Raw genomic sequence first — 144,179 nt, 5'->3', positions numbered from 1 at the left:
ACGGACCTGTTACAGGGTTGTCTCAGCATAACGTTGGTGGCGCATGACAGAGATATAGGGGGGAAATTTATCAAAACCTGTGCAGAAGTTGACCAGTTGCCTATAGCAGCCAAATTTCTTCTTTAATTTTTCAGAGGCCTTTTTAAAAATGAAAGAAGTGATCTGAATGGTTGCTATGGGCAACTGGTCATCTTTTCCTTTACACAGGTTTCTATAAATCTCCCCCATAATACCAATGTCGGATCCGTGGGGGTCAAACACACCAATTGCTAGAATGAACTGTAAACATCTCCTGTCATATTATATGATATTATATGATATTATATGATATCCACCATGAGGTGATTTTAGTACGTACCTGGCAGACAGTAATGGACATGCTTAGGAAGGATCTGCGCTTGTCTTGAGGCTAAATGGCTGTGTTGTGAGATTACCATAATACTGTGGCTAGCTTTTTGGGAACTGGTATTTCCTGTTTGACTTTTCTTTTTTTATTACAAATCCCATAATTCTATTTTCCTCCCTCCCACACATCAGCCACCCCACCCATTGAAGCATAAATGAGCTGCATCCATTCAAAAGACCTGTGGTTTTCTATCAGGGTATCTACAGCTGTTGCATTAGTTGCAAATTGATCTCTCTCCCACCAAGCGATCGCTCCACCCATTGAAGCAGACAGGTTCCCTGTCATCAGCTGACTAGTGATGTCATGTCTCGGCCGCATTGCAACCTGGGAAAAATCTGAGACAACAGTTGTTTTGTATGCTGTTATACATAAATATTGGGGTGAAAATCAATTTCTCTGATGTCATGACCACAGTGCTCTCTGCTGACCTCTACTGTCCATTTTAGGAACTGTCCGGAGCAGCATATGTTTGCTATGGGGATTTTCTCCTGCTCTGGACAGTTCCTAAAATGGACAGCAGAGGTCAGCAGAGAGCACTGTGGTCATGACATCAGAGAAATCTAAAAAGATAAGCATTTCTTCTGTAGTATACAGCCCCTAAAAACTACTGGAAGGATTAAGATTTTTTTAATAGAAGTACAGGGTGGGCCATTTATATGGATACACCTTAGTAAAATGGGAATGGTTGGTGATATTAACTTCCTGTATGTGGCACATTATTATATGTGAGGGGGAAACTTTTCAAGATGGGTGGTGACCATGGCGGCCATTTTGAAGTCAGCCATTTTGAATCCAACTTTTGTTTTTTCAATAGGAAGAGGGTCATGTGACACATCAAACTTATTGGGAATGATGTGCTTGGTTTTAACGTAACTGCACTGACACTGCCGGCGGGGATGCAATTCGCATAGCGGGACGCGCCTGCTCGCGAATCGCATCCCAAGACACTCACCTGTCCCGGCCCCCGGCTGTCATGTCCTGGCACGCGCGGCTCCGCTCCTTAGGGCGCGCGCGCGCCAGCTCTCTAAGATTTAAAGGGCCAGTGCACCAATGATTGGTGCCTGGCCCAATCAGCCTAATTAGCTTCCATCTGCTCCCTGGCTATATTACCTCACTTCCCCTGCACTCCCTTACCGGATCTTGTTGCCTTGTGCCAGTGAAAGCGTTTAGTGTTGTTCAAAGCCTGTGTTCCAGATCTCCTGCTATCCTCCTTGACTACGAACCTTGCCGCCTGCCCTGACCTTCTGCTACGTCTGACCTTGCCTCTGCCTAGTCCTTCTGTCCCACGCCTTCTCAGCGAGGTCGAGCCATTGCCGGTGGATACGACCTGGTTGCTACCGCCGCAGCAAGACCATCCCGCTTTGTGCCGGGCTCTGGTGAAAACCAGTAGCAACTTAGAACCGGTCCATCGACACGGTCCACGCCAATCCCTCGCTGACACAGAGGATCCACCTCCAGCCTGCCGAATCGTGACAGTTCTCATACCATCCAGAACATAATCCTGTCCGGCTGCAGCATCATCTTTGTCCCAGCTGAAGCAGAGGCAGGGAAAAATTTTGGGAAGTGAAGGTGAGATTAGCACTAATCTGTGCTCACTCCTGTCCTATCAGGCTGCAGCATGAAAACAGAGAGGAGGAGCTTACAGAGCAGCCTGCAGTGATTGGATGAAGAGACCCAGCACAGCAGACTCAGGAAGGAAGTGAATACATGGTGAGTGAGGGCGGACTCAGTGCTTGCCTCGGAAATGACCCTTCCTGTGGATGTCAGGATGAGTAAGCAGCAGTACAGAGGAATTTGTGAGATAAATACAGAAGCTAGACACGTAAAGAATCTGACATGTAAAGAATCCGCATGACCTAGTGAGTCCCATATAGAAGCATTATTTTGTTTTTTCGGTGATATGACAGGTATGCTTTAATTTAATGTGTTTTATAGTCCGATTTTGCAATAAAAAAATAGTTTTCTAGAATCCTAATATTTTGTGTCCTAAATTGAGTTCCTAAAGTGATGTTCCTGCAGGCTCTGTCTGACCTTCACACTGATGAATGTTGATCACGTTCATTTTGGGTTTTATACTCCACGGGATCGGCTGCTGGGAATTTTTAAGCATCGTTTTCCTCAAGCGTTGCTAGAAGTCTAATTACAATTGTTACTTTTAGTTTTTGGTTTTAATTATGTAAATTGATGTGTTTTTTTGTTTTTTTCCCCTCCCACAAAAGATATATAAAAATCACTTGAGGATCACAATGGTAAACAGCTTCGGGGATGTGGACTCCGGTACATGACGTGTGTGGGGGAAAGGGTTTTGAAGAAAATCGTGACAATTGCTTAAAACACTGTTTTGCATTTTAGTATTTTTTATAAAATAATTATTTTATTATTGTTTATTATTTGGCTTAAACTGAAAAGTCTTCGTTTAGTACAACTCAGTAATGCTATACCCAGGATAGAAGACAATGGGGGAGATTTATCAAAACCGGTGCAGATGAAAAGTTGACCAGTTGCCCCAAGCAACCAATCAGATTGCTTCTTTCAGTTTTGAAAAGGCCTCTGAAAAATGAAAGCAATCGGAATGGTTGCTATGGGCAACTGGTCAACTTTTTCTCTGCTCAGATTTTGATTAATCTCCCCCAATGTGACATGTGTGTTGTCCCAGTGAAGGGATACTGAGAAAAAGTATACATTTTTTTACCAAATAATACGGACCTGTTACAGGGGTTGTCTCAGCATAACGTTGGTGGCGTATGACAGAGATATAGGGGGGAAATTTATCAAAACCTGTGCAGAAGTTGGCCAGTTGCCTATAGCAACCAAATTTCTTCTTTCATTTTTCAGAGGCCTTTTTAAAAATGAAAGAAGTGATCTGAATGGTTGCTACGGGCAACTGGTCATCTTTTCCTTTACACAGGTTTCTATAAATCTCCCCCATGATACCAATGTCGGATCCGTGGGGGTCAAACACACCAATTGCTAGAATGAACTGTAAACATCTCCTGTCATATTATATGATATCCACCATGAGGTGATTTTAGTACGTACCTGGCAGACAGTAATGGACATGCTTAGGAAGGATCTGCACTTGTCTTGAGGCTAAATGGCTATGTTGTGAGATTACCATAATACTGTGGCTAGCTTTTTGGGAACTGGTATTTCCTGTTTGACTTTTCTTTTTTATTACAAATCCCATAATTCCATTTTCCTCCCTCCCACACATCAGCCACCCCACCCATTGAAGCATAAATGAGCTGCATCCATTCAAAAGACCTGTGGTTTTCTATCAGGGTGTCTACAGCTGTTGCATTAGTTGCAGATTGATCTCTCTCCCACCAAGCGATCGCTCCACCCATTGAAGCAAACAGGCTCCCTGTCATCAGCTGACTAGTGATGTCAGGTCTCGGCCGCATTGCAACCTGGGAAAAATCTGAGACAACAGTCATTATAAAAGTCTAAGGGGGTCAGATCGGGAGACCTTGGGGGCCATTCAACTGGCCCACATTGACCAATCCACTTTCCAGGAAATTGTTCATCTAGGAATGCTCGGACCTGGCATGTTCCCTGAGTTTTTCCAGCAAGATGGTGCACATTATGGGTGTCAGGTCCCAGCATTCCTAGATGAACAGTTTCCTGGAAAATGGATTGGTCGTCGTGGGCCAGTTGAATGGCCCCCAAGGTCTCCCGATCTGACCCCCTTAGACTGGCAGTGATTGGCTGGTCAGGCAGGTCCTGCTTCAACATCTTATCTCAAAAGCAGCAGAGGAACAGCTGAGAGGGAAGGTCCTGCTTCAACATTTCGTCTTTAAAGCAGGGAGAAGAGACAAACAACAGAGGACTGGAAGGAGCCGCAACTGTAGCTTCAGGGGACCAGAGTATTGAGCGGTCCGAGCCCTGAGCCACTGCGTTTAATCTACTGATTTGGCGGAAGTCCTATACAATAGAATTGTACTTCTGCCAAATCCAGAGTGTACAAAACAAGAAGAACCAATGGAGTCATTTGTAGAAAAAATGAAAAATAATCTTTATTGAAATCACAAAGTCAAAAAGTAGACTAAAATACAATAATAAAATATCAAGAGAAATCTAACAGCAAGAAAAATATAGTGGGGAAAATCCCAATGCCTGGGTAAGTGAAATGAAGGACTGTTTATATATGGTAATGTATACTATAATGTACCACAAGTAACAATAGGATTACATAAATAATGGTGGTGACATAAAGACCAATACAGCAATTTAGCTTATAGCGTGCACACAGTGCATTGCCTTTAGCTATTGGATTTTCTTTTAATACTTATAGGGACCTGTATAGGAAGCTGTTCACCTGTACTATAAGGAAAGGGGGGCTTGTAGCTAATGGCGGATTCTCTTTCTGGAGGTGTCAATACGATATCCTGACTATTGAAATAATTAATGTCACGATGCCGGCTGGCAGGTAGTGGACCCTCTGTGCCAGAGAGGGATTGGCGTGGACCGTGCTAGTGGACCGGTTCTAAGCCACTACTGGTTTTCACCAGAGCCCGCCGCAAAGCGGGATGGTCTTGCTGCGGCGGTAGTGACCAGGTCGTATCCACTAGCAACGGCTCACCTCTCTGGCTGCTGAAGATAGGCGCGGTACAAGGGAGTAGGCAGAAGCAAGGTCGGACGTAGCAGAAGGTCGGGGCAGGCAGCAAGGATCGTAGTCAGGGGCAACGGCAGAAGGTCTGGAAACACAGGCAAGGAACACACAAGGAACGCTTTCACTGGCACTAAGGCAACAAGATCCGGCAAGGGAGTGCAAGGGAAGTGAGGTAATATAGGGAAGTGCACAGGTGAAAACCCTAATTGGAACCACTGCGCCAATCAGCGGCGCAGTGGCCCTTTAAATCGCAGAGACCCGGCGCGCGCGCGCCCTAGGGAGCGGGGCCGCGCGCGCCGGGACAGAACAGACGGGGAGCGAGTCAGGTAGGGGAGCCGGGGTGCGCATCGTGAGCGGGCGCTACCCGCATCGCGAATCGCATCCCGGCTGGCAGCGGGATCGCAGCGCCCCGGGTCAGAGGACGTGACCGGAGCGCTGCAGCGGAGGGAGTGAAGCGAGCGCTCCGGGGAGGAGCGGGGACCCGGAGCGCTCGGCGTAACAGTACCCCCCCCCCTTGGGTCTCCCCCTCTTCTTGGAGCCTGAGAACCTGAGGAGCAGACTTTTGTCAAGGATGTTGTCCTCAGGTTCCCAGGATCTCTCTTCAGGACCACAACCCTCCCAGTCTACTAAAAAAAAATTTTTCCCTCTGACCTTTTTGGCAGCCAAAATTTCCTTGACCGAGAAGACGTCCGAGGAGCCGGAAACAGGAGTGGGAGGAACAGATTTGGGAGAAAAACGGTTGAGGATGAGTGGTTTGAGAAGAGAGACGTGAAAGGCATTAGGGATACGAAGAGAAGGAGGAAGAAGAAGTTTATAAGAGACAGGATTAATTTGACACAAAATTTTGAAAGGACCAAGATAGCGTGGTCCCAACTTGTAGCTAGGGACACGGAAGCGGACATATTTAGCGGAGAGCCATACCTTGTCTCCAGGGGAAAAAACGGGGGGAGCTCTTCTTTTCTTATCCGCGAACCTCTTCATGCGTGAAGAAGCCTGTAAGAGAGAATTTTGGGTCTCTCTCCATATAATGGAAAGGTCACGAGAAATTTCATCCACAGCGGGCAGACCAGAGGGCAAGGGGGTAGGGAGGGGGGGAAGAGGGTGACGGCCGTACACCACGAAAAATGGGGATTTGGAGGAAGATTCAGAGACCCTGAAGTTATACGAGAATTCGGCCCATGGAAGGAGATCTGCCCAGTCATCCTGGCGGGAGGAAACAAAATGTCGCAAATAATCACCCAGGATCTGGTTAATTCTTTCTACTTGTCCATTGGACTGGGGATGATATGCAGAGGAAAAATTTAATTTAATCTTGAGTTGTTTACAGAGAGCCCTCCAGAATTTAGACACGAATTGGACCCCTCTATCCGAGACAATCTGCGTAGGCAACCCGTGAAGACGAAAAATGTGTACAAAAAATTGTTTAGCCAACTGAGGCGCAGAAGGAAGACCAGGAAGAGGGATGAAATGTGCCATTTTGGAGAATCGATCAACGACCACCCAAATAACGGTGTTGCCACGGGAAGGGGGTAAATCAGTAATAAAATCCATACCAATCAGAGACCAAGGCTGTTCGGGGACAGGCAGAGGATGAAGAAAACCAGCGGGCTTCTGGCGAGGAGTCTTATCCCGGGCACAGATAGTGCAGGCTCGCACAAAGTCCCCAACATCCGTCTCCAGAGTCGGCCACCAATAGAAGCGGGAGATGAGTTGCACAGATTTCTTGATGCCCGCATGACCTGCGAGATGGGAGGAGTGACCCCATTTGAGGATTCCGAGGCGTTGGCGTGGAGAAACAAAGGTCTTTCCTGGAGGAGTCTGCCTGATGGAGGCAGGAGAAGTGGAGATCAGGCAGTCAGGTGGAATGATGTGTTGCGGAGGGAGATCAACTTCTGAGGCATCCGAGGAACGAGAGAGAGCATCGGCCCTAATGTTCTTATCGGCAGGACGAAAGTGAATCTCAAAATTAAATCGGGCAAAGAACAGAGACCACCGGGCCTGGCGAGGATTCAGCCGTTGGGCAGACTGGAGGTAGGAGAGGTTCTTGTGGTCGGTGTAGATAATAACAGGAAATCTTGATCCCTCCAGCAGATGCCTCCATTCCTCAAGTGCTAATTTAATGGCTAGAAGCTCTCGATCCCCGATGGAGTAGTTCCTCTCCGCTGGAGAGAAGGTCCTAGAGAAAAAACCACAAGTGACAGCATGCCCGGAAGAATTTTTTTGTAGAAGAACAGCTCCAGCTCCCACTGAGGAGGCATCAACCTCCAATAGGAAGGGTTTGGAAGGGTCAGGTCTGGAGAGCACGGGAGCCGAAGAAAAGGCAGACTTGAGTCGTTTAAAGGAGTCTTCTGCTTGAGGAGGCCAGGACTTGGGATCAGCATTTTTTTTGGTTAAAGCCACGATAGGAGCCACAATGGTAGAAAAATGTGGAATAAATTGCCTGTAATAATTGGCGAACCCCAAAAAGCGTTGGATAGCACGGAGTCCGGAGGGGCGTGGCCAATCTAAGACGGCAGAGAGTTTGTCTGGATCCATCTGTAGTCCCTGGCCAGAGACCAAATATCCTAGAAAAGGAAGAGATTGGCATTCAAACAGACATTTCTCAATTTTGGCATAGAGTTGGTTGTCACGAAGTCTCTGAAGAACCATACGGACATGCTGGCGGTGTTCTTCTAGATTGGCAGAAAAAATTAGGATATCGTCCAGATATACAACAACACAGGAGTATAACAGATCACGAAAAATTTCATTGACAAAGTCTTGGAAGACGGCAGGGGCATTGCACAGTCCAAAGGGCATGACCAGATACTCAAAGTGTCCATCTCTGGTGTTAAATGCCGTTTTCCACTCGTCCCCCTCTCTGATGCGGATGAGGTTATAGGCGCCTCTTAAGTCCAATTTAGTGAAGATGTGGGCACCTTGGAGGCGATCAAAGAGTTCAGAGATGAGGGGTAAGGGGTAGCGGTTCTTAACCGTGATTTTATTAAGACCGCGGTAGTCAATGCAAGGACGTAGGGAGCCATCTTTTTTGGACACAAAGAAAAATCCGGCTCCGGCAGGAGAGGAGGATTTACGGATAAAGCCCTTTTTTAGATTCTCCTGGACGTATTCGGACATGGCAAGAGTCTCTGGGGCAGAGAGAGGATAAATTCTGCCCCGGGGTGGAGTAGTACCCGGGAGGAGGTCGATAGGGCAATCATAAGGCCTGTGAGGAGGTAGAGTCTCAGCTTGTTTTTTGCAGAAAACATCCGCGAAGTCCATATAGGCCTTAGGGAGACCGGTTACTGGAGGAACCACAGAGTTACGGCAAGGGTTACTGGGAACCGGTTTTAGACAGTTCTTGGAACAAGAGGACCCCCAACTCTTGATCTCCCCAGTGGACCAATCCAGGGTTGGGGAATGAAGTTGAAGCCAGGGAAGTCCAAGGAGAATCTCCGAGGTGCAATTGGGGAGGACCAAAAGTTCAATCCTCTCATGATGAGATCCGATGCTCATAAGAAGGGGCTCCGTGCGGAAACGTATGGTACAGTCCAATCTTTCATTATTTACACAATTGATGTAGAGGGGTCTGGCGAGACTGGTCACCGGGATGTTGAACCTGTTGACGAGAGAGGCCAAAATAAAATTTCCTGCAGATCCAGAGTCCAAGAAGGCCACTGTAGAGAAGGAGAAGGCAGAGGCAGACATCCGCACAGGCACAGTAAGACGTGGAGAAGCAGAGTAGACATCAAGGACTGTCTCACCTTTGTGCGGAGTCAGCGTACGTCTTTCCAGGCGGGGAGGACGGATAGGACAATCCCTCAGGAAGTGTTCGGTACTAGCACAGTACAGGCAGAGGTTCTCCATACGGCGTCGTGTCCTCTCTTGAGGTGTCAGGCGAGACCGGTCGACCTGCATAGCCTCCACGGCGGGAGGCACAGGAACAGATTGCAGGGGACCAGAGGAGAGAGGAGCCGAGGAGACGAAACGCCTCATGCGAACAGAGTCCATATCTTGGCGGAGTTCCTGACGCCTTTCAGAAAAACGCATGTCAATGCGAGTGGCTAGGTGAATAAGTTCATGTAGATTAGCAGGAATTTCTCGTGCGGCCAGAACATCTTTAATGTTGCTGGATAGGCCTTTTTTGAAGGTCGCGCAGAGGGCCTCATTATTCCAGGACAATTCTGAAGCAAGTGTACGGAATTGTACGGCATACTCGCCAACGGAAGAATTACCCTGGACCAGGTTCAACAGGGCAGTCTCAGCAGAAGAGGCTCGGGCAGGTTCCTCAAAGACACTTCGGATTTCCGAGAAGAAGGAGTGTACAGAGGCAGTGACGGGGTCATTGCGGTCCCAGAGCGGTGTGGCCCATGACAGGGCTTTTCCGGACAGAAGACTGACTACGAAAGCCACCTTAGACCTTTCAGTGGGAAACAGGTCCGACATCATCTCCAGATGCAGGGAACATTGGGAAAGAAAGCCACGGCAAAACTTAGAGTCCCCATCAAATTTATCCGGCAAGGATAAGCGTATCCCAGGAGCGACCACTCGCTGCGGAGGAGGTGCAGGAGCTGGCGGAGGAGATGACTGCTGAAGCTGTGGTAGCAACTGTTGTAGCATAACGGTCAGTTGAGACAGCTGTTGGCCTTGTTGCGCTATCTGTTGTGACTGCTGGGCGACCACCGTGGTGAGGTCAGCGACAACTGGCAGAGGAACTTCAGCGGGATCCATTGCCGGATCTACTGTCACGATGCCGGCTGGCAGGTAGTGGACCCTCTGTGCCAGAGAGGGATTGGCGTGGACCGTGCTAGTGGACCGGTTCTAAGCCACTACTGGTTTTCACCAGAGCCCGCCGCAAAGCGGGATGGTCTTGCTGCGGCGGTAGTGACCAGGTCGTATCCACTAGCAACGGCTCACCTCTCTGGCTGCTGAAGATAGGCGCGGTACAAGGGAGTAGGCAGAAGCAAGGTCGGACGTAGCAGAAGGTCGGGGCAGGCAGCAAGGATCGTAGTCAGGGGCAACGGCAGAAGGTCTGGAAACACAGGCAAGGAACACACAAGGAACGCTTTCACTGGCACTAAGGCAACAAGATCCGGCAAGGGAGTGCAAGGGAAGTGAGGTAATATAGGGAAGTGCACAGGTGAAAACCCTAATTGGAACCACTGCGCCAATCAGCGGCGCAGTGGCCCTTTAAATCGCAGAGACCCGGCGCGCGCGCGCCCTAGGGAGCGGGGCCGCGCGCGCCGGGACAGAACAGACGGGGAGCGAGTCAGGTAGGGGAGCCGGGGTGCGCATCGCGAGCGGGCGCTACCCGCATCGCGAATCGCATCCCGGCTGGCAGCGGGATCGCAGCGCCCCGGGTCAGAGGACGTGACCGGAGCGCTGCAGCGGAGGGAGTGAAGCGAGCGCTCCGGGGAGGAGCGGGGACCCGGAGCGCTCGGCGTAACAATTAACTAGTATAAGAGTCGTTATTTTAAATTGCACATCAGAAAATGTTGTAGAGCATAGCCTCATTTTATCTGATAAACTGGGCAGAACGCCTGCCACTACGATTTCTTATATAATACAATCAGAAGTAAGCAGCGGGGGAACAAAATATTCATTTAAAAATGCATTAAATTCGATATAATGCAGATGTTGAAACTGAAGAAATGTAAATAAAACATAGCGTCCTGCGGAGCTGGAGATGAAAGAAAATACAGAAATTCTCCTAAATGGGGAAAAAATGGGTCTAAACCATGTGCTTTCGATACAATTGAAATTAAGGCATTTAAAAAGATTTAATTTTAGAGATTCAGGCTCCCCGTTTAGACATTGCTTTAAATATGCTTTTCCCCGGGGCGCTTCTACTAATTTATAGTATTTGAAAGCAATTAGGAGTAAATGGAACATAGAGGCCTTAAAAATATGACGTCACGAGGATGGGACCAAAAAAATGACTTCTTAACCCATTACTGTCAGGTCTTATGTTGGTTTAACTGAAAGTTAAGTTATCAAAATCAGATTAGCTCTGCCCAGTACCCTTTGGATGCAGGGCAAGATCCCATAATCTTCCTCCTGACAGGTTTCCTATCATGGGGCTGTCATGAGGCTATCATGGGCTATCATGGGCTTTCTCTGGGCTATCCTTAAAGATATCACCTATCAGGACACAGATAGCTTGCTAACCAGTAGGGGTCTGACTGCTGGGACCATCACGAGAAAAGATTTAAATTGTCTCCCAAGTGAAGAGAGCACCAGCATGCTTGCTTGGCCACCATTTCACTCACTGTCTATGGGATTTAGGGGAATTCAGAGCAATGTCTGGGAGAACTATAGAGGAGTAGTCCCCATCCCAGTCCTCAACAGCCTACCAACATTCAGGGTTTTTTCACTTACTCCATTGCAATAAAACAGGAAACAATTGAAATCCTGGACTGTCGATGGACGTTGATAACTGGGTTGGGGATCACTGCTAGAGAGAATGAATAGAGTGGTGGCCGATCATGTGCGCTTGTTCCATTCACTCGTGGGACAATTAATCTCTGTTTTCCTGATCAGTGGGGATCTAAGTGGTTAGACTCCCACCGATCATCTAGCTAGAATGTGGACATACACTTTCTACAACATTTAATGTCCTTTTTTTTTTTAATTTCACCACTTTCACTATCTCTGCCTCCTTTCAATGAATGGGAATGGTCTGTTTTGGTCCAAACATACAGTTTGTCATGCATGGTTCCAATAATAACATTAAATCCAGTCTCTGAGACAACGTAATATCTCTGTACCAGAAACCTACTGTACCACTATTGTTCAGTGTTAGTATGTTGTTCCTACTTTCGAATAGTAGATTTGCTTTAGGTTCTGGGCTTAACTACAAGGTAGCAAGTATATTAAATGCTAAGAGGACCCAACGAGTGAAGGTCCACTGTTTTAAAGAAGAATCAGAGGTGGTGGATGAGAAAGGGGAAGCAAAATAAAAGAGAAGAAAGAATAAAAAATAAAAAAATGATAAATGACCCAAAGGGCAGGGTGGAAAGTATAACCAGAACCCATCCCTCCTTAATTATTGTTGGTGGTCTCTGCAAAGTGGGGGCGTGTCTTAATATTACAAGGGAGCTCCACTGTTTTCCAGGTCAGGCTACAATTTTTAAAGGGGTATTCCTATAACAACACCCATAAAAGTTAGATTGGTGGTGTATTATCACTGGGACTGGGAGACTGAGGGTACCCAGTTTCTATCCTTGTCTTCCCAGAACAACCAAATTGCGTGGAAGTCTGTATGCCTAATGGTCGAGCATGGAGGTCAGTTCAGACATACTGACTCCATGGTGATCATTAGAAGTCTGACCGGGACCAGGATCACCTAGATCATCGCCTCACATCAGGTATTTACTTTTAAAAAATCAGTTTAAAGTTAATTAAGGAAAAAAAGAAATTATAGTCAGTTTGCAGGTTTATCAAAACTATTGAAAATGCAACAAATACCATCACAAAGTGTACAAAAAAAAAAAAAAAGCATAAATATGTTAAAGGACCTGCACAGATACGGTCACATGGCCAAATGTCTGTGCAGGTCCTAAAGCCATAGAACAGAGCTGTAAGAAGAGTGTGAGCTGCTGTATGTAAGTGTATGGAATCTAGTCTGAAGTCTGAATTTATTAAGAGGTCCAGTCTGGGATCTGACTGGTCTGGTCTGTGATCTATGTTTATTCTGGGCTCTATATTTAGTCTGCGGTCTCATTTAGGATTTCTATTTATTCTGGGATCTAGTCTGAGATGCTTTTTCGATTCTGGTTTTGTATTTTTTAGGTGGTCTAGTCCGTTTTTTTACAATTCATAATCAATTAAATCAATGAGAAATGATGGGGAAGTTTCAATTTAAAAAAGAAAATAATAATTTTTTTTGCTGTAAACTAGATGAAAATTATTGCCTTTACATATACGTTATGGGAACATTTTATTTGAGAAAGTATAAATGATACAACTGAACAGCTCAAGACCAGCATTCGGAATAAATAAAAACTTATGTTAAATTTAGCTCTTGCAGAAGAGAGGCACTACCTGCATTGTTGTGATGTCAAAAGGTCACCAGGAAAGTAACATGAGCCATTGTGTGTTCATTGTACATTCAGGGTTTTAGTTGCTGGGCAGCAAAGCAATTGAGGTGATTGTCTCGGGCCCAGACTGAAAATGTAGAAATATTTCCATACAGTGTTTTATAATGATATGAAGTTCATAGCAAATACCAAGCCTAGACAATGTGAGTCCAAGACATCATATAGAGGCAGTACGAGGTTCAGAGATCATGCATAGACATGGTAAAGCCCAGATATCGCGTACAGACGGTGTGAGGCCCAGATATAATGTACAGACAGTGCGAGGCCCAGATATAATGTATAGACAGTGTGAGGCCCAGATATAATGTATAGACAGTGTGAGGCCCAGATATAATGTATAGACAGTGTGAGGCCCAGATATAATGTATAGACATGGTAAAGCCCAGATATCGCGTACAGACGGTGTGAGGCCCAGATATAATGTATAGACAGTGTGAGGCCCAGATATAATGTATAGACAGTGTGAGGCCCAGATATAATGTATAGACAGTGTGAGGCCCAGATATAATGTATAGACAGTGTGAGGCCCAGATATAATGTATAGACAGTGTGAGGCCCAGATATAATGTATAGACAGTGTGAGGCCCAGATATAATGTATAGACAGTGTGAGGCCCAGATATAATGTATAGACAGTGTGAGGCCCAGATATAATGTATAGATAGCCTGAGGCCCAGATATAATGTATAGACAGTGTGAGGCCCAGATATAATGTATAGACAGTGTGAGGCCCAGATATAATGTATAGACAGTGTGAGGCCCAGATATAATGTATAGACAGTGTGACGCCCAGATATAATGTATAGACAGTGTGACACCCCAGGGGTGGATCAAGAGTCTAGTCTCAGGAGGGGCACAATCAGAGTATCGTGCAGTTGTTGACCCGCCCCCTTCCATAGACAATCATTGAGGGGGAGTGGTGTGACATCACACCACACCCCCTCAATGCAAGTCCATGGGAGGGCGCGTAACGACCCCCGCAGCCCGCTCCCAGCATTCGGAATAAATTGTTTTGAACGTTGGGGCAGTGGACTGCCCCTTTAAGTATGCAGCACAGTTCCCCCACATTAGGTTGGCAGCACAGTTCCCCCCACATTAGGTTGGCAGCATAGTTCCCCCCACATTAGTTTAGCAGCATGTTCCCCCCACATTAGGTTGGCAGTATAGTTCCCCCACAATAGGTTTGCAGTATAGTTCCCCCACATTAGAATGGCAGTATAGTTCCCCCACATTAGGTTGGCAGTATGTCCCCCCCCCCCCCCCCACATTAGTTTGGCAGTATAGTCCCCCCACATTAGGCTGTCAGCATAGTTCCCCCGCATTTGGTTGTCAGCATTGTTCCCCGACATTAGGTTGGCAGTATTGTTCCCCCCCCCCCCAGTAGGTTGGCAGTATAGTTCCCCCCGATTATGTTGGCAGCATAGTTCCCCCACATTAGGTTAGTAGTATAGTTCCCTCCACATTAGGTTGGCAGCATAGTTCCCCCCACATTAGGTAAGCAGCATGTTCCCCCCACATTAGGTTGGCAGTATAGTTCCCCCACATTAGGTTGACAGTATGTTCCCCCACATTAGGTTGGCAGTATAGTTCCCCCACATTAGGTTGGCAGTATGTTCCACCACATTAGGTTGGCAGTATAGTTCCCCCACATTAGGTTGACAGTATGTTCCCCCACATTAGTTTGGCAGTATGGTCCCCCCACATTAGGTTGTCAGCATAGTTCCCCCACATTTGGTTGTCAGCATAGTTCCCCCACATTAGGTTGGCAGTATAGTTCCCCCCCCAATAGTTTCACAGTATAGTTCCCCCCTGATTAGGTTGGCAGCATAGTTCCCCCACATTAGGTTAGTAGTATAGTTCCCTCCACATTAGGTTGGCAGTTTAGTTCCCCCCACATTAGGTTAGCAGTATGGTTCCCCCACATTTGGTTGGCAGTATAGTTCCCCCACATTAGGTTGACAGTATGTTCCCCCACATTAGGTTGGCAGTATAGTTCCCCCACATTAGGTTGGCAGTATGTTCCCCCACATTAGGTTGGCAGTATAGTTCCCCCACATTAGGTTGGCATTTTTAGTTCCCACCACATTAGGTTGGCAGTATAGTTCTCCCACATTAGGTTAACAGTATAGTTCCCACCACATTAGATTGGCAGTATAGTTTACCCCACATTAGGTTGGCAGTATAGATCCCCCACATTAGGTTGGCAGTATAGATCCCGCACATTAGGTTGCCAGTATAGTTCCTCCCACATTAGGTTGGCAGTATAGTTCCCCCACATTAGGTTGGCAGTATAGTTCCCCCCACATTAGGTTGGCAGTATAGTTCCCCCCATATTAGGTTGGCAGTATGTTTCCCACATTAGGTTGGCAGTATGTTCCCCCACATTAATAGGCAGTGGCCCCCACAGACATACAGCCTCCAGCCATATACAGTGTGTGGCTGAAGAATGTATGTCTGTGTATTGCCCATCCTCAGTGCTCCGTCCACCGCCATAGAAGTAGGTCCCCGGACTGGGGGAGCGGTGGTCGGAGCACCGAAGATGACGTGCCACTGGTAACTTACCATGCTGGCCAGCGCACGTCCTCCTGCTCGATGCTCTTATGCTCCACTCCTCCATTCCTATGGGCGCACGCATGGGACGTCAGTGACGTCCCTGCGTGCGCTACCTCCCGGCGGCCCCTGAGAGTTAATTGGGGAATCCTTGTGTCCCAAAAAGATCTTTCGGGACACAGGGATGTCCTTAATACTGATGGGAGAAATTAATCTCGAGGGGGCAATTGCTCCGTTTCCCTCCCCCTGGATCTGCCACTGTGACACCCAGAAATCATGTTTAGACAGTGACACCCAGACACATGTATATGTGGTGAGGGTGTGATGAAGGGCAGATGTTATTACCCTTAGAGCAGATTTTATTAACCCTTAATATTCGTGATGCCAGGGCGTGGTTATCCTCTACACCACCCGAGGTATGGTCGCTGGTTCCTGGGCAAGGCGCGTGGCAAATAATCACTCCGATGTAAGGTTACAGAACAACGGCAGCTTTACTGAGGCAGACAGGTGATATAGTCTTTACAGCTCAGTTAGGCCCAAGGAGATGACCAGTGACTTTACGAGACTTGCGGGGGGGGGGGGGGGGAGCTGGAACTTGTAGTGGATTTGGACTCAATTATGCAGTCCCACGCTGACTTTAGACTTGACAAAATTGGCTATGCTGACTAGACTTCTCTGTTATTTGCTTACCAGGCTTTGACTTTCACCTGAAGGGGGTTCACTGATGATGGAGGCGTGGCTGCGTACTTAGGCCTTGGTCTCCCTCAGGACACCAGATACTCTCTGGTCTTGACTTCACTGCAACTGCACTCAGAGCAGAACTCAACTGACTTGGCTAGCTTCTCCCTGCTATATAAGGGAGCAATTTGGAGGGGTCCTATAGGTCACCCACAAGTCACCTGGTCACTGACACCTTCCCTGGTTACATGGGACTTAGTAAAAACATTTAAAGACACATTAACATGAGTATAATACATTAACTCTTTATATCACAGAGTTATGATGAGAGTCCTCAGGAGTGTGGAGACCAGGGGACTGGGACTGAGTCCACCTGATAGGACCAATAGTGTACATAAGGACCACCTCTGTACTAGGCCACCACAACCCCCCCACCCTCTTAAATGAAGCCATCCTCAGCGTATAGTCCTTGAAGATGGATGAAGGACAAGGCCACTGGCCTAACACAAGGGTAAACAGTTCCTGGGGGGCATTTTACAAATGTCCTGCACAGGGCTGATAAACTGGTGAAGAGTCCATGTGGCATTTTGAACAACGTCCTTACATGCTCATATGCAGGATGAAATCAACAATTTACTGTGTAAATTCTTTTGACTTGACAACTGTTTTTTTGTTGTTTTTTTTTGTGAGAATTGAACTGTATCGGGCTGCCTGAGGCGCTCTACCCTGATGCCTGTGCTAACGGGGCACATTGGCAAGTGCAAGTTTTATTTACTTTTTCACCATACATAACAAGATATATGTACACAATAGCTCTGCCACGTTTATGTGCTACTTACACTTTCAGGTGATCTCACTGGCCACAAGGGTAGACAGGACAGGGTGCACAGGAAATCAATATGCATTAGACACGTTACATTTGATAGCTACTATGGACTGAATATACTCTGACGACAAAGCTACAGTCCTAACTGAATACTGTACATGACTATACTGACACTTCTGACGTACTAATACGTATTTGACTACTAACTATTTTATACATAAGTCCTATGTACACTAACTCAGTGAATTTTATGACAATGAGGTAAATAGATACACTTTTCCTGATAGATTGAGGATACCTCCTGTACAACCGCCATAGCTAGCAGAAACATTTGACAGTACAGACATTTTGTGCTAAAATTCTGTATACACTTTATTACAAGGTGTCCCAGTGAATTAACTTCAGCATAATACTTAGGATTGCATACACTTGTGCAAAAACAGTAAACAATGTATTACTCTTTGCAGGTAAAGGATAGTACCGCTTTACAGTTCTGGTACTCAAGAGTCTGTAGTAAAAGATCACAGCTTAAACCGGGCACAAAAGCTTATGATTTTTGGTTACTGGTAATTCATGGCTAGTCCGCCAGGCACTTCACTTGAATGTTACGTTAAACCTGCAAAACAATAGAGGTACTCCACACAACCATGTAAGTCTCACGACTGAATAGTAGGAAAATAAACAATATTAACATATGTAAGTTCATCACGGAAATTTTCCACCCCAGCCTCGCCTATCAGGGTGCTTTCTAGGCTGAGACATGTAGCAGGGACCACCTTACTTGGGTGTTCCAAGACACCTGGGATAGCTTGGAATCAGTGATGGTGGGGCTGTACCGAAGCAGCTTGCACCACTGGGGGTCAAAGTGTTGGTGCCTCAGCAGGAGTAGGCTGAGGCACATGCCAGGAGTAGGCCTGGGCACATCTGTAGATGACTTCTTCTTTGTTTATGGACGGTACTTAGGTGCCATGACGGCACCTCGGGCCGGAACTCTTCCTCCATGAATTGACCTGGCCAAAGGGATCCGACTCCCAATCTTCCGAGGGGAAGCAGACAAAGGGGAGCTGTTAATGCGTGGTGCTGCAGGTAATATCCTTTGGATTTTAGTGTATATTTTTTAGTGCTTGCCATCTCCTTTGCCTCCCCCTCCTTTTATTTTGTTTCTCTACACCCCTTTGTTAGAAAAATGATATACCCCCTTGTTGAAAAAATTTAATTCCACTCACTGTATATATAAAACAGCCATGAATATGGTTGTATATTGTATAAACCCCCAATCCCTCTCTCCAATGAGTAATATAGCACTGCTCAGCAGTTCTTATTAACTCCTTCAGTTAAGCCCCGACATTGCCAGGTTCTCACAAGGTTAAACTGGCAATGTTCGAAAGTTCGGCAAGCCAGTGCACCCCCTGAACACAAATTAAATATAAACTTCAGGTCATTGCCAGTTTCGGCTTGCTCAACTCTAATTATTACATATAGGACAATATGGGGGACAGTACTACTAAGGGGAAAATTGAGGTGCACTAATACCACCATGTCTGTCTTCAGGTTGTGTGTGGTATTACAACCTGGCTCCATTTGCTTTAACGGAACTGAGCTGCAATACCACGCATGACCTGAAGACAAGGTTGCTGCAGTTTTTTTTTTTTTTTTAAGTAAATTTTATTGAGGTTTTTTAATAAAAAAGAAAATCTGAAGCAATCATCAGTTATACAAAAAGCTGAAAGTTGTGGCAGGGCAATAATTTCACATTATAAACAAACAGACACCAACATACATAATGGGAGCTAAGAAATTACTTAAGAACCTAGTCGGCGTCTTTGCGCCATAAGTGCTCTCGATAGGTGTCCAAAAATGCTTGTTATAAAAAATAGTGGACAGTCAGTAACGAGTGAGAAACCAGTATCCGGGGGGGGGGGGGGGGGGGTTGTGGGACATAGGGTAGGGAAACAAGACATAGGAAATTGGGAGTAGGTGGAGGGAAAAATAGGAGGGAGGAGAAGGCAGAGGGAAAAAAAGGGATGAAACTAAAGGAAGAGAAGATAGCGAAGAAGTGATCGACCAGTAAGTAATAACCTCGGTGTCGGGAGACCACAACTTTGTAATTCTAATTCTAGATACCCCTTTTCAAGTTTACACCATGTATTAGTTAGCTTAGTTTTATGCCAAAATGTGTGCCATATAAGCCACACCCCTTTTACCCTCTTCTGCTTTCTAGTAAGCCCCGCCTCTTTATCAAGTTAGGAGCAAAAATGGCTGATAATTGTATAAAACACATTGAAAAGATTGTGCAATATTGGTTATTTTGCACCAGATTTTTGTGTCCAGACTAAGATGAGAAAGTGAAGATTAGCCAGGACTCCGGCCCTGATAGGATCGTTAAGGTGTCTACTGTTTTTGGTTTTCTTTTTTTTATCTCCGACTTAGCCATTTCATCGGACCAGGCAAACCGGTAATATAACATTCTTCTATATAAATCCTGTATTATGGCGGAAGAGTGGCACTTAAGAAACAGCCTAAATTTATAAAACTCTAAAACCCGGAATGTCCGCCACCGACTGAACTGCAAAATTAAAAAGGAAAACCTCTGCATTAAATAATTCAGCCTGAGACCAAGAGGTGGAAGGTTATTTAGTAATTTAGGGCTTAAAACACTTCACATCCATCATGTTGCGGACTCTCCGCTCCCGCTTGTTTATCACAGGCTCATGAATTCCAGGCAATCTGTTATAAGTGCGGAGCAGCACAGGCTGGACCAAAGTTCACCAGCCATATCACCGGCCACACGTATCGCCGCTCCATGGGAAGTGTATTAGAAAAGAACATTTTATTTTAGTTTTTAGCTCTATTTTACATTTCTATTTCTTTTAACCATTCCAAAAAAAATTTATTTTTTATTTTATTTAAGTGAAGGTAATCTAGTTCTTGCTTGAAAATTTTTGGTTATTTTTGGAACAGCCATGTTGGAATACGTCTTTATGGGATAGGTCCTTAGGACACATTCACATGTACAGGATTTGCTGCAGATTTGATGCTGTGTTGTCATTTAGCTACATTGATATCTGCAGAAGATCCTAGAAATGTGAATGAATCCAAAACGTACTGGGAGCACAGATCATACTTAAAATTAACCAAATTCTCAAATCATTCTCAAAATACCCTGGCATTCAGATCACTTTTTATTATTAAAAGGGTTATCCAGGTTGTAAAGAAAAATAGTAAAACTTGTTAAAACAACAAACCAACAGCTGTCCGATCCTGCACTGATCCCCCGTTCAGCCTTCAGTCAGCACCCCAATCTTCCATTAGGGATTATCCCATAAATTACACATAAATATCAGCTAGATAGTAGATGTCTAGCTGATTGGTGGAGTCCCACTGCTGGGATCCCCACAGATTATGAAAATGGAGGCCTCCTTTAAATAAGTGGAGCAGTGCCATGCATACTTGAAAGCTACTCCATTTCTTCTTTATAAGACTTTCGGGCATGACCAAGCTTTGTATTCGGCTATGTGTGAAAGTCCAATAGACAGTGGATAGAGCCATGGCCGGACATGCACACTGCTGCTCCATTCACTTGAGGGACAAGGGGCCTTCATTCTTGTGAACGTGAACTCCCTATATAACACAATGTCATCCTCTAAAATGCATATTAAATTACACAGTAAGAAGTTATCTCAAGATGAAACCATTACATATCCAATAGGGTTGCAACTGCTGGGACAACAATCATCGATCATGAGAGGTCAATGTGTGGTGAGGGTGTGATGAGGGCAGATGGAATTACCCTAGGGGTAGATGGCATTAACCCCTTGTGTTCGTGATGCCACTGCGTGGTTTATCCTCTACACCACCTGAAGGAATACTGCTGGCCCCTGGACTGGGCATGGGGGGCAATAATGACTCCGGCGCCAAGTTACGATACAACAGTAGCTTTACTTAGTCAGACAGATGTAATAGTCTATACAGCTTGGTTAGGCCCACGGAGGTGACTAGTGACTTCAGAGACCTTAGGGCTTGCTGGGACTTATAGTGGACTTGGACAATTGGGATGCAGGCCACACTGACTTTAGACAGGATGACTTGGACTGACTTGACTATGACTTGAGTATGACGGACTTCACCCCTTCTGTAGCTTTGACTTGACCTGTGGGGCAATGGACTTGAGAATCCGTGGCTGCTGGACTGACTTTAGGCCTCCTCTGGACTCCAGACACAAACCTAGGACTTGACCTCACTGCAACTCAGCAAAGACTAAGAGAGTGAGCAGAGGCTCCACCCAGGGCTTATATGGGGGAGACTCTGAGGGGTCCCATAGGTCACTCTTAGGTCACATGGTCACTGGTACCTCACTGGGTTACAATCACATGACAACAGGTCTTAAAGCTATAACACATCTTATGCACATTATATGGTATAACATAGGCATTTAAGGGAGTAGGTAGAACACAAGTGCAGGGGGGGGGGGGGGGAGGCAGGGATCACTGTATGGAGTCTGCCAGACAGGGCAGCTAGGGTACAAGGGTGCAACTCCTGTACTGGGCCACCACAAATGGTTCCATGAATGAACAAAAACACATGCTCAGTCACCATTCCGTTCACTTACAATGGGGTTTCTGAAGAAAGCCGAGCACTGAACCCAGCAATGTTTGGATGTCCTAGTGAATGGCGCAGAGCCACTTTATTCACTTGGAGGACAATTGATGACCTAACAGTCGGAACCCCACTGGACTTGTCATAAGTTTTTAATATTGACATATCTTCTTTAGATACCATGTGATCTATCTTATTTGCATTTTAGAAGGGTTCAGGTGTAATTTAGGTGATCATAAAAGAGCAATAGGAATAAACCAAAATCCAAGTTGGAATATTGTAAAAGCTTGTGGATTTTATTGCAAATGAATAAAACCAATAAAAGCAATAGCAATAAAAGAGTGATACAAGTTAAGATTACGCGTTTCGGGGGAGCCACCCCCTTCTTCAGATCAGTATGCAGACTATACAAACAGAGATTCTATAAATACTGGAAAAAAGGGCGCCAGGTACATTAGGGGGCGGAGTTATGCAAATTACATACATGTGAAACAATAGGAAAAATTAGGAAAAACCACAGAAACCGAATGTAATCAAAGAATGTACATCTTATATAGGTAACAGTGGGGACCAAATGTTATTAAGACAGGGAATTCAGTGTGTGGCTCAAAGATGAAGCTGCCGATGTCTGGCAGTATCAGGCCACACATCCGGACCTCAGATGAAAACATCCGGGGTCCAGATGTGAGCCAGAACAGCTCTGACAGCGGCCGTGATGTGTAATGCGAGGGCGCGCGTCAGGGGGGAGTTGCCACGGATGCGTTGCTAAGGTGCGTGCGTCACGTGGCTAGTGCGGCCAATCAGGAAGCAGTGATGCCGGAGAGCTGTCAGTGGTATGCTGACAGCTCCGTGCGCTGCATCTAACAGTGTGTAGCTCTGTGTAAGCTGGCGAGAACTGCAGGGGGATGGAAGAGGATATCCAGAAAGGATTAAATTGATTTAAATAAGAATGAAGTGTGTTATTTAGGGGAGAGTGATGCATGATACAGGGGGATGGGGGGATACGGAACATGAGAGGACTAAGAAAGAAAATAGGAGAATGTGATGACAAATATTGGGAAGATGGGCTAGTAGTCATACCTGGGTACTGTGGACATGGGGTGGAGGTACATGGCATGTACATAATGGGTGACAGCTACTGGAGTGGGGGTCCTAGTTCAGGTAGCATAAATATATATATATATATATATACATATCTATATATATACATTGGGGGGGGGGGGGGCACGAGATCCAGCCGAGGAGATGTAGAGTGGGTAAGGAATTATATGTGTATATACATGAGCATACGGGTAGTAATGCACATGTGTCACGAAAGACATGTGTGAGCATATGTTTGGCAGCCATATAGCAGGACAGCTGTACTTAATAGTTGTATAATAACACATATGAGTGACAAGCACATGTCGAACCCGATCCGCGCTGCGTTTGCCGCTCCGGGTTCCTTCGCTCCTCCCACCCGCGAGCTCCCCCCTTCCCGCTCCTCCCGACCTCCTCTCCCCCTCCGCTGCAGCGCTCCGGTCACGTCCTCTGACCCGGGGCGCTGCGATCCTGCTGTCAGCCGGGATGCGATTCGCGATGCGGGTAGCGCCCGCTCGCGATGCGCACCCCGGCTCCCCTACCTGACTCGCTCCCCGTCTGTTCTGTCCCGGCGCGCGCGGCCCCGCTCCCTAGGGCGCGCGCGCGCCGGGTCTCTGCGATTTAAAGGGCCACTGCGCCGCTGATTGGCGCAGTGGTTCCAATTAGGGTTATCACCTGTGCACTTCCCTTTATTACCTCACTTCCCTTGCACTCCCTTGCCGGATCTTGTTGCCTTAGTGCCAGTGAAAGCGTTCCTTGTGTGTCCCTTGCCAGTGTTTCCAGACCTTCTGCCGTTGCCCCTGACTACGATCCTTGCTGCCTGCCCCGACCTTCTGCTACGTCCGACCTTGCTTCTGCCTACTCCCTTGTACCGCGCCTATCTTCAGCAGCCAGAGAGGTGAGCCGTTGCTAGTGGATACGACCTGGTCACTACCGCCGCAGCAAGACCATCCCGCTTTGCGGCGGGCTCTGGTGAAAACCAGTAGTGGCTTAGAACCGGTCCACTAGCACGGTCCACGCCAATCCCTCTCTGGCACAGAGGGTCCACTACCTGCCAGCCGGCATCGTGACAGTAGATCCGGCCATGGATCCCGCTGAAGTTCCTCTGCCAGTTGTCGCTGACCTCACCACGGTGGTCGCCCAGCAGTCACAACAGATTGCGCAACAAGGCCAACAGCTGTCTCAACTGACCGTTATGCTACAACAGTTGCTACCACAGCTTCAGCAGTCATCTCCTCCGCCAGCTCCTGCACCTCCTCCGCAGCGAGTGGCCGCTCCTGGGATACGCTTATCCTTGCCGGATAAATTTGATGGGGACTCTAAGTTTTGCCGTGGCTTCCTTTCCCAATGTTCCCTGCATCTGGAGATGATGTCGGACCTGTTTCCCACTGAAAGGTCTAAGGTGGCTTTCGTAGTCAGTCTTCTGTCCGGAAAAGCCCTGTCATGGGCCACACCGCTCTGGGACCGCAATGACCCCGTCACTGCCTCTGTACACTCCTTCTTCTCGGAAATCCGAAGTGTCTTTGAGGAACCTGCCCGAGCCTCTTCTGCTGAGACTGCCCTGTTGAACCTGGTCCAGGGTAATTCTTCCGTTGGCGAGTATGCCGTACAATTCCGTACACTTGCTTCAGAATTGTCCTGGAATAATGAGGCCCTCTGCGCGACCTTCAAAAAAGGCCTATCCAGCAACATTAAAGATGTTCTGGCCGCACGAGAAATTCCTGCTAACCTACATGAACTTATTCACCTAGCCACTCGCATTGACATGCGTTTTTCTGAAAGGCGTCAGGAACTCCGTCAAGATATGGACTCTGTTCGCACGAGGCGTTTCGTCTCCTCGGCTCCTCTCTCCTCTGGTACCCTGCAATCTGTTCCTGTGTCTCCCGCCGTGGAGGCTATGCAGGTCGACCGGTCTCGCCTGACACCTCAAGAGAGGACACGACGCCGTATGGAGAACCTCTGCCTGTACTGTGCCAGTACCGAACACTTCCTGAGGGATTGTCCTATCCGTCCTCCCCGCCTGGAAAGACGTACGCTGACTCCGCACAAAGGTGAGACAGTCCTTGATGTCTACTCTGCTTCTCCACGTCTTACTGTGCCTGTGCGGATGTCTGCCTCTGCCTTCTCCTTCTCTACAGTGGCCTTCTTGGACTCTGGATCTGCAGGAAATTTTATTTTGGCCTCTCTCGTCAACAGGTTCAACATCCCAGTGACCAGTCTCGCCAGACCCCTCTACATCAATTGTGTAAATAATGAAAGATTGGACTGTGCCATACGTTACCGCACGGAGCCCCTTCTTATGAGTATCGGATCTCATCATGAGAGGATTGAACTTTTGGTCCTCCCCAATTGCACCTCGGAGATTCTCCTTGGACTTCCCTGGCTTCAACTTCATTCCCCAACCCTGGATTGGTCCACTGGGGAGATCAAGAGTTGGGGGTCCTCTTGTTCCAAGAACTGTCTAAAACCGGTTCCCAGTAACCCTTGCCGTAACTCTGTGGTTCCTCCAGTAACCGGTCTCCCTAAGGCCTATATGGACTTCGCGGATGTTTTCTGCAAAAAACAAGCTGAGACTCTACCTCCTCACAGGCCTTATGATTGCCCTATCGACCTCCTCCCGGGTACTACTCCACCCCGGGGCAGAATTTATCCTCTCTCTGCCCCAGAGACTCTTGCCATGTCCGAATACGTCCAGGAGAATCTAAAAAAGGGCTTTATCCGTAAATCCTCCTCTCCTGCCGGAGCCGGATTTTTCTTTGTGTCCAAAAAAGATGGCTCCCTACGTCCTTGCATTGACTACCGCGGTCTTAATAAAATCACGGTTAAGAACCGCTACCCCTTACCCCTCATCTCTGAACTCTTTGATCGCCTCCAAGGTGCCCACATCTTCACTAAATTGGACTTAAGAGGCGCCTATAACCTCATCCGCATCAGAGAGGGGGACGAGTGGAAAACGGCATTTAACACCAGAGATGGACACTTTGAGTATCTGGTCATGCCCTTTGGACTGTGCAATGCCCCTGCCGTCTTCCAAGACTTTGTCAATGAAATTTTTCGTGATCTGTTATACTCCTGTGTTGTGGTATATCTGGACGATATCCTAATTTTTTCTGCCAATCTAGAAGAACACCGCCAGCATGTCCGTATGGTTCTTCAGAGACTTCGTGACAACCAACTCTATGCCAAAATTGAGAAATGTCTGTTTGAATGCCAATCTCTTCCTTTTCTAGGATATTTGGTCTCTGGCCAGGGACTACAGATGGATCCAGACAAACTCTCTGCCGTCTTAAATTGGCCACGCCCCTCCGGACTCCGTGCTATCCAACGCTTTTTGGGGTTCGCCAATTATTACAGGCAATTTATTCCACATTTTTCTACCATTGTGGCTCCTATCGTGGCTTTAACCAAGAAAAATGCTGATCCCAAGTCTTGGCCTCCTCAAGCAGAGGACTCCTTTAAACGACTCAAGTCTGCCTTTTCTTCGGCTCCCGTGCTCTCCAGACCTGACCCTTCCAAACCCTTCCTATTGGAGGTTGATGCCTCCTCAGTAGGAGCTGGAGCTGTTCTTCTACAAAAAAATTCTTCCGGGCATGCTGTCACTTGTGGTTTTTTCTCTAGGACCTTCTCTCCAGCGGAGAGGAACTACTCCATCGGGGATCGAGAGCTTCTAGCCATTAAATTAGCACTTGAGGAATGGAGGCATCTGCTGGAGGGATCAAGATTTCCTGTTATTATCTACACCGACCACAAGAACCTCTCCTACCTCCAGTCGGCCCAACGGCTGAATCCTCGCCAGGCCCGGTGGTCTCTGTTCTTTGCCCGATTTAATTTTGAGATTCACTTTCGTCCTGCCGATAAGAACATTAGGGCCGATGCTCTCTCTCGTTCCTCGGATGCCTCAGAAGTTGATCTCCCTCCGCAACACATCATTCCACCTGACTGCCTGATCTCCACTTCTCCTGCCTCCATCAGGCAGACTCCTCCAGGAAAGACCTTTGTTTCTCCACGCCAACGCCTCGGAATCCTCAAATGGGGTCACTCCTCCCATCTCGCAGGTCATGCGGGCATCAAGAAATCTGTGCAACTCATCTCCCGCTTCTATTGGTGGCCGACTCTGGAGACGGATGTTGGGGACTTTGTGCGAGCCTGCACTATCTGTGCCCGGGATAAGACTCCTCGCCAGAAGCCCGCTGGTTTTCTTCATCCTCTGCCTGTCCCCGAACAGCCTTGGTCTCTGATTGGTATGGATTTTATTACTGATTTACCCCCTTCCCGTGGCAACACCGTTATTTGGGTGGTCGTTGATCGATTCTCCAAAATGGCACATTTCATCCCTCTTCCTGGTCTTCCTTCTGCGCCTCAGTTGGCTAAACAATTTTTTGTACACATTTTTCGTCTTCACGGGTTGCCTACGCAGATTGTCTCGGATAGAGGGGTCCAATTCGTGTCTAAATTCTGGAGAGCTCTCTGTAAACAACTCAAGATTAAATTAAATTTTTCCTCTGCATATCATCCCCAGTCCAATGGACAAGTAGAAAGAATTAACCAGATCCTGGGTGATTATTTGCGACATTTTGTTTCCTCCCGCCAGGATGACTGGGCAGATCTCCTTCCATGGGCCGAATTCTCGTATAACTTCAGGGTCTCTGAATCTTCCTCCAAATCCCCATTTTTCGTGGTGTACGGCCGTCACCCTCTTCCCCCCCTCCCTACCCCCTTGCCCTCTGGTCTGCCCGCTGTGGATGAAATTTCTCGTGACCTTTCCATTATATGGAGAGAGACCCAAAATTCTCTCTTACAGGCTTCTTCACGCATGAAGAGATTCGCGGATAAGAAAAGAAGAGCTCCCCCCGTTTTTTCCCCTGGAGACAAGGTATGGCTCTCCGCTAAATATGTCCGCTTCCGTGTCCCTAGCTACAAGTTGGGACCACGCTATCTTGGTCCTTTCAAAATTTTGTCTCAAATTAATCCTGTCTCTTATAAACTTCTTCTTCCTCCTTCTCTTCGTATCCCTAATGCCTTTCACGTCTCTCTTCTCAAACCACTCATCCTCAACCGTTTTTCTCCCAAATCTGTTCCTCCCACTCCTGTTTCCGGCTCCTCGGACGTCTTCTCGGTCAAGGAGATTTTGGCTGCCAAAAAGGTCAGAGGAAAAAATTTTTTTTTAGTAGACTGGGAGGGTTGTGGTCCTGAAGAGAGATCCTGGGAACCTGAGGACAACATCCTTGACAAAAGTCTGCTCCTCAGGTTCTCAGGCTCCAAGAAGAGGGGGAGACCCAAGGGGGGGGGTACTGTTACGCCGAGCGCTCCGGGTTCCCGCTCCTCCCCGGAGCGCTCGCTTCTCCCCCTCCGCTGCAGCGCTCCGGTCACGTCCTCTGACCCGGGGCGCTGCGATCCTGCTGTCAGCCGGGATGCGATTCGCGATGCGGGTAGCGCCCGCTCGCGATGCGCACCCCGGCTCCCCTACCTGACTCGCTCCCCGTCTGTTCTGTCCCGGCGCGCGCGGCCCCGCTCCCTAGGGCGCGCGCGCGCCGGGTCTCTGCGATTTAAAGGGCCACTGCGCCGCTGATTGGCGCAGTGGTTCCAATTAGGGTTATCACCTGTGCACTTCCCTTTATTACCTCACTTCCCTTGCACTCCCTTGCCGGATCTTGTTGCCTTAGTGCCAGTGAAAGCGTTCCTTGTGTGTCCCTTGCCAGTGTTTCCAGACCTTCTGCCGTTGCCCCTGACTACGATCCTTGCTGCCTGCCCCGACCTTCTGCTACGTCCGACCTTGCTTCTGCCTACTCCCTTGTACCGCGCCTATCTTCAGCAGCCAGAGAGGTGAGCCGTTGCTAGTGGATACGACCTGGTCACTACCGCCGCAGCAAGACCATCCCGCTTTGCGGCGGGCTCTGGTGAAAACCAGTAGTGGCTTAGAACCGGTCCACTAGCACGGTCCACGCCAATCCCTCTCTGGCACAGAGGGTCCACTACCTGCCAGCCGGCATCGTGACAACATGCATCGCAAGAGATGCATGTGAGCATATGCATATGTGTAGAGCTGGACCAATGTACTACTGTGCATGTATGTGAATGAAACCATACACATTTGAGTAGCAGTGTACATGTGAGAGTGTGTTCATGTGCATAAGGGTGATAATGCACATTTACCACAACATGCATGTGAATATGTAGAATAGAATGAAATGAATGGTATATTGGGGTTTGTGTAGAATTTTTGGTGGATGGGGTGATTAAAGTAAAATTAGTAGTAAATACAGGCGGATCAGGGTTGATTAATCTGATGGATGCGTTCGAGGGTTAAAGGTTACATTCAATCATTTCATTGAGACCCCCTGGTGAGATGGTGCCCAGGGTATGAATCCAAAAGTTCTCACGTCTTTTTGGATTCATACCCTGGGCACCATCTCACCAGGGGGTCTCAATGAAATGATTGAATGTAACCTTTAACCCTCGAACGCATCCATCAGATTAATCAACCCTGATCCGCCTGTATTTACCACTAATTTTACTTTAATCACCCCATCCACCAAAAATTCTACACAAACCCCAATATACCATTCATTTCATTCTATTCTACATATTCACATGCATGTTGTGGTAAATGTGCATTATCACCCTTATGCACATGAACACACTCTCACATGTACACTGCTACTCAAATGTGTATGGTTTCATTCACATACATGCACAGTAGTACATTGGTCCAGCTCTACACATATGCATATGCTCACATGCATCTCTTGCGATGCATGTGCATTGTCACTCATATGTGTTATTATACAACTATTAAGTACAGCTGTCCTGCTATATGGCTGCCAAACATATGCTCACACATGTCTTTCGTGACACATGTGCATTACTACCCGTATGCTCATGTATATACACATATAATTCCTTACCCACTCTACATCTCCTCGGCTGGATCTCGTGCCCCCCCCCCCCCAATGTATATATATAGATATGTATATATATATATATATATATATATATATATTTATGCTACCTGAACTAGGACCCCCACTCCAGTAGCTGTCACCCATTATGTACATGCCATGTACCTCCACCCCATGTCCACAGTACCCAGGTATGACTACTAGCCCATCTTCCCAATATTTGTCATCACATTCTCCTATTTTCTTTCTTAGTCCTCTCATGTTCCGTATCCCCCCATCCCCCTGTATCATGCATCACTCTCCCCTAAATAACACACTTCATTCTTATTTAAATCAATTTAATCCTTTCTGGATATCCTCTTCCATCCCCCTGCAGTTCTCGCCAGCTTACACAGAGCTACACACTGTTAGATGCAGCGCACGGAGCTGTCAGCATACCACTGACAGCTCTCCGGCATCACTGCTTCCTGATTGGCCGCACTAGCCACGTGACGCACGCACCTTAGCAACGCATCCGTGGCAACTCCCCCCTGACGCGCGCCCTCGCATTACACATCACGGCCGCTGTCAGAGCTGTTCTGGCTCACATCTGGACCCCGGATGTTTTCATCTGAGGTCCGGATGTGTGGCCTGATACTGCCAGACATCGGCAGCCTCATCTTTGAGCCACACACTGAATTCCCTGTCTTAATAACATTTGGTCCCCACTGTTACCTATATAAGATGTACATTCTTTGATTACATTCGGTTTCTGTGGTTTTTCCTAATTTTTCCTATTGTTTCACATGTATGTAATTTGCATAACTCCGCCCCCTAATGTACCTGGCGCCCTTTTTTCCAGTATTTATAGAATCTCTGTTTGTATAGTCTGCATACTGATCTGAAGAAGGGGGTGGCTCCCCCGAAACGCGTAATCTTAACTTGTATCACTCTTTTATTGCTATTGCTTTTATTGGTTTTATTCATTTGCAATAAAATCCACAAGCTTTTACAATATTCCAACTTGGATTTTGGTTTATTCCTACATCTCCACGGAACCAGCAGCGCCATTTGCAAGGTCTTTTTTGCTCTTTTATGATCACCTACTCTCTCCAGGAGACGGTTTTTACCTCACCTGTAACCTCAGGCTCAGCAGCGGCTCCGGCTATTTTGTAACCCGTGCATTGGGTTGATATGCAAGTTTAATACTTGCTCTAAGGTGAGCAGTTACTACCTAAGGGGCCTGCAAGCCCCGCACCTACTTCCCTTCCTTTTCCCTCAACCACCCAACGGTATCACACGAGGCGCCCTCTCTGGTCTCTCTTTTTTTCTCCCCATACAGGTGTAATTTAGGGAGTTAACAATCACACAAATAGAGGCCCCTTGTTCTCCAAATAAATGGAGCAGCAGCAAACAAGCTTAATTCACTGTCTATGAGATTGTGGTGATGCCAGCGATCAGACCCCTACTGATCAGCTTGTTATCCCCTATGCCGTTCAAATGGGATAACTTTAAAGCATTAGTCTCATTTAGCTCCGTCGGCAAGACACATTCAAACTACCTGGGTGATCTCGTAGCCTAAGAATTACCCTGAGACTCCCATGATCAGACAGATTCCAGGAACTCTGATGCCTGATGTCACATGGAATTGCATGGGACCTCCAGCATCGATGTTCTGTCTGATCACATGAGTCTTGGGGCTAATTCCTTGGTACGAGATTGCCTTAGAATTTAAATGTGTCCTGCCGACAGAGTCAGGGAGACTAATGCTTTAAATCTTGAGATATACCCTTTAAGGGAAGAGGGTGAAAGAATAAACAACTCTTGGAGTTTAAAAGGGCACTGTCAGAGTCAAAAACTTATGTTGTATGTCTTGGCAAAACAATAATCTTTCTAATATACTTCATAAACACTTTTTTTCTCCTTTTATAGAAATCATGACTTATTAAAAAAAAAGACCACTAGGGGTCCCCATACCATCCAGAACATAATCATGTCCGCCTGTAGCATCATCTTTGTCCTAGCTGAAGCACAGACTGGGACTAGCACTCCTCTGTGCTCACTCCTGTCCTGTCTATCAGCATGAAAACAGAGAGGAGGGGGTTACAGGGCAGCCTGCAGTGATTGGATGAAGAGACCCCGCACAGCCGACTCAGGGAGGAAGTGAATGCATGGTGAGTGAGGGTGGGCTTAGAGCTTGCCTCAGACATGCCCCTTCCTGAGCAGTGGATTTCAGAATGAGTGAGCAGCAGAGGGATTTGTGAGCCAAATACAGAAGCTAGACACATAATAGATACGTAAAGCATCTGCATGACCTAGTAAGTATCCTATAGAAGCGTTCTTTTATTTATGTGATATGGCAGGTACGCCACTATTTTCGCATAAAGTATATTTAGCCACTGAGTCACCCCTCCATTTACATAGCATCTATGGGAAAGGTTACCACTGAGAGCTGTCCATAACCTTTCTCTATATAGAACACCCAAACAAACCGAAGCGGAAAACAAAAATGATGATTGATTTGACAGTAGACGGAAGAATCATCCAGCTCTCGCCCTCCGCACCGCGGTATGTACACCAAGGAAGGCGACACAATTACTTTGCAGAAGTATTCAATTCCAGAATGTGCATTACATTCATTTAGTGCTAAGTAGCAGGATCGCCATATAAAAATCCCGGCGTAAAATAATACATTGCTATAAAATGACTGTGTCGCTGCAGATTAATGAAGGTGTCTCTCTCTGCTGGATATACAGTACAACATCCATCATAATTAGTCTGTCCCCAGCAATGGCGGATTTGTGCTGTGGGTAGAGAAAATGACTTGTTCCAGGTACAATATTAGTACTTATCAGGTATGCAGCACACCGACAAATACTAAAAGCTGGAATTATTATGGATGTTTTGAAGCCAAACGCTGTATCCAGGCCAGGTGCGGATTAATGAAGAGCTCTATTATTTTCTATTTGCAAACTTAAACAGCAAATTACAACCTTGTCAGTCAACTAAGTCAGACATATTCCTGCAGATTTGTGCGTTTTTTTTTCCCCTTCAGTGCGTCGCGTGAAAAAGGACGTAGACTTGTCGGATAAATAATGCAGCCCTAGTGGAGAAGACTATATTGCAGCACTGCCTCACTTAAAGGGGTACTCCGCTGCTAGATATCTTACCCCTATCCAAAGGATAGTCACGGCCACAACCCCTCCATTCATGTCATGTGAGCTGCTCCATGCATCGGAAAAAAATGCCCAGCTGGGCGCATGAGAGGTGAGCTGGATTACAATGACTGTAATACAATGGAACAGATAAGTAGTAGTTGGTTACTATCATCTAACTATTACCACTGACCACCAGGGACCCCCCCCCCCAAACCACTAACCATGACCACTGACCACCAGGGACCTACCGCCCAAACCACTGACCATGACCACTCGCACCAGGGACCCCCCCCCAACCACTGAACATGACCACTGACCACCAGGGACCTACCACCCAAACCACTGACCATGACCACTCGCCACCAGGGACCCACCCCCCAAACCACTGACCATGACCTCTGACCGCCACATCAGGGATGCACCCTCAAACCACTGACCATAACCACTGACTACCAGGGATCCCCCCTCCCCCCCGCAACCGCTGACCATGACCTCTGTACACCAGGGACCCCCCCCCCCAAACACTGACCATGACATCTGACCACCACACCAGGGACGCATCCTCAAACCCCTGACCATAACCACTGACTACCATGGACAGGCCAGGAACAGGAATTCTGATAATTAAGTATTAGACATCATTTACCAAACTGCTGACCACTGATCCCGGTCATGTACTGTGGCTACAAGGATTATACTGAGTATAAGAAATAGACTTGTAATTCTACATTCCAAGGTCTTTCTTTGTATCCTTAGCAATGTCCTGTTTATTCCCTTCCTCTCCTAGCATCCACAATATTGCCTTATAAACCTATGCAAAATTCATATCCCCATAGCAGACATCAGAAAGCCATGAGCAGTGTAGAGAACAGTCAGAGCTCCATCTAAAGGCTGCTGTAAAATACGTCAACGGAAAAGTCAAAATCTTTCAATTTTGTCTTCAGTCAATAAAAAAAAAACATAAAGAAAAACAAAAAACATTCTGCTCAACGCTATCTCATTTACATCTATTTCTGCAAATTCTGGATGACTAAAGGTACATCCAAAGGGGTCACTACCCAGCTTAGCAAGACATCGGAATGGCACATCTGCTACTTGCCACCTGCTTTTCCAATTACTGGCTAAACTACAGTGGGGCAAAAAAGTATTTAGTCAGCCACCAATTGTGCAAGTTCTCCACTTAAAAAGATGAGAGGCCTGTAATTTTCATCATGGGTATACCTCAACTATCTATCTATCTATCTATCTATCTATCTATCTATCTATCTATCTATCAGGTGTGTATATAAGGTGTCTTGGATGTTCCAGATCCTGCCATGCTTACTGAACTGTTCACACAGAGGCATATTCACAGTGTAGGGTCCGTCCCAATGAGGCCACCTTATCGCGGTGGGACGGTCCAAGCTATTTGACCGCCGGCGGAGACAAATTTGCGAGCTAAGTGCCTCACTATCTCATAGTTTCACATTTGCATCTATTACACCATAGCTGTATAGCTCTCCATGTTTTATCTGCATGTTCATGTTTCACCTATGTCCTTGTGCTGGCAGTGTGCTGCTGTATTCTTCTGTTGCTGTATACCTCAACTATGAGAGACAGAATGAGAAAAAAAAGCCATAAAATCACATTGTCTGATTTTTAAAGAATTTATTTACAAATTATGGTGGAAAATAAGTATTTGGTCAATAAGAAAAGTTCATCTCAATACTTTGTTATATACCCTTTGTTGGCAATGACAGAGGTCAAACGTTTTCTGTAAGTCTTCACAAGGTTTTCACACACTGTTGCTGGTATTTTGGCCCATTCCTCAGTGCAGATCTCCTCTAGAGCAGTGATGTTTTGGGGCTGTCGTTGGGCAACACAGACTTTCAACTCCCTCCAAAGATTTTCTATGGGGTTGAGATCTGGAGACTGGCTAGGCCATTCCAGGACCTTGAAATGCTTCTTACGAAGCCACTCCTTCGTTGCCTGGGTGGTGTGTTTGGGATCATTGTCATGCTGAAAGACCCAGCCACGTTTCATCTTCAATGCCCTTGCTGATGCCCTTTCCTTTACACAGATCAGTTTTTTTTCCTGGTCCCTTAGCAGAAAAACAGCCCCAAAGCATGATGTTTCCACCCCCATGCTTCACAGTAGGTATGGGGTTCTTTGGATGCAACTCAGCATTCAACGAGTTGAGTTTTAACCAAAAAGCTCTACTTTGGTTTCATCTGACCAAATTACATTCTCCCAATCCTCTTCTGGGTCATCCAAATCCTCTCTAGCAAACTTCAGATGGGCCCGGACATGTACTGGCTTAAGAAGGGGACACGTCTGGTACAGCATGATTTGAGTCCCTGGCGGCGTAGTGTGTTACTGATGGTAGCCTTTGTTACTTTGGTTTCAGCTCTCTGCAGTAATTTTTTTTAGATCAACTGGTGCCAGAAAGTTAAACAGATTTGTAAATTCTATTAAAAAAAATCTTAAACCTTTCAGTACTTGTCAGCTGCTGTTTGGACCACAGGAAGTTTTTTGCTTTTTGAATTTCCTTTCTGTCTGACCACAGTTCTCTCTGCTGACACCTCTGTCCATTTCAGGAACTGTCCAGAGCAGGAGAGGTTTTCTATGGGGATTTGCTCCTACTCTGGACTGTTCTTAAAATGGACAGAGGTGTCAGCAGAGAGCACTGTGGTCAGACAGAAAGGAAATTCAAAAAGAAAAGAACTTCCTGTGAATCATATAGCAACTGATAAGTATTGGAAGGATTAAGATTTCTTAATAGAAGTAATTTACAAATCTGTTTAACTTTCTGGCACCAGTTGATTAAAAAAAAAAAAAGTTTTCCAGTGGAGTACCCCTTTAAGGACCTTGCCAATTTTATTTTTGCATTTTCCTTTTTTCCTCCTCACTTTCTAAAATTCATAACTCTTTTATATTTCCATCTACAAACCCATTTAAGGGCTTGTTTTTTGCGTGACCAATTGTACTTTCTAATGACACCTCTCATTTTACCATAAAATGTACGGCGAACCCAAAAATTATTTTTTAGGAAGGGAATTTTAATGAAAACCACAATTTTGCTAATTTTGGAGGATTTCGTTTTTACACTGTACACTTTACAGTAAACATGACGTTTTCTGTATTCTGTCGGTCAATCTGATTAAAATGATACCCATGGCTACATACTTTTCTATTATTTTACCACTTAAAAAAAATCTCAAACTTTTTGTACAAAATCAGTATGTTTACAATTGCCTTATCTTGACCACCTATCACTTTTTCATTTTTCTATATATGGGGTGGTAGGAGGGCTCCTTTTTTGCACCATAATCTGCACTTTTTATCGATACCACATTTGTGTATCTGAAACTTTTAAATCCCTTTTTATTATTTTTTTTAATAAAATGTGACAAAAAAGCAGCAATCTTGGACTTTTTTTTATTTTTTATGATTACACCGTTCATCGTATGGGATTATTAACATTATATGTTGATAGTTCGGACATTTATGCATGCAGCAATACCAAATATGTTTATTAATAATTATAATTTTTTTCGTTTTTTGGGGGTAAAATGGGAAAAAGGGACAATTTCCATTTTATTGGGGGAGGGGATTTTTAATAATTTTTTGTACTTTTATTTTAAAATTTTGTTACTTTTTTTTTTTTTTTTACACTTTAATAGTCCCCATAGGGGACTATCTATAGCTATTACTTGATTGCTAATACTATTCAGTGCTATGCATAAGTCATAGCACTGATCAGTATTATCGGCGATCTTCTGCTCTGGTCTGCTCGATCTCAGACCAGAGCAGAAGACCCCAGGAGATGGCCGGAGGCAGGTTTGGGGACCTTCGGCCGCCATTTTAGATGATTGGATTCCCACCAGGCCAACCGGTTGCGGTGCTGGCATTCCACGGCTCCTGATTGTCGGGACAGACATTTGCTTGTCCCAGATGTCAGTGACTGTGGTGTTCCATTACCCTCACTAGTGTTCCTGACTTGTGTACTTTGCTTCCTGGACCTAATTATTTGCTTGGACTTTGACTTCTGCCTGCGGTTCGGATCTGACAAGCTCTCCTGGTTTGACATGTTGTTGACTCTACCTCTGGTGATGGTCCCTATGTTGTGCTCCACTGTCCTCCTGTTTTTGACCCTCTAGCACCTATTCTGGTTATCCATCTCAATGTACTGACTCTGTCCTTGACCTGTCCCTTTGGGTTTTTTGGGCTTGTCTGACCCTACCGTTACTGTGCACTTGTGCACTTTTGCACTAGTGAGTGAAGTGACCTTCTCCCATTTAGGCGTTGCTGCTTAGATTAGATCATCCAAGTAGGGGCAGAGGTTGAGGGCAAGATGAGGGCTGCAGTGTTCCCAACCTACTCTGACAACCACTTATCATGTCACATTTATAGAAGTACAGCTGTTTCACACCAGTGACCAGGGGCCTGACAAAACGCTCACTGGCGTGAAACAGCAGCTGCCTCTTAGGTGTGCGCTCCTGCTCTGCTTATTGCACAAGGGCGTCTTTTATGTGTCCATGAATATGGAATAAAGATGGCAGCAAAAAGTCTACGGTGAGTGCTCCAGTTATTTCTGTCTATTGGAATTGTGCATACATGAAGCATTTTACATATATATATATATATATATATATATATATATTGTGAAGCACCACTGAAGGGGGCTGACCTGTCCTTGGGCTGGGTGCTGGGTACTTTCTACTTGTGGAATTGTTGGACGTTTAAAGAAGTAATGTAAGTGGATATGGGCCTTTAGACCCCCTCAGATAACAACTGTATAACAATAAAAAATAAAAATTTCCTAGACCTTTTCAGAAACTTTCCTCTAATAACCCCCCACCAATGTACCGTGATTGTCCGGAGCGGCGGGGACACGTGAGTATAAACTCCAATACCAGTGGTCTTCAACCTGCGGACCTCCAGATGTTGCAAAACTACAACTCCCAGCATGCCCGGAAAGCCGTTGGCTGTCCGGGCATGCTGGGTGTTGCAGTTTTGCAACATCTGGAGGTCCGCAGGTTGTAGACCACTGTCCTATACTTTACATTGCACGGATCCCTCAACATACGATGGTTTCAACAAACGATTGTCCATTTGGAACGGATTACCAGCGTATGTTGAGGGACCACTGTACTGGTAAGTGTAGGAATCTGTAACTCCATTAAGAATACATATTTAGCTGTGGGTTACTAAATTGGGCACTTCAATAGGAGCAATGCTTGAGCCCTTGATAAAAATTAAATTTTTCAAAAAACATTTTTAAAAAAATCTAAGGTTTCCTTTAAAGGGGTTATCCAGGGAAAAACTTTTTTATATATATCAACTGGCTCCGGAAAGTTAAACAGATTTGTAAATTACTTCTATTAAAAAATCTTAATCCTTTCAGTACTTATGAGCTTCTGAAGTTAAGATTTTTCTTTTCTAAGTGCTCTCTGATGACACGTGTCTCGGGAACCGCCCAGTTTAGAAGAGGTCTGCTATGGGGATTTGCTTCTAAACTGGGCGGTTCCCGAGACACGTGTCATCAGAGAGCACTTAGACAGAAAAGAACAACCTTAACTTCAGAAGCTCATAAGTACTGAAAGGATTGAGATTTTTTAATAGAAGTAATTTACAAATCTGTTTAACTTTCTGGAGCCAGTTGATATATAAAAAAAAGTTTTTTCCTGGATAACCCCTTTAATGCATATTATTAAGCACAGCAGAAAAGATATTTTGAATTATCTAGCAACTATTTAATTGTACAGTACAAAGTGAACAATTGTTTTGCCCCGTGTTCTCTCGGTATGTCAGCTGTCAACATCTGTAAAATAGTAGATGGAAGATCAACAAAACCAGAAAGAATGAGAGCATAGTCTTTTCTGAGATTCTTACAAGATTATTCAGTGTCCCTTGAAGGTAATAATACATTTCATTATTAGTTCCCAATTACTATTCACGTATTCTAAAGCATTCTTCAGAAACAAAAAGCCTTGTTACAAATATATGAATTGTATTTGTCGTGTAACGTGTTCTCATTACACGAAGCTTTCATCTAATACTAGCTCAACAATTCAGAATAAATTACATTGTTCACTGAAAAAAAAAACTGACCCCTTAATGACCAGTCAGCAGCAGAGAGCCACCATTTATAGAAAGCACGAAATAATCTCCACTGTTAAAGGGGCTATCCAACATAAGTCGATTTTAGTACTTACCTACCAGACAGTAATGGACATGCTTGTCTCAGGGCTAAATAGCTGTGTTGTGAGTCCACCATAACATTGTGGCTATCTTTTTGTTAAATGGCTAATTCCTGTTGGAGTTCCCTCCCTACAACTACAAGTCCCAGGATCCCTTGTTTGTTAGTGTGAGGTCACTTTTCTCCCTCCCATACATCAGTTTAAGTTTAAAACACAGCACAGCATGGTAGGGAGCTCAGGTGTGCTTCAATGGGTGGGGTACCCATTGAAGCACACCTGAGCTCCCTACCATGCTGTGCTGTGTTTTAAACTTAAACTATAATTCCCGGTCGATCCACCCATGACTTGTGATGTAATGTCTCGGGCCACACTGCAGCCTGGGAACACTCATTTTGTATGCTGTTAAAAATAAACATTGGGGCAAAGATCACATAAGAATTGCGCGATGAATTGGCGCGATACAGACCGTGGCCGCCGTCTGAGCTCCCCCCTAATCCACTTTCGTCTCCCACCGGTATCGGGACCTCCATTAATACAGCTTGAATTCAAGACCAGCGATCGTGTGAGTGCTCCGCTTCTATTTCTTTCCATGTTCCTGTGTCTATTTGTATCTTGCCAGTGACAAGTTTTTTTCACTGCAGTTTTTTCTGTACTTTTTCTGTTGGTCGCATTTATATATATATATATATATATATATATATATATATATATATATATACACACACACAGAGTATTTATGAAAAATGGAACAAAAAGTAACCAAAAAAGTAGAAAAGTAGTATTCCTAAAGTAGTAGAAGGTGAGGGGAAAGAAAATGTAAACCCAAAATCAAAATTCGAGGGGTCGTGAAGGGGTTAACCTTGCCATAATGCAGTATTATTTACTTATTCCATATATTAGTTTTTTTCTTCGTGTTACTGACGTTTGTGTTCTTTTCTTTATTCATTCTCATATATTTATTATTTATTCTCAACTGGTTTCTCTTCCTTCTATCTTGCCGAATGTGTTTTCTAGCGCACACCAACAAACCCACACACGGCCTCCGAGCTCCACAGTCTTCCTTCTCCCTCCTAGGTGACCTTAATAATTGGAGCAGAATCTGTTTAAAGTTCCAGCCGGGAGATTTGCGACTCTCCGCCTCGTGTAAATCCCGAATTCTACAATAGCCCGAGTAATGATAAATTAAACAGCTGTGAAAATGACAAATTCTACAACCACAAACATTCCTCTGATTTAAATGAAAATCTAAATCAAGTCTTAAGGTGTCAACTTTAATGGACTTCTTTGGGGTTTTGGCTGTATAGTATTGTTTTCGTGACAGTTTTAGATGAATAAACATGGTCAAAAATAAAGCTGCACTACTAGAATTTCATGAAAAACTGCCTTATGGGAAAATATATGCCCATGATTCCCAGCCAAATAGAACATTTCTCCATTTTCACTGTAAGAATGTGAGTTTTTTGCCTGTAATTTCACCTATTTTTTTACTTTACCTATTTTTTTTACTGACTAATAAATGAGCATACTGTTTATCATTCAACAAAGGGATTTTGCTAGTTTTCTGTGATCTTTCATGCTTTCCTTATGTTTCTGAAGTAAACTGTTTGGTCTGTTGTCTTCATTTCTCCACTTCCTGTCTAGTGTACACCGTGTAACAGGCTTCTTGTTCTTGCTGTACATCCTAGCTGGGAGTTCAGCTACCTTTATTTCCCTCCAAGGAGCCTGTGGGGGAACAAATAGATACAGAGCTATAGTGTTTGTTTGTTTTCACCGTCTTCCCTTTTTTTTTGAAGAATAAAGAAGCATTACTTACTTCCCTGCTGCTGCCTTTCTGATGCCCATCATGCCCCCTCTGGTATCTACATCCTGCTCCTGTCTCAACCTACAAGAAATTGATGGGAATGCTATTTAGCTAATCACTGGCTTAGGTGGGTCACCACCACTGTGTCAAGACGAGCACCAGAAATTTATGATCAGCAGGGACCCTGGCCGTGTCAAAATGGCAGCAGCTTCCTGTTACTGCTGTACACTCTAGCTGGGAGTTCAGCCAACTTTATTTCCCTCCAAGAAGCCTGTGGGGGTATGATTATAGTCACAAAGCTGCAGTGGTAATTTTTTTATTTTATTTTTTACTCTGCTATTTTTCAAAAATTATTAAATAAGCGTTATTCACCTCCGCTGATGTTCCTGCTGTACACTCTAGCTGGGAGTTCAGACAACTTTATTTACTTCCAAGAGGCCCACAAGGGTAGGATTATAGTCACAAAGCTGTAGTGGTATTTTTTTGTTGTTGTTTTAAAATAGATTTAAGAAGCAATACCCACCTCTCGGATTTCTGATGCTCTCCATGTCTACATCCTGGTTCTCTCTCAAGATGAGTACCAGAAAGTGATGATCAGCGGGGACCCTGGCAGGGCTTCCTGTTTCTGCTGTACACTCTAGCTGGGAGTTCAGCCAACTTTATTTCCCTCCATGAAGCCTGTTGGAGTAGGATTATAGTCAAAAAGCTGTAGTAATATTGGGGGAGATTTATCAAAACCTGTCCAGAGGAAAAGTTGCCCAGTTGCCCATAGCAACCAATCAGCTCTCCACTTTAATTTTAGACAAGGCCTCTGCAAAATGAAAGAAGCAATCTGATTGGTTGCTATGGGCAACTGGACAACTTTTCCTTTGCACAGGTTTTGATAAATCTCGCCCATTGTGTGTGTGTGTGTTTTATGCAGGACATAGCTGTCAGCCAAACTAATATTCAGCCACCAGCCTGTAACGTGGATTAGTACTTTAACTTAGACAAGAATTAATTTATGTCTGAAAAATGTGGTGAAATTGAAATTATAGGCACAAGACATTCTCTTACTCACCTCTCTATATTAAAAACTTACGTAGAAACTTCTAGATCACTTTAACTTCTATATTTCAAGGCGTAAACAAGGTGGAACATCCCCACCTATCAGTTATTGATAGACTATGCCATAAATGCATTTAATGTGCATATCCCTTTATGGCGCGGTTGCAAATATTACTGCAAAAATCTGTGCAAGCAGTTATCATGGGAACAGTCAATTTTTTACTAGGGTGATACAGACTCCGAAAATCAAAGTGATAATAATTCAAAAGTGTGGTGTGTGTTATTTTTGGTATTGCATTACATTTTGTCTAAAGATAAAAAAAAAATAAAAACATTCAGTGGGCCAAATATGGAATTAAAGGTTTGAAAGCTACATCTGAAAGGGGAGCACATACTTTTTCATACAGCTATAAATAAATATAGAAATGAAAAAAATAAAAATAAATAAACAATGAATTAAGTAATTAAATGGTGTATATATATATATATATATATATATATATATATATATATATATAAAGAAGAAGAGGTACTGCAGCAGTCCCAAACGAGCCTCTAATGCCGAGCAGTAGTGATCATGCCAATGCCTGGCATTAACCCTTTAGATCCCCCGATCAAGTTGATTCTGGGATCTGAAATGTAATCAGGGTAATAGCGGGATCCCAGTCAGCGGGGATGATGACTCGAGGGCCCCTATCTGCCTCCATGCCTTCCAATCAGCTTGTATAAGTTAAGGGCCAATAACACTGATCAATGCTATGGAAAGATTACAGTGTATGCAATCGAAAGATTGCAGGTAATAGCCCCCTATGGGAATTTAAAAATAGTGAAGAACTATTATAAAAGAACAATATAAAAAACATTGCAATAAATGTGAATAATAATAATTCCCTAATAAAAGTTTATATTATCCTCCTTATCCCATTTTTCAAATAAAATGTTAATAAAAATAAACATACCGGTATTTAGTATTGCCATGTGTGGAATTATTCAAACTCTTAAAACATAGCAGTAGTGAAACCGCACATTGAATGGCATAATTGTAAGAAAAATACCCGATTTGTTGAATTTTGGCCACTTTATATACCAGAAAAGAATGAATGAAAATCTACCAAAAAGTCCCATGAAAACAAAAATGGTATCAATAAACACTATAGATCACGGCGCAGAAAATGAGCCCTGTATATGGGGAAAAAAAGTTATAGGGTTCAGAAGAGGACAATTTCAATAATTTCTTACAAAAAGTTTTAGTTTTTTTTTTTATGTACCGTATATACTTGAGTATAAGCCGACCCGAATATAAGCCGAGGCCCCTAATTTCACCCCAAAAACCCTGGAAAAGTTATTGACTCGACTATAAGCCTAGGGTGGGAAATACATCATCCCCCCATGTCATCATACAGACCCCATCATTAACACCCTCATCATCATCACCCTGTCATCATCACCCTCGTCATCATCTTCCCCCCTTAATCATCACCGCCTTCAGTGGTCTTCAACCTGCGGACCTCCAGATGTTGCAAAACTACAACTCCCAGCATGCCCGGACAGCCATTGGCTGTCTGGGCATGCTGGGAGTTGTAGATTTGAAACATCTGGAGGTCTGCAGGTTGAAGACCACTGCGGTCTTCGTCATCATCCAGGAAGGGTGAGCTGGTCTGGGCCATCTATGCTGCAGGGACCGTCTGGTGGGGAGGGTTAGTCGTTCCGGGCTGTCCATCTTCAGCGGGAGGCCCTCTTCTCCGCACCGGGCCGGCCCCGGACTAGTGACGTTGCCTTGACGACGACGCACAGGTACGTTCATGTGTAGGGACGTCACGAATGTCTGCTGTGCACAGACGTCCTTGTGCGTTGTCAGGGCAAAGTCACTATTCCGGAGAAGAGGGCCTCCCGGTGAAGATGTACAGCCCGGAACGACTAACCCTCCCCACCAGACGGTCCCTGCAGCATAGATGGCCCAGACCAGCTCACCCTTCCTTCCCACCGAGGGGAGGTGAGTAGAAAACTAAAGGGGGGCTCTGGATGATGACGAAGGCCGCAGTGGTCTTCAAGCTGCAGACCTCCAGATGTTGCAAAACTACAACTCCCAGCATGCCCGGACAGCCGATGGGTGTCCAAGCATGCTGGGAGTTGTAATTTTGCAACATCTGGAGGTCCGCAGGTTGAAGACCACTGAAGGCGGTGATGATGAAGGGGGGGGGGGGAAGATGACAAGGGGGATGATAAAAATGTAAAGAGTTCTGGACTTTAAAAGACGAGGAGGAAACAACCAAAAAGCGAAAATGAAAATTGACTGCGACCTCAGGGCCAAAACAGGCTGCGTCATTAAAGGGTTATTATAATATATGATATTGTACACTGCATTGATACAGTTTAGTACATGATAACTAGAGATGAGCGAACTTACAGTAAATTCGATTCGTCACGAACTTCTCGGCTCGGCAGTTGATGACTTTTCCTGCATAAATTAGTTCAGCTTTCCGGTGCTCCCGTGGACTGCAAAAGGTGGATACAGTCCTAGGAGACTCTTTCCTAGGACTGTATCCACCTTTTCCAGCCCACCGGAGCGCCTGAAAGCTGAAGTCATTTATGCAGGATAAGTCAGCAACCGCCGAGCCGAGAAGTTCGTGACGAATCGAATTTACTGTAAGTTCGCTCATCTCTAATGATAACTATAGACAATAGCTTGGGGGAATAGATTTGCAGTCACTGCTGTGACTGATTTCTCAAATAACCTTGAGAAAATAAAGAATATTAAAATAGCGATAACAATGAGAAAAGTGTAGGAGGAGCAATATATATATGATGAACTAGATGGATAACATTAATTTTATAGAATTAAGGGAGTGGGAAGTTGAGTAGATGAAACGAGAAAACGGGATTCAGTCAAGATAAATAGGGGACTATAAAATACATTGGGCAGCTAATGCACAATAATCGTACCACAGCCGAGTCAATTTGAGGACTCATTTAGACTCATTTAGACTTGAATAAATCATCTGGCTATGATCAACAATGGGAAATGGAAAGTTGTTATTGAGCTCTTAAAGCGTTATTTGTCATAGACAAACAATATCCTCAAGGTTGCCATAAGGGTAGTACAGATGGTACTGGTGCAGGAGCCCAACCTCACCTGTTGGCTGCCACCCAACCACTACCCACCAGTAACTGCATGGGAACAATGTTTTTCTGATAAAACAATTAGTTTTCAATAGATGGTGGAGAGAGTGACTTTAAAGAATAACTCTCCCTTTGCAGTGCAGTATCCCTACACAGATCCTGCTTCCAGAAACATCTTGGTTGTCGTATGGTTGCAGCGTCGTTACTTTTTTTATTTTTTATTTTTTTTACATTTTCCCTGCACTGGGATTTCCTATGTGTTTTACCACATACTGGTCTTATGCAGGGGTCAAGTCCTGGGGAAAAAAAAAGTGTGGGAACTCATGCTAGATTTCCATTTAAAGGGGTACTAGACATCTTATACCCTATCCAAATGATAGGGTATAAGATGCCTGATCCCGGGGATCCCATAGCTGAGGACCCCCCACGTTCTCCCTGCTGCTCCCGGTGTTCGTTTAGAGCTTTGGGTGCAGCGACAAAGGCTCATGACGACACAGTAATGCCCCCTCAATGCAAGTCTATGGGAGGGGGCGTGACGGCCGTCACGCCCCCTCCCATAGACTTGCATTGAGGGGGCATTACTGTGACGTCACGAGCCTCTGCCCTGCATGGCTCGTCATTCGGCTGTCCGGGCATGCTGGGAGTTGTAGTTTTGCAACATCTGGAGGTCCGCAAATTGGAGACCACTGCACTAGTCCATTAGTTCCCTATACCATTAAAGAAGGGAGGGCTCAATATTCGCGAATATGCGCATATATTTTCGCATATGCACATAAATATTCGGGGAAAAAAACTAATATAACGAATATATGAATTTCGCGAATATATATATATGACGAATATTCGTCCATATATTCGCGAAATATCGCAAATTCGAATATGGCCCATGCCGCTCATCACTAAATATAAGTTATTATGCCTGACCTAAAGGGGTACTACGGTGGAAAACTTTTTTTTTTTTTTTAAATCAACTGGTGCCAGAACAGATTTGTAAATCACTTCTATTATAAAATCTTAATCCTTCCAGTACTTTTTAGGGGCTGTTTACTAAAGAGAAATCCAAAAAAGAAATGCATTTCCTCTGATGTTCACAGTGCTCTCTGCTGACCTCTGCTGTCCATTTTAGGAACTGTCCAGAGCAGCATATGTTTGCTATGGGGATTTTCTCCTGCTCTGGACAGTTCATAAAATGGACAGCAGAGGTCAGCAGAGAGCACTGTGGTCATGACATCAGAGGAAATGCATTTCTTTTTTGGATTTCTTCAGCCCCTAAAAAGTACTAATGCAGGTCCTCCTCTAAGAGTAGAGATCATTATAAGTTATTTACACCTGGCTCATAGAGAGGTAGGTGAGTCCCAGTTGCGGGCCCTCCTCCATGGCATCTATATGGGTAGAGATCATGAGTTATTACGACAGGAATGAGCCTCGATGTCCTCCAAACGTTCTTGCTTTCACTTAAAAATGCCAGAAATGCCTACAGACATAACACTTAAGATACAGGTTAGTAAACATATTTCGAAATTGTAAATTGCTCCAATTTGGGTCTGCTTTTTTATTTTTAATTTAATGACTAACGGAATTAAGTAGCGCACACCACAGCTGGAAAATTACCCTCCCAGACTGCGTCTCCGAAGTCAAAACTTAAGACATTTGCAAGAGGAACTGGGAAAAAAAAAAAAAAAAGTTTAAGCAGCTGACAGCTTCAATTATATCATATATAATGCATGCAAATTGCTGTCACCTCTGTACGTTGCTTGAATATTTTTTTTTTCATATTTTTCCACCAAACTCTGCTAATTTACTGCTGAGTCGTATATTTTTTTACGCTCATACTCTTCGGTGCCGTGCAAATTTATGGTCACAACCTTGACCGATGGCTTTGAAATGAAAAATCAGATCTGTAAATCGGGGTCCTCCTTCGTGACTAAAAAAGCTTTTTATCGTTTGAGTAGGTTTTGGATTTTCATTCCTGAGACTTTTTGTATTATTATTATTGCCCTGAACTAAGAGATTTTAAAGGGGTACTCCGTTGCCCAGCATTTGGAACAATTTGTTCTGAACGCTTGGAGTTCTGAACGCTTGGCCCCCCCCAAGCGTTCTAAACGAATGACTGGTGCAGGTGGCTGGGGTCTTGACGTCACAACCACACCCCCCTTGTGACGTCACACCACGCCCCCTCAATGAAAGTCTATGGGAGGGGGCCTGGCGTCCGCCACGCCCCCTCCCATAGACTTGCATTGAGGGGGGGGAGGTGTGACATCACAAGGGGTGTGGCCGTGACGTCGCGACCCCAGCCACCTGCACCAGTCATTCGTTTAGAATGCTGCACAGAGATTGAGGGGGTCCCAGCAGTGGGACCCCCACAATCAGATATCTTATCCCCTATCCTTTGGATAGGAGATAAGATATCTAGGGGCGGAATACCCCTTGAACAGATGGTGGAAAAGGTTCTGTCACAAGGACATCTGTGGACGAAAGGAGCATCTCTTTGGGCAGTACTGCTTGTTTAAAAAAAGTTGGCTATAATTTTATACAAACTGGCTTATTGGTTTAAAAGGACCTTATTATGGCATGTGGATATCATAGGGGGTGCCCCTGCTCAGACCCCCCATCATATAGGAGCTAGAAAGGAATGCTGCTGCGAAAGAGTCCAACTCTGATGGGCTCAATGTTATATGGTCAACCATTCACGTATCTGGTCTGACAAGGTCTCTCCTTGTTGTTTCCAACTGTTACCCAGTGACTGATTATAAAGGGGTTTTCCAGGTTTACAAAATGTATACCCTATCCACAGGATAGTAGATAAGTGTCTGATCACGGGGGTTCGACCGCTGGGACCCCCACCATCTCCACAACTAGGCCTGACTCTTCCTGCTGAATGCTCCAGCCACCCACCATCTGAGACAAACTGATTGGGACGCTGATTGGCTGAGGAGGCCAGTCCCTGCGATCAGACACTAATCCCCTATCCTGTGAATAGGGGATGATTTTTTAAAGCGGGATCATCCCTTTAATAAAACAGAAAAGTCAAAAGCTTAGTTTGTTACTTGGAAAATGTAGTCCAACCAGCAGGCATCATGATATAGAGCAGGAGAAGCTGAGTAAATGAATATATAGTTTTGTGGAAATAAATAGAGGGAAAAGTAAATCTCTGCTCATTGTGGGCTAAGTAGTCATGTGGGAGGTCCTACGTAATGATTGAAAGCTATAAGTGTGTGTGAGTGGACATGAAGAGAGAGCTGTCAAACTCCAAGTAGGACATTTTCTTGATTACTCATTTCGGAATAAGTAGTCAAGTTGGCGCTCATACTCATAGTGGTTGACAGCTCTCTCTGTATGCAAATGTATCTGTCAGTAGGACCACCCACATGACTACTTAGAATGAGTTGAGATTTACATGACTAAATAGGATTTCTTCTATAAAACTATATATCAATCTGCTCATCTCCTCCTGCTCTATGATATGAAAGCTATGGATTGGACTGCATTTTCAATGTGGTTCACTTAAAAGGGGTACTCCGCTCCTAGACATCTTATGGCCAATCCAAAGGATGGGGGATAAGATGTCTGATTGCGGGAATCCCGCTGCTGGGGAACCCTGCGATCTCCCTGCTGCATTCGTTTAGAGTGTCGGGTGCAGCATCGGAGGCTTGTGACATCAAGGCCGCGCGTCGCTCGTGATGTCACGCCGCCTACCATAGACTTGCATTGAGGGGGCATGGCCGTGACATCACAAGCCTCTGTCCCACATCGCCAGTCATCCGTCACGGAGCGAAGTTCCGTGCCGGATGACTGGCGATGCGGGACGGAGGCACCGGATGTTTGGGGTGCCGCAGCCGAGATCACGGGGGGTCCTCAGCGGCAGGACCCCTGCAATCAGACATCTCATCCCCTATCCTTTGGATAAGGGATAAGATGTCTAGGGGCAGAGTACCCCTTTAACCCCTTAACGACTAGTGTTGAGCGGCATAGGCCATATTCGAATTCGCGAATATTCGCGAATATATGGACGAATATTCGTCATATATTCACGAATATTCGCATATTCGTCATATTCTCGTTTTATTTTCGCGCACGCAAAAATTCGTGCATACGAAAATTAACATATGTGTAAATTCGCACATGCGAAAATTAACATATGTGTAAATTCGCATATGCGAAAATTAACATATGTGAATTTTCGTATATGTGAATTTTCGCATATGCGAATTTTTCGCACGGCAGTCTCACACAGTAGTATTACAGCCTTCTTTACACCACACAACCTGGAAGCAGAGAGGGGTGATCACTGATGTGTACTGTGAAGAAAAAAACAAAAAAAAAAAAACGAATATTCGTAATTACGAATATACAGCGCTATATTCGCGAAATTCGCGAATTCGCGAATATGTGATATTCGCGAATAATATTCGAATTGCGAATATTCGCGAGCAACACTATTAACGACACAGGACGTAAATGTACGTCCTGGTGAGCTGGTACTCTGGTACGCACCAGGATGTACATTTAGGTCCTATGCATAACCGCGAGCATCAGAGCGATGCTGATAGCAGCCAGGGACCCGCCCGTAATGGCGATTGTGCGGATGTCCGCCATTAACCCCTCAGATCCCATGATCAATACAGATCACGGCATCTGCAGCATCGCGGTACTTTGAATGGATGATCGTATCACTCACAGCGCTGCCGCGACGATCCGATTATCCAGCATGGCAACCGGAGGTCCCCTCACCTGCCTCCGCTGCCTTCCACGGGTAATCTGCTCTGGTCTGCGATCGAGCAGACCAGAGCAGAAGATCACCGATAATACTGATCAGTGCTATGTCCTATGCATAGCACTGAACAGTATTAGCAATCGAATGATTGCTATAAATAGTCCCCTATGGGGACCATTAAAGTGTAAAAATAAAAGTAAAAAAAAGTAAAAAATAAAAGTTAAAAAAAATTTGAAAAATCCCCTCCCCAATAAAAACATAAATTGTCCCATTTTCCCTATTTCACCCCCAAAAAGTGTAAAAAAAAAATGTTATATACATATTAGGTATTGCTGCGTGCGTAAATATCTGAACTATTAAAATAAAATGTTAATGATACCGTACGGTGAACGTCGTGAACGTTAAAAAAAAAGTCCAAAATAGCTGCTTTTTTATGACATTTTATTCCAAAAAAAATTAATTAAAAAAGTATTAAAAGTTTTATATAAGCAAATATGGTATAAATAAAAAGTACAGATCACGGCACAAAAAATTAGCCCTCATACTGCCGCTTGTACGGAAAAATGAAAAAGTTATAGGTCTTCAAAATGGGGGATTTTAAACATACTAATTTGGTTAAACAGTTTGCAATTTTTTTTAAGCGCAACAGTAATAGAAAAGTATATTATCATGGGTATCATTTTAATCGTATTGACCCAAATAAAGAACACATGTCATTTTTACCGTAAATTGTACGGCATGAAAACGAAAATGTAATAATAAAATTGTCTGAGTCCTTAAGGCCCAAATGGGCTGAGTCCTTAAGGGGTTAAGGGAAAAAAAAAATTCACATCTCAGGCAACCTATGGAAAAATGTCTGCAGCGTTAGGCGACATAGCGGCCCTCTTGAAAGGAGACATCGACCCCCCACTGAATTTAATAAGAATGAAATAGCACTTGTTGCAGATTTTGTTTGATTTCTTTTCATAACACAGTACAAGACTTTCTCACAAGTTTTCTGAAGTCAGATAAGGTTAATGCCACATTTCAGAACATCAAAGCGAAAGGTAACAAGATAGAAACAATGCGACACATGCTGAGGCAAAGATGCATTAACTGATAATATACTTCTTTAAGACAAAATAAGATAAGATTAGAGGGGACATTAGAGGCATGATATAACAAATACGAACACAATTACGTTACAGATACAACATCGCGGAATAGCTTTATGGCATTGAACTCCATTCTGGATCAGCAACAAAGGCTATGAAGGTATCTGCTGGCGGCCGAGCCGTCGCCCAATGGGTAATTGAAGGTAAATATATATATATATGAACTGAACTAAAACAATTCACAATAAAATAGGCTGGAATAAGGTTTAACGAAAATACTGATAAGGTCCCCGTGGCTATGATAGATAAAACAATTCAGACTGGTGAAATAAAAGAACATTCCTAAAAATGTTGTTGGTAGCTCATTGCTGCATTTAACCAAATTTTTTTATTTTATTCATGAAAAAAACTATGATAATAGAAATGGTTGATTATGCTCTTAAAGGAGTATTCAGCGCAAAATAATTTGTCCCCTATCCAAAGGATAGGGGATAAGTTATAGATTGCGGGGGTCCGAGCACTGGGGCCCTCCGGGATCTCCTGGACAGGGCCGCGACAGTCTGCAGGAAGTGAAGTTTCATCCCCAGCAGAAAGTCACAGCAGACACGCCCCCTCCATGTATCTCTATAGGGTACATGGAGGGGGCGTGTCGGCTGCCGCGTCATGCGGGGACGGAACGCCCCCTTTCCAGCATATTGATGCGGCCCCGTCCAGGAGATCACGGGGGCCCCAGCTGTCGGACCCCCCGTGATCTATAACTTATCCCCTATCCGAAGGATAAGTTATATTGCACTACAGATCTCCTTTAAATTAAGTGTCCAGTTAATGGAGAATTTCAGCAAAAATTTACTTATCCCCCATCCACAGGTAGCTGATCTTGAGGGTCTCACGCTGGGACCCCCGATGCTCAGTGAGAAGCGCGTGCTGCAGATGGCACATGCTCTATTCATTTCTATGGGAGCGCTAAAAAGAACCGAGTACAGCATTATCGGGCATTATCGGTGCTCCCATTGAAATGAATGGAGCGTGTGCCGTCTACAGGTAGACAACATGCGCTTCTCACTGGGAAAGCCAGACTTCTGTCCCGGAGATAGGGGATAAGTTAACTTTAGTAGAGTTCTCCTTTAAGAGAACCCATTTTCATATAACCTATTGAAAATTCTGTATGATAGGGGGGAAACGGTCTCTTGGCCACAGTGGTTTCAACATTAGTGAATTGTTTCTAAAAATTAAGATTTCATCTGTTGTGGTAGCGTACTTTCCACTTGTCGTCTGAGGGGGTGGTAGTGATAGGGATGGTGTCTGAGGGGTTTATTTTTTGTGAGCTGTAGAGAAAATGAATTGCCTAATGGATATTTATGGTGATGGTTGCCGTGCTGACGCTTAAAGGGGTCTATATTTGTGTGCAAAAATATTTATACACACACATATATATATATATATATATATATATATATATATATATATTTTATATATACAGTATATATATATATATATATATATATATATATATATATATACATATATATATACAGTATATATATATATATATATATATATATATATACTGTATATATATATATATAGTCCAGCTATGAGCTCCAATGTTACATGAACAAACAGGAAGCAGAGTGGTTGCTATTAGAAACCAATTATATTTCAGCTTTCCTGTTCCAGGGCTGGTTGTAAAATGAAACTAGCAATCTGATTGGTTACTATGAGCAATGACTCCCTTGTTACATGAACAGACAGAAAGTAGAGTGGTTTCTAGCAGCAACCAATCAAAGTCCAGATTTATTTTCCGTGGATGGTTGTAAAGTGAAACTAGCAATCTGATTGGTTGTTATGGGTGTAACTAGATAAGATTGTCTGTAGCAGCCAATCACATTCCAGCGTTGGCTATGTTCACACAACGTGCAGTCCGTCAGCGTGTTTAATTTTGTGTCAGCATTTTTGCGGTTTGCGTCTTAAAATGCACGTTTAAAATAAAACACCGCCCAAATTTTACACTGTGTGAACATAGCCTTTTATTTCAGCTAAAATAACCTTCATTTCATCATCAAATTGAGGGACCTCTACTGTCTAGACCAGTGGTCTCCAAACTATGGACCTCCAGATGTTGCAAAACTACAACTCCAAGCACGGCTGCCCGGGCATGCTGGGAGTTGTAGTTTTGCAACAGCTGGAGGTCCACAGTTTGGAGACCACTGCGGTATAGGGTTAAACAGGTCGTAAAGTTGCATAGCCATAAAATAATAAAGACTATTTGGATTCTGCGCTGTTTTCCCGTTCTCTAAACGCGGCCAGCGGTGTAAACAATGGATGTTTTCACTCCTGTTGCCATGGTTACATCCAGGGACATGTATACAGATAAAGCAGAGCCGAGAACCACGGATCACACATCATGATATCATAATGAGCAGCTCGGATACATTAGTATGCTGCCCGCATTACTCTTAAGATTTTTGTGCAAAGGCCACAGCGTGTTCCTCATCCTTGGATTTCGTTCATTTTTTGGTTATTATATAGCAGCAAAATATTCCTCAGCGCTGTAAGGAGATTGTCACCGTTGTCCCCAATGAGAATAACAGCAAAAGTTTCTCAGACACACACACTAGTATGGATTTCAGATGTTCACTGGACTAACATACAAAGCCTGGGAGAACATACAAACTCTTTACAGGTGTTGCCCTGGTTAAAATTGAACCCAGAGCCCTATTGTTATTCATTGAGCCCCCGTGCTACAGTCCAATATTCAGGGGCGGACTGACTGGCCGGTCCGATCGGACGTCGTCCGAGGGCCCGACCGGGTAAAGAGCCTGCCGCCGCCGCTACTGAGGATCCGGGACACTCATCCCAGATCCCCAGCAGACAGCGCTGCCTTCTCCGGTATGTGCGATACACGCACATAAAGGAGAAGGCGTTCCCTCTGTCTGAGCCGCATCTGCAGCTTTCACAGAGGAGACGTGACCTCCGCCTCCACGCAGTACGCAGTACAGGCGCCGATGATCATCGGCTCCTGTACTGTGGAGGGGAGAAGACGCGGGCCCCTGCTGCTGAGGAGATCGCTGCGTGGGACATCAGGGGAGCATCCCTTTTTTTAACTCTGCCTATACCTATGGGGAAAGGGGGGGGGTAACTCTGCCTATACCTAAGGGGTTAACTCTGCCTATACCTATGGGGAAAGTGGGGGGGGGTAACTCTGCCTATACCTAAGGGGGGGTTAACTCTGCCCATACCTATGGGGAAGAAGGGGGGTAACTCTGCCTATACCTATGGGGAAGGGGGTGGTAACTCTGCCTAAACCTATGGGGAAGAGGGGGGGGGGTAACTCTGCTCATACCTATGGGGAAGAGGGGGGAGGGTACTCTTCCTATACTTATGGGGAAAGGGAGAGGGGAGGGAAGGGAGGGGTAAATCTGCCTATACCTATGGGGAAAGGGGGAGGGTAACTCTGCCTATACCTATGGGGAAGATGCCTATACCAATGGGGAAGAGGGGGGGGGGTAACTCTGCCTATACCTATGGGGAAAGGGTGGGTGGGTAATTCTGCCTATGCCTATGGGGAAAAGGGGGGTTTAAAGGGTACCTCTCATGAAAAAAACTTTTGATATATTATAGATTAATGTATGCAGAATAACTTTACAATTGCATGTTATTAAAAAATATGCTTCTTTCTATTTAATTTTCCACTTTGAAGAAATGACCACTAGGGGTCTCCCTACCAGTCCTGGCAGCAAGCATTTCTGACTCATGCTGGAGTCCTAAACACTATGAGATGCCAGTCTGCTTTGTTCACAAAGGAGAACACTCAGAGCTGCCAGCCTGCTTTGTTCACAGCCTGTTTGGCTGTGAAGAAAGCAGGCTAGCAGCTCTGAGTGTTTAGGACTCCAGCATGAGTCAGAAATGCTTGCTGACAGGACTGATCGGGAAAAATACAATAGAAAGAAGCATATTTTTCATTAACATGCTATTGGAAAGTTATTCAACATTCATTAATCTAAAATATATAAAAAGTTTATTTGATGAGAGGTACCCTTTAACTGTGCCTATACCTATGGGGAATGGGAGGGTTAACTCTGCCTATACCTATGGGGAAAGGGGGGGATTCTGCTGCCTATACCTAAGGAGAAAGGGGGGGGGTTAACTTTGTTCCTATACCTATTGGGAAGGGGGGCTAACTCTGCTGCCTATACCTATGGGGAAGGGGGTTAAGTCTGCTGCCTATACCTATGGAGAAGGTTGGGGGGCTAACTCTGCTGTCTATACCTTTGGGGAAGGGGGGTTAACTCTGCTGCCTATACCTACAGGGAAGGGTTAACTCTGCTGTCTATACCTACAGGGAAGGGGGAGTTAACTCTGTTGCCTATACCTACAGGGAAGGGTTAACTCTGCTGTCTATACCTACAGGGAAGGGGGGGTTAACTCTGCTGCCTATACCTACGAGGAAAGGGGGGGGGTACCTAACTTTATACCTGGATGCCTAACTACGTACCTACGTACCAGGCTATCTAAGTACCTACATACCCATACCAGGCTATCTAACTACCTACATACCCAGCTACCTAACTATGTACATACCTGGCCTTCATACATGGCTGCCTAACTACCTATCTGGCCCTCTACCTACCTGGCTTGTCACCTACCAACATATCTGGCTTCCTGATCTATCTACCTAGTTACCTATTTACCTGGCTACCTACCTACCTGCCCTTTTATTGCGCAGGACACCAAGGAGGGCATTATTACAGTTTGTGGGCCTATAGATGGAAAGATTGTGTAGAGAAGGGGAGGGCACTGGAAAAATTTAAAGGCTGACATGTTTGTCCTGCAGATGTTAAGAGATCCACATGGCGGTCTTATCCGGAAGGAGAAGAAAAGGGAAGAGGATGCCGCTGATCAGAAAATATGTAATTGTGAGTCCCAAAATGTAACTGTAATCACATGGTATACAGATCCTGTGTACAGCTGATATCTACCGCCATAGAGTCCTGTATATAATCACTTATATTGTATACAGATCCTTTATAGTATACTGGCCTGTGTATAGTGGTTTTATTCAGTACAGTATGGCGGTATTATCCAGTTATTGTGTGGCGGTATATGTTTACTCCTTGTATACCAGTATTATTGGTCATGGAAATTTACCTACGTTAAAGTGTTTCTTACATATATAAATTTTAGTTTATTGTGTGTGGGATTTTAGTGGAATAGGGGCGTGGCAGAAGATTGACGAGCTGCAGAGCCTAGCAGGGGCCCTTGCCTTTTTTTTTAGTCCGGGGGCCCCTAGTGTTGTCAGTCCGCCCCTGCCAATATTCCCATATACAATGAATTAAAGGGGTATTCCACTGGAAAACATTTTTTTTAAATCAACTGGTGCCAGCAAGTTAAACAGATTTGTAAATGACTTCTATTAAAAAATCTTAATCCTTCCAGTACTTATTAGCGGCTGAATACTACAGAGGAAATTCTTTTCTTTTTGGAACACAGTGCTCTCTGCTGACATCATGACCACAGTGCTCTCTGCTGACATCACGAGCACAGTGCTCTCTGCTGACATCTCTATCCATTTTAGGAACTGTCCAGAGCAGCATATGTTTTCTATGGGGATTTTCTCCTACTCTGGACAGTTCTTAAAATGGACAGAGATGTCAGCAGAGAGCACTGTGCTCGTGATGTCAGCAGAGAGCTCTGTGTTCCAAAAAGAAAAGAACTTCCTCTGTAGTATTCAGCAGCTAATAAGTACTGGAAGGATTAAGATTTTTTAATAGAAGTAATTTACAAATCTGTTTAACTTTCTGGCACCAGTTAATAAAAAAAAAAAAAAAAAGTTTTTCTCTGGAGTACCCCTTTAATGCTGACAAAGCCAAACATTTTCCCCAGAGGAGCAGCCACACTCCCGACTGCCAGCCGAATATGTCCACAAGAAAGCCAGTTGTAGATGCCCCCATTTCAACCTGAGATGCCCCCTTTTCAGTTAAACCAATAAACAATCCACGCTATCTCTTATGTTGGCTTCTCTGTGCTTTCACATGAAAGAACGAAGGGACAAGACGGCACTCACCATATAGTGTAGTACTTTATTCTTCAGTTGCAAATATACAACACAGGTCAAGGAGTCAGGCAGACAGCGCTTGGGGACAACCTTTTCGTGCGTAATGAAGCACTTCCTCTAGCCGACGCTGGGAGCGTCGGCTAGAGGAAGTGCGTCATTACGCACGAATCGGTAGTCCCGATGCGTCTATCGCTGTCTGCCTGATTCCCTGACCTTTGCTGTATGTTTGCAACTGAAGAATAAAGTACTCCACTGTATGGTGAGTGCCGTCTTGTCCCATCGTTCTTTCATGTACAAGAACCGATATTCTTCTGACTGAGCACCATCTTGAGTGGGCCAGTTGCGTTGCCGGTACGACATCTTCCGCTCCGGTAGGAGTACTGTATAGGAACCATTTATTACTAGCTGCAGCAGGGCCAGTGAGCTGTTCTCTATACTCTACATTCCATGTGCTTCAAACATACGTCCCCAATGCCCCAATGCTCGTGACACCCAGAGGACAAGGACGCAGCCAATGAAAAGTAAGCGGCTGTTTTCTTGACGTTTCTTCAGGCAGTCTGTGTAATTGAATGGAAGTCTACGAGGGGTTACAAGAAGTTTTGACGATATATGGAAAGACGTTCAGTTCAATCCATACTACAGTATACACGTCCTGAATAGTTTACCTTGCCGCCTGCATTTATAGCACTGGGAAATAGAGCTCGTTAGAAAAGAAATGCTTATTTTTGTGGTTTTTTGAGCGCACAGATTCGTTTCTAAAAAGTTCAGGACCCCATAAAGAATTGCAGATCCGCATGAATAACCTTCCACTCTATTTAGCCCTCCAAATCCCAGAGAACACGATGAAAACATGTAAATTTTAGCATAAACATTTATATAGCTTTCATACCCCAGAACAGCCACCTGTACGACGAATGATCCCTCCAAGGCTTACACATTCATAATTCATCAAACTCAAAATGGGATTCAGGAGGAGTGTAAATACGCTGAGGGGCTTATTTAAAGCTGAATATGGTTAGCGGCCTAAAATCCATGGCCTATTAACACTACAGATGCTTTGAGCGTCAACCTTGGTGTGATTCAGAAGATTAACGCTTTTGTTTCTGAAATACGAGGGGATGATCACAGGAGTATATGGGATAGAAATTTAGGGGGCCATTTATTATCTGTATAATTTTGGGGCGACATTGTGCAAATATTTTGCGCACATAGCAGCTAGACAAAATTTTCAAAACAGGGATATGCCTAGTAATAAATTATGTATAAATGCTGCACATAGCTGCAAGTTCTACACTCCATGGGTCAGGTTCAGAGCACCTGGATCACAGAGTGTATAGTACAAAGCAAAGCACAGCGCACCGTAAAGAAATGTAAGTTTTTTTTAAAGGGGTAATGCAGCTAAAAGTAACTTATCCCCTATTGTGATCAGAAGGGGGTCCCAGCAGTTGGACTTGATGATCTTACACTTATCCCCTATCTTTAACAGGGCCCAGCTTTCTGAGAGGAGCTGTATTCGGGCATCTCCAGCACTCTCATAGAAATGAACAAAGGCGTGCCGACCCCAACTGGATACCATCAGATCGAGGTTAGTTAGTACTAGCTCTTTTAGTGGTTAACCCTATGCCCTAGATTAGTAATGGATGCTGTCTATCAGGCCCCTCCACTACTGACCATGTAAAATTATTTTTAAAAACAAAAACACAATGAAAAAAAGAATGTATTACAAGTGAAAACACCCCATAACTCTTGTTACCCAGTATATTAACCAAACAAAAGGAAGGTCATCAAAGTAGTCCACACACGCTGGGCATGCTTGGGTTGCAGTTTTACGACAGCTGGAGGCACAGTGGTTAAAGATAAGGGTTGTAGAGAGTTTGGGTTTAAGCTTTGTGCATCAATCATGCAGAATGGGGAGGGGTGGAGGAGGGAGGAAGCAGGCATGCCAGAGCTCTATGACTGTAAGGCTTAGAAGGAAAACATGATTTTATGCTGGGAGTTGTAGTTTTGCAACAGCTGAATACACATTGGTTGGGAAACAGATGTAGAAAGTTTTGGTTCCAGCACTGAGCATTCTACATCAATCATGCAGAACAGTCAGGGGTGGGGGAGGGATAAGGCACGCATGCTGCCACTCTATGACTCTTGAGCTTAGTAGGAAAACATGATTTTATTCTGGGAGTTTCAGTTTTGCAACAGCTGAAGACACACTGGTTAGGAAACACAGACGTTGAGAGTTTTGGTTCCAGCACAGAGCCTTGTACATCAATCATGTAGAAAAGGGAGGGGTGGGGGAGGGAGGAGGCAGTCATGCTGGAGCTCTATGACTCAAGGTAGGTAAGTAAGCATGATTTTATGCTGGCAGTTGTAGTTTTGCAACAGCTGAAGGCACACTGGTTGGGAAACACTGCTATAGGTAGTGAAAAGGTGCCAGCTGCATCCAAGCCCTGGTGCCTTGGGGGACCCGATACGCTGCCAAGACATGAGAAGATATTAAGTGGAGGCTCTGTTACATATTTGGAGCCCAGCAGCTTGAAGATCTTCCATGCAGTTCTTCATTAACACTTTAATATGCGGCAAGAAGGCAAAGTGTCACAGGGAGGCGGGAGGAGTTGTCTTATTTTCCAATTTTGTTTTCAATCAAATTGCAATATGAATTTTTTATTTGCAATTTTGGACTAATTTAGCTTTTTGCCCTTAAGGCGCCGTGATGTAATTAACTGCATTTTACTTACTCTAATAGTTTTGTGTATATTATCATATATATTAAATTTTTTTCCCAGCCTGCGACTTAACGCCTTCTTTCTTTATTGCACCCTTCCCTAACAGTCTGAGGGTTCATTAAAAACATTATTCCTGTAGTTACAATAAGCAAAGTAATTGCAATTAAGTTGCTTTGTAGGCATATTCATAGGCCTGGTAGTTAAAGCGCGTGTACAGCTCGGGGTAACAGATTGTGCAGAATAACCAATTCGGAGTTCACCTTAGGAAACAGACGGGGTGTAGCCGAAATATCAGCTCTTTCGGCAAAGTATCGTTTTAAAGTGCAATTCCTTATTGAAGATGTATGCGGAGGGATACGGTTGGCAGCAGATGGATACAGTCAGCAATAAAAACAAAGTAAGGGAAATACATTGAATATTCTATTAAAGCAGTGTTTTCAAAACAGTGTGTCTCCAGCTGTTGCAAAACTACAACTCCCAGTATGCCCGGACAGCCGAAGGCTGTCCGGGCATGCTGGGAGTTTTAGTTTTGCAACAGCTGGAGACACACTGTTTGTAAAAATACTGCTATAATAGGTCTGTTGAAATCAGTAGCTGGCCTATCGGTAGATATATCTGTTAATATACAGTGGTCTCTCAACATACAATGGTAATTCGTTCCAAACGAGCCATCGTTTGTCGAATCCATCGTATGTTGAGGGATTTGTGCAATGTAAAGTATAGGAAGCTGTACTCACCTGTCCCCGCCGCTCGAGATGGTGTCCCCGCCACTCCCGATGGTGACCCCGGCCTCCGCTGGGCTCTCCGCTGTCTTCTCCGGTCCTCTGCTGTCTTCTCCGGTCCTCTTCTGTCTTCTCCGGTCGTCTTCTGTCTTCTCCGGTCCTCTTCTGTCTTCCGCAAGGCCTTACTGGGCCTGCGTAGCGACGTCATTACGCCGCTGCGTACGCCATTCCTATTGGATGACGTGCGCAGCAGCATATTGACGTCATCGGAGAGGGCCGAGAAGACACCGGAAGACCAGCGCTGGACCCGGAGGGCACCCCGGAGCATCGTGGAGGGGTAAGTAATACTTACCGCACCACACGGGGAACATTAAGCTGCTATCCGGCAGCAGCTTAAGCATTTAGCGCTGCCGGATAGCACTTAATGTGATGGCCCCGACATAAAAAAGCACCGTATGTTGATGCTCACATCGACATGCGATGGCCTCTGAGAGGCCATCGTATGTCGATTTCATCATATGTCGGGGCCATCGTAGGTCGGGGGGTCACTGTATAAATAGGTAGATGATAGATAGATATGTGGTATGGGGTGTGATGCAGGGCAGATGGAATTACCTAGTGTTGAGCACGCATTTTCATAATGCAAATTTTTATCGCGAAAATCGGCACTTCGCGATTTCACGAATATTTACAATATAGTGCTATATATTGGTAATGACGAATATTCGTGTTTTTTTTTCTTGTTTTTTTTTCACATGCAAATTTTTATGCACATTTTCCATGCGAATAGGGGTCTATCACATGGATCTATCACATGGGTCTGCTTTTTTTTTTTTTCTTTCACATACAAATTTTCCATGCAAATTTTCCATGCAAATTTTCCATGGAAAAAAAAGTGAATGAGCATAGCGAATATGCGAATTTCACGAACATAGGACGAATAATCATCAATATATTCGTGAAATATCGCGAATTCGAATATGGCCCCTGCTGCTGATCGCTAGAATTACCCTAGGGGCAGACGGCATTAACCCCTTGTATTCATGACGCCAGGGTGCGGTGTATCCTCAATACCACCCGAAGGTATACAGGTATACCGCTGGATCCTGGGCTAGGCACGGGGGCAATAATGACTCCGGCACCAAGTTACAGACAACGGTAGCTTTACTGAGTGACAGATGGAACAGTCTATACAGTTCAGCCAGGGTCCATGGATGTGTCCGGTGACTTCAGAGACCTTAAGGGCTTGCTGGGACTTGCAGTGGTTTTGGACAATTTAGTGCAGGCCACGTTGATTTGACAATAGATGTCAGTGACTGACTTGACTTGACTGGATACAGACTAAGCTGTGACTGTAGTTACTTGTAGACTTGTATCTTGTGGCTGTAGACTTGACTTGAGGCTCCTATCACTCCAGACTCTTAGGCTCGACTGCACCTCAGCAAAGACTCAGGAACTAAGAGAGAGAAGAGACTCCTCCCAGGGCTTTTATGGGGGAGACTCTGGTGGGGTCCCATTGGTCACCCTTAAGTCACATGGTCACTGATACCTCCTGGGTAACGATCACATGACAACTCACATGACAACTGGTGATCACATGTTATCCTTTCTTAAAGATACAACATTCTTATATACATAACATAGGAGATAATATATAATTACAGTAGAACAGATGCAGGGGGGTCGAGGGGACACTGCAGGGAGGCTGCCTGACAGCGCAGAAAGGGTACAGGGTAAGGACTCCCGTACTGGGCCACCACAGATAGATAGATATGAGATAGAAATAATATAGATATATAGATATGAGATAGATAGATGGATAGATAGATAGATAGATAGATAGATAGATAGATAGATAGATAACTGCTATGGGGCCCGACTGCAGTTGTGGGTTCTGCCTTTATGGGCCCCATCACCGCCAATCATAAACCTCCCCACTTCCTGCACTAAAGCTGATATCCAGGGAATGTGATGAGCTGCTTTGCATATTCCCTTTCCCAGAATGCCCGAGGAGTGCTAATGGCCTTTTTGAATCTCCATATACCAGAAGTAGTGCCTCTACCTAAAAAGAATACTTATCCCTTTTGCATAGATAGATAGATAGATGATGAAAGAAAACTGCAGCACTCAAATGATGGAATAAACACTTTTTTACAAGTTTTTTTTTTACCACATCTTGGGATGCTGCAGTGTTCTTTCATCTTCTTGAAGTTTGGAGTTCTTTTACCAGGGTCTCCCACTGAATTGCACCCACCCCCATCTACCCTGACGGTGTGCTGCTTTTTCTTCATCTACCTCGATAGATAGATGTGAGATAGATAGATATGAGATAGATTGATAGATAGATATGAGATAGATTGATAGATATATAGATATGAGATAGATAGATAGATATGACATAAATAGATAGATAGATAGATATGACATAGATAAATATGAGATAGATAGATAGATAGATAGATATGAGATAGATAAATATGAGATAGATAGGTAGATAGATAGAATGAGATATATAGATATATGAGAAAGGTACATAGATAGATAGATATGAGATAGATAGATAGATAGATATGAGATAGATAGATGAGATAGATAGATAGATATGAGATAGATAGATAGATAAATAGATAGATATGAGATAGATAGATAGATAGATATGAGATAGATAAATATGAGATAGATACATATGAGATAGATAGATATGAGATAGATAGATATGAGACAGATAGATAGATAGATAGATAGATAGATATGAGATCGATAGATAGATAGATAGATAGATAGATATGAGATAGATAGAACACATTTTGGAATCATTCAGACAATGTAACATAAATCTATCGTGATAGCAGAATATCCCCACAGTTTACATCCATTGAGCTGAAAAATCCAAATGTTTATTTTTCCTTTTTTTTATATTTCACAGCTAGATCCCACAGAAGTAACATTACACACTCATACATGTGATGACCCCACCTCGGCTTCAAACAGCAGCGGAATAAAGGAGAGAAAATGGGCGAGCGGTTTGAGGCTGATGCTAAAATGTTATCTCTTCTAAAAAGCCTTTCACTCCGCTCTAATCTGAGGAGTCGTTTTGCTGACAGTATCACCGGAATGGTTTTCTACAGGATTCTGAAGTAATTGCCAAAATCCTAAAATAAGCCTAATTTCTGTAAAATGGCAAAGCGCTGTAATAAAAACATCCTGGCTGGACCATCTGCTCATAGGATTAGACCTAACCTGACAGTACACATTGCCGTATATGAAGGAGGATGCATTCATTGCAATCCTCTAATGGATTATGGAAACAGAATTGTTTTAATTTTCAGAAAAAGTTCAGAAACAAGCAGTGTGCAGGGTTATTTATAAAAGGCATCTGAAAAATTATAGCAAACAGTGCAAAAGGAGAAAACGAGAGATTTACATAAGGTTAGAATAAAAAATAAAAAAACTACATAGGTGAAAAAGTAAAAGATTTTTCTCCCTCCACTTCCTTCAACTGCCAGGATAGTATAAGGGTACGTTCACATGCGCGGATTTTCTTAGCGGGTTTTCCACTGCGTATTTGAAAGTGGGCGGGCTTTTCTCGGCTGTCCGCAGCAGATTTTCCGCGGCGGAATTTACGCTGTGGAAAACTGCCACAGTCCCTACTGACTTCAATGGGGCTTGTGGCGGATTTTCCACAGTGTACATTCCGCCACGGAAAATCTGCTGCGGACAGCCGAGAAGAGCCCGCTCACTTTCAAATACGCAGCGGAAAACCCGCTAAAAAATCTGCGTGTGTGAACATACCCTAAAGGGGTATTCCAGGAATAGTGTTGCTCGCGAATATTCGCAATTCAAATATTATTCGCGAATATCGCATATTCGCGAATTCGCGAATTTCGCGAATATAGCGCTATATATTCGTAATTACGAATATTCTTTTTTTTTTTTTTTTTCACAGTACACATCACAGTGATCACCCCTTTCTGCTTCTAGCTTGTGTGGTGAAAAGAAGGCTCTAATACTACTGTGTGAGACTGGCGTGCGGATTTTCGCATATACGAACATTAGCATATGCTAAATTTCGTATATACGAATTTCGTTTATGTTAATTTTGTATGTTAATTTTTCACATATGTAAATTTTCGTATACGTGAGTTTTTCGCATATGCGAACATAATACGAGAATATTACGAATATGCGAATATTCGCGAATATATGACGAATATTTGTCCATATATTCGCGAATATTCGCAAATTCGAGTATGGCCTATGCCACACAACACTATCCAGGAAAAAACTCTTTTTTTTATATATATCAACTGGCTCCAGAAATGTAAACAGATTTGTAAATTACTTCTATTAAAAAATTTTACTCCTTCCAATAATTATCAGCTGCTGAAGTTGAGTTGTTCTTTTCTGTCTGGCAATAGTGTTGAGCGGCATAGGCCATATTCGAATTCGCGATATTTCGCGAATATATGGACGAATATTCGTCATATATTCGCTACATTCGCATACGCGTAATATTCGTGCGAATGTTCGTATATGCGAACATTCGTATATACAAAAATTAACATGCGAGAAAAAGCGCATAGGGAAACATTCGCATATAAGAAAATTTATCATATGTGAAACTGCGCATATACGACAAATTTCATACCCGAAAATTCGCATATCTAAAAAATACGCACATGCGAAAACATACTACGCCGGAAAAGAAAATTCGCACAAAAGGGGGGGACCAATTAATACATGCGAAAATTTACACAGGGAAAATTCATATGTAAAGGAAAAACGCATAATGAAGTTCGCATATGCGACTGAATACATTGAGGAAAATTCGCATGTAAGAATATTGCTTCGTGGAAAAGTTCGCAAGTGGGAATATTTACATAGGACAACATTCTCTTGTAAGAAATTTTACCATATGTGAAAATGCGCATATACGACAAATGTCACACCCGTAAATTCGCACATCAGAAAACATATGCAAAACTGCGCATATGCGAAATTGTTATTCTGGAAAATTCGTATATATGGAAAGCTAACACATGCGAACATTTACATAAGGGAAAGTTCGTATGTAAAAAAATATTTGGTGCGTGGAAACGTTCTTATATGCGAAATTATACATAGGGGAAAGTTCGCAAGTAAGGAGATTAGCATGTGGAAATGTTCGCATATGCGAATATCTACGTAGGGAAAAATTCGTATATGTGAAAATGAGCATATGCTAAAATTTGCATGAGCGAAAAAAAACGAATATTCGTCATTGCGAAAATAAGTCTAATATGACCTTCACATATCATTTCGGAGGAGACAGACTAGAATTTCTTGATGTAGAAATAAAAGTCTCACAGAACCAATTGATTACGACAGGGTTCTGGGAGAGCATATCTAAGAATGCCCTTCTTCATTTTGACAGCTCCCACCCACAACATGTTCAAACTAGTATTGCTTATTAGTGTTGCTCGCGAATATTCGCAATTCGAATATTATTCGCGAATATCGCATATTCGGGAATTTCGCGAATATAGCGCTATATATTCGTAATTACGAATATTCGTTGTTTTTTTTTTTCTCTGCTTCCAGCTTGTGTGGTGTAAAGAAGGCTCTAATACTACTGTGTGAGACTGGCATGCGAATATTCGCATATGCGAAAATTAGCATATGCTAATTTTCGCATATGCGAATTGTCATGTATTAATTTTCACATACATGTATTTTCGCATATGCGAAAATAAAGCAAGACTATAATGAATGTGCGAATATGCGCGAATATATGGCGAATATTCGCGAATATATTCGCGAATATTCGCGAATTCGAATATGGCCTATGCCGCTCAACACTATTCCTTATAGCCAATTTATCAGGTTGAAAAGAATCTACAACCACCATGACCGGTTCCTTAAACAGGCTGATGATTTGAAACAGCGGTTTATAGAATGGGGTTAACCGGAAAAACCTATCAATGAAGCCTTTAACAGGAGTGAAAACTAAAATGTTTGTCTGGCAAAATTCGGTGAAGACGAGTTGTGATCGGGAGAAATCTTCATGATGACCCAGGACAGATGGAGAAGAAAGAGAAAAGTGAACGACTCAGATCAGAAAAGACGCCCCTGTGAGTATGTAACTATAATGACTTATATGGTCTGCAGAACCTGTGTACAGCTCAGATCTACTCCTATTTAGGGGTTATTGATCTTTTGTATAGTGGTTTTTATTCAGTAACAATATAGCAATATTACCCTGTTTCCCCGAAAATACACCCTACCCCGAAAATAAGACCTAGGCAATGCCCGGGCTGCAAATATTACAAACTTTAACTTACCTTTGTCCTCCGTTGCTAAGGAACCGGCGTCACTGTTCTCCGCTGTTCTTGCTGCTTCCTGGTGTTGGGACGTCTCAGAGCCTTCAGCCTATAACAAGCCGCAGCGATGTCCCACCTCTGCCGATGATAGGCTGAGCCCACTGTCATGTAAGAAGCCGGCCAGCTTCCCAACACCAGGAAGCGGCAAGAACAGCGGAGGGATCATGAGGCCGGTTCCTTAACAACGGGGGAACGGAGGACGAAGGTAAGTCAAAGTTTGTTTTTTAATATTTGCCGCCCGGGCACAGGAATACAGAGTACAGCTCAGCGGCTGATAATTATTTGGCAGGGGGGGGGGGAGAAGCAGCACTCGCGGGTGACATACGGTACAATTAGTCCCCCAATGTGGGGTGCAGCACTGGGCTGATAAACCGGCGGGCGAGGGGTGATGTTGGGGGGCAATGTACGGTATGTTGTTCAATGTACATACCGTAAATAAATACGCCCTACTCTGAAAATAAGCCCTAGTGTGTTTTTCGAGACTAAAGTTAATATAAGACCCGGTCTTATTTTCGGAGAAACACGGTAATCAGCGGTCATGGTGTGGCGGAATAATATGTCCCTTGTATTGTGGTGGTATTAGTGATACTGGTCTGCGAATAGTGGCTTTTATTTCCTTACATTATTGTGGTATTATTTAGTCACAGCAGAATTAATATGGAGTGGCAATATTATTTTATGTTTCTAAGCCTGACACTAAGATAAAATCCAGTGTGTGCCGCAGACTACAAACTGTGTAAGGGGCCCCAAAATTTCTGATGGCAGCCCTGCCGGGCACAACAGCTCTGCTGAACAGTTCATCTGCAGGGGTGCCGCGATCAGATAATAATGGCCTATCCTGAGGGGGGATGCCATCCTGAAAATCGTTTTTATTAAAGAATGATAACAATCTGATAATAACAGAACCAATAATCATAATAGCAAAAACAATACAAAGAGCTCTCCCAAAGAGCTTACTATCATAGACATAATTACTAAAGCTCATATGAATGATAGAAAATTAACCTGCAAAGAACATTCTGGCAGAAGAGAAGCCAACACCAAATCTAGGTCAGAGAATGACGTCCATAGGTTACGCCTCAGAAGTCAGCTAAGCATTGCTCAACTAAAAATGACTAAAACACAACACATATGTTACACAGTGACACCTCTGTCCATGTAAGGAACTGTCCAGACCAGAAGCGAATCCCCATAGCAAACCTCTCCTGCTCTGGAAAGTTCCTAAAATGGACAGAGGTGTCAGCAGAGAGCACTGTGGTCAGACAGAAAAGAAATTCAAAAAGAAAAGAATGCTTCCTGTGGAGCATACAGCAGCTGATAAGTACTGGAAGGGTTCGGATTTCTCAATTTAAATAATTTACAAATCTGTTTAACTTTCTGGAGCCAGTTGAAATATATATATATATATATATATATATATATATATATATATATATATATATAGATAGTCTTCCCCCGGAGTACCCCTTTAACTGATAAGAATGACTTCCATACAGATGAAAAGGGCTCTTCTCACTTATCTCAACTACTCGGTCCCACCTAGACACACAGAAAATGCTCAGTGAGCCAAGAACATGCCACAAAGCTGATCTGTCTCGGGCAGGAATTGGCTCAGTGGGCATTTACTGTGTGTATAAATGGAGCATTGTGAATGGCCACGTTGGGGGATTTGTTCCATTTGTGTGTTTTTTTGTTTGTTTTTTAACACCTGTCCCATTAGACAACCACTTTAAATCCAAATAACAGCGCCACACCTGTCCACAGGTCTTGTGTGGCATTGCAGCTCAGTTTTTGGGCAGGTGTGGTACTGTTTCTGAAAGAAAGTAGCCACACTTTCCTAGTACTGTAGAGTCCCTTTAAGGATAAGAACAGTTGAAAATGCATATATTAGGAAATAAGAAATATATTCATATAATCTGGGAATTTTAGAAGAATGACGTCCCATGATGGGTTTACAGTTCTGTGCATTTCATTTGCACTTAATGTAATTTATAAGACACGGGATATTAAAATGGCATTTTCCCCAATGCAGAGATTCCTTTACCTTTCTCTACACAGAAACTTTAGCTGCCAAGTCCATTTTGTTATTTGACATGAAAATTGGACCTCCTGACTTCTACTTATCCATTATAAGAATCGCTAAAAAAAAATGCACCTATTGCTTCTTTCTCTCCGAACTGACCTTCTCTATGAATGGATTCAATTTTCCTCCATTGTGGTAAAAAATTGCATTTAAAATGAAAAATTCAAGACCAAAGTAGCTATCATTAGTAATAGTTGACAATATAATGAATATAATTATATATATATATATATATATATATATATATATACACAGTCATGGCCGTAAATGTTGGCACCCCTGAAATTTTTCATGAAAATGAAGTATTTCTCACAGAAAAGGATTGCAGTAACACATGTTTTGCTATACGCATGTTTATTCCCTTTGTGTGTATTGGAGCTAAACCAAAAAAGGAGAAAAAAAAGCAAATTGGACAAAATGTCACCAAACTCCAAAAATGGCCTGGACAAAATTATTGGCACCCTTTCAAAATTGTGGATAAATAAGATTGTTTCAAGCATGTGATGCTCCTTTACACTCACCTGCGGCAAGTAACAGGTGTGGGCAATATAAAAATCACACCTGAAAGCAGATAAAAAGGAGAGAAGTTCACTTAGTCTTTGCATTGTGTGCCTGTGTGTGCCACACTAAGCATGGACAACAGAAAGAGGGGAAAGAGAACTGTCTGAGGACTTGAGAACCAAAATTGTGGAAAAATATCAACAATCTCAAGGTTACAAGTCTATCTCCAGAGATCTAGATTTGCCTTTGTCCACAGTGCGCAACATTATCAAGAAGTTTGCAACCCATGGCACTGTAGATAATCTCCCTGGGCGTGGACGGAAGAGAAAAATTAATGAAAGGTGTCCACGCAGGATAATCCAGATGGTGGATAAGCAGCCCCAAACAAGTTCCAAAGATATTCATACTGTCCTGCAAGCTCAAGGAGCATCAGTGTCAGTGCGAACGATCCGTCGACATTTAAATGAAATTAAATGCTATGGAGGAGACCCAGGAGGACCCGACTATGGAGGAGACCCAGGAGGACCCGACTATGGAGGAGACCCAGGAGGACCCCACTATGGAGGAGACCCAGGAGGACCCCACTATGGAGGAGACCCAGGAGGACCCCACTATGGAGGAGACCCAGGAGGACCCCACTATGGAGGAGACCCAGGAGGACCCCACTATGGAGGAGACCCAGGAGGACCCCACTATGGAGGAGACCCAGGAGGACCCCACTATGGAGGAGACCCAGGAGGACCCCACTGCTGACACAGAGACAGAAAAAAGCAAGACTACATTTTGCCAAAATGAACTTCTTGGTAAACATCTTGTGGACAGATTAGACCAAGATAGAGCTTTTTGGTAAAGCGCATCATTCTACTGTTTACCGAAAACGGAATGAGGCCTACAAAGAAAAGAGCACAGTACCTACAGTGAAATATGGTGGATGTTCAATGATGTTTTGGGGTTGTTTTGCTGCCTCTGGCACTGGGGGCCTTGAATGTGTACAAGGTATCATGAAATCTGAGGATTACCAATGTATTCTGGGCCGCACTGTACAGCCCAGTGTCAGAAAGCTGGGTTTGCATCCGAGATCTTGGGTCTTCAAGCAGGACAATGACCCCAAACATACATCAAAAAGCCCCCAGAAATGGATGGCAACAAAGCGCTGGAGAGTTCTGGAGTGGCAGCAATGAGTCCAGATCTAAATCCCATTGATCACCTGTGGAGAGATCTTAAAATTCCTGTTGGGAAAAGGTGCCTTCCAATAAGAGAGACCTGGAGCAGTTTGTAAAGGAAGAGTGGTCCAACATTCCGTCTGAGAGGTGTAAGAAGCTTATTGATGGTTATAGGAAGAGACTGATTTCAATTATTTTTTCCAAAGGGTGTGCAACCAAATATTAAGTTAAGGGTGCCAATAATTTTGTCCAGACCATTTTATGCCCAATTTGCTTTTTTCCTCCCTTTTTGGTTTAGTTCCAATACACACAAAGGGAATAAACATGTGTATAGCAAAACATGTGTTACTGCAATCCTTTTCTGTGAGAAATACTTCACTTTCTAGAAAAATTTCAGGGGTGCCAACATTTACGACCATGACTATATATATATATATATATATATATATATATATATATATAAAATTATATTCATTATATTGTCAACTATTACTAATGATAGCTACTTTGGTCTTGAATTTTAAGTGCAATTTTTTACCACAATGGAGGAAAATTGAATCCATTGATAGAGAAGGTCAGTTCGGAAAAAGAAGAAGCAATAGGTGCATTTTTGTTAGCGATTCTTATAATGGATAAGTAGAAGTCAGGAGGTCCAATTTTCATGTCAAATAACGAAATGGACTTGGCAGCTAAAGTTTCTGCGTAGAGAAAGGTAAAGGAATCTCTTCATTTGGGGAAAATGCTATTTTAATATCCCGTGTCTTATAAATTACATTAAGTGCAAATGAAATGATATAGCAAAACATGTGTTACTGCAATCCTTTTCTGTGCGAAATACTTCATTTTCTAGAAAAATTTCAGGGGTGCCAACATTTACAGCCATGACTGTATATATATATATATATATATATATATATATATATATATATATATATACAAATATATAAAATTTTTTAGTTTTACATAGTGCTGGGCGGTATACCGGTTCATATCGAATACTGAAATTTTTTTCTTGCACGATATGAATTTTTCCCATACCGCAATATCAGATGGCCGCTCCCCCCCCCCCCCCGCCCCCGCAAATGAATGAATTATCTTCCACAGCGTGCTGTCCCCACAACGGGGAACTAATCATGTGTGACCCGCGAGCACTGCTTCTCCCCCCCTCCCCCAAATAATTATCAGCCGCCGCGCTGTACTGTACTATCCTTGTGCCCGGGCTGCAAAAATAAACAAACTAAACTTTATCTCACCTTCCCACGTTCCCCCGTTGCTCCGGTACCGTCCTCACGCTGGGGATGGGAAAGTCACAGAGCCATCAGCCTATCACCGGCCGCAGCAATGTCCCGCCTCTGCCGGTGATAGGCTGAGCCAGTCGGCTTCTTACATGACAATGCGCTCAGTCTATCACCGGCCAAGGAGGGACATCACCGGTACCGGAGCTACAGGGGAACGTAGGAAGGTGAAAGTTTATTTTGTTTGATTTTGCAGCCCGGGCACAAGATAGTCCAGTACAGTGCAGCGGCTGATAATTATTTGGGGGGGGGAGAGAATCAGCGATCGCAGGTCACATATGATTAGTTCCCCGATGTGGGGACAGCTCAGCTCTGGAGGAGAGGAGGAAGCATACCAAGGGCTGTTCGGAAGTCATTTATAATTTTTGTGGCTTATATGCGCCAAATTTATCAACCCTTCCCCCCTGTGATAGTATGATAAATGTATTGCATAAAAGCAAAACCAAAGGAAATTAAAAAAAAATGACTTTGAAACTCACTTGATAAATGTGCCCCATATAGATTAAAAGGGTGTTCCAGGAATAGAAAAACAGAGGTAATTTATTTCAAAAACAGCTCCTCGTCTGTCCCAGGTTGTGTGTGGTATTACAACTTGGCACCATTCACTTCAATGGAACTGAGCAGCAGAAGACCTGGAGACAGACAGGGAGCGTTTTTTGAAAGAAATTACCTCTGTTTTTTCTATTCCTGGCTAACCCCTTCTACCAGTCCTTAAAGGGGTACTCCCCTGGAAAAAATTACTATTTCTTTTAAAGAAGTAATTTAAAAATCTGTTTAAAATTCTGGCACCAGTTTATTTTAAAAAAAAAATTTTTCCAGGGGAGTACCCCGTTAACCCTTCCCTTCATCATTCAGAACACATAAATGCTTGGCTGAGCTGAACTTTCACGGGTATAGAGAGTTCGGGAGAGATAACATTCAGCCAACAGATATCACATGTGTCCACCTACCCTAAAGGAAATGTAAAAGTAAAAAAACAAACAAAAGAGCCTCAAAAGCGGTTCCTCGTGTATTATCCCACAGATCGGTTGTCCTCACGTGGACATCAATAGACACCACTCACCTGGAGCACAATTTAATGTGCAAATCAACAGCAAGAGGTAGTGGTAGTAGGGTGGAAATGTGCTGACAGGCCTCGGGGTCTCAAGGAGCCGAGAACGTCCTATCCTAATAGTAGAAAAAACAACCCATTAGCTGAAGTCCTGCAGATCCCAGATAAATCCAGTGAACAATCACGTAAATAATGTAGCAGATGATCTTTATTCCAATAAAATCGTGGTGCAGTCATGGCACGTTTCGGGGTTCACAGACTTCTTCATTGGATATATTGAATCTGATGAAGGGGTCTAAAAACCCCGAAATGTGTCATATTCATTTGGTTTCCTTGTATAATTTATTGCACCTGTAGTCATAAGTTTATACACACATTGTTGTGGTGTATAAGATATGATACATATTGGTGACCTACTGACTACATGTATATTTTTTAAACAGTGGTGTAGGGCCTGTTGTACGTCTGATCATTATATTATTACCGCTATACTACACTTTGTGTTAATCAGGTGGTTGTTTTATCTTTTTGACTATTAAAAGTTATGTTTAGGTCCTATTAAAAGTTTATTTTTTACATAAAGCTACAAGAATGCATCAGAAATATAACTTTCTTCTGTGATCCACTTGTTTCAGTGTTTCTCTGCTCGGTACATGACTTTAGGTACATTCTGCTCCCCTGTTTCTTTGCAATACCTCCCATTGTTAGGAGTGTGAAGCCTTCATTTCTTCCTGGCAGGACCTGCCTGTGTTGGTCATAACATAGCAACATTATAAGTTCCCCGATCTGCTCCTCCACACAGCTGGAGAGAACAAGACCAAATGAAATCCTGATGGGCAGCACAGTTCTCTAAGTTGGTGGCTTTGACTGAAATTATTCTCACTAAGAAAAGAGCAAAATAGAACAATGTATGATCTGACAAAGAAAGGTTTGTTCCATTCTCTGGATATAGGTGTTTATTGAATGAATTCTGAAAGTGTTACTAATCTTCCATTAAATGAGCACTGTCATTGCTATTGCACTGCTTATGGTAAATAAAAAAGATTTCTAATTTACTTTGTTTAAAAAAAAAAAATTCTATGTTTTATTTGTGTAAAAAAAAAAAAAAACTAGGTGTCTCCTTACTTGTCCTGACCCCTCTCTCTTGCACAGACTTTGTACTCCTGCTGGCCTGGCAGAAGTAGGGGGTAGGTGTGCAGCCTTAGCCAATCATAGCTCATCTCACACTGAACTGCTCTGGGCTGTGTGTAGCAGAATGAGGGAGGAAGTTCTCCCCTGTATGGCTTCAGATAATTTGATGCCTGCTGGGGAACGACCCTTCCGAGTCTGTGAATCTGACTGAGCAGAAAATACAGAGCAATATCAAGGTAGAAAACTAAAAAATAATACAAATAAAGTCAGGGGGTGGTTTATCATGATGGGGGCAGTTAACTGGGAGGATTCTAAAATTTTAAGGAAATCTGTCACCAATGTCACCTGCACTAACCTGTCGGTAAAGTCAGGTAGTGCAGGTGACACTGATGACAACGGTACTTACCTTGTCCCGTTCCGTGGTGGGGATCCCCGATAATCTTCTCCGTTAGCTCCAGTGCCGGCACCCAATTTGGGGCATGGGCGGAACTTAATGACGTCACCGCTGCTACGAGACCCAGCAGAGAGCTGCAGTGGCTTGGAGCATGGGCGGAGCTGAGTGATGTCACCGCTACTGCTCCCTGCTGGGCCCCGTTGTTACAGAACAGCATTGGTGACATCACTAAGCTCCGCCCGTGCCCCAAGCCGGGTGCCGGGACTGGAGCTAACGGACAAGATTACCGGAGATCCCTGCCACAGAACGGGACAATGTAGGTACCGTTGTCATCAGTGTCACCTGCACTACCTGTCGGTACCGACAGGTTAGTGCAGGTGACACTGGTGACAGATTTCCTTTAACAATATCCTGACAGGTACTCTTTAATCCCTTAATCCCGCATCATATCGCGACAGTCCCGGCGCTCATCAACGGCCGGGACCCGTGGCTAATACCACACATCGCCGATCGCGGCGATGTGCGGTATTAACCCTTTAGAAGCGGCGGTCAAAGCTGACCGCCGCTTCTAGAGCGAAAGTGACCAAGCTGCTCAGTCAGGCTGTTTGGGACCGCCTCTGTGAAATCGCGGCGTCCCGAACAGCTGACAGGACACTGGGATGGCCCTTACCTGCCTCCTCGGTGTCCGATCGGCGAATGACTGCTCCGTGCCTGAGATCCAGGCAGGAGCAGTCAAGCGCCGATAACACTGATCACAGGCGTGTTAATACACGCCTGTGATCTGTGTAAAAGTTCAGTGTGTGCAGTGTTATAGGTCCCTATGGGACCTATAACACTGCAAAAAAATGTTTAAAAAAAAGTGTTAATAAAGGTCATTTAACCCCTTCCCTAATAAAAGTTTGTATCACCCCCCTTTTCCCATAAAAAAAATAAAACAGTGTAAAAAAAATAAACATATGTGGTATTGCCGCATGCATAAATGTCCGAACTATAAAAATATAACATTAATTAAACCGTACGGTCAATGGCGTACGCGCAAAAAAATTCCAAAGTAAAAAAAAGCGCATTTTTGGTCACTTTTTATACCATTAAAAAATGAATAAAAAGTGATCAAAAAGTCCGATCAAAACAAAAATCATACCGATAAAAACTTCAGATCACGGCGCAAAAAATTAGTCCTCATATCGCCCTGTACGTGGAAAAATAAAAAAGTGATAAGGGTCAGAAGATGATTTTTAAACGTATACATTTTCCTGCATGTAGTTATGATTTTTTCCAGAAGTGAGACAAAATCAAACCTATATAAGTAGGGGATCATTTTAACTGTATGGACCTACAGAATAATGATAAGGTGTAAATTTTACCGAAATATGCACTACGTAGAAACGGAAGCCCCCAAAAGTTACAAAATGGCATTTTTTCTTCGATTTTGTCGCACAATGATTTTTTTTTCCGTTTCGCCGTGCATTTTTGGGTAAAATGACTAATGTCACTGCAAAGTAGAATTGGCGACGCAAAAAATAAGCCATAATATGGATTTTTAGGTGGAAAATTGAAGGGGTTATGATTTTTAAAAGATAAGGAGGAAAAAACGAAAGTGCAAAAACGGAAAAATCCTGAGTCCTTAAGGGGTTAATGTTAAAGGGGTTGTCCAATTTAGAAAATCCATTGTCATATATGATTTTCATTGTTAATTGTCAAGTTCTCTGTTCAGGATTCTCATTTCTTGGCCAGAGTTACAAGAAGTATCTGTCTGTCTCTCTCTGGAGGACTGCTCTGCCCCCAAATACACAACTCATTGATTTGAATGGGCACTGTGTAATTCTTCGTATCTCCTGTGGGGGCGCTGCAGAAAAGCTGAACAGGTTTCCTCTTATAATACAGGAGGACACTTTGTGATCAGATTATTTTCAAATTACCCTTCTAACTAATAAAAATCGTGGAGAACCCCTTTAATGAAGTTGTTGTTGACCTCTAAAGTCTTCTGCAAATCCAAAAATATGTATTTTAACCTTATTCACTTCGAACAGCTACATCAAGCACATAGACAGGGGCAGACACAGGGAAGGGTCCTTTGGTACAAACAGCATTACAGACCTTTGTGCCCCAATTGCTTATCCCAGAGCAACAATGCTGAGTATAATACTATGTGTTGTATGGAGCGAAGTGACATTAGGACGTGTTTATAGGTTTAACAGATTTTTTTGGCACAATTTTCTGCAACTAAAAACCAGTTCAGCTCATCTGAATAGGGTTGTTTCTCATCAAGAACATGGATATCTACAAACTCTATTGTAGCACTGGCAGCCAGTCCCTGTTGGCGTGCGGCACCTCCTGGGAGACACAGTTACCAGGTTATCTGTCGTCATCATGGGCCGTATCAGATCTCCTCTTCCCTTCATGCTCCTGCAGCCTCTGCAGGTTCCTGTGCTGCCCATAGAGTGCATTAGCCTTATGCCAACTTCTTAAAAAGCCAGAGTAGGCACTAAATTCGAACCCTAGCTAATCTCTGCTTTGGACCTTTATAAGAGGCAGCTCCACCTTACCTGAGCAATAAGGTTCCTTACCGTTTCAGAGAAAGAGTTATTCATATGCACTTCCAGTAAGAGAATATGACCTTAACCTGTTTCTCGACTTTGTTCCTGCCTACTCCATTGTACCATGTTTACTTCTCTTGTGTATGACCCGGCCCGATTGACTACGAACTTGTGTGTTCCACCTTAAAGGGGTATTCCAGGAAAAAACTTTTTCATATATATCAACTGGCTCCAGAAAGTTAAACAGATTTGTAAATTACTTCTATTAAAAAAATCTTAATCCTTTCAGTACTTATGAGCTTCTGAAGTTAAGGTTGTTCTTTTCTGTCTAAGTCCTCTCTGAGGACACCTGTCTCAGGAACTGTCCAGTTTAGAAGAGGTTTGCTATGGGGATTTGCTTCTAAACTGGGCGTTTCCCGAGACAGGTGTCATCACAGAGGATTTAGACAGAAAAGAACAACCCTAACTTCAAAAGCTCATAAGTACTGAAAGGATTAAGATTTTTTAATAGAAGTAATTTACAAATCTGTTAAACTTTCTGGAGCCAGTTGATAGAGTAAAAAGATGAAAATCCATGTAATCTACTTGACCTTTGGGAGTAACCTAAAGCCAAACCAGTTGGGTGGCACAGTGGGTCCACCCCTGTTACCCTATACACGTATTAGGATTAATAGAATGGTCATAGAATATTTATAAATCTGCAAAGATAACCTGAAATATAACCATACATTAGATGGGGGGGCATCCTCTGAGTGATTCGTCCAAGTATAATACCTGTAGCATGTCCAATGCTTGGTAGAGTAATAGTTGGATGTGTAGTAATATTTTTAAACACTTTTTGGTGGGTTGCATTGGAGATGCTCAGTTTTAGTGTGGGGTGATTGTACGGCTACACCTCAATTGGCAACGTTTTTTATTTAACACCAAGAAAATACTTAATCCAATACTGAAGTGAAGACTTATAACCAAATGTATATATTTTTGGGTTGCACAAAGCCAGAGTACCATACAAAAAAACATGGAGGCACCCTCCACAAGACATTGTATTACAGAGATATTAAAGGGTACCTGTCATCAAAAAACACTTTTTATATATTATAGATTAATGTATGCAGAATAACTTTACAATTGCATGTTATTAAAAAATATGCTTCTTTCTATTTAATTTTCCACTTTGAAGAAATGACCACTAGGGGTCTCCCTACCAGTCCTGGCAGCAAGCATTTCAGACTCATGCTGGAGTCCTAAACACTACGAGCTGCCAGTCTGCTTTGTTCACAAAGGAGAACACTCAGAGCTGCCAGCCTGCTTTGTTCACAGCCTGTTTGGCTGTGAACAAAGCAGGCTGGCAGCTCTGAGTGTTTAGGACTCCAGCATGAGTCAGAAATGCTTGCTGACAGGACTGATCGGGAAAAATACAATAGAAAGAAGCATATTTTCCATTAACATGCTATTGGAAAGTTATTCAACATTCATTCATCTAAAATATATCAAAAGTTTATTTGATGAGAGGTACCCTTTAAAAAGAGATTTAAAAGAAATATAAAAAGTAAAGCTCCAGCCATGAAGGAGTCAAATGAAACTTTTAAAAGTGAAGCTAAAACTTTTTGTTTTCCGACAGGTATTTTGTTGTTGTTGTGCTTTTAGACAAACAACCATAGGTATGCTGTTCGATAAAACCTTAAAGTGGGTAAACAGATGTGCCCTTTCTCTGTTTGGTTGGTTAAAAATAACAAAATTTAGCGCGGCTCGTTTCTGTGAAAGCTTTCATTTATCCCTGGTTTCTGATGGAAGTCATGACCATATCCGCAATGAAGCTTCAGGAAAAGATCTGAAATATAACAAAAGCAGAATTGGCCGTTTTGGCCATTTCTAAAGTTTGGTCTTTCTAAAGTTTTTGTCTTGTAGGAAATATCCAATATCCTTAATAATTTGAAATTCAAAATGATGTATTATCCTTACGATCTTGATAATAGAATCCGAAAAAACTTTTTTTCTTATCACTTTTGGTGCCCACTAAATGGGACAACTACAGCTGTACATTGATGGTTACAAATGCCCAAATATAGATGAATCCAAAGGAGAGTAGAAAACACCTGATCAGCAGCGCAAACCACCAGTCAGAGTCAGGGAGATGAAGTCATCCAAAGCTTTATTTGCCATACACAACGCATTTTGAGGCATTAGAGCCTCTTCATCAGATTAACAGGCTTAATATAAAACATGGTACATATACAAACATTTATACATGCAGTTTTGGTGCCCATTTCATAGGCTCCGCCCATTGGGTGTTTCATTGTAAAAACTGAGTAAGCATAATAGTAGAAAAGCAAATAAAGTAAAAATAAAATAATGACAAATGTATTAAAACATGATAAGAGCTGATTCCATGGTATCCCGGTAATAGTAGATATAGTGTGTACTAGTGTTGAGCGGCATAGGCCATATTCGAATTCGCGATATTTCGCGAATATATGGACGAATATTCGTCATATATTCGCTACATTCGCATATGCGTAATATTCGTGTACATTTTCGCATATGCGAACATTCGCATATATGAAAATTTACATGCGAGAAAATGCGCCTATGAAAAAATTCGCAAAAAAGAAAATTTAGTTTATGTTAAAATGCGCATATACGAAAAATTTTATACCAGAAAATTCGCATATCGGAAATTAGAATATGTGAAAATGCGTATATACGAAAAATGTCATACCAGAAAATTCGCACAAGGAAAATTAACATGCGAATATTTACAAAAAAAAAAAAAAGAAAATTTGTGTATGTGAAAATTCGCATATGCGGATATTTACATAGTCGAAAATTCATATATAAGAAAATTAGCATATGTGAAAATGAGCATAGGCTAAAATTTGCATAAGCGAAAAAAACGAATATTCGTAATTGCGAATATATAGTGCTATATTCGCGTATTCGCGAATGTGCGATATTCGAGAATAAAATTCGAATTGCGAATATTCGCGAGCAACACTAGTGTGTACAAGACAGAAATAGAGGAGCACATAAAATGCTCAGTGGGTGGAGCCTATGAAATGGCATGTATAAATGTTTGTATATGTACCATGTTTTACATTAAGCCTGTACATCTGATGAAGAGGCTCTAATGCCTCGAAACGCGTTATGTGTGGCAAATAAAGCTTTGGATGACTTCGTCTCCGTGCATCTGACTGGTGGTTTGCGCTGCTGACCCAGTGTTTTCTACTCTCCTTTGGATCTACTGTATGCTGTTCGGCACAGTCGCCTCCTTGCCGATCCCGGGAGCTGCACCAGCTACACTTATGCTGTCATTGTGGTTGTGTCTAATACACAACCCTATCAGGTGAGTAGACTGTGGGAACCTAATCAGGGTCTACAGCGTTTTGAATTTTCACCTTTATTTAAAGGGGAACTCCACTGGCCAGCCTTCTGGCTGCGTTCGGAACTAATGTCCCGAACGCTGTGCGCGCGCTGCGGGGGTCGGACACGCCCCCTCCCGACATCAGGCCATGGAAGGGGGCGTGGTGTCCGTTACCCCCCCCCCCCCCCTCCGATAGACTTGTATTGGGGGCGTGGACTGATGTCACTAGGGGGCATGTCTGACCCCTGCAGCGCACGCACAGCATTCGGAACTAAATGTTCCAAACTCAGCCGGAAGGCTGGCCAGTGGAGTACCCCTTTAGATGGTACTGCCCTATGAGGAGATCTGCCACCCCTTCTTTTTTAGAAACCCATTGCAAAATATAGATGGAAACAGCTTACACAACCCCATAGACTGGCAGGCAAAGCCCAAAAATTGTGATCAGCTGTATAATGATGGCCACAATTTATGTATAGTTGTGGCCACAGTTCCTATATAGGGACATTCATAGTCATCCTATATGTAGCCTTGACTGTCCAGGACTGTCTTACTGAATCTGGAATATTTGGGGGCTGTGCTTGCAGATGAAAACAGAGTCTAATCAAAGTGACGGCCATAGTCTTCTATTACAGTGTCCTTCATACACTGATAGCTAGTGCTTTTGTAACCTAACATTGGCCTTAAATATTAATGCCCCCATATAGTGCTGGGCACAGACAGATACTCCGATGGCCACGGATCCACCCCCATACACTAATGACCACAGATCCCAAATAGTGATGGTCAAAGTGATGGACTAAATAGTGACAGTCACAGCCTCAATAGTTTGATGACCAAAGCCACCAAATAGTGATTTTGACAACCCCATCCAGTGATGGCCATGAACCCAGTCCCATGTCCAGCATACAGTGGTGGCCAAAGCCTCTGTCACGATGCCGGCTGGCAGGTAGTGGATCCTCTGTGCCAGAGAGGGATTGGCGTGGACCGTGCTAGTGGATCGGTTCTAAGTCACTACTGGTTTTCACCAGAGCCCGCCGCAAAGCGGGATGGTCTTGCTGCGGCGGTAGTGACCAGGTCGTATCCACTAGCAACGGCTCAACCTCTCTGGCTGCTGAAGATAGGCGCGGTACAAGGGAGTAGACAGAAGCAAGGTCGGACGTAGCAGAAGGTCGGGGCAGGCAGCAAGGATCGTAGTCAGGGGCAACGGCAGGAGGTCTGGAACACAGGCTAGGAACATACAAGGAAACGCTTTCACTGGCACGATGGCAACAAGATCCGGCAAGGAAGTGCAGGGGAAGTGAGGTGATATAGGGAAGTGCACAGGTGATAACACTAATTGGAACCACTGCGCCAATCAGCGGCGCAGGGGCCCTTTAAATCGCAAAGACCCGGCGCGCGCGCGCCCTAGGGAGCGGGGCCGCGCGCGCCGGGACAGGACTGACGGAGAGCGAGTCAGGTACGGGAGCCGGGGTGCGCATCGCGAGCGGGCGCTACCCGCATCGCGAATCGCATCCCGGCTGGAGGCGGTATCGCAGCGCACCGGGTCAGTGGATCTGACCGGAGCGCTGCAGTGAGGAGAGTGTAGCGAGCGCTCCGGGGAGGAGCGGGGACCCGGAGCGCTTGGCGTAACAGTACCCCCCCCCTTGGGTCTCCCCCTCTTCTTAGAGCCTGAGAACCTGAGGAGCAGACTTTTGTCTAGGATGTTGTCCTCAGGTTCCCAGGATCTCTCTTCTGGACCACAACCCTCCCAATCCACTAAAAAAAAGGTTTTCCCTCTGACCTTTTTAGATGCCAGAATCTCTTTGACGGAGAAGATGTCCGAGGAGCCGGAAACAGGAGTGGGAGGAACAGATTTGGGAGAGAAACGGTTAATGATAAGTGGTTTAAGAAGAGAAACGTGAAAGGCATTAGGAATACGAAGAGAAGGAGGAAGAAGAAGTTTGTAAGAGACAGGATTAATCTGGCACAAAATTTTGAAAGGACCAAGATAGCGTGGTCCCAACTTATAGCTAGGGACACGGAAGCGGACATATTTAGCGGAGAGCCATACCTTGTCTCCAGGGGAAAAAATGGGAGGAGCTCTTCTTTTCTTATCCGCGAACTTCTTCATGCGTGATGAAGCCTGTAAGAGAGAATTTTGGGTCTCTCTCCATATGATGGAAAGATCACGAGAAATTTCATCCACAGCGGGCAGACCAGAGGGCAAGGGGGTAGGGAGGGGGGGAAGAGGGTGACGGCCGTACACCACGAAAAATGGGGATTTGGAGGAAGATTCAGAGACTCTGAAGTTATACGAGAATTCGGCCCATGGTAGAAGATCTGCCCAGTCATCCTGGCGGGAGGAAACAAAATGTCGTAAATAATCACCCAAGACCTGGTTAATTCTTTCTACTTGTCCATTGGATTGAGGATGATATGCAGAAGAAAAATTTAATTTAATCTTGAGTTGTTTACAGAGAGCCCTCCAGAATTTAGACACGAATTGGACGCCTCTATCCGAGACGATCTGCGTGGGCAACCCGTGAAGACGAAAAATGTGTACAAAAAATTGTTTAGCCAACTGAGGCGCTGAAGGAAGACCAGGAAGAGGGATGAAATGTGCCATTTTGGAGAATCGATCAACGACCACCCAAATAACAGTGTTGCCATGGGATGGGGGTAAGTCAGTAATAAAATCCATACCAATCAGAGACCAAGGCTGTTCGGGGACAGGCAGAGGATGAAGAAAACCAGCGGGCTTCTGGCGAGGAGTCTTATCCCGGGCACAGATAGTGCAGGCTCGCACAAAGTCCACAACATCCGTCTCCAGAGTCGGCCACCAATAGTAGCGAGAGATGAGTTGCACAGATTTCTTGATGCCCGCATGACCTGCGAGATGGGAAGAGTGGCCCCATTTGAGGATTCCGAGGCGTTGGCGTGGAGAAACAAAGGTCTTTCCTGGAGGAGTTTGCCTGATGGAGGCTGGAGAAGTGGAAATCAGGCAGTCAGGAGGAATGATGTGTTGCGGAGAGAGTTCAACTTCAGAAGCATCCGAGGAATGAGAGAGAGCATCGGCCCTAATGTTCTTATCGGCAGGCCGAAAGTGAATTTCAAAATTAAATCGGGCAAAGAACAGAGACCACCTGGCCTGGCGAGGATTCAGCCGTTGGGCAGACTGGAGGTAGGAGAGGTTCTTGTGATCGGTGTAAATAATAACTGGAAATCTTGATCCCTCCAGCAGATGCCTCCATTCCTCAAGTGCTAATTTAATGGCTAGAAGCTCTCGATCCCCGATGGAGTAGTTTCTCTCCGCCGGAGAGAAGGTCCTAGAAAAAAAACCACAAGTAACAGCATGCCCGGAAGAATTTTTTTGTAGAAGGACAGCTCCAGCTCCCACAGAGGAGGCATCAACCTCCAATAGGAAGGGTTTAGATGGGTCAGGTCTGGAGAGCACGGGAGCCGAAGAAAAGGCAGACTTGAGCCGTTTAAAGGCGTCTTCCGCTTGAGGAGGCCAAGACTTGGGATCGGCATTTTTTTTGGTTAAAGCCACGATAGGAGCCACAACGGTAGAAAAATGTGGAATAAATTGTCTGTAATAATTGGCGAACCCCAAAAAACGTTGGATAGCACGGAGTCCGGAGGGGCGTGGCCAATCTAAGACGGCAGAGAGTTTGTCTGGATCCATTTGTAGTCCCTGGCCAGAGACCAAGTATCCTAGGAAAGGAAGAGATTGGCATTCAAACAGACATTTCTCTATTTTGGCATAGAGTTGATTGTCACGAAGTCTCTGAAGAACCATACGGACATGCTGGCGGTGTTCTTCTAGATTGGCAGAAAAAATCAGGATATCGTCCAGATATACAACAACACAGGAGTATAAAAGATCACGAAAAATTTCATTAACAAAGTCTTGGAAGACGGCAGGGGCGTTGCACAGGCCAAAGGGCATGACCAGATACTCAAAGTGTCCATCTCTGGTGTTAAATGCCGTTTTCCATTCATCCCCCTCTCTGATGCGGATGAGATTATAAGCACCTCTTAAGTCCAGTTTGGTAAAGATGTGGGCACCTTGGAGGCGATCAAAGAGTTCAGAGATGAGAGGTAGGGGGTAGCGGTTCTTAACCGTGATTTTATTAAGACCGCGGTAGTCAATGCAAGGGCGTAGAGAGCCATCTTTTTTGGACACAAAGAAAAATCCGGCTCCGGCAGGAGAGGAGGATTTACGGATAAAGCCCTTTTTTAAATTTTCCTGGACGTATTCAGACATGGCAAGAGTCTCTGGGGCGGACAGAGGATAAATTCTGCCCCGGGGTGGAGTAGTGCCCGGGAGGAGGTCGATAGGACAATCATAAGGCCTGTGAGGAGGTAGAGTCTCAGCTTGTTTTTTGCAAAAAACATCCGCAAAGTCCATATAGGCCTTAGGGAGACCGGTTACGGGAGGAACCACAGAGTCACGGCAAGGGTTACTGGGAACCGGTTTTAGGCAGTCCTTGGAACAAGAGGGCCCCCAACTCTTGATCTCCCCAGTGGACCAATCCAGGGTTGGGGAGTGAAGTTGAAGCCAGGGAAGTCCAAGGAGAATTTCAGAAGTGCAATTGGGAAGGACCAAAAGTTCAATCCTCTCGTGATGAGGTCCGATGTGCATTAGAAGGGGCTCCGTGCGGAAACGTATGGTACAGTCCAATCTTTCATTGTTTACACAATTGATGTAGAGGGGTCTGGCGAGACTGGTCACCGGGATGTTGAACCTGTTGACGAGAGAGGCCAAAATAAAATTTCCTGCAGATCCAGAGTCCAAGAAGGCCACAGCAGAGAAGGAGAAGGCAGATGCAGACATCCGCACAGGCACAGTAAGACGTGGAGAAGCAGAGTAGACATCAAGGACTGTCTCACCTTTGTGCGGAGTCAGCGTACGTCTTTCCAGGCGGGGAGGACGGATAGGACAATCCTTCAGGAAGTGTTCGGTACTAGCACAGTACAGGCAGAGATCCTCCATGCGGCGTCGTGTCCTCTCTTGAGGTGTCAGGCGAGACCGGTCGACCTGCATAGCCTCCACGGCGGGAGGCACAGGAACAGATTGCAGGGGACCAGAGGAGAGAGGAGCCGGGGAGAAGAAACGCCTCGTGCGAACAGAGTCCATATCCTGGCGGAGCTCCTGACGCCTTTCGGAAAAACGCATGTCAATGCGAGTGGCTAGGTGAATGAGTTCATGTAGATTAGCAGGGATTTCTCGTGCGGCCAGAACATCTTTAATGTTGCTGGATAGGCCTTTTTTAAAGGTCGCGCAGAGGGCCTCATTATTCCAGGATAATTCTGAAGCAAGAGTACGGAATTGTACGGCATACTCGCCAACGGAAGAATTACCCTGGACCAGGTTCAACAGGGCAGTCTCAGCAGAAGAGGCTCGGGCAGGTTCCTCAAAGACACTTCGAATTTCCGAGAAGAAGGAGTGTACAGAGGCAGTGACGGGGTCATTGCGGTCCCAGAGCGGTGTGGCCCAAGACAGGGCTTTTCCAGACAGAAGGCTGACTACGAAAGCCACCTTAGACCTTTCAGTGGGAAACTGGTCCGACATCATCTCCAGGTGCAGGGAACATTGGGAAAGAAAGCCACGGCAAAACTTAGAGTCCCCATCAAATTTATCCGGCAAGGATAGTCGTAGACCAGAAGCGGCCACTCGCTGCGGAGGAGATGCAGGAGCTGGCGGAGGAGATGATTGCTGAAGCTGTGGTAGTAACTGCTGAAGCATAACGGTCAGTTGAGACAGCTGTTGGCCTTGTTGCGCTATCTGTTGCGACTGCTGGGCGACCACCGTGGTGAGGTCAGCGACAACTGGCAGAGGAACTTCAGCGGGATCCATGGCCGGATCTACTGTCACGATGCCGGCTGGCAGGTAGTGGATCCTCTGTGCCAGAGAGGGATTGGCGTGGACCGTGCTAGTGGATCGGTTCTAAGTCACTACTGGTTTTCACCAGAGCCCGCCGCAAAGCGGGATGGTCTTGCTGCGGCGGTAGTGACCAGGTCGTATCCACTAGCAACGGCTCAACCTCTCTGGCTGCTGAAGATAGGCGCGGTACAAGGGAGTAGACAGAAGCAAGGTCGGACGTAGCAGAAGGTCGGGGCAGGCAGCAAGGATCGTAGTCAGGGGCAACGGCAGGAGGTCTGGAACACAGGCTAGGAACATACAAGGAAACGCTTTCACTGGCACGATGGCAACAAGATCCGGCAAGGAAGTGCAGGGGAAGTGAGGTGATATAGGGAAGTGCACAGGTGATAACACTAATTGGAACCACTGCGCCAATCAGCGGCGCAGTGGCCCTTTAAATCGCAAAGACCCGGCGCGCGCGCGCCCTAGGGAGCGGGGCCGCGCGCGCCGGGACAGGACTGACGGAGAGCGAGTCAGGTACGGGAGCCGGGGTGCGCATCGCGAGCGGGCGCTACCCGCATCGCGAATCGCATCCCGGCTGGAGGCGGTATCGCAGCGCCCCGGGTCAGTGGGTCTGACCGGAGCGCTGCAGTGAGGAGAGTGTAGCGAGCGCTCCGGGGAGGAGCGGGGACCCGGAGCGCTTGGCGTAACAGCCTCCATATACTGACAGCCAAAGCCTCCGAATGTTCATGGTCACAGCCCACATACAGTCTTCACATAGAAGTCCCTCGATACAGCCCTGATTCCATGATGTTGCTTGTAGGCCAGTATCCAAATGGCCAAAACTTTAAAAGAAAGTGTATTATAAACATAATTTTTTTAACATTATGATCATATAACTTAATGTTCTAGTCATGTTTTTGTACCTAGACCCTTTAACCATGACAAGGGGACATCCTCTACCAGGTTCCACCATCATCACAGTGAACGTCCTTTACTATAAGAAAAGTGGGGGGGGGGTTTAACAAAATTTGTGTGGAGAAAAAGCGGTATAGTTGCCCATAGCAACCAATCAGATACCTTTCATTATTTAGAGGTCCTTTTAAAAATTAAAGAAGCAATCTGCTTGGTTGCTATGGGCAACTACACCGCTTTTTCTCCACACAGATTTTGAAACTTTCTGCCATACAATATTGTGATGGTCGATTCATTGAACCAAAGGGTCCTAGATGCCTTTCATGAAAAACGTAACATCACAAGCTATGGTTACTAGATATCGGGAGGGTGGGGGGGGGGGATTTATTCTGCCATATTTGAAGTGAGGAAATAGCACAGAATAGGGCAGTTGGCATCTGTCTCATAAGGGTTTTTGGCCTTCTTCTGGATCAACACAATAGGTTATGAATTGAACTTGATGAACCCAAGTATGGAAACTTATCAACTATGTTACTAGATGACTATTCTTATGGGTAGGAAAGCTATTTTAAAAACATTACAGAAAGTGACAATTTCTTTAAGTAATGGTTACTCCCCCCCCCCCCCCCCATTCCCTTCATCCATCCCCTCCCCTCCTTGGATGAGTCGGAGGGACATGAGCATTTTTCAACCATACTATGTAACTATTGTGTCCAATATTCCTACTCCTCCTTGACGATTCCAGGGCGCTGCCAGGCAGCGCCCTGGAATCCTCAAGAAGGAGTAGGAGTATTGGATATTGTCTAACGCCTTGGAGCGGATGAGAAAAGAGCAGCAGCCTGGTCTCCCATTAAAGGGGTTATCTACCATAAGGTGATTTTAGTACATACCTGCCAGACAGTAATGGACATTATTAGGAAGGATCTGTACTTGTGTTGGGGCTAAATGGCTGTGTTGTGAGATTACCATAAAGCTGTGGCTATATAAGTTCCCTCCCTCCAACTACAAATCCCATGATTCCCTCTTTGTAAATGTGAGGTCACTTTTCTCCCTCCCACACATCGGCCACCCACCCATAGAAACACAAATGAGCTGCATTCCATTCAAAACACCAGTGTTTTCTATCTAGGTTGCCTTAAGCTGTGGCAAAAATACAATTAGTTGCAGAATGATCTGATCTGATGCTGAATACTACAGAAGAAATTCTTTTCTATTTGGAACACAGAGCTTTCTGCTGAATCATGAGCATAGTGCTCTCTGCTGACATCTCTGTCCATTTTAAGAACTGTCCAGAGTAGGAGAAAATTCCTTATAGCAAACATGTGCTGCTCTGGACAGAGATGTCAGCAGAGAGCACTGTGCTCGTGATGTCAGCAGAGAGCTCTGTGTTCCAAAAAGAAAAGAATTTCCTCTGTAGTATTCAGCAGCTGATAAGTACTGGAGGGATTAGGATTTTTTAATAGAAGTTATTTACAAATCTGTTTAACTTTCTGGCACCAGTTGATTAAAAAAAAAAAAAAAAGTTTTCCACCGGAGTACCCCTTTAAGGATACCTTTAAGTGTGTGCAATCTCAATTTCACAATTTCAGCAGCCAAAGATGACAAAAAAACAAAACAAAACACATTAACTTCCTCCTATCCCCCCCCCCCCACATATCCATATTAGTATTACAGTTTTCTTGACCTTTGCAGTCTGCATTTTCGACTTCCCCGTTCGGCAAACACCGATAAATCTTGTCAGATTTAATGCAGATGTAAAACATAGTTATTACCATCTTTACTCCATAAAAGACGGACTGATACAATGTTATTATGGACGCGCAATTTATCCTGATTGCAAAGAAGATGAAATAACCGCGAGAGGAGTGGAAGACTAGGGCAGAGAATACATTTTTCCTGACGTGGCACATTGAGGAGGCAGGCGGATTCCAGGCGAGGTGCAATGGCAGCGTTTGATTGATTTACTGCTAGAGAAACCCCAAAGGTTAATTTGTTTGTATTTGATTCTGTTCCGGGGAAACATTTAGACTTGGTGGAGCTCGGATTTAACATTTGGCAGAATTACTTGCTACTGCAGTTCTTTAAAATGTATGTGCTGCCTCATGCTAAAAAGTCACCACTGCATAAACACAAATGACTATTCCCATTAATACGGGACTTGCTCACATTTATCTATTGGAAAACGGTTATTCATGGAAGGCATCTCGTGGCGCTTTGATGGTTCTAATGATAATGAGAGTTCCTTCCTTCTTTCCTTCTTTCTTTCTTTTTTTCTTTCTTTTTATTTTTTTTTTTTGCACAGAATACTTTGTTCTTAGGGAATCTTTATGAGAAGGCACAGTCAACAAATCATAAAGTACTGGGAACATTAGTGAGGTAGAGAGGTCTATGTGAAAGATGTATCTCATCAGGGGTAAAGCTATGGAGGTGCAGCCAAATCCAGGGCCTGGTACTGCAGGGGTAACTCACCAGTAATATAAATGTTCTGGGATAGGTTGGGGTATCTGTTGCAGAATTCATTTTGGGGCCTACAAACAAATTCTATTAAAGTGTACCTGTTGTTTGCAAAAACTTTTATAGATAATACCTTTATATGTATATTTGATATATACATTGGTTAAAACATTTGCATATTTTTTTGGGGGGAAATTATGTCCCTGCACCTATTGCCTGTGTCTCTCTGTGCAAAGACAAAATACAGGAAGGGAGGACAGGACAAGCAGAGCTCTGTCTACTATGTGAGTTGGGGGCATGTTATTGTCCTCAGTGTACAGAGCCCTGCTTGTCCTCAGTGTACAGAGACCTGCTTGTCCTCAGTGTACAGAGCCCCGCTTGTCCTCAGTGCACAGAGCCCCGCTTGTCCTCAGTGTACAGAGCCCTGCTTGTCCTCAGTGTACAGAGCCCTGCTTGTCCTCAGTGTACAGAGCCCCGCTTGTCCTCAGTGTACAGAGCCCCGCTTGTCCTCAGTGTACAGAGCCCCGCTTGTCCTCAAGGTACAGAGCCCCGCTTGTCCTCAGTGTACAGAGCCCCGCTTGTCCTCAGTGTACAGAGCCCCGCTTGTCCTCAGTGTGTAGAGCCCTGCTTGTCCTCAGTGTGCAGAGCCCTGCTTGTCCTCAGTGTAGAGAGCCCCGCTTGTTCTCAGTGTACAGGGCCCCGCTTGTTCTCAGTGTACAGAGCCCTGCTTGTCCTCAGTGTACAGAGCCCTGCTTGTCCTCAGGGAACAGAGCCCTGCTTGTCCTCAGTGTACAGAGCCCTGCTTGTCCTCAGTGTACAGAGCTCTGCTTGTCCTCAGTGTACAGAGCCCTGCTTGTCCTCAGTGTACAGAGCCCTGCTTGTCCTCAGTGTACAGAGCCCTGCTTGTCCTCAGTGTACAGAGCCCTGCTTGTCCTCAGTGTACAGAGCCCTGCTTGTCCTTAGTGTACAGAGCCCTGCTTGTGTTCAGTGTACAGAGCCCTGCTTGTCCTCAGTGTACATTTACTTTAGTTGAATAGTTCCTGCTAAAGTAGGAAGAAGTAATACAAACCTATGCGCTGGTGGCAACAAAGACATCCAGTTCCATGTGGCTTCCTTGCAAACAACTGGTAGCCTACTTGCAATAGTTAAACTAGAGACCCCCATAAAAAGCAAGATTGGTGCCAGAATTGGGTAAAGTTGAGCAGATGCCAAGATCCACTGAGCTTGGGTGGAATTTGCATGTTCTAAGCCTTCTCCCCAACTGATTCTTAATTTTTTGTCACTGTAAATTGATGGATTTGCTGTGAAAAATAAGAAATGCTGTGCCAAATTTCTGTACAAATTGTATAATTTGCATAATTGTGTTTCTGTTGTTTATAGTGGTTGCAGTTTCTGTGTGGTTAAACAACATGGTGCTGGAGAATTCCAGCATCATTTGCCATCCTACTGTTGAGGTGTAGCAGAGGCTAACATGGGGAACCCTGTATGTAGGGGATGTTGGATTGGTTCATGTGCAAGCATGTGACCATTGTGGGCAAGTCCTCATGCTTGCATAAACAAGAGTTGGTAAGACCACAGCATGGTTCTAGGTAACACTGCTGTATGCTGAGAGAAGCTGTGCTGTACTGAGACAAGAGCCTGGAAAGCCCTGGTAGAGAGAGAAGCTGTGGCTGCTAGAAATGACTGCCATGGACTCTAAGAGGATTGGTGTGGATTGAAGAGATGCCATGTACTTCCTACTGACAGAAAACCTGGTCAGCAACCAGACTGTGTCTGTACTGTGTCTGTTCTTGTTTTGTCTGCTCCTCCAACAAGGTAATAGCTACAAGGTCCCATTGGCATCCCAAGCCACTCCTCCTGGACTCCCTTTCATACTCAGTGCCAACAAGCTGAAAGTGGAGTAAACAGAGGGCCCACTGTGACTCTCTTGCCCAAGGGTCTTTTACTACTTTAACAGTATCCACTATACAGTACAGTGGTCCCTCAACATACGATGGTAATTTGTTCCAAATGGACCATCGTTTGTTGAAACCATCGTATGTTGAGGGATCCGTGCAATGTAAAGTATAGGACAGTGGTCTACAACCTGCGGACCTCCAGATATTGCAAAACTACAACACAGCCGTTGGCTGTCCGGGCATGCTGGGAGTTGTAGTTTGGCAACATCTGGAAGTCCGCAGGTTGAAGACCACTGGTATTGAAGGTTATACTCACGCGTCCCCGCCGCTCTGGACGGTCACCGCTCGTCACCGCTGCCCTGGATGTTGCCTTCCATCTCTGACGCCGCGTCCCCAGGGTGTCCCCGACGCTCTGGCAAGGCCTCTGCTTTCCCGGCATCCTCGCTCTCCATCGCCGCCATCACGCCGCTACGCACGCCGCTCCTATTGGATGATGGGACGGCATGCGCAGCGACGTGATGACGATGATGGAGAGCGCCGACGATGCAGGGGATCCTGAAGATGACGTGCTGGAGCCCCGAGGACAGGTAAGTGATCGTCAGCGGACCACATGGGGCACCGTAAACGGCTATCCGGTGGCCGCTGAAGCAGTCTGCGCTGCCGGATAGCCGTTTATGTGATGGCCCCGACATACAAGAGCATCGTATGTTGATGCTGCCTTCAACATGTGATGGCCTCTGAGAGGCCATCGTATGTTGAAATGATCGTATGTCGGGGCCATCGTAGGTCGGGGGGTCACTGTACTCGACTATAAATTAGTGCAAAATTACAACTCTCAGCATGCCTGGAGAGCCTTCCACTGTCCAGGCATGCTGTTTGTTGTAATTTTGCAACAGCTGAAGGCATGCTTGTTGGGAAACACTGATTTAGTACATGGCTGCATTTAGTCCTCCAGAGCAATGCTGAAATGGGGCACAAGGAACCATCCTTGCAATCCAATGATTCTTTCTCACAAACAATTTAGAAAACCTTGCTGGTGCTCTACTGAGAAGTGCTGCCTCTATCGCTAACTGACAGACCCCCAACTGAGCTTCGGCCCTTACACTGACTAAGTGCACAGGAATTATGCTATATAAGGATAGTCAGACAGACCAGATCAATGACAGACACATTGTAAGAACCGAACCAGTATCAAGCCATCCAGGCATGCTGCGAGTTGTAGTTTTGCAACAGTTTGAAACATTGACCTAGTCCATGGCTGCATTGAGTCCTCCAAAGCATGGCCAAAATGGGGCAGGTGGAACAACCCTTAGAAGCCTATGGTTCCTTTTCAAAAACAATTTAGAAAACCTTACAAGTGCTCTACTGTGAAGTGATGCTTCTATACGTAACTGGCGGACCCCCAACTGAGCGACGGCCCCTACACTGGCTGAAGTGTACAAGAATTAAGCTATTCATGGATAATGAGACAGACCAGATCGGAGACAGACAGCCAAAATCGTCTGCCCCCTGGTTGGGAAACACTGGTCGAAATCTTAAAAGTAGTTTAATGGTGTAAATGGTACATGATAGGGAGCCATGTATAGGAGCTTAGAGTTATTCATCTGACAGTATTTAACATATATATTTGCTAGGTAAGTCAAGAGCCTTATAATTAATAAACAGCATTTTATTACATTTACGAACACGTTCGGACTGCCGACGGTGCATAGTAATACCTTTATCCCCATAGGGCCCATAAGTAATGCGTCCTAACTTTCAGGCAACAATAACTTTGCCATAAAAACTTTTGTAAAAAGGCTTTACAGACTGTCTGCATTTTATGTTTCATTAATGACTTAGATCTCGGCTCGAGATTTCAGATTGTAGACCACTGAGATTGACACTTCAGAGAATTTAATTGTAATGTAATTTAATATTAAATCCAATGAAGTGCCCTTCTGGACTGCGTCGTACTCTAACTGATAACCAATTATTTTCCTTGGCACTGGAGTGAATCGGTAATAGCCATCTCCATTACTAGATATCTCTCTCCGCGTCCCTTTTCCATGGGCTGGATTGACAGCAATGTCCGGCTACTGATAATTTTGCTCATTTGAAACAAAGACTAACGTTTCGTAAGCTTTTATCTCAGAATATCGTATTTCGTAATGTGAAGAAAAATTCAACTGAAAACACAGAAACAACATTTTTTTTATCAGAAAAATAAGCAGATTGTAAATAAAGAAATTCATGGGTTGTCCAGGCTATTTTTCGTTCCAGAAACAGCGCCACTCATGTCTATAGGCTGTGTTTGGGATTGCAAATTAAGGGGGTACTCTGGTGGAAAACGAGTGGAAAACAAATGTGTTCAAATCAACTGGTGCTAGAAAGTTATACAGAGTTGTAAATTACTTTTATTTAAAAATCCTAATTCTTCCAGTACTTATCAGCTGCTGTATGCTCCAAAGGAAGTTGTGTAGTTTTTTTCCGTTCATACCTCTCAGGAACTGTCCAAAGTAAAAGCATATCCCAATAGTAAACCTATCCTGCTCTGGACAGTTCCTGACATGGACAGAGGTGGCAGCAGTGACCAGACTGAAAAGAACTACACAACTTCCTCTGGAGCATACAGCAGCTGATAAGTACTGGAAGGCTTAAGATTTTTAAATAGAAGTAATTTACAAATCTGTATAACTTATATATTTTTTTCACTTGAGTACCCCCTTTTACCTCATTCAACTGAGCTGCAATACCAAACATACCCAAGGAACAACTGTGGCGCTATCTCTGCAAAAAAAATTTAAAAAAATAGACTCTTTTTGATGATCCTGGAGAATTAAATTAAATCTTTTCTTTTTCTAAAATTCCCAAAAAGTGTCTATGGTTCTGTACTACTCTCTATGCCACTGGATGATGAAAAGATTTTACAGCAGTAGTCCCCAACCCAGTTCTCAAGTCCCACCAACATTCGAGGTTACTCCATTGTAATAGAACAGAGAAAAATTAGAATCCTGAACTGTTGGTGGGCCTTAAAGGGGTTATCTGGCCAAAGACATCTTATCCCCTATCCAAAGGATAGGGATAAGATGTCTGATCGTGGGGGGGCCCGTTGCTTGGACCCCCCACGATCTCTGTGCAGCACCCGCACATTCATGTCTATAGGAGGGGGCATGGCGTCCAAGACTGGAGACGTAGCCCCGCATAGAATGCGGGTGCTGCACAGAGATCACCAAAGGTCCCAGGGGCGTCCCCCTGATCAGACATCTTATCCCCTATCCATTGGATAGGAGATAAGATGTATTTGGCCGGATAACCCCTTTAAGGACTGGGTTGAGAAACGTCTATTCTACGGGATACCAAGTAGTATCTAGTGGACTCCTATCGAGATTAGATACAGATTTCCTATGGATTCATAAGGTTTGGCGATCGTGGAGGCCAGTGCAACATTGAATGTTCCTTGTTTCATCCAATGGCCAATTTTAGAATCAAACACTTTTTATACCTTGTGCATCTTGGAAAAACATAAACATTTCCAGTATATTTCATTTAAAAAAAATATATTTCCTTTTAATAGAAATCGTGGCTTTAAAAAAAAAAAAAGAAAAAAAAGACCACTAGAGGTCCCCATAGCATCCAGAACATATTCATGTCCAACTGCAGCACCATCTTTGTCCCACCTGAAGCACAGGCTGGGACAAAGTCCAGTAAGTGAGGGCGGGACTAGCACTTCTCTGTGCTCACTCCTGTCCTATCATACTGCAGCATGAAAACAAAGAGGAGGGGGTTACAGAGCAGCCTGCAGTGATTGAAGTGGATGAAGAGACCCAGCACAGCGAAGCAGATTCAGAAAGGGAAAGAATGTATAGTGAGTGAGGGCGGGATCAGTGCTTGCCGAGAACAGGCCCCTTCCTGAGCAGTGGATGTTAGAATGAGTGAGCAGCAGAACGTAGGGACTTCTGAGCCAAATACAGAAGCTAGACACATAAAAAAGACATGTAAAGCATCTGCATGACCTAGTGAGTAGTGTTGCTCGCGAATATTCGCGATGCAAATTTTATTCGCGAATATCGCACTATATATTCGTAATTACGAATATTCGTTTTTTTTTGTTTTTTTTTCACAGTACACATCACAGTGATCACCCCTTTCTGCTTCCAGCTTGTGTGGTGTAAAGAAGGCTCTAATACTACTGTGTGAGACTGGTGTACGAATTTTCGCATATGTTAATTTCAGCTTATGCTAATGTTCGCATATGCGAATTTATGCATATACGAAAATAAAACGAGAATATTACGAATATTCGCGAATATATGACGTTATTTGCGAATATTCGCAACTTGAATTTTAATCTCGAATATCGCAAATACGCGAATATTTGCGATTATGCGAACATTCGCGAATATAGCACTATATATTCGCAATTACGAATATTCGTTTTTTCGCTTATGCAAATTTTAGCATATGCTCATTTTCACATATGCTTATTTTCTTATATACGAATTTTCTCATATGTAACTTTGCGCATATGCAAACTTTTCCCACGCACTAATTTTCTTACATGCGCATTTTCACATATGATAAATTTTCTTATATGCAAATTTTTATGCGCATTTTCCGTGTGTAAATTTCCGTATATGCGCATGTTCGCATATGCGAAAATTTACACGAATATTACGCATATGCGAATGTAGCGAATATATGACGAATATTCGTCCATATATTCGCGAAATATCGCGAATTCGAATTGTTCACCACTCCTGGGCAGAACTGGACTACCACCTAGACAAGTAGTCTCAAAACTGTGGACCTCCAGATGTTGCAAAACTACAACTCCCATAATGCTCGGCCAGCCAAAGGCTTTCTAGGCATGCTGGAAGTTGTAGTTTTGCAACATCTGGAGGTCCACAGTTTCGACACCACTGGCCTAGATATCTGCCGTGTCCCCCCCCCCCCCCCCCCCCAAAAAAAAAAAAAGCACACCATTAGGTTATCCATATATAACTACAAACTATAAACATGGATTGTGGGTTATTTTTTTTCCACTGTAAAAAAATAAAAATAAAGTTTTAGCAAAAGATAAATGTAAACCGGGTCGTTTGGCGCCTAGGTAGAATATAAGAGCATGAGACAAAGCGATACTCCGCAAATCTGCCAGCGACGAATACAATCCACAGTAAGCCGTCAGGTTTGCGTACAATACTATCTCATATCAGAAGCCAGAATCCCGCCTTCCAGACGGAAAAAAAAAAGAATAGAAAAACAACATAATACTACTAAACGCCCACCTGCTAGAATAGGAGAAAGTGACAGATTACAGATAGGAGTGGCGCCAATTATGTTCTGTAGAGGAGGCATGACTGTGTTTATTGTGCCGACTCTTTTTTTATTTATTATTATGCAGCGCTATTGTGCATCATTTTTGTTTTCGTTGCTTTCGCCGGTATTTTCTGCACCCTTGGACAAATCAGGATCTATTCAAGTGAAGCAGATTAGTGGCTGGAACCATGTAATCACAATAAGAGTTGCTGATTTTTTTGTCTCCGGCGCCGAGCGACAGATTAAGTAGCGCCGGTATTTCTTAAAAAAGAAAAGGACGTCATGTAATTTTTTTTTCTGCCCACGTATAGAATTATATACTTTTGGGTTGTTATTTTTTTTCTTAAGGAGGAAGGAAGGGATTCAAGGGGTACTCCAGTGGAAAACATTTTGTTTTTTTATCAACTGGTGCCCGAAAGTTAAACAGATTTGTAAATTACTTCTATTAGAGGAAATTCTATACTTTTTGAATTTCTTTTTTGCCTTGTCCACAGTGCTCTCTGCTGACACCTCTGTCCGTGTCAGGAACTGTCCAGAGCAGCATAGGTTTGCAATGGGGATTTTCTCTTGCTCTGGACAGTTCCTGATAGGGGCATCAGGTGTCAGCAGAGAGCACTGTGGACAAGACAAAAAAGAAATTCAAAAAGAAAAGAAGCATACAGCTGCTAAAAAGTACTGGAAGGGTAAAGATTTTTTTAAAAGAAGTAATTTACAAAACTTTCTGGCACCAGTTGTTTAAAAAAAAAAATATTTTCCATCGGAGTACCCCTTTAACTCCTTCCTGACCCTGAATATAGTCCGCAGTGCCGTGCAGATAAAACTTGTATCAGAATTCGATGCTGTATAAAGGACAAAGATGTTGTCCAAGTGGCAGGACCATGAAAACGTTTTTACTCTCGTACTTTTTTTTAATAACTGAATATGCACTAGGGTGGGGGGTCTGGTATTAATGTGTGACTTTTGATGTTGCCCAAACCAAGGGCGTACCTGGTGAGTCAGTACTGTGTCCCCCCGAAAGGGTTAAAGCGTACCTGTCACAGATGAAAAATAATGGTCATGCTGATTCTTTACATCTTTTTTGTGTGTCTAGCTTCAGTACTTGGCTCACAAATCCTTCTGTTCTGCTGCACATTCATTCTGACATCCACTGCTCAGGAAGGGGCGTGTCCGAAGCAAGTCCTGAGCCCTCCCTCACTCACCATGCATTAAAGCATTAAAGTGTACCTCTCATGAAACAAACTTTACATGTATTAAAGATAAAACCCTACTGAATAACTTTTTAATTGCTTTTATTTAAAAAATTTTCCTCCTTTCATGTTTTTTTTTTTTTTTACTTTAAAAACTTCTCCACTAGGGGTCTCCCTAGCAATCCTGTCAGCAAGCATTTCGGACTCAGTGAGTGAGTCTGAAATCTTCTCTGTGCAGCTCCCAGCCTGTCAGATAGACAGGCAGGAAAGAGAGGGAGCACTCAGCTCAGACACAAGCAGGGAGCAAACAGAGAGGATACATCCCTCTTCTCTTTTTCTCAATTCCTCTCCCCTCTATCCACTTTCCACATGGCTAATTATATATGCACTGCTCATCTGCTCTCTCCACTGACTTTGCTATAACTACCTCCTCTGCATTGTGCAGTTGTATTGAACTACTGGAGAGCATAGAAAAAAAGGTATCTTAGGGGTTTATAAAAGCAAAATAAATGCAGGGATAGAGTTAGTCAGGATCAGGCACAGATGGGGAGGGGGATTAGGGAAAGTTTAGGTGGTGATAGGTACTCTTTAATTTCCTCCCTGAGTCTGCTGTGCTGTGCTGGGTCACTTCATCCAATCATGGCAGGCTGCTCTATAACCCCCTCCTCTCTGCTTTGATGCTGCAGTCTGATAGGACAGGAGTGAGCACAGAGGAGTGCTAGTCCCACCCTCACTTCCTGGACTTTTTTTCCAGCCTGTGCTTCAGCTGGGACACAATGATGCTGCAGCCAGACAGGGGATTATGGAATGGATGGTATGGGGACCCCTAGTATTCTGGATGGTATGGGGACTTCTAGTATTCTGGATGGTATGTGGACCCCTAGTATTCTGGATAGTATGGGGACCCCTAGTATTCTGGATGGTATGGGGACTTCTAGTATTCTGGATGGTATGGGAACTTCTAGTATTCTGGATGGTATGGGGACCCCTAGTATTCTGGATAGTATGGGGACCCCTAGTATTCTGGATGGTATGGGGACCCCTAGTATTCTGGATGGTATGGGGACCCCTAGTATTCTGGATGGTATGGGGACTTCTAGTATTCTGGATGGTATGGGGACCCCTAGTATTCTGGATGGTATGGGGACCCCTAGTATTCTGGATAGTATGGGGACCCCTAGTATTCTGGATGGTATGGGGACTTCTAGTATTCTGGATGGTATGGGGACCCCTAGTATTCTGGATGGTATGGGGACCCCTAGTATTCTGGATAGTATGGGGACCCCTAGTATTCTGGATGGTATGGGGACTTCTAGTATTCTGGATGGTATGGGGACCCCTAGTATTCTGGATAGTATGGGGACCCCTAGTATTCTGGATGGTATGGGGACTTCTAGTATTCTGGATGGTATGGGGACCCCTAGTATTCTAGATAGTATGGGGACCCCTAGTATTCTGGATGGTATGGGGACCCCTAGTATTCTGGATGGTATGGGGACCCCTAGTATTCTGGATGGTATGGGGACCCCTAGTATTCTAGATAGTATGGGGACCCCTAGTATTCTGGATGGTATGGGGACAGAGGGGTTTTTGGGCCACCTCACGCACCAGGGCCGGGGGTGCACCCGTCACCTTTACACCTCTTATAATGATCAAATACCATCCCAAATTAATTTTCCACAGAGATTCAATATACAACATAGAATATACCATATTTTTCGCCGTATAAGACGCACTTTTTCTTCCCCAAAACTGGGGGGTGCGTCTTATATGGCAAATACATAGCTATCGCGGCGGTCCCTGCGGCTATCAACCGCCGGAATCCGCGGCTAATACAGGACATCACCGATCGCAGTGATGCCCTGTATTAACCCTTCAGACATGGCGATCAAAGCTGACCGCCGCGTCTGAAGGGAAAGTGACACTTACCCGGCTGCTCAGTCAGGCTGTTCAGGACCGCCACGGTGAAATCGCGGCATCCCGAACAGCTTAAAGAACACCGGGAGGGACCTTACCTGCCTCCTCGTTGTCTGCTCCGTGACGGGATCCCCTGCATGGCTGGCGCTCTCCTTCGACGTCATCACGTCGTCGTGCACGCCGTCCCGTCATCCAATAGGAGCGGCGTGCCTAGCGACGTGATGACGGCGACGGAGAGCGTGGATCCCGGGGAAGAAGACGTCCGGAGCGTCGGGGACACCACGGGGACGCGGCGACAGCGATGGAGCGACATCCAGTGCAGCGGCGACGGGTCTGGAGTGGCAGGGACACGTGAATATTACCTCCTATCCAGTGGTCTTCAACCTGCGGACCTCCAGATGTTGCAAAACTACAACTCCCAGCATGCCCGGACAGCCAACGGCTGTCCGGGCATGCTGGGAGTTGTAGTTTTGCAACATCTGGAGGTCCGCAGGTTGAAAATCACTGTTGGGTGCAGAATCTTTTTTTTCTAGATTTTGCACCTTTAAAATTGGGTGCGTCTTATACGCCGATGCGTCCTATAGGGCGAAAAATACGGTACTGTGGATGTGGAATACAAAATAACAGAGAAGAGAGCAAAGCTCCATGAATGAGATGTCTAATGGGATAACAGCAGGGGACACTCACACGATAAAGCGGTGAGGGCTATGAATAACGATTATAATCTTCTCTCTTCTCCCTGCTATTAGTCTCTATTCTAACGTTCATCTATTGAAGACAATTTAGAGATTCGAGAAGATTTCTCACCAGTGCCATATACATTGTACACATGGATGTGAACAAATTTGTGTTATTTGTATATTTTCAGTAAACTTAAAGGGGTATTCCAGGCAAAAACTTTTTTTTATATATCAACTGGCTCCGGAAAGTTAAACAGATTTGTAAATTACTTCTATTAAAAAATCTTAATCCTTCCAATAGTTATTAGCTTCTGAAGTTTTCTGTCTAACTGCTCAATGATGATGTCACGTCCCGGGAGCTGCGCATGATGGGAGAATATCCCCATAGGAGCTGGACGGGACGTGAGTCATCAGAAAGCAGTTAGACAGAAAACAGCAACTCAACTTCAGAAGCTAATAACTATTGGAAGGATTAAGATTTTTTAATAGAAGTAATTTACAAATCTGTTTAACTTTCCGGAGCCAGTTGATATATAAAAAAAAAAAGTTTTTGCCTGGAATACCCCTTTAAATAAATGTCTACATTATACTAGTGTTGCTCACGAATATTCGAAATTCGAATTTTAATCGCGAATGTCGCATATTCGCGAATTTGCGAATATTGTGAATATAGCACTATATATTCGCAATTACGAATATTTGCTTTTTTTTAATTTTTTTTATTTTTCGCTCACAGTACACATCACAGTGATGTCTAGTGGTACAACCCCCGCCGTTGGCTGTCCGGGCATGCTGGGAGTTGTAGTTTTGCAACATCTGGAGGTCTGCAGGTTGGAGACCACTGCACTAGCCCATTAGTTCCCTATACCATTAAAGGGGTTATCCAGGAAAAAACTTTTTTTTATATATCAACTGGCTCCAGAAAGTTAAACAGATTTGTAACTTACTTCTATTAAAAAAATCTTAATCCTTTCAGTACTTATGAGCTTCTGAAGTTAAGGTTGTTCTTTTCTGTCTTAGTGCTCTCTGATGACATGTGTCTCGGGAATAGTGTTGAGCGGCATAGGCCATATTCGAATTCGCGAATATTCGCGAATATATGGACAAATATTCGTCATATTCGCGAATATTTGCATATTCGTAATATCACCATTTTATTTTCGCATATGCGAATATTTGCGTGTACGAAAATTAACATATACGAAAATTTGCATATACAGAAATTAGCATAGGCGAAATTCGCATATGCAAAAATTAGCATATGCAAATATTCGCATATGCGAACATTCACCCGCCAGTCTCACACAGTAGTATTAGAGCCTTCTTACACCACATAAGCTGGAAGCAGAGAGGGGTGATCACTGTGATTTTTACTGTGAAAAAAAAAAACAAAAAAAATGAATATTCGTAATTACGAATATATAGCGCTATATTCGCGAATTCGCGAATAAAATTCGAATTGCGAATATTCGCGAGCAACACTACTCGGGAACCGCCCAGTTTAGAAGCAAATCCCCATAGCAGACCTCTTCTAAACTGGGCGTTTCCCGAGACACGTGTCATCAGAGAGCACTTAGACAGAAAAGAACAACCTTAACTTCAGAAGCTCATAAGTATTGAAAGGATTACGATTTTTTAATAGAAGTAATTTACAAATCTGTTTAACTTTCTGGAGCCAGTTGATAAATAAAAAAAAATAATTCCTGGATAACCCCTTTAACCCCTTAAGGACTCCGTTTTTGCGCTTTCGTTTTTTCCTCCTTACCTTTTAAAAATCATAACCCTTTCAATTTTCCACCTAAAAATCCATATTATGGCTTATTTTTTGCGTCACCAATTCTACTTTGCAGTGAAATCAGTCATACCCAAAAATTCAAAATGTATACGTTTAAAAATGTCATCTTCTGACCCCTATAACTTTTTATTTTTCCACGTACAGGGCAATTTGAGGACTAATTTTTTGCGCCGTGATCTGAAGTTTTTATCGGTATGATTTTTGTTTTGATCGGACTTTTTGATCAGTTTTTATTCATTTTTAATGGTATAAAAAGTGACCAAAATACGCTTTTTTGGACTTTGGAATTTTTTAGCGCATACGCCATTGACCGTGCGGTTTAATTAATTATATATTTTTATAGTTCGGACATTTACGCACGCGGCGATACCACATATGTTTATTTTTATTTTTATTTACACTGTTTTATTTTTTTTATGGGAAAAGGGGGGTGATTCAAACTTTTATTAGGGAAGGGGTTAAATGACCTTTATTAACACTTTTTTTTTACATTTTTTTTGCAGTGTTATAGGTCCCATAGGGACCTATAACACTGCACACACTGATCTCCTATGCTGATCACTGGCGTGTATTAACACGCCTGTGATCAGTGTTATCGGTGCTTGACTGCTCCTGCCTGGATCTCAGGCACGGAGCAGTCATTCGCCGATCGGACACCGAGGAGGCAGGTAAGGGCCCTCCCAGTGTCCTGCAAGCTGTTCGGGATGCCGCGGCGTTCCGGAACAGCCCGACTGACTAGCCGGGATACTTTCACTTTCAGCTTTGACCGCCGCTTCTAAAGGGTTAATACCGCACATCGCCGCGATCGGCAATGTGTGGTATTAGCCGCGGGTCCCGGCCGTTGATGAGCGCCGGGACCGACGCGATGTGATGCGGGGTCACAGCGCGACCCCGCTTCATATCGCGGGAGCAGGCGCAGGACGTAAATATACGTCATGCGTCGTTAAAGGGTTAAAGAAGGGAGGGCTCAATATTCGCGAATTTGCACATATTTTCGCATATGCGCGCAAAAAACGAATGAAACGAATATGCGAATTTTACGAATATATAACGAATATTCGTCCATATATTCGCGAAATATCCCGAATTCAAATATGGCCTATGCCGCTCATCACTACATTATACATATAATAGGCGGATTATAGTAGTATTTACTATCACCTTTTACTGTACTGTCCTCGGGGACCTGGATCGCTAGTGTCCCAAACTCTTTATTTTATTCCATTTTTCAGCATTTTTAGTGTTTTAAATATTTGCATCAATTGCTTATTAAACAATTAAGTCATCTAGAATTTGCTGGAATTTTCCCAATTGTGAGGAGGAAAAAAATCTATTAGAAAGCATTTTCTTTCATTTGCGAACAATACATTAAGATTAATTGGCTTCGGTATGTCGACCAATTTATTCAGAGTGTTATATTAAATTTGCTTCCCTTCCAAGACGTGACAGCGGCCATTTTATAACAATTAGAGGGGGAGCAAAGGGCCGACCATTACAAGGGAACCTGCAGTCGTCTTTAATTATATTAATTGAATTTCTAATCAATATCTGCCTGCAATGTTGGAGTTACACATTAGGAAACCTATCCATTACTGATACAACTTTATTGGAGTTAATATTTAGCTACACATATTGGAGATTTATTAAATAAATACTAAGTAAGTTATGAATTGGAGTCATTTGTATTAATTGATTGGAATAACCTGAAATGGGTTGTTAATGCTCTTATAAGTTGTGCGTACAGAGAAAGAGGATTCGGAGGATTAAAAGCAAAAATATGTAGGGTTCAATTGGTTGTTTTCATATTAAATATATCATTAGATAGATAGGAGATAGATAGATAGATATGAGATAGATAGATAGATAGATAAGAGATAGATAGATATGAGATAGATAGATAGATAGATAGATAGATAGATATTAGAGATAGATAGATATGAGATAGATATTAGATAGATAGATAGATAGATAGATAGATATGAGATAGATAGATAGATAGATAGATAGATAGATATGATATAGATAGATAGATAGATAGATATGAGATAGATAGATAGATTGATAGATATGAGATAAATAGATAGATAAATAGATAGATAGATAGATAGATAGATACAGTGGGGATCAAAAGTTTGGGCACCCCAGGTAAAAATGTGTATTAATGTGCATAAAGAAGCCAAGGAAAGATTGAAAAATCTCCAAAAGGCATCAAATTACAGATTAGACATTCTTAGAATATGTCAACAAAAGTTGGATTTTATTTCCATCATTTACACTTTCAAAATAACAGAAAAGAAAAAAAATGGTATCTGCAAAAGTTTGGGCACCCTGCAGAGTTAATATCTCGTACTGCCCCCTTTGGCAAGTATCACAGCTTGTAAACACTTTTTGTAGCCAGCCAAGAGTCTTTCAATTCTTGTTTGAGGTATCTTTGCCCATTCTTCCTTACAAAAGTCTTCCAGTTCTTTGAGATTTCTGGGCTGTCTGTCACACACTGCTCTTTTAAGGTCTATCCATAGATTTTCAATTATGTTGAGATCAGGAGAGTGTGAAGGCCATGGCAAAACCTTCAGTTTACGCCTCTTGATGTAATCCCCCGTGGATTTCGAGGTGTGTTTAGGACCATTATCCATTTGTAGAAGCCATACTCTCTTTAACTTCAGCTTTTCTTAAAAGATGGCATCAAGTTAGCATCCAAAATTTGCTGACATTTTATTGAATCCATTTTTCCTTCTACTCGTGAGATGTTCCCTGTGCCACTGGCTGCAATACAACCCCAAAGCATGATTGATCCACCCCCATGCTTAACAGTTGGACAGAGGTTCTTTTCATTAAATTCTGTTCCCCTTCTTCTCCAAACATACCTTTGCTCATTCCGGCCAAAAAGTTAAATTTTAACCTAATCGGTCCACAGAACTTGTTTCCAAAATGCATCAGGCTTGTCTATAGTAAACGTTCAAACGCTGATTTCTGTGGTGAAGACGTAGAAGAGGTTTTCTTCTGATGACTCTTTCATGAAGACCATATTTGTACAAGTATCTCTTTATAGTGGAATAGTGTACCACAACTCCAGTGTCTGCCAGATCTTTCTGGAGGGATTATGCAGTCAAACGAGGGTTTTGAATTGCTTTTCTCACAATCCTGCGAGCTGTTCTGTCTGATATTTTTCTTGGTCTTCCAGATCTTGCTTTAACTTCCAATGTTCCTGATGACTGCCATTTCTTAATTACAATCCGAACAGAATATATTGACATCAGAAAACGTTTTGCTATCTTCTTATAGCCTTCTCCAGCATTTGTGAGCGTCAACTATTTTCAGTTTCAGATTTCTAGACAACTGCTTAGAAGAACCCAAGGTGCTGATTGTTGGGGCAAGGTCAGATGAGTCTGGGCATTTAAAACCTTTGAGATTGACATCACCTGGTCTTCCCAGATGATGATTGAGAACAATCCATGACACTGGCAGGTCTCAGCTTTGCAAAGGGGGCAGTGCATTGCTATAAATTCTGCAGGGTGCACAAACTTTTGCAGACGCCACTTTATTTTGAAAGTGTAAATGATGGAAATAAAATCTAACTTTTGTTGACATATTATAAGAATGTCTAATCTGTAATTTGGTGTCTTTTGGAGATTTTTCCATCTTTCCTTGGCTTCTTTATGCACATTAATACACATTTTTACCTGGGGTGCCCAAACTTTTGATCCCCACTGTAGATTGATAGATATGAGATAGATAGATATGAGATAGATTTCAGATAGATAGATACTAACTATTAATTACAATCTAAATGAATAGTATTATAAATGGCCCATACAAAAAATATGGAGAAAAACTGTTCCAGGTTAAACCCCCCAGAGGACGAGGGGGCACTCCCTCCGTCTGGAGAAGAAAAAGTTTAGTCTCAAGGGGCGACACGCCTTCTTTACCGTGAGGACTGTGAATTTATGGAACGGTCTACCTCAGGAACTGGTCACAGCAGGAACAATTAATAGCTTTAAAACAGGATTAGATACATTCATGGAACAAAATAACATTAATGCTTATGAAGAAATATAAAATCCCATCCCTTCCCCAATATCGCGCCACACCCCTACCCCTTAATTCCCTGGTTGAACTTGATGGACATATGTCTTTTTTCGACCGTACTAACTATGTAACTATGTAACTATAAAACTGTAAATTAATTGTGTATTATAAAACTAAGCAAATGTACAGTAATATTAATATTATGTTATAATACTAATATTTTCTCTTTAAAAAATAACACAAATTAGTAAAAAAAAATATATAGTTTTCTACTGTCATGAAAAATTCCCAGGAAAATGTAATTCTGGAGAGAAAGTCGTCAAACTGTGGGAAACAATAGATAATGAACTGAAAATGACAGCCGTTCCATAGAGGAAAGATGGAACATTTGCAATGTCTTTAAATAACCTTTTCGGAAAGTTCTATCTGGAGGAGCGTCTTAGCCGCACACATCATTTACAAGGTCACGAAAAGCCAAAGTCTGTACTCAGGGATTTTTTTTATAGTGCAGAATTTCCAGCCACCAATAAAATGAAGCTAATGTCATTCACTAACTTTATGTCCCATGGAGACAACATCCCCTAGAAATGTGAAAAGTGTTAGAAAAAGAATATGACTGCTTCCAAAAACAGCGCCACACTTAGTTATAGGTTGTGTGTTGTATTGGATCTCGGCACCAGTGAACTGAATAAGGCTGAGCTGCTATACCGCACGCAACCTGTGGACAAGTGTGGCGCTGTTTTTAGAAGAAAGATGATTTTTTTTTTTTTTCCCCACTCTGGATAACAACCTTCTAGAAAGAAACGTGACAAGATAGAGCAAGATTTAGTAAAAACCTGATTTAAAAAAAAAAAAAAAAAAAAATCTTACAAAAGATGTCATCGATTTTTCACATTTCCTCCCCCAAAATACTATTGCATAAATAAATAAATCTAAAGCAGCTGGAGAAGTGGATCCTTGAGCAGCTTTAGCACTGATTACATTATACGTTTCCAGCTTTGCCGGAATAATTCTATGAAAATCTTTAAATCAAACCCAGACTTGACCATTTGGGGGTTCTATGGCACTTTAGGACCAGGGGTCAAATGTCTGGGTTTTGACTGATAAAATATTGGTAACTAATTATGCTAAGCTGAGTAAAACTGTTTGGCCGACATTTACTGTATTTTTCGCCCTATAGGACGCTCCGGCATATAAGACGCACCCTATTTTATAGGTGCAAAATCTAGAAAAAAAGATTCTGCACCCAACAGTGATCTTCAACCTGCGGACCTCCAGATGTTGCAAAACTACAACTCCCAGCATGCCCGGACAGCCAACGGCTGTCCGGGCATGCTGGGAGTTGTAGTTTTGCAACAACTTGGGGCCCCAGGTTGAAGACCACTGGTATAGGAGGTAGTACTCACTTTTCCCTGCCGCTCCGGACCCGTCACCGCTGCCCTGGATGTCGCTCCATCGCTGTCGCCGCGTCCCCGTGGTGTCCCCGACGCTCCGGACGTCTTCTTCCCCAGGATCCTCGCTCTCCGTCGCCGTCATCACGTCGCTACGCACACCGCTCCTATTGGATGACGGGACGGCGTGCGCGACGACGTGATGACGTTGAAGGAGAGCGCCGGCCATGCAGGGGATCCCGGCACGGAGCAGACACCGAGGAGGCAGGTAAGGTCCCTCCCGGTGTCCTGTAAGCTGTTGGGGACGCCGCGATTTCCCGAACAGCCCGACTGAACAGCCGGGTTAGTGTCACTTTCCCTTCAGACGTGGTGGTCAGCTTTGATCGCCGCGTCTGAAGGGTTAATACAGGGCATCACCACGATCGGTGATGTCCTGTATTAGCCGCGGGTCCCGGCCGTTTTATTGGCCGCAGGGACCACTGCAATAGGTGTGTGTATTCGCCGTATAAGACGCACCAACTTCCCCCCCCCCCCCAGTTTTGGAGAAGAAAAAGTGCGTCTTAGACGGCGACAAATACGGTATCTCTATCGGCCTCCCCATACACATAAACATTCGTATGTCCTTTATGGGAGGGGTAAGCTGCAGTCCAACAGCTCTAGTTTTGGCTTATCCCTCAAGATAATTATATGTATATCTGGATACAGCCATACACTAGCAAGATACAGTAACCCCCTCGGCAAGAGTCAGAAAATAATAAATGTTGTTCCTAAGGAACAGAGGTGCCATATAAAACTTAACCTTTAATAGATATATTGGATAAAATAATTATAGCAATAATAGCAAATTAGAAAGATCCCAAATAACGGTTACTCATATAGATAATATCGTTTGTATGTATGACGTTAATAATAACTAACCAATAGGCCAAGCATGTGGCGCAACCAGCGCCATTTCACTTACTGCTCAGCTCCCAATTATATACGTAAAAAAAAAATGTGTGTAGCCCTTGGGGGGTGTTGGTAGTGGGGGTATTGTTTCGGTAAATGAGGGGTTAATGTTAACCCTATAGTTCGTGATGCCAGGCTGAGGGCTGGTATGCTGAGGTAAGTCTCCTGCCTATCGCTGCCCTTCCCAGTAACGATAGTTGCATGTAATAAAATGACTGAAGATCCACAAAGTAGTGGAACTTTAACTTGAAGAACTTTACTGAGATGTTTGCGGTACATCCAATGAACAATAACAGTCTCAGGCAAACAGTCTCTATATATCTCAATGACTGACAATTGTTGCGGACCTTGAATGAAATTAAAGTCTCTGAATTTAGGGAAATTATTGCAGATCCGTCCAGATTTAGGGGATAGATAAGGTCCGGTGATCCTGCAGAGTGCTTAGGGATTGATACACTCGCGATCCTGAATATATCAGCCGTTGCCGCAAGGCTCAGGCCTAACTCACTGTGATATACAGCTGTACAGGTCTTTCCTCTTCAAGAACGCAGCAGCAAAGAGAGAGAGCAATGGCCGCGGCTCACTTATATGGGCAGGGGAGGGGTGAATCTGATTGGTCCGAACATCTGCAATTCACTGTTACACAGTGCGATTGGATTGATTACGTCACAGAGACCTTCAAAGGTCCTCAAGCAGAAATACCATAGAGTTCTCCGGATCACATGACCCGCAGGTCCTGCTATGCTATAGACAGGTAATTAACTATTTATAGACTTTGATATCATATTTACATGCATCCTAAATATACTACTAGCGCAATAACTATCTGGATGAGAGGTGACTAGGGGTGAACTAAACAATGGGGACCCCGACGTCCTAGGGACTCTGGCTAAGGGGACCCACACATGCAGGTACTGAATAGGATATGGTACCGGGACAGCACACATGCGAGGGACTAGAACATAACAGTCATCCGTTCTTCATCAGGGGACATATACATTATACATGCGTGCAGTGTTAATGCACCGCACCAATAACTGCACTAATAAAAAGCGAGCGTTAGATCAACATGTACTAGCAAGAAATCAGCCAAATATTAGTAATTGCCTATGTCGGCCATAAAAGAATTCAGTTGTTTAATATAAGTAACAAAGAGGCATCTCCACTGTATGCACCATAGGATAATTAGTCTCAGGCTGTCCGGAATACAAGAACAATCCGAATGTAGTGCAAACAGGACAGGAGATGATATGAGAAGCCTTTAAGGGGTTATCCAGGAAAAAACTTTTTTATTGATATCAACTGGCTCCAGAAAGTTAAACAGATTTGTAAATTACTTCTATAAAAAAATCTTAATCCTTCCAGTACTTATGATCTGCTGAAGTTGAGTTGTTCTTTTCTGTCTAAGTGCTCTCTGATGACACGTGTCTCGGGAACCGCCCAGTTTAGAAGCAAATCCCCATAGCAAACCTCTTCTACTCTGTGCAATTCCCGAGACAAGCAGAGATGTCAGCAGAGAGCACTGCTGCCAGACAGAAAAGAACAACTCAACTTCAGCATCTGATAATTATTGAAAGGATTAAGATTTTTTTAATAGAAGTGATTTACAAATCTGTTTAACTTTCTGGAGCCAGTTGATATATATAAAAAAGAGAAACAAATTTTTTTCCCCTGGAATACCCCTTTAACGAATAATCAGAAAACGCACTCTGCAGTGGCCGGGTGTGCCGGTGGGCGCGCTCTGTATACACGCCAGCGTCCCTGAGAGAACCCTTCCTTATCCCTCCCAGAACAATAGGGTCCAGAACAAAAACGCAACAGGTGGTCCCTCAATCTGGATAATATACGTTAACAACACAGGTGCTTCAGGCGTTCTGCAGGGCGGATAAGTGATTACAGTGCAGTTACATCCATCAGACGGCCCATGAGAGTGTATATCGGGGCAGGGAGCTAATAGCTCATTGTTTCATCATAGTATACAACTACATCTGCATCCTGAGGATGTACTGTGACCCCCAACCTACGATGGCCCCGACATAAGATCATTTCAACATACGATGGCCTCTCAGAGGCCATCGCATGTTGAAGGCAGCATCAACATACGATGCATTTGTATGTCGGGGCCATCGCATAAACGGCTATCCGGCAGTGTAGACTGCTTCAGCTGCCACCGGATAGCCGTTTACGGTGCCCCGTGGGGTCCGATGGGTGTCACTCACCTGTACCGGCGCTCCGGACCGTCCTCTTCGGGATCTTCTGCTTAGCCGGCGCTCTCCATCGTCGTCATCACGTCATCGCGCACGCCGTCCCGTCATCCAATAGGAGCGGCATGCGCAGCGACATGATGACGGCGATGAAGAGACGCAACAGAGACGGTCCGGGGTTGCGGCCACAGTGATGGAGGGCGACATCCAGGGCAGTGGTGAGCGGCGGGGACAGGTGAGCAATAGCCTCCTATACCAGTGGTCTTCAACCTGCCGACCTCCAGATGTTGCAAAACTACAACTCCCAGCATACCCGGACAGCCGTTGTCTGTCCAGGCATGCTGGGAGTTGTAGTTTTGCAACATCTGGAGGTCTGCAGTTGGAGACCACTGTCCTATACTTTATATTGCACGGATCCCTCAACATACAATGGTTTCAACTAACGATCGTTCATTTGGAAAGAATTACCATCGGATGTTGAGAGACCACTTTATATCAAAGGAGTGCAGGGGGTCTTTATTCGTCATGTTGCACAGTACGTAGCCCTCCCCATGTATAGGGACCAGGGCCACCAATACACCTCTGATAACATAGGCACTAAATGCATCATATATATGTGGTGTCCCGGTACCGGATTTCATCCGTTACCTTGTGGTGAGGTCCCCAAAGTCAGAGTCCCTAGGTACCGGTGGGGTCCTCATCTATAGTTAGCCCCTAGTCACCACTTTAACAATTAAAATTATTCAAATTCTAATTGTCTATATGTATATAAAGTGTACTTACCTTGTTGTTAGTGTCGCAGGACCTGCGGGTCACGTGATGCGTTCCAGAACTCTATGGTTTTTACTCAAGGACCTTTGGAGGTAGTCAGGTGATCACCCACCATGCTTTGTAACGGTGAGTGACAGCTGACACGGACCAATCCAAAACGGCCCTGCCCATATAAGGGAGCGGCAGCCATTAATCTCTCTCTTTCTTCGTGGGCTGCTGATGAGGACGGATCTGCGCAGCTGTCATCGGCAACCACTAGGCCAAAGCCTTGCGGCAACGGCCATCATTCCAAAACTGTGAGTTACTTCAATTCCCTAACACTCCGCAAGATCACTGGACCTAAACAGACCCCTAAATCCAGCGGATCTCTGTAAAACCTAATTCTACTAATCTCAGGATAACTTATCGGTCCTAAGCATCTGTCAGTCACAGCCTTGCTGATAATAGACTCTGTTACTAGGACTGTTACCGTTACTGAATGTACCACAATTCATCAGTAAAGTTCCTGCAAGTTCAAGTTCAGCACTGCCGTGGACAATCGTTTATTTCTGCACGCACCTATCGTTTCTGGGAAGGGTGGCGATAGGCCCAGCAACTGCCTCAGCGTACTACCCCTCACCCTGGCGTCACGAGTGAAAAGGGTTAAATTAACCCCTCATATTCCAACACAGCAACACCCCAACTACACTATACCCCCCAAGGGCTACCATATATATATATATATATATATATATATATATATATATATACATATATATATATATATATATATATATATATATATATATATTAAAAACAACAGGAAAAATAGCCAGCACAACAACCTAATACACGTGCCCGCTGCTGTGGCAAATACAAAATGTACAAAAAAGAAAGTTGCAACAGCACTCTTGGTCAAAAAATGGAGGCTCTTAGCGCACTCTTTGATCAAAATGTGTCCCCCCATCCACCAAGCGGAGGTGGCCTCATATCGGATGGGACCCTAACATGATAACTCACCTCTGCTGTGCATATAGCCTCTGACTGTGTGACATGTTGGATCAGCCATTGACTAAACCACCTCCAGTCTGAGAGGGGTGGGGTGCACGGCTAAAGAGGGTGCCACACCCCCCAACTTACAAATTAAAAACAACAGGAAAAATAGCCAGCACAACAACCTAATACACAGGTGCCCGCTGCTGTGGCAAATACAAAATGCACAAAAAAAGAAAGTTACAACAGCACTCTAGGTCAAAAAATGGAGGCTCTTATCGCACTCTTTGATCAAAATGTGTCCCCCCCATCCACCACGCGGAGGTGGCCTCATATCGGATGGGACCCTAACATGATCAAAGAGTGCGCTAAGAGCCTCAATTTTTTTGACCAAGAGTGCTGTTGCAACTTTCTTTTTTGTACATTATATATATATACCATTCCAAAAAAAAACAAAAAAAAACAAAGGCTCTGCGAAATTTGAAGAAAATCTATTGCTGCGATATCCAGTGTAGCTGATATCACAGACCAAGAAGGTCTTTTGTCTCCAAGTGTCAGCGCCGTGAGATGCCTCGAAACTCCAAGCCAATTACAGCTGCGAGGATTATATTTAATGCCTGGATATTGTTTAGTAAATAGGAAGGTAATGGAAGCTCGGTTCTGCGGCGCGGCTTTTTTTTTTTACCATGCGGCTAAATAGAAATCAAATGAATCCGCACCTTTCATAAACATCTCGTATGAATATATTCAATATCTTATTAGCCATTTTACAATCGAAGCCGAACAGCAAGACTCCGCTAATAGTAGGCCGCCGAAGCAAGTCTTGCACTTAGCCTGGACTTCCCGGGGTGCGGCACAAAACGTTGTATTTCATCTGAGGCGCAGAATTGTAATGGCATAATCAAAAGGAAAACATTGTCCTTATGATCCGGGATATAAATAAGAAGTATCTAGGATAATGGTTGCGGCTTGTGGTCACTTTTTATAAGAGCGCCAAAATAGCGGTATGGGCTCCTAATAAGATTCAGAGCCTGCCCCCTCCTTGTTGACAGGGAACAACATTGTTGACAACTACAGAGATACATTTATTTCTCCAGAGGCTGAAGGAGATGAAAATAGGAAATTTTGCTAAAGTAGATGAAAGTTTACAATTAGGAATAAAAATAAATAAATAAATACATTTTAAAAAAGGCATGTTTTTTAAAGGGGTACTCTAAAGGAAAGTGGATAAGATGTCTCACCCCCGCTATGCAAGTCTATGGGAGGGGGCGTGACGACCGTCACGCCCCCTCCCATAGACTTGCATAGCGGGGGGGAGGGGGGTGACGTCACACAGGGGCGGGGTCATGACGTCACGATACTCCGGCCCAGTGGTCGCCAACCGGCTGTATGTGGGTACTGATGAGCGGCATTGGCCATATTCGAATTCGCGATATTTAGCGAATATATAGACAAGTATTCATCCTATATTCGCGAATTTCATGTATTCGTCATATTCACATATTCGAATATTCACATATGCGAATATGCGCATATGTGGAAAAACAAATATTCGCAAATTTGCAAATTCGCGAATTTGCGATATTCGCGATTAAAATTCAAAATGCGAATATTCGCGCCCAACACTATTTGTGAGATGACACCACGGCGTGCAGCTCAAACAGGTGGGTGGCGAATACAAGATTGTCTCACCCCCCCACGGTGAGACATCTTATCCCCTATCCTTTGGGTAGGGGATAAGATGTCCCAGGGCCGGAGTACCCCTTTAAGGGGTACAGAATAATGGAACATTATAAAATTTTGCAATATACTCTCTGCACGGATTTCTTATTCACTTGCTCACTTTCAAGAGATAAAGTCTAGTGATGAGCGGCAGGGGCCATGTTCAAAAATTGCGATATTTCGCAAATATATTGGCGATTATTCGTACTATGTTCGCAAAATTCGCATATTCGCTATGTTTGTTCGCTTTTTATTTTTATTTTTTTAAAGCAAATATTTGTATGGAAAATTTGCACTAAAAGAAATGAATATTCGTCATTACGAATTTATAGCACTATATTCTAAATATTCACGAAATCGCGAAGTGCCGATATTGGCGATAAAAATTAGCATTACAAATATTCGTGCTCAACACTAATAAAGTCTACTGTTGCACTATTTTTTCCTTCTATTGTTCGCGTTCTATTTAAACCATCATGTTCTACAGTGTTTTCCAACCAGTGTGCCTCCAGCTGTTGTAAAACTACAACTTCCAGCATGCCCAGGCATGCTGGGGGTTGTAGTTTTGCAACAGCTTGAAGAATGATGTGAACCTAAACTGAACCTCCTCCCCCCCCCCCCTCCCCCCTGAAAAAAAACTGAAAAAACACACGTTATGTCCCCTGATGATGGCACAGCAAGTGAAAAAACATGTAGGGACTGACTAACCTCCTGCTTAGAAGGTAGCTTGTTTGTGACAATATAAATCATTGAATTGGTCGGATTTGGATTTTGGCTGTCAAGAGTTGGTCTAGTTCTAGAATTATAATAAAAGTGAAGATTTAGTATAACATTATTCTTGTTTCCTTTTTTCATAGCAAATCTTTTTCGCAGAACATAAGGCAATACAGGAACACGTCCTGCTCTGTTTTTCAAGTAAATTCAGAGCTCATCCCTTGGAGCGCCCAGGGCAGGTTAAATAAACTAGTTTTCAAATTCTGTCTACAGCATTTAATACCATGGCTAACCTTCACAAGCAACATTAAAAAAACAAAGCGGACAAAAAGGAGAAAAAAAAATCGAAATCCCAGGAGTACCTCTTAAATCCTTTTATGACCTTGGTTAAATACCTGAAAGCAGAGCTAGCCTCCGTCCATTGCACATCTTTTTTTATTGAGTCCAGAGGGACGCAGAAGCAACCGCACCATGCGAACATCTAAATCCATTAACAAAAAAACTCTAATCCCATCGAGCCTACATCTATTATGTTATCCTGCCTAACGTACAACAAAGTATTTTACGAGCAGTCAACGTAGAGGAGAGCATTACAATTTTCAGGTCAATTAAGCCTCGAGTGCTTCTGCTAATCATCGTGCTTCAGTCGCCCCGTTTCAGCATTTTCGGGCCTACAGGGGACTCATAGGTCAATGAGCATTTCGCGCTGGAGTTCTTTACCTTCAACAATTTTTGATGTAGCAAAGCGGATCGAGCTTTGTATGATTTTTCAAGTGGTTGCCCCAAAGAGACTTTTAAAAAATACTGTTGTCCTAGTTGTCCCAGATTTGGCCACTCAGTCCCAGGTGACCCAAGTTTTAATAAGCTTCTTTTTGTTTAATTAATTTTATAATCATTTTATAATATTCTTTGATACAAGAGCTACTACACTATGGACATGGGAAATTGTAAAATCCACACTGTCCTGCAAGATCTTATCGGGTTGTGTCCTGGCGTAATGGGGGGCAGTTCTATCATAACTATAGTATTATACTATATTATAGATTATTACATTTTATATTATATTTACAGAAATGTATGTTGTACTGTACTTGGGAAGTACTATTGATGCAATAATCAAACCTACTGTATTTAGGACACATTTTAGACACTCGAGTCCTTGGTTGACAAGAAGGTCTGGTGGGAAGGGGCGTGACTTGGAAATGGGCAAAATTTTTAGGTAAAGAAAGGCAACTAATAGCTGGTCTAAACTTAGACAATATAAAAGTCCACTAAATTTATAAAACAAACTAAACCACTGGGATGTCTGAGAATGAGACGGTATGGCCAGATACATACAAGCATAATTGTGTTAATACCTGCGTAATCTGAGGTCACTGCCGAGTACAGAGGGTCAGGATTTGCTAGACTAGGATGCATTGATTTTACAAAGATTCTGTTTCAATGTTAGAGGAAAACTGTCACATGTTTTGTCCCGCACTATCCACAGGTACCTATGGATAGTGCGGGAGACGCTGAACAATTTGAGTCCTACCTTGCCCGGATCCGCTGCGCCGTTTGCCCGTTACTGGTCTTTTTCTGTGTATTAAAATTAGCACTTAACTGGCAGAGGCGGAGTTACTGCCTTCAACTGCCACTGTGTTGTAGCCGCCGCCCTGCCCGCAGCACCGCCCGGCTAATGAATGGTCATATATTGCCTTACTATGTTGTCTCATATCGGCCGAGTCTCAAACTGCCTACACCCTTACTTTAGCGCTGCTCCGGACGAATGAAGCAGCGCTGAAGACCGCTTCCGGGTGTAGTGAGAAATCCCGCACATGCGCAGTAGCGTCCGGGACTCGGCCGATATGAGACAACATAGTAAGGCAATATATGAATATTCATTAGCCGGGCGGTGCTGCGGGCAGGGCGGCGGTTACAACACAGTGGCAGTTGAAGGCAGTAACCCCGCCTGTGCCAGTTAAGTGCTAATTTTAATACACAGAAAAAGACCTGTGACGGGCAAATGGCGCAGCGGATCTGGACAAGGTAGGACTCAAATTGTTCAACGTCTCCCGCACTATCCACAGGTACCTGTGGATAGTGCGGGACAAAACATGTGACAGTTTTCCTTTAAGAGCCAAGACTATGGTCACATGTCCAGCCCTTTGCTTTTTATTGTCTTTCTCCAACCCCTTTGCCCGGGATAGGGGGAGGAACCTTTGCTCTAGTCAATGTAGTGTAATTATAACCTTGGTGCTCAGCAGCTCCTGTTACAACATAAGAAGTATGCTACCTACTATGCTACATGGTGAGTCTTAGGTGTAGCTCCCATCAAGAACACTTCTGCAGCTAGACAACCTTTCCCTATCCCCTGCGCCCCTGTGTTTTCAAAACCTGTTGGCAGATTTCAGCACCTGATGACACCTGTCGGCAGATCTCAACACCTGTCAGCAAATCTCGGCACCTGTCAGCAGATCTCGGCACCTGTCAGCAGATCTCAACACCTGTCAGCAAATCTCGGCACCTGTCAGCAGATCTCAACACCTGTCAGCAAATCTCGGCACCTGTCAGCAGATCTCAACACCTGTCAGCAGATCTCAACACCTGTCAGCAAATCTCGGCACCTGTCAGCAGATCTCGGCACCTGTCAGCAGATCTCAACACCTGTCAGCAAATCTCGGCACCTGTCAGCAGATCTCGGCACCTGTCAGCAGATCTCAGCACCTGTCAGCAGATCTCAACACCTGTCAGCAAATCTCGGCACCTGTCAGCAGATCTCGGCACCTGTCAGCAGATCTCGGCACCTGTCAGCAGATCTCAACACCTGTCAGCAAATCTCTGCACCTGTCAGCAGATCTCGGCACCTGTCAGCAGATCTCGGCACCTGTCAGCAGATCTCGGCACCTGTCAGCAAATCTCGGCACCTGTCAGCAGATCTCGGCACCTGTCAGCAGATCTCGGCACCTGTCAGCAGATCTCAACACCTGTCAGCAAATCTCGGCACCTGTCAGCAGATCTCGGCACCTGTCAGCAGATCTCGGCACCTGTCAGCAGATCTCGGCACCTGTTGGCAGATTGTGGAAGATTTAGGCACCTGTCAGAAGATCTCGGAATCTGGATGCCCGCCCCCCTCTCCTCTCCCTGACCACCCCCCCCCCCAGCGATTTATTGATGCCATATCCTCTGGATAGGCTAGCAATATTTTGGACACAAAACCCCTTTAAGTAAATATATCTTTTGTAAAAACAGAACAAAGAAGTAAAAAAAAAAAAAAAAACAGCTCCTTGAAAAGCTGAACTTTCCGTCAATGTTCTGTCAGCTATAGCTGTGACAATCTTCGCTCACCTGCTGGGGGCTGCCCGCCAACTCTCACCACGCTTTCACTCGCTGATCTACGCAGCACATAATAATTTCAAGTATTTTGATTATTTTAATTGTAAATTCTGTGGTTACCGGCAAGTTAGATCCATTGTGATAGCACGCCTGACAATTTATTTATATATATTTATTTATTTATTTTTTGCTGATTATTTCTCTCATTTTGGTGTCATATTTGATTTGGGAATCGGATGGACGTCTTTATCCAGGGGAAATAGATTTGAAGAGACGGCAAACAAGACCTAGAAATTGTAATAACACTTAAAAGAGATAATTACATCCACGACTCGGCAGCCAAGCCGGCTAGGAAATCTGAAAAGGTCAAATATATTAGTGTCTTATTGCCATTTACATCCTGCCAATTAGAATATAAATAAGAGATTACTCAGTAATTCTGTTTGTAGAGCGGTTGATGTGGCCTTAGGATAGATTAGATCAAATATAGTGAGAATCCATATAGAAAATTCATTGGAAAGCAGCATAAAAATCATCAGATGACCACACGTAAAAGGGGTTCTCCCCCATAAGGTGATTTTAGAAGTTACCTTCCAGACAGTAATAAACATGCTTAGGAAGGATCCATGCTTGTCATGGGGCTGTATGGTTGTGTTGTGAGTCCACCATAATGCTGCTTCTTTTTTCTTTGTGAAATGGCTATTACCTGTTGGAGTTCCCTTCCTCCAACTACAAGTCCCGGGATCCCTAGTTTGTAAGTTTGAGGTTACTTTTCTCCCTTCCACACATAAGCCACCCCACCCATATAAGCACACCTGGGACAATTTCCTGCAGCCCTGTGGAGAATGATCCACCACCACCACCCAGTGGTCGCTCCACCCATTCAACACCTGACTAGTGATGTAATGTCTCAGGTCACACTGCAACCTGGGAAAACCTGAGACAACACTTATTTTTTATGCTATTAAAAAATAAACATTGGGGCAAAGATCACATAAGAATTGTCCTTGGAAATAGGCTTCCTATGGGCTCATTTTCTTATGGTGGGCTTGTGCTAACACACAGGAGCCAGTCAGAGCAAACAGAGCTGCAGTACAAAATAAGGAGGTGCTAATAAGCTGACATTCACCAATCGAAGCCCTGAATTACAATGTTAACATTTATATAGTCTTTAGTATTATGGTCATGTGGAACAAAAAAAACACAAACCACACTACTAAGGATAATTCCTACACACTGCCCCTTGTGGACCTCTAGCGTACTGCACAATAAGGATAAAGTAAACAGTATGCAGACGCTATTGCAGAAAGACTAAACACAACCAACGTAAGAATCAAACTGACTGGGTATTTATGTGTGACTGAGAAAGGCGTGGACGTTGAGTTCAGATGTAATTGGTTCTATGTCCAAGTCCCCTGATAGGCCCAGCCAAACACAGGAAAATTAACCCTTAAAGGGTCACTCCGGTGGAAAGAAATGTTTTCAAATAAACTGTTTCCAGAAAGTTATACAGATTTGTAAATTACTTCTATGTAAAATCTTAATCCTTCCAGTACTTATCAGCTGCTGTATACTACAGAGAAACTTGTGTAGTTCTTTCCAGTCTGGACACAGTGCTCTCTGCTGTCATCTCTGTCTGTGTCAGGAACTGTCCAGAGCATGAACATACCCTCATAGCAAACTGCTTTGGACAGTTTCTGACACGGACATAGGTGGCAGCAGAGAGCACTGTGGTCATACTGAAAGAACTACAGTCTGTGTTGTGTGTGTTATTAGAACTTTGCTCTATTCACTTTAATGGAACTGAGCTGTAATACCACACACAACCTGAGGACAAGAGTGGTGCTGTTTCTGGAAGAAAGTGGCTATGTTTTCTAATTTTTAAGGCTGGACTGGAACTTGATCACCAGCAATAAGTTACATGACCGTTTGGACCAATAGCACTGCTGCCTCCAATGTTCAACTTGTGACTCTTCAGCTTTTGAAAATCTACAACTCCCATCTCTTCTGAAATTAGAATGTCCAGTCACTGAGGCAGCTATCTTAAAGGAGTTCTCTGGTGTTTTTAAAAAATGTATATCTTGCTGGGGCCTGGAAAAGATAGAACAAAACCCCATACTTACCTATATGCTCTGGTCCCCCTCTGGACCTTCACAGCTACTGTTCGGCTCTATCCGCTCCCCCTCATCTTCTGTCTACTTCCTGATTCCAAGATGAGCACTTGTAGCAGGACCTGCCCGTTCAACCAATCACTGGCCTAGACAGAACACTGCTGTGCCCAGTAATTGGCTGAGCCAGCAGGTCCTGTTCAGAGCACTTATCTCAGAAAGAAGACAGAAGATCGGGGGACTAGATGGAGGTGAATGGGAGCTGCGGGGGAGCCATGCTAGGTAAGTATAAGGTTTTTTTTAATTTTTTCCTTGTCCCAGCAGGATATTAATTTTTGCAGACGGCAGAATAACCGCTTTTAAGGACCAGGGCAGGCAGTCCTTAAAGGGTTAACATGCAAACTTTGACAACATGCTCACTTTTGATCTCCTCCAGAGAATCACCAGCTAAATTCAAGAGAAACTTAAAAGTGAATTTATGGTTTGATGTTATTAGGATGATCAATGCTGCCTTTTTGTGCTGTTTGGAGGACTGATAAATGTGCGTTCTGTCCCTATGGTGCCTGATTACTGGTAGACAGTCTACTAGATGAATATTGATTCTTCCTTTAGAGAAAAATAAAGCCTATCAATTAATGAAACTGATGGTCCATATGGTGGATACATTCATTACGTGTATCCCATTACCTCCTGCGCACTTAAAGGGGTTTTACCATGAAGATAAATGTTACGCCTAGCGCTCCGGGTCCCCGCTCCTCCCCGGAGCGCTCACGGCGTCTCTTTCCCTGCAGCTCCCCGGTCAGTCCCGCTGACCGGGAGCGCTGCTCTGTCATGGCCGTTGGGGATGCGATTCGCACAGCGGGACGCGCCCGCTCGCGAATCGCATCCCAGGTCACTTACCCGTTCCCGTCCCCTGCTGTCATGTGCTGGCGCGCGCGGCTCCGCTCTCTAGGGCGCGCGCGCGCCAGCTCCCTGAGACTTAAAGGGCCAGTGCACCAATGATTGGTGCCTGGCCCAATTAGCTTAATTTGTTCCCACCTGTTCCCTGGCTATATCTAGTCTCCTCCCTTGCACTCCCTTGCCGGATCTTGTTGCCTTAGTGCCAGTGAAAGCGTTCTTTGTCTGTTTATACCCTGTGTACCAGTACCTTTGCTATCTCCCTTGACTACGAACCTTGCCGCCTGCCCCCGACCTTCTGCTACGTCCGACCTTGCTACTGCCTACTCCCTTGTACCTCGCCTATCTTCTGTATCTTCAGCAGCCAGAGAGGTGAGCCGTTGCTAGTGGATACGACCTGGTCACTACCGCCGCAGCAAGACCATCCCGCTTTGCGGCGGGCTCTGGTGAAAACCTGTAGTGTCTTAGAACCGGTCCACTAGCACGGTCCTCGCTATCCCTCTCTGGCACAGAGGATCCACCTCCTGCCAGCCGGCATCGTGACAGTAGATCCGGCCATGGATCCCGCTGAGGTTCCCCTGCCTGTTGCCTCTGATATCACCACGGTGGTCGCCCAGCAAGCCCGACAGATCGCCCATCTAACCCACCAGATGTCAGAAATGTCCACCATTGTGCACCAACTTCAGTCGCAACTTCATCAGCAATCATCTCCTCCGCCAGCTCCTGCACCCCTTCCGCAGCGAGTGGCCACTCCTAGCCTCCGCCTGTCTTTGCCGGACAAATTTAATGGGGACTCTAAGTTTTGCCGTGGCTTCCTTTCGCAATGTTCTCTGCACTTGGAGATGATGTCGGACCAGTTTCCTACTGAAAGGTCTAAGGTGGCTTTCGTAGTCAGCCTTCTGTCTGGAAAAGCCCTGTCATGGGCCACACCGCTCTGGGACCGCAATGACCCCGTCACTGCCTCTGTTCACTCCTTCTTCTCGGAAATTCGAAGTGTCTTTGAGGAACCTGCCCGAGCCTCTTCTGCTGAGACTGCCCTGCTGAACCTGGTCCAGGGTAATTCCTCCGTTGGCGAGTACGCCATACAATTCCGTACTCTTGCTTCTGAACTTTCCTGGAATAATGAGGCTCTCTGCACGACCTTTAAAAAAGGCCTATCCAGCAACATTAAAGATGTTCTGGCCGCACGAGAGACTCCTGCTAGCCTGCATGAACTCATTCATCTAGCCACTCGCATTGACATGCGTTTTTCTGAGAGGCATCAAGAGCTCCGCCAGGAAAAAGACTTAGATCTCTGGCCACCTCTCCCACAGTCTCCACTGCAATCTGCGCCTAGGCCTCCCGCCGAGGAGGCCATGCAAGTGGATCGGTCTCGCCTGACCCTGGAAGAGAGGAATCGCCGTAAGGAAGAGAATCTTTGTTTGTACTGTGCCAGTACTGAACATTTTCTGGTGGATTGCCCAATCCGTCCTCCACGTCTGGGAAACGCACGCTCGCACTCAGCTCTCGTGGGTGTGGCGTCTCTTGATGCCAAGTCGGCTTCTCCACGTCTCACGGTACCTGTTCGGATTTCCACTTCAGCCAGCTCTCCCCTCTCAGCCGTGGCCTGCCTGGACTCTGGAGCTTCTGGGAATTTTATTCGGGACTCCTTTGTGAATAAATTCTGTATTCCGGTGACCCGTCTTGTCAAGCCACTCCACATTTCCGCGGTCAACGGAGCCAGGTTGGACTGTACCATACGTTTCCGCACGGAGCCCCTTCTTATGAGCATCGGATCTCACCACGAGAGGATTGAACTTTTGGTCCTCCCCAATTGCACCTCGGAAATTCTCCTTGGACTTCCCTGGCTTCAACTTCATTCCCCAACCCTGGATTGGTCCACTGGGGAGATCAAGAGTTGGGGGTCCTCTTGTTCCAAGAACTGTCTAAAACCGGTTCCCAGTAACCCTTGCCGTAACTCTGTGGTTCCTCCTGTATCTGGTCCCCCTAAGGTCATTAAGGACTCTGCCTGCCACAGGAAATGCCCCTCCCCCCCTCCCAGTTCCATCAGGCAAGCTTCTGTGTCCCCTCATGGCCCTCGTCCTGGTGTCACACTGCCCCGTGCCAGGTCCCGCCCTCTGCCCTCTCTCCCCATTCCTACTCCTGCGGTTCTGCCTGCCGTTGAGGAATCCCTCCATCCTTTCCCGGTGTCCTCATCCCAGGGGAGGCAGTTACCCGATAAAGAGAAGGGGAGACCTAAGGGGGGGGGTACTGTTACGCCTAGCGCTCCGGGTCCCCGCTCCTCCCCGGAGCGCTCACGGCGTCTCTTTCCCTGCAGCTCCCCGGTCAGTCCCGCTGACCGGGAGCGCTGCTCTGTCATGGCCGTTGGGGATGCGATTCGCACAGCGGGACGCGCCCGCTCGCGAATCGCATCCCAGGTCACTTACCCGTTCCCGTCCCCTGCTGTCATGTGCTGGCGCGCGCGGCTCCGCTCTCTAGGGCGCGCGCGCGCCAGCTCCCTGAGACTTAAAGGGCCAGTGCACCAATGATTGGTGCCTGGCCCAATTAGCTTAATTTGTTCCCACCTGTTCCCTGGCTATATCTAGTCTCCTCCCTTGCACTCCCTTGCCGGATCTTGTTGCCTTAGTGCCAGTGAAAGCGTTCTTTGTCTGTTTATACCCTGTGTACCAGTACCTTTGCTATCTCCCTTGACTACGAACCTTGCCGCCTGCCCCCGACCTTCTGCTACGTCCGACCTTGCTACTGCCTACTCCCTTGTACCTCGCCTATCTTCTGTATCTTCAGCAGCCAGAGAGGTGAGCCGTTGCTAGTGGATACGACCTGGTCACTACCGCCGCAGCAAGACCATCCCGCTTTGCGGCGGGCTCTGGTGAAAACCTGTAGTGTCTTAGAACCGGTCCACTAGCACGGTCCTCGCTATCCCTCTCTGGCACAGAGGATCCACCTCCTGCCAGCCGGCATCGTGACAATAAATAGGTCTAAACTGATGCAATATGTAAAATTAAACACATTTGCAAATACAAGTAACTATCAGAAATCAACTGTTTTAGAAAGACGGCCCTACCAATATATGCTGGATGCTCTCTTGTTTCTTGCTTGTTGCCATGAGATACATCCTGTAAGCAGTTTCCTCTTCTGGCCAGGCATGCTGAGGTGCTCAGTTCTCCTCACACACAAAGAATATACAGCCAGATAGACTGCAGTATACAGCTGCTACACTGGCCTAGCAGAAGCTTTCAGAAATACATAATTCACTGCAATAAATATGCATGAGGAAGGCTGACTGAATATTTACTGGCCAGGATGAGGTAAATATACGATGTTCTGTTATAGATGCTTATATTAACCAGCTGCGAGCGCTTCATACCCGGCAGGTCCCTGTTGCTATCAGCAACCAGGACCAGCGGCTAATACCGGACATTGCCGATCGGGCTGATGTCTGGTATTAACCCTTTAGATGCCACAATCAAAGTTGATCGCAGTGTCTAAAACGGTAGAAAACACTTGCCAGTTAGCTCAGTGGGCTGTTCGGGACCACCGCGGAGAAATCGCAGCATTCCGAACAGCTGAGAGGACAGCGAGAGGCTTCTTACCTTGCTTCCCGTTGTCCGATCTTCGCTCTGCTGCTCCATGCCTGAGATCCAGGCTGGAGCTGCAGAGCTCCAATGACACTGATCAATGCTATACTATGGCAAAGCATTGAACAGTGTATGCAATCCAAGGATTGCATGTAATAGTTTAACCTCTTCAGTAATAAATTTTACCCCTTCAGTAATAAAAGTTTGAATCACCCCCTTTTCCCATAAAAAAAATATTTACATATATGTAAACAAAAATAAAAATAAACATCTGTGGTATCGCCGTGTGCGTAAATGTCCAAACTATAAAAATATAATGCTAATTAAACCACACAGTCAATGGCGTACACGTAAAAAATGCCAAAGTCCAAAATTGTGTATTTTTGTTTACTTTGTATGCCTTAAAAAATGTATAAAAAGCGTTCAAAAAGTCCCATCAAAGCAAAAATGATACTGACAAAAACTTCAGATCCAGGCGCAAAAAAATTTGCCCTCATACATCCATATATATATATATATATATATATATATATATATATATATATATATGGAAAAATAAAAATGTTATATGGGTCAGAAGATGACAATTTTACTCATACTAATTTTGGTGCATGTAGTTGTAATTTTTATTAAGTAGTAAAACAAAATCAAACCTATATAAATTAGGTATGCTTAGAATCAGAAGCCCCCAAAAGTTACCAAATGGTGTTTTTTTCCAATTTTGTACCACAAATATTTTTTTTATGGTTTTGTGGTAAATTTTGTGGTAAAATGATTCATGTAATTACAAAGTACAGTTGGTGGGGCAAAAAACAAGCCCTCATGGGTCTGTAGGTGCTAAATTGAAAGCGTTATGATTTTTAGAAAGTGATAAGGAAAAAACAAAAGTGCAAAAACTGAAAAACCCTGCATTCTTAAAGGGGTACTCTGCCCCTAGACATCTTATCCCCTAGCCAAAGGATAGGGAATAAGATGTCAGATCGCCGGAGTCCTGCTGCTGGGGACCCCGGGGATCGCTGCTGCAGCACCCCGCTATCACAGCACACTCGCTCCGTGCATCATGACTAGCGATACAGGGGCTTGAGCAACCAAACAGGCAACCAAACAGGCTGTGAACAAAGCAGGCTGGCAGCTCTGAGTGTTCTCCTTTGTGAACAAAGCAGACTGGCAGCTCGTAGTGTTTAGGACTCCAGCATGAGTCTGAAATGCTTGCTGCCAGGACTGGTAGGGAGACCCCTAGTGGTCATTTCTTCAAAGTGGAAAATTAAATAGAAAGAAGCATATTTTTTAATAACATGCAATTGTAAAGTTATTCTGCATAGATTAATCTATAAAATATCAAAAGTTTTTTTGATGAGAGGTACCCTTTAATGCAAGTCTATGGGAGGGGGCGTGATGGCGTGATCCCATAGACTTGTATTGAGGGGCGGGCCGTTACATCACGAGGGGGCGGAGTCGTGACGTCACGATGCTCCGGCCCCTGTATTGCCCGTCATTACGCACAGAGCCTTTGGTTAGGAGATAAGATGTCTAGGGGCGGAGTACCCCTTTAAGTAGTTAAAGTCTGTAGGAGAAGGGGAAGAATATTATAACCTATAACACTGCACGCTGTGTGAGGAGAGACGAGATCACTTCACCATTATGAAGATTACATTCTCCTGATGGATGACTGTCACTGTGCTGCACAGAAATGAGAATCTGCATTAATGACTGCGGGGAAATGGAGTTCAAAACAGATCTCATTATCTATCTATCTATCTATCTCATATCTATCTATCTCATATCTATCTATCTCATATTTATCTATCTATCTCATATCTATCTATCTCATATCTATCTATCTCATATCTATCTATCTCATATTTATCTATCTATCTCATATCTTTCTCATATTTATCTATCTCATATCTATATATCTATCTCATATCTATCTATCTCATATTTATCTATCTCATGTCTATCTATATCATATCTATCTATCTCATATCTATCTATCTCATATCTATCTATCTATGTATCTGTCTCATATCTATCTATCTATCTCATATCTATCTATTATCTATCTATTATCTATCTCATATCTATCTATCTATCTCATATCTATCTCATATCTATCTCATATCTATCTCATATCTATCTATTTATCTATGTATCTATCTCATATCCATCTATCTCATATCTATCTATCTATGTATCTGTCTCATATCTATCTATCTCATATCTATCTATTATCTATCTCATATCTATGTATCTATCTATCTCATATCTATCTATCTCATATCTATCTATCTATCTCATATCCATCTATCTATCTATCTATCTATCTCATATCTATCTATGTATCTATCTCATATCCATCTATCTATCTATCTATCTCATATCTATCTCATATCTATCTACAGTGGGGCAAAAAAGTATTTAGTCAGCCACCAATTCTTGCGTGGAGCCCCAGATGGAGGGAGATTATCAGTGGTCTTGTATGTCTTCCATTTTCTAATAATTACCCCCACAGTTGATTTCTTCACACCAAGCTGCTTGCTTATTGCAGATTCAGTCTTCCCAACCTGGTGCAGGTCTACAATTTTGTTTCTGGTGTCCTTCAACAGCTCTTTGGTCTTAGCCATAGTGGAGTTTGGAATGGTGACTGTTTGAGGTTGTGGACAGGTGTCTTTTATACTGATAACAAGTTCAATCAGGAGCCATTAATACAGGTAATGAGTGGAGGACAGAGAAGACTCTTAAACAAGAAGTTACCAATCTGTGAGAGCCAGAAATCTTGCTTGTTTGTAGGTGACCAAATACTTATTTTACCAAGGAATTTACCAATTAAAGGGGTACCTCGGTGGAAAACTTTTTTTTTTTTATTCAACTGGTGCCAGAAAGTTAAACAGAGCAAATAACTTGTATAAAAAATATCTTAATCCTTCCAGTACTTATTAGCTGCTGAATACTACAGAGGAAATACTTTTCTTTTTGGAACACATAGCTCTCTGCTGAATCAAGAGCACAGTGCTCTCTGCTGACATCTCTGTCCATTTTGAGAACTGTTCAGAATAGGAGAAAATCCCCATAGCAAACATATGCTGCTCTGCACAGTTCCTAAAATGGACAGAGATGTCAGCAGAGAGCACTGTGCTTGTGATGTCAGCAGAGAGCACTGTGTTCCAAAAAGAAAAGAATTTCCTCTGTAGTGTTCAGCGGCTAATAAGTACTGGAAGGATTAAGATTTTTTAATGGACATTATCGCGGTGGGACGGTCCAAGCTATTTGACCGCCGGAGGAGAAAAATTTGCGAGCTAAGTGCCTCACTATTTCATAGTTTCACATTTGCATCTATTACACCATAGCTGTATATATCTCCATGTTTTATCTGCATGTTCATGTTTCACCTATATCCTTGTGCTGGCAGTGTGCTGCTGTATTCTTCTGTTGCTGTATATCTATCTATCTCATATCTATCTATCATTTCATATCTATCTATCTCATATCTATCTATCCATCTATCTATCCATTTATCTAATTATTTATTTATCTATCTATGTCATATCTATCTATCTCATATCTATCTATCCATCTATCTATCCATTTATTTATCTATTTATCTAATATCTATCTATCTATCTTATATCTCATATCTATCTATCTCATATCTATTTATCTATCTCATATCTATCATCTATCTCATATCTATCTAATATCTATCTATCTTATATCTCATATCTATCTATTTATCTATCTCATATCTATCTATCTCATATCTATCTATCTATCTCATATCTATCTGTCTCATATCTATCTATCTATCTCATATCTATCTATCTCATATTTATCTATCTGTCTATATATCTCTATATCTGTCTATCTATCCTTCAGAGTTTGTCTCCTTGTTTGATACTAAATACAATTCCTGCTTATTTTTCTTTTTTTCACTTACAATAAAATATTAATTGAATAGTTTGCCCAAATCTGACTTCCCCTCCTCCAGGGATCGGTCGTGCGTGGCCAAGTGGTTCCTGCGCGGTGATCAGACATTCAGCTGTTCATGTGTCTATACATATCTGCAACTGGAAGAAGAATCCTCATCTCATCCGCTCCGTTTCCGAATAACACAAGCGCCATCTATAGGACGACAGTGGAAACACGACGGATGATATTTTTTCTTCTGTAGATTCCTCTTTTCTGTGGACTTCCAGCTGCTTTTACACAGACAGACAATGGTTCCTGAATGTCTTGCCGATTGCAGAGTTTGGAAACAATTGCACATTTACAGTAACACATATTTTAATTGTCGGCTTCACAGCTTTTTCGGATCCCCTGCTGGCGTTTCAACAATCGTAATGCGTTTCGAAAAACTAAACCGCCAAAATACAGGATGTGTTATGAAAGGTATGAATTTGCCTCGGCGTCGTGCGATGGGACGTGCATTTGTAGCCTTTCTCATTTTAGTGAACCATCTTTAGTTACATAGCAGAATAACTTGTACATTTATGTGTTTAGTGTCAAGGTGACCTTGGAATCTTATCCATTATCTGTAGAATTAGTTTTTATGAAATTAGGTGTTTTTGATTCTTTTCTCCTATAAACAGCGCCACTCTTGTCCATAAACTTTGTCTGGTATAGCACCTCAGTGGCTTTAACTATATAAGCTGTAATACCATACACAACCTATGGATAAGAATGGCGCTGTTTCTAGTTAAAGACTGAAGAAAGGAAGTTTTGGTTGAAGAGAACGCGGCTCATCCCCCAAAAGGACTTTGCTAAAGCCGGCCACACGCATCACATATATGTCAGACGAACCCACCGATTCCTGCGCTAATGGTTGACCACCCAATGTGTATGGCAGTCTCCCGATTTTTCCTCCGATGGAAGATGTCCGGGGAGATATGAATTGTACAGTTGTATTGCAGTTTCCCAATCCTATTGCTCTCAGGAAGATAAGCTACTGTCAGAGGTGTCTGGCAGCAGTTTACCTACTGTCTCTCTATTGAAAACACATGCACACTCAGTCCTGCCTAGCAAGGACTAAGGGTGCGTTCCCACGTGCGCATTTTCTGCTGCTGATTTGCTTCAGCAGAATATGCTGCCCATTGTTGTCAATGGACAGCAAAATATGCCGCAGCAAATCTGCTACAGATCTGCAGAAAAAATACTGCAGAAAAAGTAAAACTTTACTCCTTTAGGGTATGTTCCCACCAGGCGTATTTTGCTGCGTATTTGCTGCTGCGGATTTTATTTCCAATTGAAGTCAATGGGTAAGAAAGTACGCAGCAGCAAATACGCAGCAGAATACGCCAGGTGGGAACGTACCCTAAAGGCGTAAAGTTTTAGTTTTAGTGTGGTGTTGTCCCAGCAGCTTCCTGACTCCTCACTCTCTCCTGATAGAAAGTTGTGTAGCCCTCTCATTGTCAGTATGGTGTTGTTCCAGCTCTCTGAATCCTTCCTCTCTCCTAATAGGAAGTTGTGTAGTCCTCTCATTGTCATTGTGGTGTTGTTCCAGCAACTCCCCGGCTCCTTTCTCTCTCTCCTGACATAAATTTGTATAGCCCTCTCATTGTTAGTGTGGTGTTGTTTCCAGCTCCCCAAATCCTTCCCCTCTCCTAATAGGAAGTTGTGTAGTCTTCTCATTGTCATTGTGGTGCTGTGTCAGCAGCTCCCCGACTGCTCCCTCTCTCCTGACAGAAAGTTGGATAGTCCTCTCTTTTTTTTTAGTGTGGTGTTGTCTCAGCAACTTCCTGGCTCCTCTCCCCTCCAGAAAGACATTTGTATAGTCTCATTGTTAGTGTGGTGTTTCCTAAGCAGCTCCCCAGCTACTTCCTCTCTCCTGACAGGAAGTTGTATAGTCCTCTCAATGTCAGTGTGGTGTTGACTCAGCAGCTCCCCAGCTCCTCCCTCTCTTCTGATAGAAAATTATGTAGTCTGCTCATTGCCAGCGAGGTGTTGTCTCAGCAGATACCTGCCTCCTATCTCTTCCTCAAAACAGTGCATCATCCTCTGCTGTCACAGGAGGCGTGTCTGAATCTTGTTTCTGAGCCGAAGCCCCGCCCCCTGAGTGATGTCACAAACTCTGACCAGCCCCTATAGCAGTGTTTTCCAAAAAGTTAGTCTCTAGTTGTTGCAAAACTTCAACTCTCAGCATGCCCAGACAGCCAAAGGCTGTCGGGGCATGCTGGGAGTTTAGGTTTTGCAACAGCTGGAGACACACTGTTTATAAAACACTGCCCTCTAGCCTACACTAACATATTCCTATCATACATATATATATATATATATATATATATATATATATATATATATATCTTTATTTGGACAGTTAGGGAAGAACGAGGTGGGGTCACAGCATGTTTCCTTGGGCTGAACAATTCCATAGGCAGAGGAGCGGACGGGGAACGAATACAGCTGGTGCAAAGTTGCTGCTGTGTTCTTCAGGGTGAGAGGACTGTGATTCTGGGAATTGTAGTACTGAGCAAGTGCTCAACCAGGGAGTAGTGAGAGGGCATGGTAGGGGAGAAGATAACAGCTGCAGAAAACAAATAGTTTTTCGGTGGTTTCGGAACCGGGGTAACAGGTAAGCCATATATGCCATTTTACCCCACTTCGTAATACCCCTTTAAGCCCTCGCTGTACTGAGTTATTCTGCAACAATCCCAGAAACCAAAATGCAGATCCAGCACCTTTAGCGACATATTTTGTTCGCTGAGCCATACGTTTTTTTTTTTGGCAGCGACACATATGAAAACATCGGTGTAAACACAAAATCTTAACGTGCCTGAAGAAAAGTGAATTATTAGCCTGATGTTGTAGGCGAAGAATCTCGGCATCTCCGGTGACTACAAACCTGGTCCAAATGGTCGGCGTCCATCTGTCTATCGGCGCTCGGAGCCAAGGCGCAGGCCCGCGTTTGTGTTGTGTTTCTACGATCGTCTATGATTTACCGTCATGTGACAGAAGTTACACATCTGCCGAACGGAATATTCTTTTACCTTCTGTCAGCTTTCTTCTAGCCGCGGTAGATTATCGCCGATGGAAATGATTTATGGTGGCGTAATTCAGCACGAAAACACAAAAACAATAACGCAGATGGAAACGGGAGACGGCTCGCTCCAGTGTGGAAAGTTTTCTCGTGGTGACAATAGTTTATGTTAGTTTTTACTGCTTACCGTATTGTTAGGCTATGGAAGGGATCTGGGATTGAACTACTACTCCCATCAAGAGGATGTTCCAAATTCTACAAAAAAAAGATAAAATTAAAATCAGCCCCAGACCCTCCTTTTTACCCCTTCCAGGACCTATGGTGTAAGGAAGGGGTTGCTGCAATATTTGGTTGGGCCATCGGTTGCATGAAGTGTCCATTTTGTAATCTTTTTAAAGGGGTACTCCTCAGCCCGAGCATTCAGAACATTTTGTTCCAAATGCTGGGTTCCGGCTGCGGGGGTCGTGATGTCATGGCCACTCCCCCTCAATGCAAATCTATGTGAGAGGGCGTGATGACTGCCACGCCCCCTCACATAGATTTGCATTGAGGGGGCGTGGCTGTGAAATCATGAGCCCTGCAGCCCACACCCAGCATTCGGAACCAAATTTTCCGAACGCTGGGGCAGTGGAGTACCCCTTTAAAAAAGAACTTGCTTATACAGTGCAGCATAGGCTATTGTTAAAGAAAAATGTAGAGGCTCCTGTCTTTGTATGCCTGGTGCTTACCTGTTCAAGCCTGATGTGGAAGGAATGGGGTTTTCAGCCACACTGATTCCCTATGCATAATAGAAATGATTTCCTCATGATGCCAACATTTCCCATTAAAGGGGTTATCCAGGAAAAACTTTTTTTATATAAATCAACTGGCTCCAGAAAATTTAACAGATTTGTAAATTACTTCTATTAAAAAAAATCTTAATCCTTTCAGTTCTTATGAGCTGCTGAAGTTGAGTTGTTCTTTTCTAAGAGCACTCTGATGACACGTGTCTCGGGAACCGCCCAGTTTAGAAGCAAATCCAGCAAAAAGCAGCTGATAATTATTGAAAGGATTAAGAATTTTTAATAGAAGTAATTTACAAATAAAAAAAAAAAAGCAAAAAAGCCAGCAAGTAGAAGTAAAACGTCCGTCTTTATTCAGGGTTCTTCCTTAAAAGCCTTCACGGTGGCAGACAAACAGTGAACATATCAAAAATATGAAATATTGCACAAACAGAGGGGGGTCCCAAGCATGGCTGACGCATTTCTGATCTATCGATCCTTACTCATAGCCTCATCTATTTTAATTTACAAATCTGTTTAACTTTCTGGAGCCAGATGATATATATATAAAAAAAAGTTTTTTCCCTGGAATACCCCTTTAATCCTCTGACTTTCCAGAGAGAGAGGATGGAGTCTCATCACTGCAATTCACCTAATGAGACCAATCTAGTCACTTGGCTAGACTCCAGCAACCAGAAGCCTAAACTGCTGAGACTTATGGCTGTGTTGATGTCAGTTCGCACTACATGCAATTTGGATGCATTTTCTTAAAGTGTGTTTTTAGAGAGATATTGCCATAAGGAGAATGTGATTTCCCCTATATTTATTATGGAGGTGTTTTATGTAGGTTTATGTTCAGGCTATGTTCACAGGTTGCATTGATTCAGCATTTTTGACAAGTTGTTACCATGTTTTGGATGTGTTTTTGCCATGATTTTCCACAACTGCTGTAAAAAAAAAGCACAATTTTAGCTGTTATTATAGGGAAATCATGGCAAAAAATGCAGCGTGTGAACACAGCCAGGGAGGTGTAAAACTTCTATATATACTGATCTTATAGAGATAGCACAGTATACAGATAGAGCTGAAGGGAAGGTGTATAACTTCTATATATCCTGATCTCCTAGCGATAGCAGCAATATACAAATAGAGCTGAAGGGGAGGTATATAACTACTATGATCCCATAGAGATAGAAGCAGTATACAGATGGAGCAGGGAGCTGGAGGGGAGGTGTACAATGACTATATATCCTAATCCAATAGAGATAGCAGCAGTATACAGATAGAGCTAGAGGGGAGGTGTATAACTTCTATATATCCTGATCTCATAGATATAGCAGCAGTATACAGATAGAGCTCAAGGGGAGGAGTATAACTACTATGTATCCTGATCGCCTAGAGATAGAAGCAGCATACAGATAGAGCTGGAGGGGAGGTGTATAACGACTATGTATCCTAATGCAATAGAGATAGCAGCAGCAGTATACAGATAGAGCTCAAGGGGAGGAGTATAACTACTATGTATCCTGATCGCCTAGAGATAGAAGCAGCATACAGATAGAGCTGGAGGGGAGGTGTATAACGACTATGTATCCTAATGCAATAGAGATAGCAGCAGCAGTATACAGATAGAGCTAGAGGCAAGGTGTAAAACTACCATACATCTTGATCCCATAGAGATAGCAGCAGTATACAGGTAGAGCTGGAGGAGAGGAGTATAACTAGTATATATCCTGATCCTATAGAGATAGCAGCAGTATACAGATAGAGCTGGATGGGTAGATGTATAACTACTATATAAACTGATGTCATAAAGTCAGCAAAAGTATACAGATAGAGCTGGAAAGTAGGTGTATAACTATTGTATATCCTGATCCCATAGAGATGGCAGCAGCAGTATACAGATAAAGCAGGAGGGGAGGGGTCTTGAAGCTGCCTGGATAGATCTTATAGGTGATGATCTCATCCTGTAGTTCATGTCAGCTGACCCAGGACTTTTCTGTGGGTCAAACTTGTAATCACATGACCCAGATACAGCAATGAAGCACATGGATGCAGCTGAGCTGGAATGAAACAGATGGCCCTGTATGACTAGGGATGGTGAGTGTACATGGTATGGGCATAAAAAAAACCTAAAATGCTTATTTAATTCCCTTTTACATATATATTCACATCGTGCTAACAAAAACAAAGGCATGCTGGGAGTTCAGCAACATCTGGAGCTCCACAGTTTAGAGAGCAGTGCTGTTTTTTTGTTTGTTTTTTTAATCCACGAATAGGATCTGTTCGTCATTCTATCTGGAAAGTAGCACCCATTTATAGGTTGGCAGACAGACGCCGGGGGGCTTCACCAGTGATGGGGTCTTCATTTCATTTCAGATACATGGCCCAGTCAGTAGACAGTTAAAATCAAGTTAGAAAATAAAGATGAGAGAAGGAGGGAGGTGCGGCATACTTGGACGAAATATATTGGAGTGACAGATGTTTCATTAATAATTCCAATTAAAAAGTTATTTAAAATGCACAATTGCTCATTTTATGATGTTTGCTTTTTTGATATTGCTTCTGGCAAGTAATAGGCACAGTAAATCATGCAATTTCATCTTGTGTTTTATTATCTAACATAGATAGATAGATAGATAGATAGATATGAGATAGATAGATAGATAGATAGATATGAGATAGATATGAGATAGATTGATAGATAGATATGAGATAGATTGATAGATATATAGATATGAGATAGATAGATATAAGATAGATAAATGAGATAGATATCTATGGGATAGATAGATAGATAGATAGATAGATAGATATGAGATAGATAGATAGATAGATAGATAGATAGATAGAGTGGGGCAAAAAAGTATTTAGTCAGCCACCAATTGTGCAAGTTCTCCCAACAAAAAGATGAGAGGCTGTAATTTTCACCATGGGTTATAACCTCAACTATGAGAGACAGAATGAGAAATGAGAAAAAATCCATAAAATCACATTGTCTGATTTTTAAAGAATTTATTTGCAAATTAAGGTGGAAAATAACTATTTGGTCACCTACAAACAAGCAAGATTTCTAGCTCTCACAGACCTGTAACTTCTTCTTTAAGAGTCTCCTCTGTCCTCCACTCGTTACCTGTATTAATGGCTCCTGTTTGAACTTGTTATCAGTATAAAAGACACCTGTCCACAACCTAAAACAGTCGCACTCCAAACTCCACTATGGCCAAGACCAAAGAGCTGTCGAAGGACACCAGAAACAAAATTGTAGACCTGCACCAGGCTGGGAAGACTGAATCTGCAATAGGCAAGCAGCTTTGTGTGAAGAAATCAACTATGGGAGCAATTATTAGAGAATGGAAGACATACAAGACCACTGATAATCTCCCTCAATCTGGGGCTCCACGCAAGATCTCACCCCATGGTGTCAAAATGATCACAAGAACAGTGAGCAAAAATCCCAGAACCACATGGGGGAACCTAATGACCTGCAGAGAGCTGGGACCAAAGTAACAAAGACTACCATCAGTAACACACTACGCCGCCAGGGACTCAAATCATGCAGTGCCGTTGGGTTTGGAGGAGAAAGAATGCTGAGTTGCATCCAAAGAACACCATACCTACTGTGAAGCATGGGGGTGGAAACATCATGCTTTGGGGCTTTTTTTCAGCAAAGGGACCAGGACGACTGATTTGTGTAAAGGAAAGAATGAATGGGGCCATGTATCGTGAGATTTTGAGTGAAAACCTCCTTGCATCAGCAAGGGCATTGAAGATGAAAAGTTGCTGGGTCTTTCAGCATGACAATGGTCCCAAACACACCACTCGGGCAACGAAGGAGTGGCTTCGTAAGAAGCATTTCAAGGTCCTGGAGTGGCCTAGCCAGACTCCAGATCTCAACCCCATAGAAAACCTTTGGAGGTAGTTAAAAGTCTGTGTTGCCCAGCGACAGCCCCAAAACATCACTGCTCTAGAGGAGATCTGCATGATGGAATGGACCAAAATACCAGCAAAAGTGTGTGAAAACCTTGTGAAGACTTACAGGAAACGTTTGACCTCTGTCATTGCCAACAAAGGGTATATAACAAAGTATTGAGATGAACTTTTGTTATTGACCAAATTTCCACCATAATTTGCAAATAAATTCTTTAAAAATCAGACAATATGATTTTATGGATTTTTTCTCATTCTGTCTCTCATAGTTGAGGTTATAACCTATGATGAAAATTACAGCCTCTCATCAGTCGGTGATCAACACAATGAGGGAGATTTATCAAAACCTGTGTAGAAAAGGGTTGTGCAGTTGCCCATGGCAACCATTCAGATCACTACTTTCATTTCTAAACAGACCTCTGAAAAATGAAAGTAACGATCTGATTGGTTGCTATGGGCAACTTCTCCTCTACACAGGTTTTGATAAATCTCCCCCAATATCTCTATATGCCAGTAAAAGTGTTGGAGTTAAGGTTAGCACTGTTCTTCTTTTCTCCATACCTAATACCTATACTTAAAGGGGTTGTGCGCTGCTCTGACTTTCGGAGCTCCGCTCACAGCGTCCGGAAGTTCATTACTCCGAACGCTGTGTGCAGGCTTCCGTGTTCGTGGCCTCGTGGACGTGACGTCACGCCCGGCCACTCGTGACGTCTCGCCCGCCCCCTCGTGTCACGCCCCTCCCTTAAACTTGCATTGAGGGGGCGTGTCCGTGACATCACGAGCCTCCGCCCCGCATCGCCAGTCATCCGGCACGGAGCGAAGTTCGCTCTGTGCACCGGATGTCTGGGGTGCCGCAGCTGAGATCGCAGAGGTCCCCTGCAGCGGGACTCCCACGATCAGACATAGGGGCGGAGTACCCATTTAACTGTCTAGGGGCGATTGCCCCTTTAACTACTTGCAAGAGCAAAAATGATGAAGGATCAAGGCACAGCTTCTCCTCAGTCATACAAACCGAATGTGGTCTTAACGAGTCTATGAAAATCTGGGAGAACCATCTGGATCCCACCTCTAATGATCAGAAATGATGGGGCATAGAGCCTTTGCCACTAGTGTTGAGCGGCATAGGCCATATTCGAATTCGCGAATATTCGCGAATATATTCGCAAATATCCGCGAATATATTCGCGAATATTCTTCATATATTCGCGAATATTCGCATATTCGCAATATCCTCGTTTTATTTTCGCATATGAAATTTGCGTATACGAAAATTTGCGTATACGAAAATTAGCATATACAAAAATTAGCATAAGCAAAAATTTGCATATGCAAAAATGTGCATATGTTAATTTTCGTATATGCGAAGATTTGCATATGCTACTTTTCGTATATGCGAAACTTCGCACACCGGTCTCACACAGTAGTATTAGAGCCTTCTTTACACCACACAAGCTGGAAGCAGAGAGGGGTGATCACTGTGATGTGTACTGTGAAAAAAAAAAAAAAAAAGAATATTCGTAATTACGAATATATAGCGCTATATTCGCGAATTCGCGAATATGCGATATTCGCGAATAAAATTCGTATTGCGAATATTCGCGAGCAACACTATTTGCCACTTCACTTTAGTGATCGTGAGGGTCTCGGCACCCAGATGACAGCCCATCATGACTTTCCCTGTCGTAATGACATACAATCATCAAGTTTGCCTGGCTTTAAAGTGTACCTGTAAAGTTATGTGAAAAATGATTATAGTGCCACTCTACCACAACAATCATTTTTCTAAATTAATTTTCTTGGTCTCTGTCTACAGGCACTAATCCTCTATTCTCTAATGCTCATTTATAAATAGCCAATGGTTGATTTGAAAATTAAAGTAATTTAGAAAAATGCTTATTGTGCACACTGTTGCTCGGTACACGTTAGCTAAATGTTCATATGTATATAGAAAAGTCTCACCTATACTTAAAAATAATGTTACATAAACCCCCCCCCAATATATAATAGAGACATTTCTTACAGATAGCCAACATTTGCCCGCATGAACATTTGCCAAGAGGTTCTGCAGCAGTTCCACACTTTTCATTCGGCAAGTGCAGCAAAAAAGGAAGTAGCAAATAGTTCTGTCCTGGATGGCGGCCATTGCTATTCATGCGTCCCAAATCTAACAGCTGCCAGGCTGTCCTGCGTGCACCAATAAAATCATCCATTTATACCCACTCAACTATATTATTTCTGGGCACTTCTTGCTGGATTTGTACTTTTCAGTCCCGACCCACAATCATTTCGGATATCTGGTGCCAGAGTGAACATCTGCTGTGCGTCTATTGAGTCAAGTCCAGCACTTTGCCAGCTCTACCTGAGCCAGGAAAGAAACGAGTCCTCGCGGTCTCCGGAGCCCCGATGTCGCGCAAGAGTCATCACGTTATAGTTACGGGCAATATTGTCCGCATAGAAAAAAAAATGTCCCCACGTACAAGGACGGGTCAATGTGCAAGCTATCTCCGGGGGATGGCATTGAAGCACAGAACAATTATGTCATTCATTAATGGAACGATTATTTTCTTAATTCTCTTTTTTTCGGAACGTATTTAATATAGAAATATAGCTCGACGCCACCCGATAAGGGCGTATTCCAAATTGAGAACATTGCTTTGTAAACGGCTTTGTCAAAGTGTTCTGCCAAGTGCTGAGGCAAGGGAAGAACAACGTTAAATCTCCATCATTTTTGTTTAATTGGCTCCGGGGTTGTTCCTTCCGCGCGTCGAATTTGCAATTTGCTCACATGAAAACCTGATGAAAAAACAAAAATCAAGCAGATGAAAGTTAATAGGGCCCCGTTCTCCCTTCTGTTCACTCAAATGAATGGAGATAGGCGGGGGAATAAAAGTTATCGCTGTCACAGTGAAATCCCCCCCCAAAACAAAAAACAAAAAAAAGGGTTATAGGCCGGGCTAAAAACAGGTCGGAAACTGGCAGAGGACCAATCTCATCTGTGGACGGAAGCAATGACCAGCGATATCCAAATGGATACTTTATTCAATAAGTGTGCCTTTAGTTGGGATATACTATTGGAATTTCCTATTGCATTGTTAGTAATGGAATGACTCCCACTGGTGGGGGTGTAGTCCAAAAATAAAGCAAGGCAGAACATTTAAAATTTTCGGCAGGGAACCATTAAAAAACAATTTTCATATATGTTAATTATTCTTGACATTAAAGGGGTACTCAAGTGGAAAACAATTATTATTATTTTTTAAAATCAACTGGTGCCAGAAAGTTAAAAAGATTTGTAAATTACTTCTATTTAAAAATCTTAATCCTTCCAATATTTATTAGCTGCTGTATGCTCCACAGGAAGTTCTTTTCTTTTTGAATCTCCTTTCTGTCTAACCACAGTGCTCTCTGCTGACACCTATGTCAGGACCTTGCCAGAGCAGGATAGGTTTGCTATGGGGATTTTCTCCTGCTCTGTAGTGTTGAGCGGCATAGGCCATATTCGAATTCGCGATATTTCGCGAATATATGGGCGAATATTCGTCATATATTCGCTACATTCGCATATGCGTAATATTCGTGCAAATGTTCGTATATGCGAACATTCACATATACGAAAATTTACAGACGAGAAAATACGTATATAACAAATTCGCGTATAAGAAAATTTATCATACGAAAATGCGCATATGCGACAAATTTCGCCCAGAAACTTCGTATATCAGAAAATGTTAAAATGCGCATGTGAAGAATAGGGACATACAAAAAATATGCGAATATTTTCATAGGTGTAAATTCGTATATAAGAAAATTACCGCTTGCGAAAATTTACATGGTAGAAAATTAGTACATGGAAGAGTTCGTATATGCGAAGATTCGTATATGAGAACATTATCACCTGCGAAAATTTACATAGAAAATTAGTACATGGAAAAGTACACGAAAATTTACATAGGGAAACATTCGCATATAAGAAAATTATCACCTGCGAAAATTACCATGATAGAAAATTCGCATATAGGAAAACTACCACTTGTGAAAATTTACGCAGGCGAAAATTCGCATGGAAGAAAGTTAGTACATGGGAACGTTCGCATATGCGAAAACGTACCGAATCGAAAATGCGCATATAAGAAAATTACCACTTGCGAAAATTTACATAGAAAATTAGTATATGGGAAACTTCGTATATGCGAAAATGTACATAGGAGAAAATTCGTATATGTGAAAATGAGCATATGCTAAAATTTGCATAAGCGAAAAAGAAACCGAATATTCATAATTGCGAATATATAGTGCATATTTGCGAATATTCACGAATGTACGATTTTCGCGGATGTGCGATATTCGCGAATAAAATTCGGATTGCGAATATTCGCGAGCAACACTACTGCTCTGGACAGTTTCTGACATGGACAGAGGTGTCAGCAGAGAGCACTGTGGTCAGACTGGAAAGAACTACACAACTTCCTCTGGAGCATACAGCAGCTGCTATGTACTGAAAGGATTAAGATTTTTAAATAGAAGTCATTTACAAATCTGTATAACTTTCCGGCAGCAGTTGATAAAAAAAAAAATTTCCACTCAAGTACCCCTTTAAAGGGGTTATCCAGTAAATAAAACGTAAATCATATCTACAGGGCCCCTGGGACTTCCCGCAATCTCAAAAATGTCTCTTACCTTTGGTAAGTCCAATTTTTGTGCCTATATCTTGGGATAAAAGGCAGGTTGGTATTGGGTCCTTTCATCCCACTTCCTAAGGCACACTGGATTTCAAATCAGCCCAGATCAGCACAGATGCGAAAGACCACTGTCTACACTGATAGGCTGTGTAAGGAACTTGACCTGAAGTCCTGAGGTCTCAACAATTGTCAATTGGGACAATTGTCAGCTTGTAAGGTGACACATTTAAAAGTTGTTTTGTCGGGTGGCTGGTAGCAAGCCACTTGTATAGTGATGGCAATCTAAAGTGCTTTCGTTTTGTGCCAATGTGAATACGGCTGTATTTTGTGTTTAAAAATAAAGAGCAGGAGAAGGCCTGCATCCCAAGATAGTCACTGTCTCTGACTGCTGTTTGCCCATCTCTACTGAGCTAAACAATGGTTATGCAGCAGATATTTCCAATCTTTACAATGTAATTCTTCCCTATTTCAGCTCTGCTTGAACTTATTTTGTCCTTAAATGGAAAAGACACAATTTAGCCGGAGCTGTTGTGTTTCATTGCAATGTTTTATCAGATTCCTGCCTGGTGATTTCAGACATATTTACCCTAATGGGGATGTTACGGATGCCGCGTCTACCGTGATTGGGGTCTGTAAGTAAAACCTGGTGCACTCCATAGGCCTTGTTAAAGCGACAAGCGGGATTGACACGCGTTATTTTTCCGTGAAATCAGACCATTCCCAATGAGTTTTTTGTGAGAAAGCACATTCCATTCATCTCCAGCTATTATCTACATCATTCGGATTTTGCCCATTAGGCAGCGAGATTGGAACACTTGAAAAAAAATGGACTTGTGTTTTTTTTGATACATCTTCTCCAGAGACCGGTCATGATTAATTGATGGATTAAGTTATCAATTGTCTACCGCCTTATGATGCCTACCCATAGGCCCGGTCTATAAATCAATCACCTTCCGTCACGCTACAGAATTTCATCATTTTCTTTGGAAAAGAGAGACGGGTTCTCTTGAAATATCCTAATCCCCCCGGTGTATGAAAAATATTGAGGTTAACACATTGAAAGACACTGGGACTTCATGTGTTGTAGGTATTGTAGACAGGATTACATAGGGCGACATTGTCTAAGATTGAATGAAATTTAACTATAACTCACGATTTTACTCTAGCCATCATTTTTTGAAGCTGGACGCCAAACTATTGTTGTTTTTGTGGTATCTTCTCATATTGTTGATTTCATTTGTTTTAGTTAAAAATGTATAATGAGGCAGGATATCTATTAGAGGGATTACGGGCACGGCCTACTCCTTTTCAAGGTACATAGGTCCTTTAGTATCCCAGGGGGTGGGGGGGTCCCAATCATGTGTGGTTACCTTGCACTGCTGAGCTGTTATATGTGTATTGCATTGAGGTTACCTGATGAACCCAACCATATATGACAGGGAAAACGCGGTGGAACCCCCAAAGGAATACTGTTATATAGTCTCTGTATAAAATATACCATTCTAATACCCTGTATGGTATATGCGGACCGTACCATTTCTTTTGACTTTTTTTTATTTGAATCATAGTATGCTGAGCATAGTTTCATTGTATTATTGTGTCACAGCCTACTTTTTGTCATATCCCTCTACCATTTGGTTTTATGTTTTATCCCGCACTTTATCTAAGTCAGAGACCGTCACCGTAGTTGTGGTCCCCCTGTTAAGGAGGTGGGCATCCCAAGAGGCAGAGTCAGAGGAATACAGGGTTTCAGGGTTTAACGAAAGGGGCCATTTCATCTTTCCTACCCCTGTATACAAACCATTGTTTCAGATGCCTACAAGAGTAGATTGAGGCTATAAAAAGGCTGCATAAGGAATGTCTCTATGATTTACTACTCCTTTTCAAGCTAAAGGGATTTAAAAAAAAACATGTACAGTACCTCTAGTGTTTTTGGAGACTTGAATTCGTCCAAGACGTACCTATTATAGTGGCAGAAAGTGCGCATGTTATGAGCCTCTTAAAGGGGTACTCCGCTGCTCGGCATTTGGAACAAACTGTTCCGAATGCTGTAGCTGGCCCCGGGAGCTCGCGATGTCATAGCCCCGCTCCCTTAAGACTTGCATTGAGGGGGCGGGGCGTGACGACATGGGGGGTCTATTACGTCACAAGCTTCCGGCGCCGGCTCCAGTGTTCAAAACAGTTTGTTCCAAACGCTGAGCAGCGGAGTACCCCTTTAAATAGAGGGGGCCCCGTACTGATTGGTTCACTTCCTTTTTCTATTAGAAATGTAGAACTTCTCTCTCCAGGGAACTGCATTGTCAGCAAATCAATGAGCAATGGGTCATGGAAAGTATAAGGGAAATAAACACCAGATCTTTCTGTCCTGGGGGGCAAAAATCAGACACCAAAATTGGAGACCCATTACTATATTTGCTATAGGGCCCCTTTGTTCTGTGTACACCACTGCTTATATACAGCACAGTCCGGGGGTCTTTTACCCTCTTCTATGCCATAGGATCTTTTATCTTCTGATACAGTCTGCCTTGGCCGGCTGTGCAAGAAGATCACTGATAGTACTGAACAGCACATGTAATCTAATCCTTGCACATAACGGTCCCCTATTCGGACAGAAATATCAGAATAACAATATAATGTTTGTGATCCCGCAGGGTAAACGGCATAAACAGAAATAAATTCCAAACAACAGAATTGCTCATTTTTGGTCACATTATCTATCAGGGGAAAAAAATGAATTAAAAAGGTAATCAGGAGTTCAAACAAAAGAAAAATAGTACATTCAATGACAGATCACAGCGCACGAAATGAGCCCTCATACAGCCCCGTATAAAAAAAAAATGAAAATGTTGTAGTTGCCAAAATAGGGTAATTTTAAGCATAGTTATTTTGTCAGAAAAGTTTGAAATAAAAAAAAAAAAAAAAGCAGAACAATATCAGAAATCCTTGTAACCATGGGGATTGTTTTAATTGTATTGACCCACAGAATAAAGGGAATTGTAGCGTAAAGTAAAAC

The 144,179-nt window shown here is 43.7% G+C and overlaps 1 long non-coding RNA gene across 6 annotated transcripts; it reads right to left on the bottom strand.

Moving 5' to 3' along the window:
• Window positions 1–39,961: 39,961 nt before the first annotated feature.
• On the bottom strand, window positions 39,962–117,469 carry LOC130295372 (uncharacterized). 6 transcript variants are annotated; one of them, XR_008848803.1, is made up of 5 exons: window positions 117,325–117,469; window positions 72,781–72,884; window positions 41,368–41,522; window positions 40,857–40,925; window positions 39,962–40,765 (listed from the first exon to the last, which is right to left on the bottom strand). It is a non-coding gene; the product is annotated as an uncharacterized LOC130295372 (long non-coding RNA). The 6 variants fall into 6 exon arrangements; XR_008848805.1 differs by lacking the exon at window positions 117,325–117,469 and adding an exon at window positions 117,208–117,232; XR_008848804.1 differs by lacking the exon at window positions 117,325–117,469 and adding an exon at window positions 116,631–116,914.
• Window positions 117,470–144,179: the final 26,710 nt, after the last annotated feature.

This window comes from Hyla sarda, chromosome 11, assembly GCF_029499605.1.
Source record: "Hyla sarda isolate aHylSar1 chromosome 11, aHylSar1.hap1, whole genome shotgun sequence".
Lineage (NCBI taxonomy): Eukaryota > Metazoa > Chordata > Amphibia > Anura > Hylidae > Hyla > Hyla sarda.
Note: the sequence above shows the minus strand (reverse complement) of the source record. Positions and strands in the feature narration are given on the sequence as shown.